A 144,179-nucleotide genomic window follows, 5' to 3' on the forward strand; every position below is an offset into this window, starting at 1 on the left:
GGCCAGTGTTCTGGAGGGATGTAGTAAACGCTGATGCCTGAGCCCTGTCCATAGACACTGACTTCACTGGCCCAGGGTGATTTGACCATTAGAAATGCTTAGTCTCCCAACAAATTATCTTCCGATGTCAGTAAAAGAACTTAGCAATCAATTAAAATGACTTTTATCTAGAGAAAAACCTAGCCTCCCTGGAGGCACAGGGCTTCCAGAGTGTAAATCAAAGTGCAGCTAGTAAGAAAGGAAAATACAGGGAAGGCCACAGTGACTGCGTTGTAATTAAGAGAACATTTACATCACACAGGGCTAGAGAGATGGTTCAGTAGGTAAATGTTCTTACTGCATAAGTATGGAACTAAAGTTTGAATCTTCAGGACCCAAATTAAATATGAGACACACTACTCTGTGTGTCCTAATTCCAGGGCTTCTACATAGAAATGGGAGGGAGAGGTCACAGGAGAAGAACAGTGGCAAAACAACAAAAAGATTCTGTCTCCTCTTTGACCCCCATACATGAACTGTGGGGTGTGTGTGACTGTACACACACACACACACACACACACACACACACACACACACACACACACAAATTACATTATCTCTACTCCACAGTTTGAGAGTAAACTCTTTTTCTCATTGGTTTTATTGTTCGTCAAAAGTTTTTCCTCTTTGGTATGATGCTAATTAAAAATTGAATTGATCAAAATAAATAAAGCTAAAATATAATTTCATAGTCATATTAGCCACACTCCAGGAGCTCAGAAGCCATCCAGGACTAGTATGTCAGCCAGAAAAGAGAATTCCTGTTTCACAGAAAGGTCTGCTTCATGGCCATTAAGGAAATAAGAAACGTGGTGAATTGCAGTTGCTAATGCCAGAGACCAAAGACCTGAAGATCATTACTGCACCATCCTGTCCTCCCCTAGATTCCTACATAGTTGAAGGACACAGGATGGATAGTTATAATAGAGAGCAGCACTGACAATCATAGCATAGCATATACACTGCACAAATATTTAAAAGGAAACATACATTTTGTTTTGTGTTGGTGTTAGCGATGACATCCAGGGCATTCAGAACAAGCAGACTGCCACTGAGCTAACTCCCATGTCTGCCACTTTTTATTTTCCTTCCCTACTACTTCTTAAAGCATTTGAGGCCCATTTACTCCTGAGATGTTCAGACGATACTCCATATTCTTTCAAAGACACAATGTTTATAAGCATAAAAATGACAGGACCCTGAGATAAATGAAGCACCCTTTGAAGTCAGACATTAGCCCATGGTTACGGCCTGTTAACTGTGAACCCCTCCTGCAGCCTGTAAGTTCAGAAAGGTCTCAAATTAATATTCAAGCATTGTAAGCACAATTGAGAAGTATGAATGCTGATTACAGCTTCCCTCCTGACTGGGTCTGATTTGGAAGACCTAGCAGGCTTGGCCCTTGCTTGCAAAGTTCACAAAACACAGATACTTGCAACCAAAGTTCCAATTCCTAGACGTCCAAGGAGACTAGAACACTACATCAACCTCGGTGGTATTGTCTAGTTACTTGTGCAGTCAGTGAACCTCCTGGAGGCCTCATTGTGATAGGACAGATTGGTATATGTGGCATCAGTCACACTCTTGGAGCAGGACAGCCTAGGAAGGCCTGGGGAGCTGATGGGCACAGACGTTCCTTGCCTGTCTTGTTTCAGACAAGTCATGAAACACAGCCTCAACAGGCAGATCACACTGACTTCAGGAGTGTGTATGGGGGATCAAGTAAGGAAATGCTGTTCTTCACTCTTGCTATGGCTATGGACCCAGCCCTCTCACTTAGAACCCAAAGAAGTCTTTTAGAAGTTGCATAGTGCAAGTGCAAGTGGTAGCTTTACAGGGCTTCTAAGCAACATCTCTCTGGTTGCCCTGACTGGAACTGGAAAGGGGTTGGATGTGTCCAGACCCTCTGATCTCTAAAGTCAGAAAATGACTCCAGTTGTTAAAGTGTTTGTCCCTTAACTTTGCAAGGTGTTGTGCCACTTAGATGAACCGGGAAGCTCGCCTTCTCTCAAAAACAAAAATGGTGGAAAGAAGAAATAGGAATAAAGTATGAGAAGTCATTCCCTCTTCCCATAGAGTCTTAGTTGTGTTACAGTGTGAATTCTTGGAAGTATGTCTTTAATAATAAGCGATGCTAAGACAGATTCAATGGTGGTCCAAAAAAAAATATGTCTATATCCTCATCTCTACAACCTCAGAAATTGACCCCATTTGGAAAAAAGAATCTCTACAGATGTAAGGACTTTAGGACAAAACCATCCTCATCAGGTAAGCACATGAGAAGTGTCTTGGAAGCTCATGGAGAAAAGACACGGGTACAGAGGAGGAGTATGTAAAGATGAAGGCCAAGTGTGCAGATGCCTGATGCAATCTTAGGGACACCTGGGGCCACCAAGTCCTACAAAGTAAGCAAGTATGTTCTCTTAGAGTCTCGAGTATGACAGTCTTACAAAAAATAAATATGCTTTGAGTTCGTCTTCTTTAAAACATGAAAAAAAAAATAGACTTCCAGTTGTTAAGTCAGTCCACCAAATCTGAAGTAATTTGCTGTAACAGCTGCAGCAAAACAACACAAATGTTATGTTAAACATTGTTACTTCCTGTGAATTCAAAACTTTGGCCATAGGAGGTAGGTACCCAGGACCAGTTTCTTACATATATTAATTTTTTTTTTTTTTTTGTCTAACACTAAATCAACAAAATGCCTAGTCGTCATCCCTGTAGACTCAATTTTCTTAACCAAAATATTTTATTAACAACTTATTGACCGAGCCTACATCAATTATAACCTGATTAACCAAAACAGTAGGAAATGAAGATTAATTGACACAACAACAAAACCTTAAGGATATCAGTCCTAAGGATTTCTTCCACTGGAACCGGGGGGGGGGGGGGGGGGGGTGTAACAGGACCTCAGAGCCTCAGCAGGAGCCAGAGCTCTGAAGCCTTCTCTCAAGCGGTTTTCTCTAGGAGCGTCTTGAAGGGCAGCGATGAACAGCCAAATCTATCCCAAGTCTCCAAACCCGCCCTGCCACCGGTTCTGGGCTCATTTATATATCTCCTCCCAGAGTCTGTTCGCGGGATCTTTCCAGAAGGCAGCAATTAAGCTCCTGCATGAGGTAGTTGCTCTTCTAGAGAATTAACATCACCTGTTTTCTCAAGAGAGCGTTCCGATCCCACACTTGGGATCCTAAAGAACAGGTTTCTCTCCTTCACATCCCAAACCCATTTTTTTTTTCCAAGCTAATGCAGATTTTGGAGGAGTCCTGGCCTGGTTTCACAAACTTTGAATTCTAATTTGTATGTTGAAAGCAAGGCCATTTTTGGCTGCCACTAGAGGTGACAGAGGGAGAATAAAGGGGAGTCTTTCTCTTCAAATGAGTTGTAGACTTTTATGTAGGCTGGATGGTTCTAACCCTGAGCATATTTTGAGATTTAGCATCTTGGGGCATTTAAAAGGACTTTCATTGTCTACTTCTATATTCTCACGTCTTAAGCTAAGACAAAACATACATGAAGTCTGAAATTGCTATTGTCCTTCAGGAACTGGGAGGCACAGTCTTCCCCCTGCATTTAAATTGTCTTCTGCATATTTTTTACACATTTCTTAAGGCCTGCAGTAAGGAATAAAAACGAAACCCCCCTGCTTTAATCATCATGAAGGTCCAAGCAAGAAAAGTGTCCTTTGTGGCTACAGGTAAAATTAAACAATTCTACTTTCAATTTATTCACACAATGCTCTACGATAGCAGTTCAACATTATTTCTGAGCTTATGATAGCTGGAGATCTGGTGTCAAATGGTTTCCCTCCAAACCACCCAAAGCCTCTGGGAGGAATTCTCTGACTCGTGGCCATGTGCACTGGGAGTCCAGGTCCTCAGCGTTAATTCACACATGCTGCTTTCATGCTAATAAAATATTTAAATTCTGCTCCTCCTGAACTGAACACAGAAGTGAACCGGTACCAGAATAGCTGTAGGTAAAATGTTTGCCGGAGTAGAGGAAGCCTGAGGTGACGTCACCTTCCCAGCCCATAATAGCCAGTCTTTCTTAAGTGTTTGGCTTGTTGTATTATCATTTTCCTCTTAGAATTCAGGTCAGCCTAAGGTGAGAACAGCACTTGCTAGCATCCCAGCACACATTTTACAATGACATTTTAAAACGATGGGACATGAGGTTTCTGGAGAGCACTAAGTGGTGTTCTTAATGACAATGAAACAGTCTAGGAAGTTTGGTGGGGATGCAAAAGCAAGACAGAAGGGAGAGAAGCATTCCTCTGAACGTGTGTTCTTGCAAAACTTAGAGAAACCAGAGTCATAAGGGGGCCACGAGGGAGGGGGAGCAACTAAAGTAGGCGCATTTTCATCCAACTATTTTCTATTGAGTACCAAAATGTGATCATGAAGCATTTTAGGTGCTTTCCAGCTAGGAACTTGGCTAGTGACACTACTGCTGCTTTTGCTATTATTTGCAACTACCTCGGGCTGGCCATTGGCACACATCTGGCTAAATCGCAGATGGCATCTTTTCATCTCTTTGCCTGAGGACATTTTCTGGTGACTGCCGTTTTCTCAGCACTGGCAGCCCTTGAACAGAAGCACATAGGAGCTAATGCATTAATAGCTCGTATCGTTCAAATCCCTAGCCTGCAGAGGATAGCCACGGCTTCACACTGCTCTCCTTCAGAGACAGCTCACAGCCTTTCTATTACACTAATCTTCTTTGTGATTGTGTTATCGGCTCTAACAAAAGCACATACTTGTTTCAAAGTCGGCTTCTGGGGCAATCAAACCAAAACATTTGGCACAGTTCCTTGTAACCAGAGACTTTGTGCTTAAAAGACTACTTTGTATATCCAAAGGCTTGTTCTGTCAGACCACTAGATTGTCCTCTCCAAAAAAGAAAATGATCAGATATGACAAACATATGGTTTAGATACAGATTTTTATGTCCTGGCTCATTATGTAGTTGTTAACCTAAAATTATTTCTAGGTAGAGCATTTTTTAAAATGTATACATTTATTTACTTTACGTCCTGATTGCAGCCCCCTTCTCTCCCTCCAGTCCCTTCCTCACACACCCCTCCCCCCCCCCCCCGATTCTTCCCTCTCCTCCTCAGAGAAATGGGAGATACTGTCTATAACCATAAGGTCCACCCTGGCACATTAAGTCGCTGCAGGACTAGGGACATCCTCTCTCACTGAGGCCAGACAAGGCAGGCCAGCTAGGGAAATGAGATCCAAAAGGAGGCATCAGAGTCAGAGAAGGACCCCATTCCAGCTGTTGGGTGATCCATATGAAGACCAAGCTGCACATCTGCTACACATGTTGAGGAGCCCTAGGACGAGTCCGTGCATGCTCGTTGGTTGGTGGTTCCGTCTCTGTGAGCCTCCATGGGCCCAGGTTACTTGACTCTGTAGGTCTTCTTGTGGAGTCCTTGACCCCTCTGGCTCTCTCAATCATCCCACCAACTCTTACATAGGACTTCCTGAGCTCTGGCTAAGGTTTGGCTGTGGTTTGGCTCTGCATCTGTTTCTATCAGCTTCTGGGTGAAGACTCCCAGAGAAGTTATGCTAGGCTCCTGTCTACAAGCGTAGTAGAGAAACATTAATAGTGTCAGGGATTGCTTGTCTCCCATGGTATGGGTCTCAAGTAGGGCCAGTCTTCGGTTGGCCATTGCCTCAATTTTTGCTCCATCCAAAATTTTTGGTCGAAGGTTCTTTGGGTGAACTGGTAACCTCATCCCTCCACTGGAAGTCCTGCCTAGCAACAGATGAGGAACACTTCAGGCTCTCTGTGTTCTGTTGATAGGAGTCTCAGATAAGGTAACCTCCATAAACTTCCTAGGACCTTCCCTGGGAAGTCCCAGAGATGCCCCTCCCCCCACTGCCACATCTGATTTCCATTGTCTCACCCAGTTCTCTCTCTCTTTTGCTCTCTCTGCTCCTAATGGCTTCCCTGTTCACTCTCTTACCCAGTCCCTCCTTCCATCTACCTCCAATGCCTATTTTATTTACTCTCCTGAGTGAGAATTAAGCATCCTCCCTTGAGCCCTCCTTGTAACTTACCTTCTTTGGGTCTGTGGATTGTAGCATGGTAATCCTATACATTATGGCTACTATCCAATTATAAAAGAATTCGTACCATGCATGTCTTTTGGGGTTGGGTTACCTCACTCAGGATGATCATTTCTAGTTCCATCCATTTGCCAGCAAACTGGATGATGTCTTTGTTCTTAATAGCTGAGTCCTAGCCCATTGTTAAAAGGTATCACATTCTCTTTATCCATTCTTCAGTTGAGGTACACATGGCTTGTTTTCAGTTTCTGGCTATTACAAATAAAGCTGCTATGAACATAGTTGAGCAAATGTCCTTGTTGTATGGCAAAGCATCTTTAAGGTATATGCCCAGGAGTGGTATAGATGGTTCTTGAGGTAGAACTAATTTCAATTTTCTGAGAAACCATCAGATTTATTTCCATAGTGGTTGTAAAAGTTTGCACTCCCATCAGCAATGGAGGAGTGTTCTCCTTTCTCTACATTGTCATCAGCATGTGCTGTCACTTGAGTTAGCCGTCCTGATGGCTGTACAATGGGATCATCTTGGAGTCATTTTGATTTCGCACTTCCCTGATGACTAAGGACTTTGAACACTTCTTTCCATGCTTCTGGGCCATTTAAGACTCTACTGTTGAAAATTCTCTGCTTAGCTTTGTACCTCATTTCTAATTGGATTATTTAGTTTTTGGTGTTTAGTTTCTGGATTTATTTCCCCAATCTGTAGGCTGCTGTTTTGTTCTTTTGACACTGTCCTTTGCCTTACAGAAGCCTTTCCATTTCATGAGGTTCCAGTTATTAATTGTTGATATCAGTGCCTGAGCTGCTGGTGTTCTGTTCAGGAAGATGTATTCTGTGCCAATGAATTCAAGGCTACTCCCCATTTTTGTTTCTATTAGATTTAGTATATCTGTTTTATGTGAAGATCATTGATTCACCTGGACTTAAGTTTTGTGCAGGTTGATTAATACTGATCTATTTGCATTCTTCTAAATTTTACCTCCAGTGAAAACATTGCCATTTGTTGAAGATTCTCTTTTTTTCCTCTTGCATGATTTTGGCTTCTTTGTCAAAAATCAAGTAACCATAGGTGTGTGGGTTTATTTCTGGGTCTTTAATTCTATCACATTGATCAACCAGTCTGTTTCCATGCCAAACCACAGAGTTTTTTTTTATTACTACTGCTTTGTAGTACAGATTGAAATCAGGGATGCTGATACCTCCAGATGTTTTTATTATTATTAAAGATTGTTTTACCTATTCTGGGGTTTTGTTGTTGTTGTTTTCTGTATGAAGTTGAGAATTGTTTTGTTCAATATCTCTAAAGAATTGTGTCAGTATTTTGATGGGAATTGCATTGAATCTGTAGATTGCTTTTTGGTAAGAGGGCCATTTTTACTATTTTAATAATTTTATTGATCCATGAGCATTGGAGATCTTTCCATCTTCTTATATCTTCTTCAATTTCTTTCTTCAGAAACTTAAAGTTCTTGTCATACAAGTCTCTGACTTGCTTGGTTATAGTTACCCCAAGATATTTTATATTACTTGTGGGTACTGTGAAGAGTGTTGCTTCCCTACTTTCTTTCTCGGCACATTTATCCTTTGTATAAAGAAGGGATACTGATTTTGGGGGGGTTAATTTTGTATCCAGCACCATTGATGAATGCATTAACAGCTGTAAGAATTCTCTGGTAGAAATTTGGGGGTCACTTATGTATACTATCATATCATCTTCAAATAACAATACTTTGAATTTTTCCTTTCCCATTTGTATTCCTTTGATCTCCTTTACTTGTCTTATTGTTCTAGCTAGTACTTCAAGTACTATATTGAAGAGATGTGGTGAGCGTGGACAGCCTTGTTTGGTCTCTGATTTTAGTGGTATTGCCATTGAATTTTATGTCAGCTATAGGCTTGTTGTATATTGCTTTTATTGTGCTTAGGTATGTGCCTTGTATCCTTGATCTCTCGAGGACTTTTAACATAAAGGGGTGTTGAATATTGTCAAAGACTTTTCCAGAATCTAATGAGATTATAATGTGTTTTTTCTTTCTTTCAGTTTGTTTATATGATGGATTAAATTAATGGAGTTTTATGTATTGAGTCATGCCTCCATCCCTGGGATTAAGCCTGCTTGGTCATGGTGGAGGATGGTTTTTATTTATTTATTTAGTCATTCACTGTACATTCCAGTCATAATCCCTCGCTCTTCCCTTCCTAGTCCCATCTTCCCACCCTCTTCCCCATATCCCTCTCCTCTACTCCTCAGAAAAAAGGAACCCTCCATATGAACCCACCAAAGCACATCAAGTTGCATCAGGACAGAGCTCATCCTCTGTGGCCCCTCCTTGGGGAAGTGATAGAAAGGCATGTAATGGAGTTCATGGCAGAGAAACCCACATAAAGACAAAACTGCCCATTGGGTACATATGTGTAGGGGCCTATGTCAAGGTCATGCATGGTCCTTGATTTGTGCTTCAGTATCAACAAGTTGACCTGGGCCCAGGTTAGTTGGCTCTGTTGACCTTCTTGTAGAGCTCTTGTCTTCCCTGGATCCTTCTATCCTTCCCCTCACTCTTCCACAATATTCTCTACACTCCACCCAATATTTGGCTGTGAGTCCCAGCATCTGTTTCTATCCATTGTTGAGTGGATGATCTAGGCTCCATTCTGCAAGCCCACTAGAGTGTCATTAATAGTTACAGGGATTGACTCTCAACCATGGGGGATGGGTCTCAGGTTAGGCCAGTCATTGCCCATTGCCTCAATCTCTGTTTTATCTTTATTCATGCGAGTCTTGTAAGCAGGTGTGTGGGTAGGTTGTTATTCTCCTCCCTCCACTAGGAGTCCTGTCTAGCTACAGGATGGCCTCTTCAGTCTCCGTGACCCCTAATATTAGGGGTCTCAGCTAGAGTCACCCCACATCCTCCCAGGAGACCTCCCTATCATAGTTCTCTAGTTTGTCTCAAACATGCCCCATCCCATGGTTTCCTGTCTATCTGCAAGCCCTTTATCTTCCTGCCACAACTTTCTTCATATCTCATCCTCACGCTTATTTCTCTTGGCGGTCCCTCTCCTAGCCTGTTCCATCTTTTCAATCACTTCCACTGTCTCTTCCATTTCCCCTTCTGAGATTCTGATACCCAAGTATCTTACTTTGGGCCCTTCTTGTTACTTATCTTCTTTGAGTCTGTGAATTGCAGTATTGCTATCCTGTATTATATGGCTAATGTCCACTTATAAGTGAGTACATACCATGTGTGTCTTTTTTGGGTCTGGGTTACCTCATTAGGATGATATTTTCTGGTTACATCCATTTGCCTGCAAGTTTCATGATTTCCTCATTTTTAATAGCTGCGTGGTAGTCCATTGTGACTTATTTATTTATTTATTTATTTATTTATTTACTCTTCTTCTTCTTCTTCTTCTTCTTCTTCCTCTCTCTCTCTCTCTCTCTCTCTCTCTCTCTCTCTCTCTCTCCCTCTCTCTCTGAGACAGTATTTCTCTTTCTCTGTGTAATCTTGGCTTTCCTGGACTCATTTTGTAGACCAGGCTAGCCTCAAACTCATAGACCTCCACTAGACTCTGCCTCCCTGAATGCTGGGATTACAGGTATGTACCACCACACCCGATGTTTTGTTTTGTTTTGTGTTGTTTTGTTTTCCGTTCAGTTTGTCCATATGTTTACTACATTGATGGATTTTTGCGCATTGAACCACTCCTGCATTCCTGGGATGAATCCTACTTGATCATGGTGCATCATGATTTTGATGTGTTCATAGATTCAGATATTTTATTGAGTATTTTTGCATCAATGTTCATAGAAGAAATTGGTCTAAAATTCTCTTTCTTTGTTGAGCCTTTGTGTGGCTTAGCTATGACTATGCCCTCATATAATGAGTTTGGTATTGTTCCTTCTGTTTCAAGTTTGTGGAATAGTTTGAGGAATATTGGTGTTAGCTCTTCTTTGAAACTCTGGTAGAATTCTGTACTGAAACCATCTATAACTGGAAGTTTTTGGTTTGTAGACTTTTAATAACAGCTTCTATTTCCTTAGTAGTTATAAGACTATTTAGATTGTTTACCTAATCTTGATTTGACTTCAGTAAGTGAAATCTATCTAAAAATCATCCATTTCATTTAGATTTTCCAGTTTTGTGGTTACAAATTTGTAAATTGTAAATTGTAAATTTGTATACTATCTCTCTGCCTTTTAGTTAGTTTGACTAAGTGTTTGTCTATCTTGTTGATTTTCTCAAAGGACCAGCCCTTGGCTTTGCTGATTCTTTGTGCACTTCTCTTCGGTTTCTGATTTCTTGCTTTCAGCCTAAGTTTGATTATTTCCTGCCATCTACTCCCATAGGTGTGTTTTCTTTGTTTGTTTGTTTGTTTGTGGTTGTTTTTGTTGTTCTAGAGTTCTCAGGTGTGCTATTAAGTTGCTAGTATATGACCTTTCCAATGTCCTTTATGAAGACACTTAATGCTATGAACTTTCCTCTTAGCACTGCTTTCATTGTGTCCCATAAGCTTAAGTATATTGGATCTTCATTTTCACTGAATTTTAGGATGTGTTTAATTTCTATATTTCTTCCCTGACCCAGTGGTCAATTAGTAGATAGTTGTTCAGCTTCCATGGGTATGTAGGGTTTCTGTTGTTTCTGTTGTTGAAGTCCAGCTTTAATCCTTGGTTATCTGATAAATACAAGAAGTTATTCCAATTTTCTTATATTGGTTGAGGCTTGCTTTGTGACTGAGTATATGATCAATTTTGGATAAGGTTCCATAAGGGGCTAAGACGAAGGTATATTCTTTTGTGCTTGAGTGAAAAGTTCTGTAGATATTTCTTAGATCCATTTGATTCATAACATCAGTAGGTTTCATTGTTTCTCTGTTTAGTTTCTTGTAGATTACCCACCCATTTGTGAGAGTGGGGTGTTGAACTCTCCCACTACTCATGTGTGGGATCTATGTGTGATTTAAGCTTTAGTAATATTTCTTTTACAAGTATGGTTGCTCTGGTATTTGCAGCATAGGTGTTCCAAATTAAGATGTCATCTTGGTGGACTTTTCTAGTGATGAGTATGAAATGCCTTTCCCCGTCCCTTTTGATTAACTTTGGTTGAATGTCTATTTTATTATATATTATAATAGAGCTACTCCAGGTTGCTTTTTGGATTAGTTTGCTTGGGAAACCCTTTTCCAGCCATCACTCTGAGGTAATATCTATCTTTGTTGCTGTGGTGTGTTTCTTGTATACAGCAGAAGTTGCTGTTTTTGCATCCATTCTGTTAGCCTGAGTCTTTTTATTGTGGAGTTGAGTCCATTGATGTTGAGAGAAATTAATGACCAATAATTGTTAATTACTGTACTTTGATGTTTGTGTGGTTGTTGCTGTTGTGTATGTGTGTGCTTCTCTTCATTTGGTTTTGCTGGAGTGGATTTATTTATTTTCTGGGGTATAATTAACCCCCTTGGGTTGAGACTTTCACTCTTGTATCTTCTATAGTGCTGAATTTGTGCATAGATATTGTTTAAAAGCAATTTACCAAAGAGAAACCAACAATATAAAGTGATGATACCATTGATAAGTTTGGATCTAAATGAACATAAAAAGCCACTCAAAACAAAAGGTTCATTGACACAATCAACAGCTGAATGTAGAGAAATGAGGAAATAATTATTTGTATATATGAAGGCTACTGATCTTTGTGTGTTAATTTTTCATACTACTCACTTATTGAAGTGTTGATTAGTTGTAGAAGTTTCCTGGTAGAGTTTAGGGGACTTTTATTCATAAAATCAGATCATTTCAAAATAAAAATACTTTGACTTTCCCCTTCCTATTTGTTTTTTGTTTGTTTGTTTGTTTGTTTTGTTTTGTTTTTCTTTTGTTTTTCTTTTTTTTTTTTTATTAATTTATTCTTGTTACATCTCAATGTTTATCCCATCCCTTGTATCCTCCCAATCCCCCTCCCATTTTCCCATTATTTCCCTCCCCTATGACTGTTCCTGAGGGGGATTACATCCCCCTATATATTCTCATAGGGTATCAAATCTCTTCTTGGCTACTTGCTGTCCTTCCTCTGAGTGCCACCAGGTCTCCCCCTCCAGGGGACATGGTCAAATGTGAGGCACCAGAGTACGTGAGAAAGTCATATCACACTCTCCACTCAACTGTGGAGAATATTCTGACCATTGGCTAGATCTGGGAAGGGGTTTAAAGTTTACCTCCTGTATTGTCCTTGGCTGGTGCCTTAGTTTGAGCGGGACCCCTGGGCCCAAATCTGCCTATCATATTGTTCTACTTGTAGATTTCTAGGACCCTCTGTATCCTTTTATTTTGCTGTTCTCCCATGCGTCTCTCATTTAAAGTCCCAATAGGATGCCTTCCCCTCCCACAAAAGCCTTCACTTCCCCTTCCTATTTGTATCCCTTTGATCTTCTTCAGTTGTCTTATTGTTCTAGTAAACACTTCAAGTACTTTACTAAATTAGATACGAAGAGAGTAGATATACTTGTCTTGTTTCTGATTTTAGTGGAATTTCTTTGAGTTTCTTCCCATTTAAGTGAACACAGGCTTCTACTCCTAACAAAGAAATTATCTGTAATTTACACACATTTTCAAAGGAAAAATTAGCCTTTCTCCACTGGAGCCTCACTAGGCATATTGGTCATGCTTCAGAATATGCCCCATGCCCAACAGTAGATGATAAAAACAAAATGAATCCAATGGCATATTTTGTAGACTTTTTGTCTTGTATTGCTTTGTTTGAGCTTTTTTTTTTTTTTTTTTTTTTTGCCTTATTGGTCATTCAGTTGTATAATATGACTTTCAGTTTAGTGATTTTATGGTGTGTGTGTGTGTGTAGGTTGAAAGGATCTGGGAGGAACTGGGAGAAGTAAAAAGTATCAGAATATATTGTATGAAAAAACTTTTTCAATAAAAAATAAAAAATGTACTTGAAACAAAGAGCCATTCAACATTTTTATTAAATATCAAAATGTGTTCAAGTTTTAACATTGAGATTATAATTAGTAAGTATATATTTTATATCTTTTATAATACCTTATTATATGTCATATAATTTACGTTTATAATTATAATCATAAATTGTAATTTTCTTTTTAAATCAGCTTTTTATAATGCAATATATTTTCAAAAAAAAATAATGAATTTGAAGATCAAACAATATAAATTGCCAATGGAAATATCAAAAGCCAAAAATGAATTGCAAATTCAGAGAACCTTAGGGACATGTGGGATTCCAGAAAAATCTCTCATATTCATAGCATCAGAATCAGAAAGTCTAAAATGAATACAGAGGAGGAATCATTTTTAAAATGGATGAAAATTTCTTCATTTGGCACCAAATCACAAACTTAAAGATGGAAGCAATGGCCTTAAATCACAAAACATTTATACTAGGACACCTTACAGTCAAACTTCCGAACAATAATAAGAAGTGATTTCTCAGAGGCAATCAAGAATTGATGACACACAACAAACGGAAGAAAAACAGTTCAACTGGCAGAAGCATTGCATATGGCTGCTGTGTTGCATGTGTGCCAGTAGGTGGCAAAGAGGAGAGAGGCAATTTTTTTTTTAAGTGTTCTTATTAAGTCTTTGAGAATTTCATACAATGTTTTAATCCTATCCATTCCCCTTCCCCAACTCCTCCCACCCCCCATCATTACCCACTCACTCGACTTCATGGTCACCCCCCCACCCTCCTACTGAGCATGGATTCTGGCCTGGAGTGTGGTAGATAACACCAGGTTTTACATTATTGAAGAAGGCCAACTCTCTCAGCACCAAAAGAATATCTGTAGCTCCTCAGCTAGGGGTGGGATGTTAACAGCGCAGACACTTTTACCTTGGTTCATAATTTGTGATACAGATATCTGAAGGTTTCTCTTTGTGCTGTGCTTATTTTGAAACTGTATTTTCTTCCTCCCACTCAACATTTGACACCGATACAGAGATGAAGTCTAGATTGTGTTAAGTGAGGTGCGATGGCCCACTCTAAGGGTGAACATCACCATTCCATAGCAGTCTTGGGCTGGATAAAAAAGGAGCAAGTGAGCAGAACACTAGCATTGTGCCCTCTCTGCTTCTTGAATGTGAAGTCAATGTGACCAGTCGTTTCACACTTCTTCCACAATGGCTTCCCCCACCTTGATGAGCTATACCCTCAAACTGTGAGGCAAAACAAGCACGTCCTGAAAGAATATACATTCTACTCAACAGGCCATGGAAGTTTCTCAAAAATAGACTACATCCTGGGACACAAAACCAATCTAAACGAATACGGAAAATTTAAAATAACTCCATGTATCCTATCTGCCCACAATGAAATCAAGCTTGAAATCAACCGCAAAAGAATCTCTAAAAAAATCACATAAGCTCATTCTGCTGGATAATTTTATGTCAGCCTGACACAAACTGAAGTCATCTGAGCGGATGGAATCTCAGTCATGAAGATGTCTCTGTAAGATTAGTTTTAGGAAAGCCTATGGAACATTTTCTTAATTACTGGTTGATGGGGGAATCCTAGTGCATGGCGAGAGATCTCATCCCTGGGCTGGTAGCCAGGAGGCTGGGCAAGCCGGAGGGAGCAAGCCAACAGGCAGCACTCCTCAGTGGCCTCTGCCCCAGCTCCTGCCTCCAGGTCTCAGCCTAGCTTGAGCTCCTGTCCTGACTTCCTTTGATGATGAACTATGATGCAGAAGTATAAACTGAATAAACCGTTTCTTCCCCAACTTGCTTTCTGGTCATGCTGCTTCATCGCAGCAATCAAAACCCTAAGACAATCAAGATCAAATAACACATTACTGAATGATGAACAGGCCAAAGGAAAAGTCAAGAGGGAAAATTTTTAAACCCCAAATAGAAATGAAAATGAAAGCACAACGCACCAACACCTCTGAGACACATTGAAAGCAGTCCGAAGAGGGAAATTCATAGCTCTACGCTTCTATGTTAAAGTTCAGAAAGAGCACAAAATCTGTAGGTATCTGTTTGGTCCATTTGATGTATGATGCCATTTAATTCTGATGTCTCTGTTTAGTTTGTGTGTAGAGGGTCTGCCTATTGGAGAAAGTGAGGTATTGGAAACCCCTACTGATACCGAGTCAGGGTTAATCCCTGTCTTGAAGTCCAGTCGTTGGCTTCTTATGAAATTGGATGCACCAGAAGTGGTGCATATACATTTAGGATTGTAATGTCTTCTTGGTTGGTTGTTTTCTTGGTCAGAATGAAGCATCTTCATTTATCTCTTCTGATTAATTTAGCTTTTAAGTCTATTTTGTCAGATATTGAGGTAGCAACAGCTGCTGTTTCCCAGGCTCACTTGCTTGAAATACTTTTTTGTTTTTTGTTTGTTTGTTTGTTTGTTTGTTTGTTTGTTTTAGTTTTTTATCAATTTATTCAGATTACATCTCAATTGTTATCCCCTTGCTTGTCTCCTCCCGTTCCTCCCTCCCTCCCTCTTACACCCTATACCCCTCCCCTAGGTCTGTGACAGAAGGGGACCTCCTCCTCTACCATATGGTCACAGCCTATCAAATCTCATCTTGGTAGCCTTCCTATTCTTTCTCTGAGAGGCTATTTCTAAGTACAGTGTTCTGATCTATGAACATAACAGCCTAACATTTCCTGAAAATAAAAATTTAAAAAGCAAGCCTGAGATGACCACCTGTCTGGTGCTGCACAGGCCCTGATGGCTCCAAGCACCAGGAGCAAGCCTGAGACTAGACATCCACCTGGGACCTAGGGCCTCAATGGGAGTGAGCCCAGGACAGAGGACTACCACATGGGGCCACTCAGGTGGGCCAGGCAAGGAGTGAGCCTGAGATAATCACTAGATTAGTGCCATGGGCCTGGATAGGGAGCTAGCCTGGGATAACCACCAGTCAAGCACCTTGCAGGCTGGGGAGCGGGGGCAGGGCACAGGGGTGGGTGGTGCAGACCACGCCCAAGATGACCCTGCTCCATAATTCACAATCAGGGCACAGAACTCTTGAGACCACTTCTGAGATGACCCTTGACACTCAGAGACCCTGGGCACAACTAAGAGGACCAAGTGACAGAATGAGAGAAATCCTGATTTGTTTGATGCTCACATACTAAGCCTGAATCAGTATCTCAGAATTGTAGTATGAAAAGCTCAAATGTATTTGAGGATGCATTTTAGTAGAAAATATGTTAATGTAATTAGCCAAGTAAGTTAAACTTGATCTTGAAATACAAACAAAAACAAAAACAAAAAGAGGACCAAGTAAGTGATGAAGAACTGGAAGAGAAAGAGAAACAAGGTTGTGGGCACAAGGAAGAGAATCAGAACTGGAGACTTCAGGGGGTGAGGAACAGCCTGATGTGAGTAGCCTATGATGCCACACGGGGCCATGGTGGAGTCCCGGCACGTGTTACCACTTGTGTTCATGTCTGGGGCCTTGCCCTGCAGCAGCAGGAGTCTGTTACCATGAAAGACCAGGGGATATCCCTGGTCCAGGAGGCCAACCAGGGACGTGTGGATGTCAGAGGGCTGTGCAGAACTGGCTCTACTACTCGTCTCCTCACTCCAACACCTACCGATGAACTGCTGGCGTGCAGAAAGAGGCCGGTCCTACAGATCCAAAGCTACAGGGTCTCCATCGCACAGGGCAACAACATGACATCTGGAAGGCGTCCCAGTGATACTCCAGGACTGACAGAGCAGCAGAAGCCAAAGCCCTCGTACCAACATGCCATTACAGTGAACGTCTGCAAGCAACGAAGCGTTGACAAAAGGGTGTGCTGCAGGGAGCACTATGACAACCACACTGGAGCTTCCACAACATGAGCACTTAGTCACCTGTCACAGCATTCTGACCATGTACGCATTTCCACACTCTGCTGTCAACTGCAGAAAGAAGCTGCTGTGGCCAGGAGTAGTAACATAAATACTTATGAGGCACTTTGACAGCATGGCTGTTTGGTAACATAACTATTAGCAGTTCTACCCTAGGACCTCTGGCCTTCGTAGCCATGAACTTCCACCAGGATTACAGTACCGGGCATAGAATTCCCAGAGGCATCAACCGTAGTGAATAAATATCATTTTAAAGACACACTGTTGATATTACACTTAATTGTGTAAAACCTGAATGCTTTGTCTTAACCTTAGAAGCAAAGCATCTTGGTCTGTTGTGGCCACAGCAATTATACTTTGTACTGAAAGCTGTAGCTGCAGCAAAGAGATAAACAGGTTATGAGGAAATGGAAAATACTGCCTACATTTACCACTGTCACGATGATCAACATAAAAAATCCCAAAAGTATCCATCAACATTCCTAAAATATGTAAGTTCAGTAAGGCTGTAAGATGCAAAATTAGCATGCAGAAATTCGTTCTGTTTCTATATGATTGCAAGGAATACGCTAAAGCCCATATTTAAAAAAGGAAAGTCCTAGGAATAAACCTAGCATCGTCCATACAGAGTCACATGTTGAAAATCACAAAATGCCAAGGAAAACAGCCTGAGAAACTGTAAATATCTAGTGAAGTCATGCACTTTCGCAGATTGAAATAATGTAGTAAAAAATGTTAACTCCTTTTAGGGTGATATGAATTTAAAAGGCCTATCCATTCCCAGGAATAATCTTTGCAGATTTATACAAGATTCCGAAATGTTATGTGAAAAGACAAAGAAACTTCATGAAATAACTGAATTTTTTTTATGAAATTGAAGAACAAAGTAGGAGTTATCACTTCTATTTTTTAATTAATTATCTATTTATTCACTTTACATCCCAATCCTAGCCCCTTCTCTCTCCACCCACTCACACCCTCCCTCCTTCTTCCCCCTATACCCCTCCCTTACCCCTCAGAAAAGGGGAGCCCGCCCCACCTACCACATCATGTTGCATCAGGACTGAGCATATCTGCTTCCAGGATGGCCTGGCAAGGCAGCCTTGCCTGGGGGAAGTGACTGAAAAGCATGCAACAGAGTTATCACTTCTTAACTGAGTGAGAAGGACCAACTCATCATAAGACATAGATAGCAGCAGTAGTCAATACTATATAATGCTAGGGTTGGAAAAGAAATACAAAACGCCGATGTTTCTTCCAGAGACCTGGGATTGATTCCCAGCACCCACATGCTGCTTCACAACTTGTTGCATCTCCAATTCAGGCGATTGTGGTGCACAGATGTGTGTGTATAGGCAAAATTCATACAAATATCATGATTTTTTAAAATGATTTTTTAAAATTCCCTCTGCTTTAACCTCATGCCTCACCCAAAATAAATGTAAATGCAAGCTATAAATTGATAAAAACATGGTGCTGGAGAAATGACCCAACCATTATGATCATTTGCTGCTCTTGCAGAGGACCCAGATTTAGTCCCCACAACTCCATCAGGCACCTCACCTCTTTCTGCAACTTCAGCCTCGGGGATCTGACACCTCTTCTGGCTTCTGCAGGCACCTTCACTCACATGTGAATTCCTACATATAGACACATGCATACACATGCAGTTAAAATAAACTAAATAAAAATTAGTGAGTGTATTACTAGTTTGCTATTTATGCTTTATGTTTGAAGTTCTGCACAATGCATTTAATTTAGGATAATAACAATGATACTGTTAAATTTTTCATTTTTTTTAAAGATTTATTTATTGATTCATTCATTCATTTATTATGTATACATTGCTCTGCCTGCTTGTACCCCTGCAGGCCAGAAGAGGCCATCAGATCACATTATAGATGGTAGTGAACCACCATGTGTTTGCTGGGAATTGAACTCAGGACCTTTGGAAGAGGAGTCAATGCTCCTAACCACTGAGCCACTTCGCCAGCCTTCATTTTTAATTATTGGTGTTATCAGTCCTTAAAAATTTTTAGTTACTCCATCCTACAGACTAATTATAGATTTCATTTGTATTTTTCTAATTATAAAGTTAGTTAAACACTCATGTTATGTGATCTTTTCATTTTCAATTGAAAAACAAAAAAAAATTGGTTTCACTGTAGCATCGCATATATATGTATATATATATATATATATATATTAATGTACTTTCCTCACATTCATATTCTCCCACTCTGCCCCCACACATATTGGCAGGCTCTTATTCTTACAAATAGTCACCACCTTTGATTTAATATCACATATATTCCATTATCCTCTCCCCTCTTTAGGCTTTTTTGTTGTACTCACAGTGCCTTTTACATATCGTGTGTGTGTGTGTGTGTGTGTGTGTGTGTGTGAGAGAGAGAGAGAGAGAGAGAGAGAGAGAGAGAGAGAGAGAGAGAGAGAGAGATCTTAAATCTAAATGTTGCCTAAAAAGTGACATTTGTCTGCTGAGTCTGACTTATTTCATTTAACATAATGACTTCCAATTCTACAAAAAATATCCTGCAAACTTCATGACTTCATTATTTTTTTACACATGAATAAAACTCCATTATGACTATGCACTACCACCTCTCATTCTTCCTGTTGGCTGACATCTATACTGCTTCCATAAATTGGCCAATATGAAGTAACACAACAGTGACATAAATGTGCAACTGTGGTGTGCTAACGTAGAGTCCTTGGGACTAGGGCACAGCTAGATTGTACTGAAGTTCCACTTTTAAATTTCAGGAACCTACACACTAATATCCACAGGGGTTTCATCTCTTCAGACTCCTGCTAGCAGTTCCGGGATTCAGCTTTTCCCACATCCCAGCCAGCATTTGTTTCTTGCTGTCTTCAAGATGTGCATTCAAAAAAAAAAAAAAGATGTGCATTCCAACTCAGGTGAAGAGGAATCTCCAGCAAAATTTAATTTGCAAATCTCTAATGGCTGAAGATTAACCAATACCTTTACCTTTCAGATATGTGTTGCTTATTCATTTAGATCCTCTGAACTTCACTGGGCCCTGTTGTAAAAGTTACTGTTTTTATCTCTAATAGTTTTGAATTCTATACTCTCTTATTTTTGTTAAATTGGGCAGAGTTTTTCAGCCCCCACGCCCCAAAAAATCTTTGATTCTATATATTGCTTTTTCGGTTCCTATTTCATCAATTTCTATATCAATCTTTATTATTCTTGACATCTATTGCTTTGAAGGGTTTTTTTTTTTTTTCTGTTATGTTTCTAAGACCCTGAAGTGCACCATTAGACTATTTACTTGAGATATTGGATTTGTTGCTGTCCTTGTTTGAGACAGAATCTCATGTATCCCAGGCTAACTTAGTCAACTAGTACACATTTTTGTTGATGAGTTAAAGTCATTTATATTTAAGTTTATTGTTGGGAGAGACTTAATAATTCTTACAAATTTATTGCTTTTGCCTTGTGTTATTTGACACTATTCTTGGGGAGATGTAATCAAATGACTACTCATTGCATAGAGGGAATTGACAAAAACCAAAGTACAAATATCACCATGGTCCAACTTGGCGAACCAATGGTTTACGAGACCATGAGTGAGTGGTTATTTGCAGGAATCGAAATGCCTCAAGGACAGATGGATCACTGAAGGCCACCTCAACCCAGATGACAGTTCATAAGTGTGAGAAACCCAGAGCACACTGCTTAACAGGTTGGACAGTGTCCTGTCCAGGTGTTTCAGTTCATCTTCTGAGCATCTTCCGGGCGCTGTGGCTGGTCTCCACTTGCTCTAGGCAGAGTTCCTGATATCCAGCTTTCCCATGTGTCTCAACCAGGCTACAACTTTCTCAAGGTAGATCAGCTTGTCTCCGACTGTCTCTCAGTAGTCTGATCGTCTCCTTGTTCTTAAAAATTATAGGCACTCTTAGTGTTTTTTTTATTGATGTTTGAGTTGAGCTTTCCCCAATCTCATCCTTAGTCTTTGGCAGACTTCAGTCTGGCGGTGTAGATGTGTCTATTTGCGTCTATTATTTGATTAACTGAACACTCATTTTTAACACTTGTAAATTTTTTTATCCCAAATTCCTTGCTGAATTATCTTTCCATGTCACTGGCTTTTTTGTGAACATTATTGATTTCCTCATTCATTTGGGCAACTCTCATCCCCGTGTCTGTAATTTTCATCTCCAGCCCCTGTGTTGATTACCTTGGTTCATTCATGTTCTTGTTTGTGGGGGTCACTTATAACTTCTGCATGTAAATGTGAATTCTTCCTCAGACATTTAGCCATGCAGATTCAAAATGTATGGCTAAGGATCTTTTAGATGTATTGTGCTGTCTGGTTTAATAGTTTTGTTTGTTTGTTTGTTTGTTTCTGATTTACAATTCATATGTCAGTTGATTTAGAGATCTCTTCCTGATTTACTTGGTGATAATCTCAGTGAGTCTCCTACGCCTGAGAGCTCAAGCCCCACGACCCTCCAAAGGAGGAAACACAAACTGTTCTGACTGTACAAAAAAAAACATGCAAGATATGTAAATACTCTTAAAACTGATTAAAACCAGCTAATGTAGCAGCAGTGATCACAAAACAGAAAATATTCCAGGAATTGTTCATTTCGTGTCCTTTTTCATGAGGCCTTCATTCAGCCTTCTTGTTTTCCATAGGGCTGATATGTGTTATTTGTTGATCTGTAAATAGCGCCAGTCTCTTTTCTCATTCTGTGAACTATTTTTACTCTTAACAATGACCATGAACTTTAGTACATACATTAAAAATTTTCCTATTCCAGGTGTATTACTTTTCTCATTGCTATGACCAAATACCTAACAGAATGCTACTCTAGGGAGAATTTATTTGGAATTTTGGTTTAAAGGGGATACAGTCTACATTGGAGGAGAAGACATGGTAGTGGAAGTGGCTGGGAGCAGCGATAACTAGAGCTTGAGGGGTGACCATGGTCTATTACATGCCAGTGTGTCAAGAAGCTCAGAGAGACTGTGGTGGAAATCGGAGCTGAGTGAAAAACCTCTGAAACATCTCCTCAAAAACTCTGCTTCCTGCAGATAAGACCCAGCTCCTAAAGGTTCCACAGCCTTCCCCCAAATATCACAATTTAATACTTAAGTGTTCATGCCAGGCATGGTGGCGCATGCCTTTAATCCCAGCACTCGGGAGGTAGAGGCAGATGGATTGCTGAGTTCGAGGCCAGACTGGTCTACAAAGTGAGTCCAGGACAGCCAAGGCTACACAGAGAGAGACCCTATCTCAAAAAAATGAAAAAACAAAAAAACAAAAACAAAAAAAGTGTTCACATCTATGAGCTTGTGGGAGACATCACACATGCCAAATGCAACTAAAAGGAATAGACAGACCAATAGATATTTTGTTTCCATAACAACAACGTAGTTTAAGAAGAAAGAAGTCAATAATGAAAGTTATGGATTGGCTATATATCAGCTTTGCAGCACTCAGGCAATAACAAGAGGGATCCTGAAACTGCAGTGAGTACCTGCAGGCTCTTCACTGATGTAGAAGCAGATGGTGCTTAGAGGGGCTACAGCACAGAAGAATGGGTTTTTAAAGGAGATGCTCTGATATCCTACTGAAGCTCTCAAACTGTGAACAAACGTCCTGAGTACTTTCCATAGTGTCAGACTTCTCTCACTGCTGCTTATGCTTGAGGTTGCCACATTTAAAAAAAAAAAAATGATATGTAAGTACATTGTATAGGTTTTTCTGAAGCAGGGACATGTTGGCAGTCAATAGCCAAGGACTCCCACAAAGTCACACCACAGAGCAAAGCTCACACAAGAGATTTACCTGAGAGAAGCACAGAATGGTGTGTGCTTCAAAATGGGAAGAGAGATAGCAGAGAGCTGGGTGGAGGGGAAGGCTTTTGTAGGCTCTCTGGAGCATGTGCAGTGGAGCGTGGACCGTGCTAGCGGAAAAGAACAGGGCTGATGGAAATGCTGTGTGGCTTTTGTCTCGGAAACACTGTGTGGCTTTTGTCTCCGAAACACTGTGTGGCCTTTAAACTGAGTCACAGGGTTGGGCCTTTAATCCCAGTCTAGGAGCTCAGAGGCAGACCAGGGGTGAGGTGATTTTCCACTGGTCTGTTACATTACACACACTGCACTGCTAAGCACAGAGAGGCTGCAGTGTGCTTTTTGTGTTAAAGCCTCTGTGTTAAATAGGCTTTATCTAAGCATAAGCTACAGCGCTGTTGGCTGAGACCTTCTCAACTTAAATGAACCTACCCTGTGCTAAATAACATAGCTATCTCTAAAACTCAGGTCAAGCAAGGATATTTCATGGGAAACATACTTGGACAGCTCAGTATTCGGGAACTCAAAATTCCCAGGGACTTTCTAGAATACAACCACCTGAAATAGTGGGAACCCACTATAGCCATTTCAAAGGCAGTGGAAGTACATTCAAAGGAGCCATATTTTTTTTATTTCATCTTTAGGTAACCAGTCACTTAGTAACATCTATGTATTAAAAAAAAACAAACATGTATTTAACTTTTCAGATCTCATTCTTGTTGACCATCAGCAGATTGATTTCTAGTTTACTTAGATTTTTCACATCATGTTTCACTGTGATAAATCCTGAAAACACAATCTCCAGACATGTCATTACCAATAAAAATACTGTACTGTGTAATGTTGAGGCTGTCAAGCTACAAAAGCCCAGGGACAGGCCAGGTAGTTTTTGTTTCCCTCAGGACTGTGAAGTGCCTGGCAACAGCTCACTGAGCTAGCCCTGACAGGTGTGGCCCCTCTGCAATCTACGGGGCTGAAAAGAACAAAGTGTGGCTGGATCACTAATCTGACCATTTTTTCGCAGTACAGAAAAAAAACATGTATTTTTGAGAAATGGCAAAAATATGATTGAAAAGAACTTTTGAAGTAGCAGGGGAAACTTTTGGGACCACTTTGTGGTAGCTCATTTTGGGTTTTAAATTTTGATTTTTGTTTGTTTGTGGCTTTAACAAATACCTAAGACAAATCAACCCATAATCAGAAAGGGTCATGCTGGCTATTAGTTAAGTGGCTTCAGTCAACTGTTTGCCTTTTTTTATTAATTTATTCATATTACATCTCAACTGTTATCCCATCCCTTGTTTCCTCCCATTCCTCCCTCCCTCCCATTTCCCCTTACTCCCCTCCCCTATGACTGTGACTGAGGGGGGCTTCCTCCCCCTGTATTTGCTCATAGGGTATCAAGTCTCTTCTTGGTGGCCCCATGACTTTTGAGACAGTAGCAAGTAAGCACTTCGTGACAAAAGAGCATATAGCACAGGAAACATTCTTATTTGGTGGCCGACTTGAAGCAGAAAAAGAAAGGACTGTGGGGTCACAGAACCTTCTTCAAGAGCAAGCTACCCACCACTTCCCACGAGGGTCCACCTCCTAAACACTTCGTCTTAGCCTGTGGGTCAAGACCCCCACAGGGATCACATGGAAACCTCCTGCATACCAGATATTTACGTTACAATTCATAACAGTAGGAAAATTACAGCTATGAAGCAGCAACAAAATGATCTTTTTGGTTGGGGATCGCCACACGAGACACGGCATTAGAAAGGTGGAGAACTGCTGCTGTAGGCGATTTTGGCCAATCATGACTGGTCTACCTTGGCTTTTGGTGAACCCTTCCAAGCAATGGCACTCTTCTAAATGCCTTCCTAGTGCTATGATAAAAAATTCTATGACCAAAATCAACTTGAGGAGGAAAGGACATATTTGGCTTACAGGCTGCAGTCCATCATGGAGACGGGGAAGTCATGAAGCAACCTGCAGGCAGTGGCTGACACAGACCGTGGAGGAACGCTGCTTCGTAGCTCTAGTCCTCCAGCTCGCTCAGAGACAATTCTTATACAACCGAGTATCAGCTGCCTCGGAGTGGCACCACCCAGTGAGCTAAGGCCTTCTGCAACATTGAGAAATTAGGAAAATGTCCCCACAGGTTTGTCCATGGGCCACTCTGGAGACAGTTCCTAAACAAAGATTCTCTCTTCCCAGATACTTCAGTTTGTGCCAAGTTGCCAAAAACTGGCCAATACTGGCACTCTTTTGAAGTACTTAAGTTTTATTTTAAAGGTAAAAGAGAGGGTTTTTTCTTCAAAATAATATTTTTTGATCCTTTGAAAATTTCACCTCGTAAACCCTGATCACAGTCACTTCACAGTCTTTGCACGCCTGCCCCTCCCCCCTCCCTCACCCCTCCCCTGCCCCTCCCCCACCCCACCCCCACCCTTGAGACCTTCCCCAACCCCCAATAAAATTAAAAACTAAAAAGTTCAGTTTGTGTTGTCTATATACGTACTGGAGCATGGTGACACTCTGTGTCCTCTCCCCTAAAGAAAACTGAGCCCTTCTCCACCTTCACCCCTGCCAGAAGCCATCTATTGTGGAGTGCTATGAGTCAGCATCTTTATCACAATTTTTTTTAATTTTTTTATTATTAATTTATTCTTGTTACATCTCAATGGTTATCCCATCCCTTGTGTCCTCCCATTCTTCCCTCCCTCCCATTTTCCCCTTATTCCCCTCCCCTATGACTGTTCCTGAGGGGGATTACCTCCCCCTGTATATGCTCATAGGGTATCAAGTCTCTTCTTGGTAACCTGCTGTCCTTCCTCTGAGTGCCACCAGGTCTCCCCCTCCAGGGGACATGGTCAAATGTGAGGCACCAGAGTACGTGAGAAAGTCATATCCCACTCTCCACTCAACTGTGGAGAATGTTCTGACCATTGGCTAGATCTGGGTAGGGGTTTAAAGTTTACCGCCTGTATTGTCCTTGGCTGGTGCCTTAGTTTGAGCGGGACCCCTGGGCCTAAATCTGCCTATCATAATGTTCTACTTGTAGGTTTCTAGGACCCTCTGGATCCTTCTACTTTGCCATTCTTCCATGCTTCTCTCATCTAGAGTCCCAATAGGATGTCCTCCCCTCTGTCCCAGTTTCCTGGTAAGTGAAGGCTTTGGTGGGACATGCCCCTTGGGCTAGTATGCAGATATAAGTGAGTATATACCATTTGATTCTTTCTGCTTCTGGGTTAACTCACTCATTATGATCATTTCTAGCTCAATCCATTTGTCCACAAATTTAAGGAATTCCTTGTTTTTAATAGCTGAGTAGTATTACATAGTGTGTATGTACCACAGTTTCTTTATCCATTCTTCTACTGAGGGACACTTAGGCTGTTTCCATGATCTGGCTATTATGAATAAGGCTGCTATGAACATGGTTGAGCAAATTTTCACAATTTTTAAGAGTTCACTTTGATAGCTTCCTTTTAACCTGCTATCACAAAAGCCTTCTGTGCCCCTCTTCTTCAATTCTTCAACTTCTCTCATGGATATCACTGCCAAAGTACCTTCCTTCCTCTTTAGTCAGCTGGAGCTCATATCATGGGCTTCCTCAGGGTGTTTGGTCACAGCACAAACCAGGAAGATAGCCCCTTGTAGTGGACGTAAACATGTTTTTTGTTTTGGTCCCAAGTGTACGATGGGGAACAGACTTGTACGAGAACAGATGATGCTTATTCACTTGGAGGTCAAACCACCTCATGTGAGGGCTTGGTTTTTGCCAGCTGAAACACATCCTAGTAGACTCTAAGAGGAGATATGGATATGAGCCCAAAACAGGAGGCTGGGGCTTTGGGGGGCAGGGGTTCTTGGTATTGTTTGGCTGTTCATCACTCCATTTCAAAATGTTCCTAGAGAGAACTGCTCCAGAGAATGCTGCAGGGCTCCAGGTTCTGGCTGCTGTTCCAGGTTCCAGCAGCACTTCAGTTAAACTGCTGGTCTGCTGAAATCCTGCTGACTTTGCCAGGGGAATCACTCCCAGGAACTAAATTCAAAAAGGTCTACTTCTCATGTTCCCATAAACCCCCTTTCTCTCCTATCTAGGATAGGTGAGTTGGAAGGGAGGTATAAGCATTAAAGAACCCCAAATAAAGTAGGTTTTAAAAAGGTTAAAGCCTACAGGTGGCACCCAACATGCTTTGGGTATAATGGGTAACTTCACTTCTAATGTTGAGAGGAGAGCCCCAGCTGCAGTAGAACCATAGATCCACAAAAGGGTCTTGGGGGCATCCCAGAGCATAGACATCAACATGGCCTCAGGTGGTAGTGCAGGCCACTCACCTCAAAACGGCCCCCTGTGGCAGCATGGCCCGAGGACAATAGCAGGTCTTCAGGCTGCCTCACAGACTATGGACATCTTAACATGGGCCACAGCTACATCAGGACCACTGAACTACACACAGCTTTTGGCAGTATCACAGGCCACAGTGGTCCTTCAAGGAGGTCCAGTCCTGAAAGTGAACAGTTCCTCATCTAGGCCTCCATCACTGTCCCAGAGCCAAGGCAATCCTATGGATGGGTGGCGTGTTCATGAGCAGAGTCTACTGCACTCCACCTTGCTAACCACCCTGGGTAGGACCAGTTCCAACTGTCAACTTCTGCCCTCTCTCACACCTGTCACTGCCACCGTGTCTCCAGTCCCAGAGCTCTCCACAGAGATGGAGATATAGCTATGCATAGAAACACATAACTAGATCATGTTTGTACAGTATTGTTTTTAGGTGACCAATCTGATCATCACAAAATGTAGAAGGAGGAAACATTTGATTTTAATTGTGTAAATCTAAGACATGAAGGATATGATGGGTGTTTTAGAGAAAAGATTGTGCTTTTTCTTCAGATCTTGGTTTCCCAGTTCATATACCTTAGTGAAAGCAATGAAGTCAGCCAAGCTTCCATGATTCAACTATAGTGCCTTTTTATGCCGGTTAGCTAAAAAGGAGACAGCTACTCCTTAGCCATGCCTCTGTTAAACACCACTGGTGTCCATGCCTGATTTTCTGTTCTGTTCAATGCTAAGCCATGGGTAGCCCTAATGGCCTCTTGGCCTGTTCCTCTTGGAGTGCTCGGGGCCCAAATTTGCCACTTCTATGCTTTTTGTCAGGTCTTCTTTTCCATTCAAGCCTCTTAAAATCAAGCACATTGTCTCATGCTAAGCATGCCTGGCAGTATTTCTAAGATGAGTAGACAGCGTAAGAGTTATAGTTCACCCTCCCTCAGGACTACAACACTGCCCATTCAGAACACATAGGACTTCTTATGGGAGCAGCGACTTGGGCAAAGATTTTGATCCCAGTTAAATCTCAAGGAGTTTTAAGGTTCCAAGTAGGCACATGTGTTCAGGTGTGTGGCTTGGGGAGAGGTCACTGTGTGATCCAGACAAGTAGACCTGGGTAGACCTTAATGGCTGCTTTTGCAACCACTGTGCTAGAATATCATGTTTCAGAAAGCATCCTGAAACTTCTATGGCGCACTCATGAAAGGAAAGAAAGAAAACACTAAATACCATGCAGTTTTATCATTGCACCCTTTACCTACATTGACTTTGCTCCAAGGTACTAAATAGATCTCTACAACCACACATAGTACCAAACCCTATATATTCAGTTTATTCCCAGCCATGAATGCCCATGGTAAGCTTAAATTATAAACTAGTCACAGTAAAAGACTAACGATAACTAAAAAAATAAAATAGGACAATTACAGTAATATCCTGCAACTAAGTTAAAAATTACTGATTTCTGCAACTATTCAATTAGTGTTTTCTGACTTAAGAATGACTACAGTAACTGGAACTTCAGAATGTCAAGCCACAAATAGAGAGTCCGCTGTGCTATGAGAATAACACTAGTGCCTTCTGGGACCCTTCCTGAGAGGAAGCTGAGGACCTGTGGGTGTTGAGCCACAGTTTGGGGTAGGGGTTCTTAACCTATGGGTCATGACTCCTTTCCCAGGCATTACCTAAGATCATAAGAAAACACAGGCATTTACATTATGATTCATAAAAATAGCAAAATTACAGTTGGCAAGTAGCAACAAACATAATTTTATGGTTGGGGGAGTCACTTCAACATGAGGCACTTTGTTAAAGTGTCACAGCATTAGGGAAGTTGAGAAACACTGCTTTAGGATCTTATGCTGCTCATTTGATGCCCAGGGAAACCAACCTATCTGTAGCAGTGGCCAAGGACCACACTGCCACACTGTACCTTCATGTAAATTTGGTCCCACAGGGGAATTTTTAAAAGGCAAATCATGGATGTATCATCATTTTACTGCTTCTCAGTGATGTAATAGGTAGCAACATCTTTTTAAAAATCCATGTAAACTATAAAGTGAAATAGAAACTCAAAGTGCTAAACTTTCCAGAACAAATTATCCCATGTGTCTTAACGTCACCACCACAAGCTATAGTTGAACCAACAGAGCAAAAGAGATTGACTCTGTCCCTGTGACTCTGATCTTCTGACCCGTCACGTAATAGTCAGTTCCCTTTATGCAAGTAACTCAAAAATGTAAGCATTATATGCCATGTCGCATATAAATACTGTTCACATTGGTGACTTTCGTTGGTTGGTTTTTGTTGTTCCTTTTTGAGACAGGCTGTCACTCTATAGCCCCAGCTATTCTTATATTCATAAAAATTGATATGCCTTAGCTGTTCAAATAGTGGGATTAGAGGGGTAAGCCTCGCTGGTGATTCTTTATAAAGTTTGTAATGTTTGGATGAAGAAAGGCCTAGTTATCTGAGCTACGCTGTCCTATATGTAATTTACCATCCTGTCTCAATCATGGAGGATTATTCCTGAAAAGCTGCATTGATTTATATGTAATTAGCCGAGGCCTGGGACTCGGCAGAGGAGAACAACTTGAGCTAAAAAGACACGTGTCAGGCAACTTGGTGCTTCTCTTTTAAGAGTATGGAGTTTTTAAAAGAATTGGTCCAAAGTTTCCACTTTGTGTTTATGCCTCTGAAGTCTTAAATTAGTGTCATTATTATCCATTAGCTTCTGTAATGAAAGCTATTTTGTATCATTTCTATCAGTGACTGAACAAAATTTAAATTGCTGTAGGATTTAGACTTCTGAAATGGCATGGTGTTTTCAGCGCCACAGTAATCAGGTGTGTCAGAACAGGCCACTTCAACTCAGAATGATTAGTGTTTTGTGAGAGATGGATGAGAAAATGCTGGGCTAATCAAGGGAAAATTAACCAGCAGTCAAGGTGGGTTTTAATTAATTACAACGCTTGCTCACTAAAGAGAGGCCTTTGAGAAAGTAATCAAAGGAGCAGCACATATAGGCTGTTTATTCTCTTAAGATAATTTTTCAAATGGGAATGTCTCCACTGGTCTTCAGATATCAAGACAGACTTGAGTTAAGTTTCTCTTCTTTTTCTAATTGGTATCACTTCTGTGTGTGGAAATCCCCCCAAAAACCATCGAACAAAGAACAATTCAAGTCTAGGTCCACCCTTGGTGTCTTGCAGAGGCTTAAAACTGAAAAATAGGTGGGGGAGCCTCAGAGTGGAGGAAGGGGAAACTTCAGGTGGGAGCTGGAGACAGCCTGGTGGCCAGAAAGCTGCAGGGTGATGGCTAGAAATGAGCATCCTGTGTAACTGCCAATGGGTCTGCCCCTTACCTGAACCAAATGAATAGAAGTGAGAGGAAGTGCCAAACCGGCCTTCCCTTCTGCTTTTCCAGATGTTACCTCTGAAACAGTTACAGTACTGACATCTGACAAGCAGTTGCTGGACTGGGATAGGAACAAAACCTTCCTTGCTCTAAAGCAAGTCCCAGAGTGTGGGCAGCCGTGCCAAATTCTGCCGTGTCAGAAATCCCATGCTTAGGCTGCATGCTGTGACCTTCGAGTTCCTGACCTTTGCCGGAGGAGGTCTTGTGTTCTAGGCTATCCTTGGACTATTTACCTTTGAAAGAAGTAGGGAAGTCCCAACTGAGAACCACCCAGAGGACCAAGGAAGTTCTTACAGGGAGCTACTCTGAGAAATAGGAAGTTCTTAGAGGGAGTTACTCAGAGAAATAGGAAGTTCTTACAGGGAGCGATTCAGGCTATTGGATTCTTTCCTGAGGGCTAGGGTGAGTGGGATTAGAACAGATCCTGTTGACCTTGCTATATAAAGTCTTATAGAAATTTTCAGACTTGACTCATTATTTCTCGCATCTCTGTACCCTACTTTCAATCCCCACTCCCTCTTTCAGGTAGACTCTGGTTCGATTTGGCCCACAGGCTGGGACACATCACCAGCATGCATCCCTCTCGCTGTACTTGTGTGTTTGCATGCTGGGCTTACTCCCACTCTTCTACTATGAGCTCAGTTTATTGGAGGTTACAATACACTGACTGGAGTAGGGACTTTACATCATTTTATTAAATCTGCTGAACAGCCCTAAGGTACGGCCTAATTACTCTCACTTTACAAATGGGAAAATTGATTCAGAGTTAGCCGTCTTGTCCGAGTGTCTTGTATTAAGAGGATATGTGAACTGGGAAAACTTACTTTTTGTGCTGAGGCCTTTCACTGAAGACAAAAACACTTCTGCCCTAGACATGTTATGAACAAAGCAGAAGAAACCCTTTTATTTGTCCTAGGGAAAAAGCCAGTTACAACATGTGGATGAAGAAATAATGTAACAAGGACCCATAAGCAGGTAGATTTGAAAAGTAACCAAAGTTTGAGAGTGAGCTTAAGGAGAAGCAACCTCAAAGTCAACCCACATGAAGTACCACTTAACTAGGAAGGAGTGAACAGCACTCCATTGTGGTAAGAGCAGATATTCACCAAGTAAGGAAGTTAATATTATCCAGTATTTGGGGAAATAAGTACACAGCCTTTCAAGATTTGCTGAGAGGAAATGTTTCTCTGGAGTGTTTCTGGCCCAAAAGTAAAAGAAAACAAGGGCATTATATACATCTGAGTATAAACTGTGGGGAAACAGGCTTCAAACTGGGAGTCACGTAGAAAAATGATTTGAATGTCTTAAATATTCAGAAGCGAAAGTCCTACATGAGAGAGAATAAAGACACAGGGAAATCTAGATATGAGAACATCCCCTTTGATGAACGTTTGAGGAATGGAATGTCTGAACATCATTCATTAGGTATTGGATTATTACAGTGAGATTCATAGATATTGGCAATTATGTATCTCCTTTCATTTATTCTACTCTTAAATACTAAATAAAGTCTTTTGAGCAAAGGAACATGATACATACAACTTACTTCCAACAGTTCAAGGATCAAGGAAAACTCTAAATACAGGTGGTCCAAACATTAAGACACTACATCAATGAAGGTATCAATATTTCAGGAAATCTGGAATTTTCTATTACTATAATTTTATGTAGGTAAAAAAAATAACTCATTAGAAGACTCTAGGAGTATTTTACAAGGCTTGCATTTTTAGCGTGTAGCTACCATTTTTGTTACCATGCAATTGATAAGTGACAGGCCATCTCTATTTGGCCCTGCAGCCTATCCTGGTACCCAATCCTTCACAACTTCTCTCCATTTTTCAGACTTTTAGAAATTCAGTGAGACAACTGATGGGAAGGTTTACATAAAGTATGCGATGGCGAGACTTTGGGAGTGCTGGTACCCAAGCTCAGCTTCTCCTGCAAAATGATTAGAAACCCTCATCCAAACCACTAAGTGGGTTGTTGAAGCTCAGAGAGTCCTGAGGGTCAAGGTCAGAGGCAAGTCACATCTTCCCGTTTTCAGCACCATCTGCTATCCTTGGAGCTGCAGAAGAGTCTGGTCTCTTCTCTTCTGGTGTGTTTCTTCCTGCCTGTCTGCTGATGCCCCTTGCTGAGGGTAAGTTGTGACTGCACAATTCTGTGTGGGGGCTACCTTCTTCAACGCAAGAGCTGACCGGATGCTGCCAAGCTTAAAGGCCACCAATTGCATCTCTGTGCATCTCTCCCACAACTGATGTTGCAGATGGCATCTGTCTTATGTCTGATGCACAAAAAAAAAAAAAAAAAAAAAATCTTTTTCTTCCTCCATGAGATATAGAAGGGAAGGTGGGAAAGGGGCCTCAGGTGGCCTAGGACCTGGTTCCTACACACACATAAAAACAGTCTCTAAGTACACATCTTCATAATGGGACCCTCTATTTGTTTACTAATATTTCTAAGGGTTGTAAATTTTATGTTATTTGTGAAATTAAACTATGATTACATCATTTCCCCCTTTCCTTTCTTCTCTTCAAACCTTTCCATGTACCCACTCTTTTTCTCTCACTCAGATTCATAGTCTCTAGCTCTTTGTTTTATATATATAAATCTCACACTCAAATATGCATACATGTGTATTTGCATGCATAATAACAAATATATATATATATTCCTAAATATATAATTGCAACCTACTCATTTCATATAATGTTACTTGTATATATACAATTTCAGGACTATTGTTATTGGATAATCAATTCTGGGTTCTTCCTTGGGAAAGAATGTTTCTCTTGCTCTCAGAGTTTCTTAGTTGCCTGTCAGTCCTTGTCTAAAATTGAGGCTCCAAAAGATTTTGTTGTTTTGTTCAAGCCTTGTATATGTAGCCATTTTAGTGAGACCTCACGGGGGTAGCTTCTCTGATATTTCTGGGAGAGGTTATTTCACAGCAAACTTTTTGTGCCTCCAGCTCCCACAGCCTTGCTGCCCGCCTTTTCTACAATGATTCCCGAGTCTCGAGTGTAGGAGTTGTGTGTGGTACATAGCTGGGGCTGTGTACCATATGGTCTTTTGTTATCTACATTTTGGTAGGTTGTAGTTTTTTGCAATGGTCTTGTCCTTTGGTGAGGGGTTTAGAACTATACTTATCTGTTGGTATATGGATAAATATTTAGAATGCAGCTAGGGATTGTGCTGGTTTGGTAAAGTAGTAGCTGTAGATTTACCTCTAAGATTCATAATTTCAATTGCCCCTGGTAGTTGGCTATGTTTCCAGCACTAGGGTATGATTTCACTCTAGGTGGTTTTACCTCTTTTTTTCTTTATTTATTTCTTTTTATTCCTCTTTCTTTCTCTCTCTTTTTCTTTCTTCCTTTCCTTCTGGTGGCTCACACACTGAGGAAAGAATTTTATCAAAGTGCTCAAAAATGAAAAGACCTCCCATGTTCATGGCTTCGTAGAATTAACATTGTGAAAATGGCTACCTTACCAAAATCAATCGAATGATTCAATGTAGTTCCCATCAAAATCCCAATGCAATTCTTCACAGAAATTGAAGATATCATCTTAAAATTCAAATGAAATACAAAAGACCAGAAGTAGGGAAACAATCCCAAACAATAAAAAGCTGCTGGCAGTATCATCATCTCAGATTCCAAGTTATACTATAGAGCTACAGAAAAACAAACAACAGCATTGTAGTGGCAAAAAAAAAAAAAAAAAAATCTGACACACTGATCAATGAATAGAATTAAGGACCCGCATCTAAGCCTAAACTCACACAGCCACCTGGTTTTTAACAAAGAGTCTTAAAATTCCCATTGTAGAGAAAGCAGCATCCCCAAGTGGTACTCGTCAAACAAGATGCTACATGAAGAAGAATGAAACATGATCCTTATCTTTTATCCTCACAAATTTCAACACCACAGGGATCAAGGACCTCAGTATCAGACCAGATACCCTGAGTCTGATAGAAGAGAAAATAGGAAAGAAAACTGCTTGAACTAGTCAGCTCAAAAAAGAACTTTGGGAACAGAACTCGATAGTGCAGTCATTAATATAAACAACTGAAAAATGGGACCAAATGAAACCAGAATGTGTCCTGTCAGCAAAAGATACCATCTCTCCAGAGAGACAGCACCCTAAAGAGTGGAAAAAGGTGGCTCCCAACTGTACTATTTACAAACACTATCTAGACCAATCAAAGAACTAAAAGACTAAACACCAAGAAACAAACAACCCAATTTAAAAAATGGTGCATGAAACTGAGAGCTTTCAATAGATGAAAAAGACAAATGGCTGAGAAATAGTTCTTTAATTACTCAACATTATTATCTATCAGAGAACTGCAAATTTAAATTGCTTTTAGATTTCATCTTATTTATCCAGAATGGCTAAGATAAAAAAAAACAAAAAATAAAAAACAAAAAACTGATAACAGATGCTGGTGTGAATATGGAAAAAATAAAAGGAAGCGTTTGATCAGTACTGGTGGGAGTACAACCTGGTACAAGCACTAAAGAAATAAGTGTGGCGCTTCATCAAGAAACTACTAATAGATCTGCCACATGATCTTGTTACACCCCTCTTGGGCATATTCAAGAGACTTGTAGATCACTGCTCTATTCCTAACAGCCAGAAAGTATAAACAGCCTAGAGATGGATAATTAAAATGTGGTATGCTTATATAATAGAATATTATTCAGCTGTTAAGAAAAATGAGGTTATGAGTTCACAGGCAAATGGATGGAGCTCACAAATCATCCTGGGTAAGGTAGCACAGACCCGGAACACAAACGTGTATACGTTTCTCATTTGTGGATGTTCGCTTTAAATCGGTAGATGTGTGTGCTTCATTTGGGTTATCTACAGGAGTCAGAATATTAGTAAAGGGTCCTGAGATTTGGGAGACAGTACTCAACAACGGAAAGAAGAAGAAGAAGAAGAAAAACATATCAATATAAAAGAGGGAAATCAGCATAGAGGAACAGGAGGGGTTAAATGGGGTGGGGGTGGGCGGGTGGTACAGAGGAGGGAACGTGGGAAGGATAATTAACACTACTGACATCATTAAAAAAAAATGAATAAACACTACTGCAAACTCGTCCTGTGATTTAAACATACATACATCCAAAAGGAGTTTAAATGGAGTGATCCTCTATGGGCAGCAGCGCCCCTACAAGACACCACCACCAAGTAAGTAAAAAGTCCAGCGCCAGGACCGGGCCTCCTCTTGAGGAGTTCTTGACCAGTGAGGTAGAACAGAACCTTAATATTTGTTGTTATTTCTCCGCTTCTCTTGGCTCCACTCCAGAAGTTAATGTTAAGATGCTATTGGTGAAGGAACCACACACATACTTAAGATGTATCATACCAATCTAGCTGGTACTGAACTGTACTTCAAGAGCCCAACAGCAGCATGGGCTAAGTCGTGGGTTATGACAAGGATGATGGAGGAAGCCCCTGAGTTTAACAGGGAGTAGAAATGCAAGTTACTATGAGCATATACAGTAAAATGGATTTTAAAATGCTTCCTGGCTTTTTAAAAAAATTTTATTTGAAACTGAAAGGAATATTAGAGCCAGCAGTAGACCAATGTGGGGAGGGAAATTGGTCTATTCATGTTCGAGGTTCCTCTGAGCAGATCAACTAAAGCATAGGAAAATAGTTCACTTGCGATTTCACTGTGACAGAACCCAGCATGATAGACAGCCGTCTGCATACAAACTGCCTTTATCATTTACTGGGGAAGCAACAGACTGCCAGGTAGGCCCCCTTCATTTTCTACATGGACCATAAATAATAAACTAAGCCCACTTAAATGTCAATAACAGTAACTTGCATATTTGTCTTAAACTGGGTAAATTTTCTACAGGCACCAAGTTCTTGGAACACTTAATGTTTTTGTTCTTGTTGGTTGTTGTTGTTGTTGTTGTTTTAAAGATAGTCATAGGGCTTTGGCAGCATTTTTGTAAAAACAGCAAGATGGGGGTAATATATATTCCCAGTCTATAAGAAATGTTATATAACAGCATGGTGGCACATGCCTTTGATCCCAGCACTCGGGAGGCAGAGGCAGGTGGATCGCTATGAGTTCAAGACCAGCCTTGTCTACAGAAGGAATCCAGGACAGCCAAGGCTACCCAGAGAAACCCTGTCTCAAAAAACCAAAAAAGAAAAAAGAAAAGAAAGAAATGTTATAAATTGATTATTTTAAAATTTTGTAGTGAAATGGTTTAACAATGCCACTATTGTTTTTATTGCTTGAATGGATTTGTTGTTAAGTTTAAGGACTAGAGAAGACACTTTTAGCACATTACACAGCCTACCTCAATGGTATTTACACCTTTTCCCATTACACAGAAGACAAAGTCTAGATGCACAGTTTACATCACCCCATTGCCCTGTAGTGTCTACTGTGGTGACTGGTGGGGAGGAGCAGAGCATGGAATTAGCCGTACTATATGTATTTCATATATATAAGATGCAGTTATTAATGAGTGACACATCATTCCTTCAGGCAGTTCTTAGAAATTCCAAGTGTCAGAAACATATACTAGAACTGGGGCAACCTGAGAAAAGCATCTTCCAGCTACAGTCGATCACACACAGTGCATTTTTATCTGTGGGTTTTAGTTTAATTCCTGTGGTTGCTCAATGTCTGTGAACTTCTGGGTTCAGTTCTATCGTGGTGCCTAATCTCTCATACATAATAGGCACTCCATGAATTCTTAATAGGACGACTTGTTAAAAGGTCTAAAACAAAACAAAACAACAACACCTCGACAGGATACACTTTAAAACAGTATGTTCAGTGAAGAATTTGTCCCCGAAATACTCATCCCTGCAAGGACCCCCAGGGCCAGGTAGGAGGGGATTGGTGTGAGTGACTGTAGTCCCACAGAACAGTACACCTGGTACAGTCAGCAACTCAGTCTTGCTTGCCCTTCTTTAACACCGCAAGGGAACTAGTAGGGAACACCCATATCCAAGTGTTTGCCGGCAACCCGGACAGCTGTGGCAGCCCTTAGAAAAAAGGGCCGCAGTGACAAAAGGGCATTCCACACAGACACACCAGATCTGCGCTTCCCACAGCACCCCTCTTGGTCACTTCTATATTCCGCAGACAACCCCGGGAATCTCAGAGGCGAGAAGCTGGCCACCTTTTCCAGGGTTGGTCCGATCCGTGGAGGTGGGCAAGTGGGGAGCTCCTAAGGAGGCCAGTTCCCAAATCCATCCCTGCACAGTCAGGTGTCTCTCGGCTGCCAGAATGAGGATGCAGGCGGCATGAGCCGGCTGGACCCTGAACAAAGGGAACCAGTGCCCCAGAGGATGCTGTGCCCCTCACGCCCCACCCAGCCGGGCTAGGATGTTGTCTGGCTTGCAGGTAGCCTGGCTTTCGTTCGGCAGAGGGCTGTATGGTCCAGGCCAGCGCACAAAGCTTCACTTCCTCTGGGCCAGCCCCCCACCCACCCACCCCCAGACCGCCCTGACTACTACTGCGGCCTGTGGCATTCCTGAGGCCACCACTAGGACCCTCACGCCCCCGGGTGCCAGGTACTGGGGAGCAGAGGCCAAACGGGAGCCGCTCAGCTGGTGGAGGCGGCGGCTGGGATTAGCACGCCTTTTTAGGCAGCCGCGCCGCCCCACGTAGCGGAGTCTGCAATCGCTGTGCGAGAAGCAGGCTCTGCGTAGCCAGAGCGTCCCCGCCTGCGCTGGCCGGGGGACAAGCTTCGGGCCGGAGCGCGCGCTGGAGGCTGAGCAACTTCCAGGCGCCTAGCTGCTAGGTGAGCTCGGGCAGAAGACCAGAACCTGGAGGGGCGGGGGTGTGCGGGGCTCCGGGGCGGGGCAGCCTCGGTTCTCCAGCCCACAGGGCCACCGCAGCAGTGCCACAGGCGCGCGGACTGGAACAATGAGGCGCGCGGCGCGGGGCTGAGCGCAGCCACTCACTGGCTGGAAGCCCGAGCTGCAGCCGGCGGCGACGTGTAGCGCGTTGCCGGGGAGGGGACCACGCCAGCGCGGGGTCGCATGAGCCCTTACCCGGGCCGAGCTTCCCAGGGCATCCGTGTGAGAGTGGGAGCGCGTGGTGCGCGGGCCCGCCCGCTCCGCCCGCCCTCCCGCCGCGTGGCTGCCGGGGAATAAAATGTGACACGGACGAATCCTACTTCGGCGCCGAGCACAGGCGAGAGGACAAGGTGAGTGATTAGCGCACGGGTCTGCGGGTGGGGTGGGGTGGGGTGGGGGTTCTGCGACCCGTTATGTCCTGCCGGAATCACCTTGGCGGGTGCACTGAGCTACACAGAGTTGGAGGAGCTCAGCTACCGGGAACCAGCGCTGTGTGAGGGAGAAGCAGGACACTCCAAAGACGGTGAGCCGAAGGAGGTCTTGCACTTGGGTCACAGGTGGACACAGTTAACTCTGAGGACCAGAAACTGTGCGTTGTTTTGATTGGATTTGATTTGGTTGTGAAAGGAAGTGGAGATTTTTATCAAATTCCCAGACCCATCTTAATGCAAATTAGCACTCTTAGAGCTTAGAGAGCATCCTACTGACTTTTTTCTTCCCTGTGTGGCTCTAATGTTTAGGTGCAGAGGGATCTTCGGAAGCCTCCTTAAATCTGTTAATTCTTAGGCACTTGGCTGGCGAAAACTCCGCATTTGGGTTGTTTAATACTCCCCCCAACCCTCCGTGTAGAGTGATTATGTGGTGAATTCCTTTTAATACGGAATGTGACATCCATCTCCTTTGGACTTGACGGTACTGGTGCTGTGGGGCCAGTGAAGTTAAACTCATGGTTCGACGCAAATTAGGTTTTCCAAAGAGAGCTGAATAGTGCCTTGGGGAAAGCTATGCTTTCCAGGAATTTTAAATGAGACTTTTGTGATTGCCTCCCAGCTTCTCCTTCTGTGTTTCTTGGGGCATAACTTGCAAAGCACTGTGGGGTGTGAAATTATGTGCATCTGGGTTTTGGTAAACTTTGGAGGTACATTTGGAGGTCCTTCTGAAATTTTGACGAGAAATAGGTCATATTTGATGGAGATCATTGTCTCTTGGACTACTGAGCAGTCTGGTATGTAGGAGCATACAGTGGTCCTCCTGTGGGCTGCCTTTCTGGGTCAGGGGGCTCTTCGGCTGACTTAAACACTATGCTTTCTGAACATTAAAACAAAACAACCCAAAAACGAGCAAAAAAGAAAAAGAAAAAAACCAGAATCCTAACAAGAATTACCTTTTCAATCTTTGTTTTTCGTGAGTGTTGGATGGCAGATTTGGGGTAACACTTCTTTTTGAAGGAAAAGCAATGTGTGGCTCTTTAGCCAGTTTCTCCGTCACTATTTTTTGGGAATTGACAACCGATTTTTCCCCCCATTTTGTTCTAATGTGTGGGAATAAGTGTCAGCAGTGGTGTTTGAGTATTGTAACTGAAGTGAACAAAACAATACTAGATTTTTGGGTTCTGAGTTTTACTAATAAGTCAGGAGGCTGCTGGGACATGCAGAGAGAGGTTCTCTATCTGCCTCTCGCCCGGGACTGAGAGAAACTAGAGCATGGTGCATCCGTTTTTTGTTTGGTGAAGATGACGCTGCCTGAGTTTTGAGCTGAATCCTTTGAGAGATTTTTGACCCTCTCCTTTTACGGCTCCGATCTCCCACAGTTAAGGGTGCTGGTGGTGTGCACAATTTAAAAAGCAAAGGTAAGGATGGCAACACACATCTGGAAGAGTCAGGCTGAGCTTTGTTGATATCTGAAAAACGTGTGAGTGAGGTATTCTTAGAAAGGAACAGTCATCTGCACCTACTTCTGACCATGAAGACTAGGAGGGAACACATTCGTGTTTCTGAGTGCATCCAAGCTAGCCATCAGGGCTGATCAGGTAGAGTTGAGGTTGCCAAGAAATTGGGTACGTATGTATGTCTTCGCCTCTATGCCGTTTTGTTTCTCTCTTCTTCGTCTTCTGAGCCGGTTCCCTTGCTGAGCAGATCTCTTGCTTATATTCTAACTGGACTCGTCCTCTAGTATGGGATGTACCTAGCCGTTTTTTTGATAAGTGCTGGCACACTTGTTCCTGGTGTGAAGCAGCCCCTGCTTACATAAATAAACCTCAGAAAAACTTGGGAACATGTATCCCCTGGGAAATTAACTAATCCAAAGCTCTGCTGCCTCATTTCTGGTACTCTGAGTAAAAATTATCATGCATGGTAGTAGGAAGTCTTCCCTTACCCATAGATTCCTCTCCGAGTATACCGTATTATATATACTATTCCTAATCAAGTGTGCTTTTCCTCCTTTGGAATATTCTGGAGTACGACCTTAAATTTTTATTGCTTAAATTAGTGTTTAATTCAACTTCCTTAAGTGTCTAAGCAAAACAAGAGTTCCTTTGTGGTCACTGCCTGTTACGTTCTAATCTTTAAGCCTGAATGCCAGAAACTCATTATTCGCCAAAGATGAGAAGTATATATAATTATAGGAGAAACAATTTCATGGAATCAGACACTAATTTTGGAACCAGGCAAGAACAGGTGGATGGATATTAACACAGACATTTTCAATGTTTTTAGCACTGACTGTTGATGAGGGTGCCAAGGGCTAAATAGGCTATGGATAATGACCAGCTACTATTAGCAGATAAATATTCAGTTTAATAAAGCTTCTCTCTCTCTTTCTCTCTCTCTCTCTCTCTCTCTCTCTCTCTCTCTCTCTCTCTCTCTCTCTCTCTCTCTCTCTCTCACTCTCAAAGCCCACCACTGTACCATTTTGGAAAGATTTGTTTGTAAAGGTTAGCACACATTCAACTCAAAGATTGCATCATTTGGGAGAGATGGGGTTAATAGGTCTCTTATCAAATCTGAAGTTTATTATGATCTGAAATTTCCAGAAGCCCTTTGGGTGACTAGGGAACAGTGGTGGTATAGGAAATGTCCCTGGAACTTGTACAGTCTGCATGTGGAATGTATTAAAATGGGGACTAGGCCACCTTTAGGCTTTACAGGACCCAGTGATCTCATCCAGCACTACCATCCATCCCAAGCTGGCCACTTGGTAAAAGCTGGGTCTCAGCAATGTCAGCCACCATAGGACACCGCTCCCCAGAACCTAATGCCTCCTGATATGGAGAGGAAGAGTGGCTTTGTGAGAGGAAATGACCCCTGGAGGTTTGCTCCCACTCGCAAGCATGCTGCCTCTACACAATTTTTGTAAGCCTGTTCTGCCTCCTGCTGTCTGTCCCCTGTGTTCCTCTTGAGGAAAGAATTCCAAGTGCCAGACACAGTTTGTCCCTGCAGACATGGGAGAGTGTGAAGACTGAGTTTACACATTTGCAATGGGCTTTCTTGAAGAACAAAGTGATCAAGCAGATCAAATCTACTCCCTATTGACCTCTGGTGCTGGACTCTTAAGCTCGGTGATTTAATGTTCTGGTGTACTTAAAGTTGATTTTCTTGGCTGCCCCTGGAGAAGGTAGCAATCCAAGGAATAATAATAGCAACTGATTTGCAGGCATTGTGTGCCACACCCTGCCATTTGCTTTGCATAGATTGAGTACACTTTAGCCACCGATGGGGGGAAGAGGGGTCAGTGGGGGAGTATTCTTGCTGTATTTTAACATTGAGAAGACTGAACCTCAGAAAAGTGAAATGTGTTGACAGAGCTGGGGAATTTGCCCAAAGCCTATACTGCTGGGCTGAGCTCTACTCTAAGAAGAACACAAAAGACCATGTCATCCTTCTGTCTGACCAGAGATGGCTAAGACGGTGGATTATCATCTTCTGCGTCCTGCTAGAACTGCTGGGTGGGGCGGGTGCACAGGGTGAAGGAGAAGGCAGGGGCCTCAGAGACCCTGCAAGCACAAGGAAAGTTTTGAGATAGAACTTATTTTGTTCGTTTGAGACAGGGTTGCTCTGTGTAGCCTTGGCTGTTCCGGATTTGCTTGCCTCTGCCTCCCCGAGAGCTGGGATGACAGGTGTGAGCCACAGCACCGGGCTGAGCTAAACGTATTAAGTGGGTTATGGCATCTTGAGAGTCCAGACAAGCAATATTAGAGTGAAACTTTGCCTGACAGGAAAGGAGACCATATTGAGTGAAATTTTTAGGCAAAGATTGTGTTGAGACTGGAGAAAATTATGCATCTCCTATGAGTTCTCAGGTAGAGGAGAGAGGGTATTCACAAGTATATTGGCTAAAGCACCAGAGGGTTCGCTGCAGCAGAGGCTGCAGCCGTGATTATTAGGCTCCGTTTTCATAACTTCATATGTCACACATTCAGCTCTGTTCACTGCTGCTTCTAGTTTGGGCCTGAGAGAAAAATGCTTTATTAAATTTCAAACCATTGGTTTTGCCTGTTTGAATTATACAGATTTTTTAAGTAGAGAGTCTTGTTGTGGTTTCTGATGACTTGACTTCAAATTAAGCTCTGGTAAGGTAAACCTCTTATGTAATCCAAGTACTTTATTATTCAGATATCAGTCTGAAAAACAGCTTTCTTTCTTTTTTTTTTTTTTTTTTTTTTTTTTTTTTTTTTTTTGGTTTTTCGAGACAGAGTTTCTCTGTGTAGCCTTGGCCATCCTGGACTCACTTTGTAGACCAGGCTGGCCTCGAACTCACAGCGATCCGCCTGCCTCTGCCTCCGGAGTGCTGGGATTAAAGGCATGCGCCACCACACCCGACTGAGAAAAAACAGCTTTCTTGAATTCATGGTGTTAATGATTTTTATGAATTGTAGCGCATGACTGTGGGTGAAAACTTAGTTAACATGGAATTTGTTCAGGTTGGTTCGCTCAAGTGTAAGAGGAGCCTATAGGATATGATTAAATGCACGAATTCATTATTGCTATTGAGGAGGGCGCTAACTGTGCAAACTGTTTTAAATTTTCAAAAAGAAACTCATCTTAGTAGCATCTCCATGTGGTGCTGTACGTGGTGGTAAATACTTGAAATCCGAAGCAACCTGGGCTAAATAACAAAGTCACTACTAGAATTTGCCCTTCTTACTAAGAGAACATTCCTTTTCTTACATAAATTAACCCTGACAGGGTGAAGTGCTCTAAATTGCCTGGGACGTCTAGGAAGATACCCAAACGTGTAGGAACCTTTAGTTTCTTATGAACAGGACATATGTGGAGATGTATGTGTTAATTTGTGTGTATGTGTATTTGTGGGATGGGTCTTGTGGGTAATTTTCATAGCAGGCAGCGTCTTCACAGGGCCTTTGGTGTTTTGCAAAGTGCTTTTGACTGAGAAGACTAACTCTGGAAAGGCCCTGGGCAGGGCATTTACTACACCGACCTCAGACTGAGGGCTGGACCACTGTTCTGTGTATGCCGTTTTTCTAAGAGATAGGCTGGGCCAGTTATTTCAGATCAACATGAACTTGGTCAAATATTGTAGATGACTCAGCCTCTCTCCCAGAGAACAAAATGTTGTTTGAAGTTGTCCTGAGTAACAATGTCTTCTACCTGGCTGGACATAGGAGCAGATTAAAGGTTTTAAACAGTAAGCCTAAGACTTTTGTTTTTTTAAATACTACACTTCCTAATTCTCAAATGGAATTTTTTGAAGACACCAATTTATCAGTAAATGACAAATGGGCAAGCATGAAATATATTTTTCTGCTCTGTCTATCTGCAATATGTATGTTGTTATGTGTGGGTATATAATTTCCATTTTTCAAAGGAAAGCCCCTAACTTGTCTCATAGTATAATTCAGAGTTATTCTGCTTTGCATGTAGAAAATTAGGAGGGAGGAGACTTGAACTCATTAACTAATTTGCCCAGTTTAATATGGTTGGCCCTCTGCGTCTGTGGATCCTACACGAACAGTTTGACCAACAACAGTCTATTTGGAAATAATTTCGCAAAACTGTGTCTATACTAAACACATACTGACTTTTTCATGGCATCATTCATAAACCACTGAGCGTAACACGTGGATAATCTAGAGAAGACTGAAGTAAGTGCGAGGGTGTGTGTAGTGACTGTACTGTCATTTGATATGATGCACTTGAGTAACCAGATGGTCTTAGAGCAGTGGTTCTCGGCCTTCCTGATCCTGTGACACTTTTACACAGCTCCTCATGTTGTGGTGGTACCCAATCATAAAATTGTTTTCTTTGCTACTTCATAACTGTAAGTTTGCTACTGTTATGAATCATAATGTAAACATCTGCGCTTTCTAGAGTCTTAGGCAAGCTCTGTGCAATGGTCATTTGACCCCAAATGGGTCATGACCCACAGGATGAGAACCACTGCCTCAGCCCATAGTTCATACGTCACAATAGCAGTTTGGATACCGTTCAAAAATATATTTGAGTAATCATTTGAGATGAGGGAGTTTCAAAAACTGATTTAATCCTGTAGGAAACCGGTATCTGTGTTTGTCCTCGACATAATGTGAGAGCTTCCAGAAGATAAACACAGCGTTCTCATATGTATGCCCTCATCCTACGCTTTGCATCACAGACTTGAAATGTATCACACTCTACTGTACTCAGACCCTAGCAATACATCACCTGGTAGAGGAGAAGTTGTAGCACACATTACATAGTATCCCTCTTATGGAACAGTTAAAAGAGCCCTGTGTTGTTTCTAGATGGCGTGCTTAAAACAGTTACCTTGCAGAACTGGCTGAGCTTAATCAGGTGTGTGGAGGGCCTATAGTATTGGCAGGATCAACTTACTTTACCCATAATTCTCCCTGTATGGATTTAGTCATCTGGACGGAATCTACTTGGTAGTTAGCAGGACACATGTTGAATATGACAGGTGAGTGTATGATATTGAAACTTACAAAGTTATCCTGGGAGTCACCTTCTGAGTGGCTTACACGGTATTCTTGGAATTAGCTTGTGGTGCTTAAGAAGCCACTCCTAGATGCTGGCTCTGCCATGCTACGAGAAGGTGCCAGGTTTCTGTTTCATCGAGACAGCAGAGCAGGATCTTTTTCAAAAGTCATTGGTAGGATTCTTCCTTGCCAAGCCAGATAGTATACCTATACCAATTAATCTGCCCTTTAGGATCCATATTTCCTGTGAACCCAGATTGTCTTCCCTCCCAAATACTACTTCAAGTTATGTATAGGATGAGAGGCGGGTATGCATCCACACTTAAGAAAACTCATACACGGGGCTGGGGAGATGGCTCAGAGGTTAAGAGCACTGGCTGCTCTTCCAAAGGTCCTGAGTTCAATCCCCAGGAACGACATGGTGTCTCACAACAATCTATGATGAGATCTGGTGCCCTCTTATGATGTGCAGGTGCACATGCAGGCAGAGCACTGTATACATAATAGATAAATAAATAAATCTTTTTTTTTTTTAAAGAAAATTCATACACATTTTGAGTTGTTTTCTTTAATATTTTTTAGTATTGCAAGTACACAAGGATTGGTAATTGCAATAAAGTATCTAAACACAAGTCTTGCTGTAGGATCTGTGACCTTGCTAGGTATGCAGTGCTTATATCCTTCCGATAACAGCATAATATTTGCAAAAATCTGCATACATTATACAAGTATCCTTTAAATCATCTCTAGGTGACAGGTGCCTAATAAAGATAGTTATAATGGATATTTTAGAAAATAAGGACAAGAAAAAAAACCTGTGTTCAATATATATGCAACTTTTGCTCGGGGAAGGGAAGGGATACTTTTTTATTCATTGCTGGCTGCATCTGTATATCTAGAACCCATGGCTATAGCAGGCCTGTTAAACTGTCTGGTCTGTGTCAGAGCTCTAGAGTGCTGCTACATGGAAAACTATTAAATATTTTGCCACTGTTACCTGTGCTGGACTTTAGTGACCGTTTATACACCACTTAGTGACTGTTCATGAATGGGATATGTTTTTAGAAAACATAGAGAAATAGATTTCACCATCCACAAACTCCTTGTTTCCTTCCTACTTACATCAGGCTTAATCAAAATGGTCAACAATTTAATGCAAAGTTAAATAGGAACAAAAATATTGCTTATGCATTAAAAAGTTGAACATTTCTGTAGTTTTTCATGTGGACTCTTTTCAGTGAGTGATAACGACTTTAGAATTGTTGTTTCTATCACGAGGGCCTAGTTTTGTCATTGGGTACACACCATAGGGTTTTTCGTTTTGTTGAACATTTCTGTAGTTTTTCATGTGGACTCTTTTCAGTGAGTGATAACGACTTTGGAATTGTTGTTTCTATCACGAGGGCCTAGTTTTGTCGTTGCGTACACACCATAGGGTTTTTCTTTCTGTTGGCTGCAGCCATGGCTCAGAAATAAGTTTTAAAGAGTCCTAAAAGCTTTGTCATAGTTTGAGCAGGACCCCTGCGCCCAGATCCGCCCATCATGATGTTCTTCTTGTAGGTTTCTTGGACCCTCTGGATCCTTCTATTTCCCCATTCTCCCATGCTTCTCTCACCTAAAGTCCCAATAGCACCAGCCAAGGACAATACGTGCAGTAAACTTCAAACCCCTACCCAGATCTAGCCAATGGACAGGACATTCTCCACAGTTGAGTGGAGAGTGGGGTCTGACTTTCACACGAACTCTGGTGCCTCACATTTGACCACGTCCCCTGAATGGGGAGACCTGGTGGCACTCAGAGGAAGGACAGCAGGTTACCGAGAAGAGACTTGATACCCTATGAGCATATACAGGGGGAGGAGGTGCCCCTCAGGAACAGTCATAAGGGAGGGGAATAATGGGAAAATGGGAGGGAGGGAGGAATGGGAGGATACAAGGGATGGGATAACAATTGAGATGTAATATGAATAAATTAATAAAATATATTTTTAAAAAGTTTCATCATGAAGACAAAGTACAGAACAAAAACAACTAGTGAAATTTCTATTTCTGACTGAATTTATCACATATGAATTGTAAACCTGGCATAATTTAATACTGGCAAATGGATATTGATGCACAGATAGGTTTTTTTTGTTTTTTGTTTTTTTGGTTTTTCGAAACAGGGTTTCTCTATGTAACCTTGGCTGTCCTGGACTCACTTTGTAGACCAGGCTGGCCTTGAACTCACAGCGATCCGCCTGCCTCTGCCTCCCGAGTGCTGGCATTAAAGATGCACAGATAGTTATGGGAGGGATTTTTGCACAACTTCATTAGAGCTTCTTAGATGCGGTAGAGAAAATAGCGTGGTATGAGGGAGTCAAGTCAGACTGACTCTTTGGCACTTTTATCTTTTCAGAGAGGTTTTGTCATGCAGTGTGGAAATAAATGGAGATGCTAGCAACTTACTCCAGACTCTTCCATGACATTAGCTTCCTAGCTTGTACTAGAGTGTGAGGAGCAACTTTAGAGACCTATCTTCTTTACTGAAACTGAACGTTTAAAGGCAGTTTTTTTTTTCTCCTCAAAGGTGGAAAGATGTCTTAAGATTTAGTAAAGATGGAAAAAACAAGAGAAGCCACGTGAAGCTGGAGAGATGCCTCAGTGGTAAAGAGCGCTTGCAAGTGACTTGAGTTTGGTTACCAGTAGTCACATTGCAAGGCTCCCAAACACCTTAACCCCAGCCCCAAGACGGTCCCATGTAACACTCTTCTGGCCTCGTTAGGCACTTGCGCGCGCGCGCGCGCACACACACACACACACACACACACACACACACACACACACATGCACACAGAGAAAACTAGAAGATCATGGAATACCCAAAAAGCAAATGTAATTTAGCTGATCAGGATACTGGCAGGTTGCTTAATAAAGGTTAGCTGTAGTCAGATTATGCTGTATGAATTCTGGATTCCCCTAAAGCTTACATGCCTTGTCTTACATCCAAAGGCAGCTGCAGATGATCTGTGTAGAGCTGCACCTGTGACAGAAAAGCCTACATGCAGGGAGGTTCTATGGCTGCCTCCCGAGATGAAGCTGTGTCTGCTACCTGCTCCCAGCAAAGCTAGCGTCTCCACAGCCTGCCCTGGGGCAAGAGCTATTTAAGGGTTTGGAAATATGTTATTGTGTCCCCTGGGATTGTCAAGCCCCTTTCCTCTTCTAGGCAGTGACATTTATGGTTTTTGGAGGGTGACTATTTCTTGGGCCTCGGTTTCAAGGTTTTTATATCCTTTAAGGAAAATATCAAGTAGAAATGGCCCCCTGTTTACAGAGGCTAATCTATGTTGCCTCTCTCTAGTCTTTTTTTTTCTTTTATTTTTTATATATTTTATTAATTTATTCATATTACATCTCAATTGTTATCCCATCCCTTATATCCTCCCATTCCTCCCTCCCTCCCATTTTCCCCTTACTCCCCTCCCTTATGACTGTGACTGAGGGGGACCTCCTCCCCCTGTATATGCTCATAGGGTATCAAGTCTCTTCTTGGTGACCTGCTATCCTTCCTCTGAGTGCCACCAGGCCTCCCCATCCAGGGGACGTGGTCAAATATGGGGCACCAGAGTTCATGTGAAAGTCAGACCCCACTCTCCACTTAATTGTGGAGAATGTCCTGTCCATTGGCTTTTATTTTATTTTAAAGATTTATTTATTTACTTATTATGCAATATTCAGCCTGCATGTGAGCCAGCAGTCCAGAAGAGGGCACCAATCTCATTGTAGCTGTTTACGAGCCACTATGTGGTTGCTGGGAATTGAACTCAGGACCTTTGGAAGAAGAGCCAGTGCTCTTACCCTCTAAGCCATCTCTCCGACCTTGTCTTCAGCCTTTTAAGAATGTTTGTCCATCTGTTTTTATTTCTTCATGTTAATGGGGCACAGTGGGGAATGCTGATACATGTACATTTAAACATTTGGCTCCTTTGTTTTATATTCTTTTCCCTTTCCTTTTATATCTATCTATTTTCTGTTTTGGCCATCTCCTTACTATTCGACTTTGCTGTCTTCCTTAGATGTCCCAGCCATTCACCACAGCATGCAGGGCCAGGCCTCTGATCTAGAGCGTCCGTGAGATTGTGCTTTACAATTGGGCCAGGTCTCGGACTCCTCTCTTCTGCTCTTCTTCTAGCTCATTCTGCTCCCAGGCTATTTTTTCTCCTTTTAAATAGGTTGTCTCATACACACACACACACACACACACACACACACACACACACACACACAGAGGTGGGGGGTGGGGGAGACAGACAGGAACAGGCAAGGGGAGTTAGTTAACAGCCTTTCTGCTTTCTTTTTTTCTTTTTTTCTTTTCTTTCTTTCTTTTTTTTTTTTTTTTTTTTTTTTTTTTTTTTTAGGTTTTTCGAGACAGGGTTTCTCTGTGTGGCCTTGGCTGCCATGGAGTTGCTTTGTAGGCGAGGCTGGCCTCGAACTCACAGAGATCCGCCTGCCTCTGCCTCCTGAGTGCGGGGATTAAAGGCGTGTGCCACCACGCCCAGCCTCCTTTCTGCTTTCTGTGGATGCATTTACCACTGTCTTCTTACCAAGGCCTTTTCTTCCCTCTCCCCCTTTCTTGTCAATAAGTAAGAATCTGTGCTCAAGCTCCATAACTCATGGTGTGCATGATGCTCGATTGGTGGGTGCGTCCTGAATTTTATTGAAATTTTTAAAATCCTAGAATACTGAAATAAGGACTGTCCACTCCTTAAATGTGGGGGGAGTGGGCAAGAGATACCCTTTACTTCAAGTCAAATCCCCTTGGAGATATCTCCCCTCTTAGAACAGAGTAAAAATAATGGGCCCAAGGCCAGGTGGATCTTTTGAATATATGTTATCTTGTGCTTGAGGGCTTCTATTAATAATTTAAAGAAACACATTTATTAGCTGTATTGTGAAATCAGCATTAAACCACTTAACCTTAAAATTCGGTGACAATTGTGTGAAACCCAAAGAAAAACCCGAAATGCGCACTTATTTCTATAGTCATTACAAATAAGGTTGAATGATTTTCTTTCTTTAGCAGCCCATTCAGAACGGAAGGGCGTGAGAAACTGGTAAATACTTAGAACATAAATTGGGCAGGCTCTGTCTGTAAAGGATTTATAAAGGCACGTCGCCGAGGATTCATAAGTTCTCTATTAAATCCTAACAATTAGGACTGTACCAGCACCTGACAAAGATAATAAGGCAGCATTAGCGCAAATGAGCTCAGCAGTGTTTTGATATTAGACTGCATATTTAATTCTGCCTGCCCAAGTACCATCCACGCATTGCTGTTGGAATATGGGAAAAATTACTTTCAAGTCCCTGAAGAATTTTATATATGCAGGGCTTTGACCCTTCAGGTTCAGTCTAAGCTCGTCAGGTCAGGAATCTTTTTTTTTTTTTTTTTTTTAATTCACATTACATCCCGATTGTTATTCCCTCACTCTTATCTTCCCGTTCCCCCCCTCCCTCCCTCTTCTGCCCTGTTTTCCTCCCCTCCACCTCTGACAGAAGGGGACCTCCTCCCCCATCATATGACCACAGCCTATCAGGTCCTATCTGCATAGCCTGCTTCCCCTTCCTCTGTGTGCCCACCAGGCCTCCCCACCAAGGGGAAGTGATCAGATGTGGGGGGCACCAGAGTTGATGTCAGAGGCAGTTCCTGTACTCCTCACAACTGTGGAGAATGAGGTGTCCATTGGCTAGATCTGAACAGGGGGTCTAGTTTTAATTCATGCATTGTCCATGGTTGGTGCAACAATTTGTGCAGGGCCCCCTGGGTCCACATCCGCCCACCTTGATGGTCTTCTTGTGGGGCTCCCGAACCCTCTGTGTCCTTCCATTCCTCCCCCCCCCCCCCCGCACACACACCGCATTCTTTCACACCACGCTCAGTGTTCCACCCAGAGTCCAGCAGCAAGTCCCAGGATCTGTCCTGCTCCCCCACCATCTGACCGCAGCCTGTCAGGTTTCATCAGTTTAGGATATCCTGCTTCCCCTTCCTCTGCATGCCCGCAAGGCCAAGGAGCAGTGATCAAATCACAGGCACCAGTGTTAGTGTCAGAGGCAATCCCCACTCCCCCTCCCCCACATGGAGAATTAGATATCCGAAGGCTACATCTGAACAATGGGTCTAGGTTCTCTGCTTGCAATGTCCTTGGTTGGTGCGTCAGATTGAGCAGATCCCCCTGGGTCCAGATGCCCTAGGCTTGATGGTCTCCTTATGGAAGGCCTGACCCTTCCGATTCCTTCCATCCTCCAACTCTTCCATGCAACTCTCAGTGCTTTGCTCAGAGTCCAGCAGAGAGTCCCAATATCTGTCCTGATCCCCTACTGGGAGGAGTCTCTCAGAGCATATCCATGTTGGGCCAATATCCACTATAAGTGAGTATATACCACGCATGTCACTCAGGATGGTCTTTTCTAGTTCCATCCATTTGCCTGCAAATTTCAAGATGTCCTTGTTTTTCATAGCTGAGTAGTATTCCATTGTGTAAATGTACCAGAGTTTCTTTATCCGTTCTTTGGTTGAGAGCGCCAGATACGTTGGTAAGGGACTGAGTCAGGGGGTCAGTGTGTACTAACAGGGGTCACTGTACAGCAGCGCTGTGCATCTTCAGGCATCCTCGTGGACTCCTGCATCTCTGAGTCTCAAACACTCTGGATCCCTCTTCCCAGGATCTGTATAGTTTTATTTTGGCTTGTCCAATTGTGTTGTCTCCCAAAAGGTCAAGTTGAAACTGGGAGCGTGCCTGAGACATGTGACTAAATTCAAAGGCCTGTGTTAGCCGCTCGCAGTGTTACCAGTGCTGGGAGTTAGAGACACTGAATGGCTGTGAGTGGAAAATGATGCATTTACTAAATTGTACAGATGGAAGCTGAGACAAGTCAAAGTGCATGGAGCATTTGTGTACTGTTTCACTGTCCACTGATGATGGGCTAGATGCTAGGAGTGCCGAGGAGGAGAACTGAGGTGGACTCATCATGCTGGGGACATCACTCTGCTGGCATTGATAATCATGCTAAGTGGGTGTTAATGGCTTTTGTAGGCTAGCTATTAACCGTTATCCTGCAGGCTGTCACAGGCTGCCAGTGTTGCTGTCTGATGGCCCTGCCAACACCTGAGCTGTGCCCTGTCTTCACAAGACAGAACTCAACTGGACCTGAATTTACTCACCAAGAAAATGATGCTTTTAAGTTAAGGGAAACAATTCTATTATGAGGATCCTGGGCGGGTCCCAGAGCATCTCTGTGTTGCTGTTATTCACAGTAATGTGTGAAATGTGAAACTCTGGAAAAGTTACTTCATGTTTTGTAATAATCTTAGATCACTGCACACCCCAAGCCCTTTTCATTTTCCTTCTGAGTCATGCTATGCCAGCTTAATAGAGCTTGCGTCGCCAGCTGGTTTCTGTGTACTTTTAATTATGCTGTTGTCCTTAACAAGGATTTGATAACAGGATGTGGTTAAAGTCTTATACTTTTGTTCTGCAATACTGGTGCCAGCCAAGAAAGCCTCATCCTGCACTAAAGCCGGCTCGTGAAGCCCAGAACACTATCGGGAAGCCGTGCGCAAAGACACTTAACAGTGCCTTCAAAATGATGCCAGACATGGGGGAGAGAGGATGGCTGGCCTTGACATCTATACTGACAGGTTGGTGGGTGTTGACCCATTTTTTTTGCCAGGTTTTCTTTTTGTATTTGTTTTGTTTTGTTGTTTTTTTGTTTTTCAACTGCATTACAGTCCTCGGGCAGTGAAAATGAACATAATGTGGGGCTTCCTAGAAAACTGGCAAAGTGAGTTGATTAACGAGAAGCCCTGCCATTGTTTATGCTCATAATCATCTGTAGTAATTGGAAATTACAGCATTTTGGGCTCCGTTGGTAAATTTACTATTAACCATTAGTTCCACAATTTCACACACCACAATAATGGCCTTTATTTGGGGAAATTAAAACCTTTTCTTTGGAAGCTTAGGGTGATGTGTAACGTGACGTTAGTCTTTGATGACTCGTGTGTGTGTGTGTGTGTGTGTGTGTATGTGTGTCTGTGTGTGTGTGTGTGTGTGTGTGTGTCTGTGTCTGTGTCCTCAATCCTGGGCAAAGTGCAAGGATTCCCAGGTGACAGCTGTGTAGACCTGGCCTGGAACCTCTTGCCACTGTTCTGGAGAGGGGTTCCCAAAAGCCACGGCAGTTCGTTCTGTCCTTCAGTCACACCAGGTAGAGTGGAAAGGTGCTTCCACTGAGGCCGGCCTTCTTACATTCTTCATAAATAAAAGCTTGCCTGCCCCAGCTCTGAGGTTAGGAACTTCCAGGCCAGGGTGGTCTAGTCCATCGTACTTTGGGCCTGGAAGAGACCTTTACCTGAGCAGGTGTGATGGAGCGCGTCAGAAGCCTTCTAGCTGCTGACTGAGTTTAAACTTTAGCTGGGTCTCTGCTGGGTCAAGCAAAGAGCTTAGCTATTTGAGGAGTTACTGAGAGAGGTCTAAAAGCAAGTGAGAGCTCTCTTTTCCCCCCAGGCTCTTTGATGTTCTGGAAAGGCTTACCTGGTAGCTTTGAAGAGCCTAGATAGTGGGAGGGGGTAGGCACTTTTAAAACCATCACTGGGAATTCCAGGGGCTCTTCAGCGCCTTCCTGCCCTTCTAGCTTTGCTCCCGGCTCTTGGATGTTACCACCTCCAAATTCCCGGCAACATGCCTCCTTTTAAAGCCTGTCAATCCTGGGAGTTTGTCTATCTAGCGCTCTTATTAGTAGCTATCCAGGGCCTCTCAGGGATATAAAGGGTGTGCTGATTGGCATTTTTTTTCCAACAAGATACAAGCTGGGATGATCTGAGTAGTGGAAACCTCAATTGAGGATGGGCTTTCATCACATTTGTTCTGTAGGCAGGTCTGTGGGGACTTTTCTTGATTAATGATTGGTACGGGAAAGCCTGGCCCATTAAGAGCTGTACTAAGCCCTGGGCAGGAGATCCTGGGCTGTGTAAGAAAAGCAAACTGAACAATCCAGGAGAAGCCAGCCAGTAGCAACATCCCTCCCTGGCCTCTACTTCAGCTCGGAAACTTGCCTCTAGGTTTCTGCTTTGAGTTCCTGTCTGACTTCCCTCCATGGCAAGTCTATAAAATGTAAGCTGAAATCAGGCCTTTCCTCCCAATCTGCTTTTAGCTGTGGTGTTTTGAAACTTAACCAAAACAACTTGGATAAAAGAAAATATGCCCTAGTTAGCAGTGGGCTCCTTAAAAATACACTCTTTTATGTGTGTTAGTGTTTTTGCCACATCTATGCCTGGTGCCTCTGAAGGTCAGTAGAAAGCATCAGATCTTCTGCAACTAGGGTTACAGATAGTTTGGAGCTGCCATGTGGATGCTGGTAGCCACACCTAGGTCCTGTGCCGAAGCAGACAGTGCTCTCACCTGTTGAAGCATCTCTCTCTAGCCCTTATAGTCTTTAAACTTAAGAATAAGCAAGTAGAAAGTACGGAAGAAAGAAATTCATTCCAATGAGTAACGTACTTAACAAGTAGCTTTCCTTTGCTTTGCTTCTTTGAATTGTCCACTTATTCATACTCCCCAGGCATAAGTAATGTAGTTGGGAGCAAGAAAGCACATCTGAAGGTTGGTAATCCCCATCCCAAGAGCAGAGATAAGGTGGCTGTTCAGTCAACTCTCTGTGGGTGCGTGGATGGTGTCTTCTTATATTGGGTGTCCCCAAGAGGTCTGCAGTCACTCTTCTCCCTCACTTGGAATTTCTTGCTGGTCTCTCATCTTTCTCCAGTCCACCACAGAAGTACTTCCACGATGACAGCAATTCCCAGGAGGCTCAGCCAACGTGGTTACTGTTGCTTCGGGACCTGCGCATAGTTACTTAGTTTATGACATATGAACAGTTTATTTTCAGTGTAGCTGAGGCCAGAATGAGACTTCATTATAAACCAGTGTCGCTGAGTTCTCCCATCTGTGAAGGTGCTTTGCAACTGCGGACGGCAGCCATGGAGGAGAAGTGAGCTCCACTTCGGCAGGTTCAGGCTCAAATCCCAGGGCACTGAGGAGATCTGTGAATCATCCTCCGCCTCCATTTTGTTTTTTTTTGTTGCTCCTCTTTCTTCCCCTCTTCTCCTCTTCTTCCTCTTTTTTTTTTTTTTTTTTTTTTTTCCTTTCAAGTAAATGAAAACAAAACAAAAAATAAAGTGCATTCTAAGCTTCAGGTTCTATCTCTGTCACATAAGACTCTTTTATGACAAACAGTATTTTGAGGGGCTAGCAGAATACCTTCCCAGAATGACACAAGCTCAGCATCCTGGCTCCCATTTGGAGCCTAGCAAAATAGTCAAAGGAAGATGGAGTTGAGTGCTCTCCAGCCCATATTGTTTCAACAGCCTCTGTTAAGCCACATGGCATTTTGCTTCCACATTAACTCTTTGGATAATGCCTTGTGCTGTGAAGGTACTGGCCGTTGATATAACTTAAAAGCCAGGCGGTGCTTTTGAGCGAGGAAGAGAAGCAAAGCTTTGTGGTAGAAATCCTCAGTTTCGCTTTCTCCTGGAACTCCAATGCATAGTTTTAACAATCCTTTACCTCCAGTGCACATCTGGTCCTCACTGCAAACAGCCCTTTGAAACTCAACGCCTCTTAGCAGCCAAGGGCACATTCCTGGCCCCTCTTTCCTGTTTGTACAATGCTCTAAAAGATCAGGCCTGCAAGGAAGTACAGTCTCTGTTCAGAGAGGCCATTGAGGTCACTGAGTCAGGGAGAGACTTCGAGGTTATATGAAACGTGTCATCTTTTTATTTTCGTTAAGGTATCAGAGGTGACTTCACCATACTCCTTCCTGAAGTTGTGGGTTGGGCTCGTGGCGCCGTGCTTGGCAGTTAGGTGTGTCTGGCATGCGGTAAGTGGAAGACAAAAGCTCAGCTGAAAGATACACAGAAAATCAGAGCAGGTGAAAGAATGAGCTGCCGGTCTTCAGGTGTTGAGATGAATCCCAAGCTTGGAACAGTGGTGGAAGACTTGGACGCTGAGGGACCTGTTGTGGGAAGCTGGATTCTGCCTTGTACCAGTGCAGAGTGACTCTATAGAGTCAGTCCACTTGGAACTCCATGCTGCCCTTTACAAGGACTGTCTGTGGAATGCTGGTCAAAATTTAAATGATTTTTTTTTTTTAAGCAGGAAATAAATTCCCTGAAAGGAAGGTAGGACACTCTGTTTATGCTGGGCTTTTTTAGTGCAAGCAGTTGACTGAGAAAAAGAAATGAGAAAGGAAAGGAGGGGTCCCAGGTTGTTTGGATTTCCTAAAGTGCGGATGTTTCCTTTCACTTTGGAAGCAGCACATGGTTCTGGTAGGTAGTATGGGGCTCTTTGGTAGTTGGATTCCTGCTTGCCACAAGGCAGCCTGATTACCTTGTGTACTTGTTCAGCTTTGCTGAGCTTCATACACTATGGCTGGCCCAATCCTGTGCTCCAGGGAGATCAAGGATGCTGATAAATGAACGGGGGACAATGCCAGGTGGTGGCACAATTCACACATTGCTAGTGTCCGCTCTGCTTATGTGCTTTGCACCTTTCTCTCCCAGTTCACTGTATCCACTGAACAAAAAATTCAGACAGAAGCAGGAAGGCTAGTGTGAGCCTTCCAAGCCTATGGCCCTAGGTGACCGCACAGATGACAAGCCCAGCGTACCAGCCCTGATTGCGTCTCATGTATTCCTAGACAATGTTGTTTCTTGTGTGCCTGAAATGTGCTGTCTACAGCAATGAATTTGTATAGATCTTTTCTCTCTTCTGCTCAGTGACATCACACTGCTAGTTTGAAGTTATCTGAGGAGGAATAAACAGAGATGGACAAATGCTAGCCATCAAGGTGTCTTCCCCCACTCTGTCTCACTGAAAGTCTGCTCTAAAACATCAGCAAGCCTGCAGAGTTGGAATAATAAATTCCTTTGGAAAATTCATTACAAGTTGTGGCTACTGTGGCCATTACAGAAGCCATTAGAGAGTGTGAAAAAGGAAAAAGAGGATGGAATGGTCATTCCTTGAGCCTTGGTCTTTGTGAAACTTCAATTGTCTTTTGTCTGATTAAAATCCTCTTCCAATAGCTGGGTGTGGTGACACACGCCTTTAATCCTAGCACTCAGGAGGCAGAGGCAGGTGGATCCATGTGAGTTCAAGGCCAGCCTGGTCTACAAAGCGATTCCAGAACTGCCAAGACTACACAAAGAAACCCTGTCTTGAAAAACCAAAAATAAATAAATAAATTCCTCTTCCAGATGAGCAAAACTGTCTGAGACTACACTACTCCCTGTTGGAGAAGCTCTTCTGTAGTCTAGTAATCTTCCCACATTGATAAACTTAATAAATGAAAATGACAAAACAAATACAAGTATTCTTGACTCAAATGTTCATTATCTTTGTTTTAGTCAATGGGAGTATGAATGTATTTAGCATTGTCATTGTGTGATACAGGAGATGGGACCCATGGCCACACATGTGCTGGGCAAGTGCTTTATCACTAATCTAGTCTCACCACTTGTGAGGTGTTGTGAGCACAGGAGGGAATCTAGGAAGGCCAGGAAAGGTCTTAGGAAAACAGAGCATGCACAAGCCTGTAAGTATGTGCCTGTCATTCTGTGTGGTCCCCGGGATTGAAGGGAGAAGCTGGTTTGGTACAGGCGCTGGGAGTTCACAATTGTGGTCAGTCCAGCATCTGCTGCATAGTTTGTTAATTTCAGTCAGTATGTTGAACTTTGTCTGTGTGGGACTCTTCCCACCGTGCCAAACCACTGAAGCACACCAGGAATGCAGCATTCTCTGTGTTTCTTTCAGGCATGTGCTCCAGTGTGAACACTGCTTGTTTGTTTGTTTGTTTGTTTGTTTGTTTGTTTGTTTCAAGACAGGGTTTCTCTGTACAGCCTTGTCTGTCCTGGACTTTCTTTGTAGACCAGGCTGGCCTTGAACTCACAGTGATCCTCCTGCCTCTGCCTCCCCAGTGCTGGGATTAAGGGCGTGTGCCACCACACCCGGTTTAGTGTAAAGATTTTCTAAGGTAGCTCCTGAGCCATTTTCCCAGTCTCCTGTGAGGCTTGGATAGAACCTAGGACGGTGCCTTTTAAACACACCTGTGTAGAGAGTCACAGCCACAGCAGGCACCACACATTGGGAAATTCTGTTTTACAGCTTCCCTGAAATCCACATGAGAAGATAGGACACGCCCTCACTGGTAACGATCTTCCCAACTCCTCTTCCCTTTACACCCAGTCTGTATGGATCACCACAGTTGCTATAAAAAGTTGCAAGCAGGTAATTATTTTTCTTAGTTATAACTGAAAAAAAACTTTTTTTTTTTGCCCCTGCCCAAGGATGACATGCAAACTTATGCTGTCCTTCATATATTTTATATTTTCTTTTGTTATCTTTTTTAAAATAAATGGATGGATGGATACAAGAAAAGTTAGCCACTAGGGTAAATGTTAATAACTGATCTGTCACTTAAGCCTTCTGGGAGGGAGAAGGTCAGTTCTCTAATAGAGTGACACCGGGTGTCTAGGACAGGCCTTATGGAGAACTTATCTTCTGTGGCACAGGTTAGTTAAGTAGCAGCAGGTCTCCCCATTAGCCAACGCCAGACACTGGCTTCCGAGTCTTTTACAAGTGTGCCTTTTCTTGGGTGCACACAGCCTCATAGTGGCTACTGCCAAGATGCTGTGAGGATATCATCATCACATGGTGATCTGCTTCAGGATCAGCCTCAGAAACAGGGTGCTTTCAACTGTGGGGAGGGCTCCCTTCCCTGTGCTTGCCAAATAACTGGGAGTTCTTTAGGAATAATTGCTCGCTGCTCACAATGAGCAGTCTCTATTTTTATTTTTTTAATTTTTTTTAGATCCCTCAGTTTCAATTCACAGCAGCCGATCATAAGCTGCAGTCGCCTACTTCGAAATTTTTTCCACTCGCAAGAAACTACATTGTACGAGAGTAAGCTTTCTAGTTAGAGCTCCTAGGGATAGCCATAGCCATTTTAGTTTGTGTAAGTACACACTAAGGTTTTTGCACAATCCTGAACGTAACTGGTACATTCCTCACAGCGCATCTTTATCATTAAGTGATATGTGACTGCTGTGGAACAGCATCCATGGTCCCATCCAGTCCATATCATTGGATCATGGCCTCATTTATGTAGATTAGAGCTCTAGAACCTTTAAGTAATTCTCTTTTTCTCATCGCTCAGTGCCAAAATAAAACTGAGAATAAATAAGACAATGAATAGGAACCAAGATAGCTGCGCTTTCATTTTGTCTGCGTCCAGAGAGCTGGGTGAACTATGTAATTTGCTCCATGTCTCTATGCCTTTTAGAAGACAAAGGTGTTAGAGTTTTGTAAGGTCCGCTCCAAAGATTGTAACTCCACCGATAGTATTTGCATGTAAGGCACAGACTCATGGCTCTGCCCTTGAATTCATTTATTTGGGACCTGGGACAATAGGGATGCATTTTGCCTGTCAAATTCTTCGGATTTAAATAGCTGAGCAATGTGGTTAGCCCAACACTTGGTCACATTTCTTGTTTGCATAGCTTTCTGTGTCTAGGGATGCTTGCTCCGCATACTGACTCCAGGTCTGTGCCTGGGTTAGAAAGCAGCCTCCATGCCCCTCCTCCTGCTCCCCTGTGACTCTATTTAGATCGATACTTCATCTTCCTGAAGAACTAGGACTAAAACTGCCATCCTAACAAGAGCAGCAATCAAGCTAGAAAGCACATAATGTGGTGTCCACCTACAATGGCCATACATGACTTGAAGATTGTGGTGTCAACCTACAGTAGCCATACGTGACTTGAAGATTGCATTCTGAAAAAGCCAGAACATTTGGTGGGTATACTATTCCTTTGGAAGAAAAGTGAAAACCTTACATTGTTCAGAAATGAATTGTACAAACAGATCTTTTTTATCCAAATCATCTGTCATTTTAAGTAAAGTTTGGTGGATGAAGTCACTCTTCCTTTCATAGACATCATAAACATTTTCCTTTTTCAGAAAGCAATCCAGGGAGTGTCTATTTTTAGTGGAGTTAAAGCTGTGTTAAGTTAGTATAAAATAGCTGCTGCAACATTTTTAGAGGAAAGAGAAAAAGCTTTTATTTAAATATTTCTAATGGCAGAAGTAAAATGAGCAAATTTTATTGAATGAGAGGCAACACATAAATATCGGGCCAGCTTTATGGGTGCATGGCAGTGGATTTAGCATTATATTTAAACTGTATGTCACATATGGAATGATATCTAGTAATATTATATCTGAATATAAGTGGATTGCAAGGGTATTTATTTGTTGAGTAAATAAATAATTTTTGCTGCAAAAATGTAGCATATTCAACATAGATATTAGATTCAGATACATTAATTGTGTGTCATTTATATATTAACTAGAGCATGGCATAATAAACATCAGCCGTTTCACTTATTTATGGCATGCTTTCAAGTGACTCAAATGTTATGAAGACAATGTTGCTGGTTATCTTCATTAATCCTATGACCATGGAAGATAAGTCTATTCAATGTCATCCGTTTAATTCCTACCATGTTACATGGTATCTGGACATTTAGCAAATGCCCAAGGTATATGTATGGTATGTACAAGTTTGCCTGAAGTGATTGGTACCAAACATGTTTCAGATTTCAGATGGTTTTGAACTTGAATTATTTAAAATGCACATAGTGAGGTGTCTTGGAGAAGGGACCCATGTTTAAACATGGAATTCTTCTATGTCTTGTGTGGCCCTTATAAACAGAACAAAGGCAATTTCAGCTAGAGTTTCAGTGTGCTTTTACCTATACCACAGCCACTCAGAGAAGTCAAGGAGAGAAATTTTTACCTGTGGTGTGGGGTTGCCCCTCAAAGTTTCAACTGCTGGGACATTATGAATTGTAGTAGGTACGTCACCAAATTCTCTCTGTGTGTAAATTAACATTTCTACATATTTGTGAATGAGCTTTCTCCTCACAGGACAGGTGGCCAGTGTCCGTGCACAGGCCAGAGAGCTTTACCACAAAGGGAAAGGGTGGGCTGCAGGGAAAGCAGATGCCTGTTGACACGACTGTTGGATGGATTATGTGGTTTTCAGAAGCCATGCTGTCTTTCTTCTCTTTTATTGTGTTGTATTTGTGTCATCCTGGGGGGTTCTAAGTGCAGACTTTGGTTACTCAGCCATGACTACGACCTCTCCTTTTTGCTTTTCTTTCATGTCTGTCTATAATGTCTCAAGAGCAGAACAGAGCTCTCCCAGCCTATTGTATGTGGCTGGTCAAAGCTGTGGCTACCTTGTCATTTCCCCCTTTTCTCTCTGGTTCTGTATGTCACAAGTTAGACTTCTGAAAGTCCTAGTTGCATTGTTGCAAATGAGTTCTAGCAAAATCATTGGTGGAGAATGGTCTTTACTGAGATCCAGAAAGGGCACTGCAGCCTGCTTGCTGTGGTCAGGCTCGAGTGTCATGACAGCCTTGACATTACCAAACACTGATAGTATGCTTTCAGATGCCAGCAAGTCCAATTCACTGTGTGTTTGCGGGTTTGGTAACAGGTGGCTGGATCCTTCTAAAGAAGATTCTAAATAACCTGGGACTTTTCCCACATCATAATGCATGCTGGCCAGGGTCTTAGCTGCCTTAGCTTTTCACTATTGAGGTTCCCCCACTTGAAATGCACTCAGGAATCTAACTTCTCACTCTCCGTTCCTTCCCAGGTTAAATATTTCGGTCTCCCTAAGACCTTCCCTGGATGTTCGCTTAGAATTAGGTCCCCGAGTCTTACCCACTTCTTTCCTTTCCAACTTCCTTCTTGAGCAAACTGCCACAGGCACTGAGGCTGAGTGGTTCACAGGAGAGTCTGCCACCCATTAACAAAGGAAAGGTAGGCAGCACGGTCAATGTAAAAATCGAAACAAAGCCACCTAACCTGGGCAGGCAGGACACAGAAGGATTGGGAAAGCAAAGTCAACTTCAGTAAAACCAAGAGGCAGCCAGGCTGGTCCAGAGAAGGAAGGACTCGGGCAAAGGGAAGGTCTTGTGCAGACACCATGTGGCAGCGTGAGTAGAGCATGTTCACGAAGGGGGATGGGCAGGAGGTGTTGAGGAAGGGGCTAAAACAGCACCCGTAGTGCTGTTGTGTGAGAGTTCTTCAAGCAAGGGACTCTTTAGAGACCTTTGTCTGCATCTGACGCTTCTGTTCTAGGCCCCGCTCTCCCTTCACAGAAGCAGGGAACCAGTCTGACCCCCTTGTGGAGTATGAAGAAACTGGCTCGGCCATTTTTGTTCCTGCCTCATCTCTGGAAAGGTGTCTTTTAGACTTGACCATGAATTAGCAGGAATATACTCAGGTCCCCTTGTGATGTTATCTATTGTGGATGGGAAGCCTGCCCTGTGAATGGAGGAAGGCCACAGAATAAAAGGAAATGTGGTAGAAAAAAAAAATCAGGGAAGACTACATGGTACCACACTCATGTAATTAAGATCTGCTTTTCCCACACCACTGTCTGTTCCATTCAGAAAAGTTACACAGTCCTTCCTTGGTCACTGCAGAGGAGGTTAAAGGTTAATTGTAAAGTATCTTTAAAGGCCCATTTCACATACTAAATACTCAACTTGATTTTTTTTTCATTTCAAAATAATTGCATACATGTGGTTTAATATAAGTTTCATGCTTCCTTCTCATGTTCTCCACCCAGGAAGACATGGTTGCCTTATCCCGTGTCTTTTATGGGATGAGCCCTATCATTAGAAACAAGGTGTTAACACCTTCACAAGATGGTAGTTCTTTTAATAGGTTTTAAAGTCTCATCCTCAAAACCAAATTTTTAAGAATGCTAATCCCACCATAGCGCATCCTCTGAATAGCAAGCAGCACAGTGCAAACCACTGGCATCTCTACTTGCCTGACATTTCACCTGGCTGGGGTTTGCACTGGGACTTTCTTAAATGCATACACGAGTCATCTTTTCATTTGAAACAAGAACTTGACTAAGATCCCTGTGATATAATTGACAGTAGATCATGTAATGAAAACTGAATTAACTGGTGGGATATTCTAACTAAAGTGTTTCCCCCAATATGACTTCTTCCTCTTCACTGTTCAACAGCACTCTGAAGCAGACGTCACCCATTCTCTGACAAGCCATATCATGCAGCTTTTTTTCCCCCTGTATGCTTGGACCAACCTATATTAACAGCAACGTGTCCTGCACAGCCTGTGATAAGGATATCACATCCGGGTCATGAGTTCTCAATGAGCGGGTGACTATTTTTGTTTAGGAAGAACTGACAGGTGGATGGAAAACGGAGCACCAGGAAAAGCCCCATCGTCCCCAGTGGTTGTGAGTCAGGATACTCACGTTATAAGTGCACAGTACACCTGCTGCCACACAGCACGCCTAGCTGTCGGTTTTAGATTTTTGTTATTTATGTAAGAACCACAAATACTTCTCTTTGTGTGGACAATAACATGGTGAGGGTGGAGGGACGTCCACTGAATTTCTACACTGTTTCTGGTATGACTGTCCTTTCCACAGTATTGGTTCTTCCGACGCACAAGCATAGGAGGCCCTTCTGTCTTCTAGTGTCTTCCGAGGCCCTTCTGTCTTCTAGTGTCTTCCAAGGCCCTTCTGTCTTCTAGTATCTTCCGAGGCCCTTCTGTCTTCTAGTGTCTTCCAAGGCCCTTCTGTCTTCTAGTGTCTTCCGAGGCCCTTCTGTCTTCTAGTGTCTTCCAAGGCCCTTCTGTCTTCTAGTATCTTCCGAGGCCCTTCTGTCTTCTAGTGTCTTCCGAGGCCCTTCTGTCTTCTAGTGTCTTCCGAGGCCCTTCTGTCTTCTAGTGTCTTCCGAGGCCCTTCTGTCTTCTAGTGTCTTCCGAGGCCCTTCTGTCTTCTAGTGTCTTCCGAGGCCCTTCTGTCTTCTAGTGTCTTCCGAGGCCCTTCTGTCTTCTAGTGTCTTCCGAGGCCCTTCTGTCTTCTAGTGTCTTCCGAGGCCCTTCTGTCTTCTAGTGTCTTCCGAGGCCCTTCTGTCTTCTAGTGTCTTCCGAGGCCCTTCTGTCTTCTAGTGTCTTCCGAGGCCCTTCTGTCTTCTAGTGTCTTCCGAGGCCCTTCTGTCTTCTAGTGTCTTCCGAGGCCCTTCTGTCTTCTAGTGTCTTCCGAGGCCCTTCTGTCTTCTAGTGTCTTCCGAGGCCCTTCTGTCTTCTAGTGTCTTCCGAGGCCCTTCTGTCTTCTAGTGTCTTCCGAGGCCCTTCTGTCTTCTAGTGTCTTCCTTGATTTCTTTCTTTTTGGGTTTTCATAGTAGAATAATAGAGGTCATAACATTTTTCTTTTCTTTTTTCTTTCTTTTTTTTTTTTTTTTTTTTTTTGTTTGTTTGTTTGTTTGTTTCTTTTTTTGAGTCTGTTGTAAATGGAATTGTTCCCCTAATTTCATTCTCAGTATGTTCATCTTTGGCATGCAGGAAGGCTGCGGGTTTTGCGTCATCATTTTGTAGTCTGTTACTTTGCTCAAAGTTTTTATCAGTTGTAAGAGTCTGGTTGAGGCCTCATGGTTTCTTGTGCATGGTCCTGTATCACCCACAATTAAGGGCACTTTGACTTCTTTCTGCCTTGTATCCCTTTCATACACCTCTGCTCTGTGGCTTAAGCTAAGACTTCAAATACTGTATTGTCCTGATTGTAATGGAACGGCTTTGAGTTTTTCTTCACTTAGCACAATGTTGGCGATAGATTTGTCACATAAAATCTTTATTTTGATGAGATATATTTCTTTTCTCCTAGTCTCTTCGGGCTTTTGTCATGAAGAGATGCTGGATTTTGTCAAAGGATTAGTCAGCACCTATTGAGAAGACATGTAGTTTCCTGCAATTTCTGCCTTTGAGCCCATTTGTATGAGGTATTACATTTATCGATTTGCATGTGGCTTAGTTTCCATCCTTGGTGGAGTGATAAAATAACTTAATAAAAGCAACTTAAGAGAGAAAGGGTTCCTTTTAGCTCCCAGTTTGAACTGTAGTCCATCCTGTCATAGAATTGAAGGCAGTAGGAACTCGAAGTACCTGAGCACGCTGTGTCTACAAGATGCACACCAAAAATCATGAATGCCAGTGATTGACTCACTCTTGCCATTTTAACCCTCTCATTATGCCACTCTAAGGGGGCCCTCCTGCCCATGGTTAATATGGGTCTTCCCACATCAATTCACATAGTCAAAGTAATCGTCTACAACCACGACCAGAAACTAAATTATCCCTCACAGATGTCTGTGCAAGCCTGTCTCCCAGGTGATTCCAGATCCTGTCAACTTGAAAATTACTACCTATGGTCACAGAGTGTATTGAGCCATCCTTGTCTTTCTGAAAAGAGGCTAGCTTGACCATGGTGAATGAGCTTTCTCATGTGTTCAGGAATTGTTTGAAGTATTTTATTAAGCATTTGTACATCCATGTTTATGAGGGAGATTTGTCGTGTGTGTGTGTGTGAGTGTGTGTGTATGTGTGTATGCATGTATGTGTGTGTAGAAAGAGAGACACAGACAGACAGACAGACAGGCAGGCAGGCAGGCAGGCAGGCAAGAGGACAACCTTGGACATCATTTCTCAGGATCCATCTGCCTTACTTTTTGAAATAGGACTTCTCACTGCCCTGGGCTTTGCTGTCTTCCTCCACCTCCCCAGTGATGGGATTACAAATGCACACTAATATGCTTGGTTTTGTTAATTAATTAATTTATCTATCCACTTTACATCTGGATCATAGCTCCCTTCCTCTTCTCTTCCAGGTCCCACCCTCCCTCACTCCTCCCCCATCCACCTCTCCTATTCCTTAAAAAAGGAGAGCTCCCACCCCAGCTCATCAAGGCACATCAGGACTGAGCACATCTTCCTCCCCTGTGGCCTGCCAAGGCAAGGGGGAAGTGATCCATGTCAGATACCGCCCCGCTCCTTTTACTGTCGGACTCATATGAACCCTGAGCTACCCATCTGTTGTATCTGTGTAGGGGGCCTAGGCCCTATCGCTACATGGTCCTTGGCTGGTGCTTCAGTCTCCATAAGCCCCTCTGGGCCCTGGTTAGTTGTCTCTGTTGGTCTTCTTGTGGAGCTCCTGTCCCCTCCATCTGTCCATCCTCCCCGCCCTTCCTTTTCCACAAGACTCCCTATGCTTTGCCTCGTGTTTGACTGTGAGTCTCGGCATCTGTTTGGATCCATTACTGGGCGGAGCCTCTTAGAAGACAGCTATGCTAGGTTCCTGTCTGTGAGCATAGCAGAGTATAGTCAATAGTGTCAAGGGTTGGCTCTCTCCCATGATGTGGGTCAAAGGTTAGGCCAATGTCTGGCTTATTACCTTCAGGTTCCAGGGGCTGAATTCATGTTCTCATGACCACGGGCACTTAATTTATTGACCTATTTCTCTGAGCTCCTGAATTTTTAATGGAATGTATTATAAATGTGTTGTATATTTTATCTTTATTTAGTTTGGGTATCATGGTAATACTGGCTTCTTAGAAAGAGTTTGGTAACATGCCTTCTTTTTATATTTCATAGACTAGTTTAAAATGGACCGGTGTTACTTTCCTCCATGATTCTGTTAGAATTCAAGAGCGAATTCATGTGGGCTTATATTTCTTTTAGTTGGGAGATGTTTTATCCTTTTTTCATCCTATTGCTTATTGTAAATTTGTTTAAATTGTTTATCTCATCTTGATTTAATTATAGTAGATCTTTTGAGTCTAGAACTATACCCATTTTTTTCAGATTTTCCAATATAACAGTTTTGCAGTAAGGTTTATTTATTTGTGTTTTTTAATCTTTATGTTTGTGTGTGTGGGTTCTTTACCTGCATCTATGGCTGTACCACATCTGTTGCTGATGTTCACGAAGACCAGAAGAAGACAGCAGATAGCTTGGAACTGGGGTTCAGATGCCTATGACCCATAATGGGTGATGGGAATTGAACCTGGACCTTATAATGAGCAGCCAGTGCTCTTAACTGCTGAGCCATCTCTCCAGCCCCCCTCATAAGTATTTTTGAAGTACTTTGTGTTGATTCCCTTTGAAACTCTAATTACTTTCAGTTTTCTGTTTCTTTTCTTTCTTTCTTTCTTTTTTCGTTTGGCCTTATAAGGGTTTAGAATCTTGTTTATCTTTTTTAAAATGCCATGTTTATGCTTTGTGTTTTCTTACTGCTACTATAGTTATTGTTGTTTCATTACATTAATTTCTACACTAAACTGCTTTGAGATCTGACTTAATTTTCTGAGAGCCTAATGTGCATGATGAATTTATTTATTTGAGACCTCTCTGGATCTTAATGTAGGCATTTGAGCAGTGAACTCTCTTTTTGGGACGTCTTTTGTTAGAGTACATAGGTTCTTCTATGCTGTGTTCATCTTTATATCATTCTTGGGGTTATTTATCTCTTAATGTATCCAATGATCTGGTTCTTATTCTGGTGTTGGTGTTGACTGTTAGCATTTCATTGTGGTCAGATAAAATACATTTTTTATTTGTTAAGGCTTGGTTTGTGTCATATTTTTTGAACAATTTCAGAGAAAGTCCAAAGACTTCTGGGAAGAAAGTGTGTTCTGCACTGTTGGTATGTAATGTCCTGTGGATTTCTATTAGATCCACTTGGTCTCTGTTGTCATTTAACTCAGATATATCTTTGTTGACTTTTTGTCAGGAAGACTTTTATCACTTGCTCAGACTAGGGTATGGAAGTCACTTTTTATCTGTAATGTTTGGTGCCTTATTATTCCTCATTTGCTTGCTTATTGCTCTGTCATTGCTTCATTCTTCCTGTAGGTTCATAGGTGTGTTCATCTTTCTCTTCAGTCTGAAGGAATCTTCACAGCATCTTCTGTAAAGATGGTTTGATGGTCATTAATTCTTTTAGCCTGTTCTTTCATTATTATGAGTCCTCCTGGGTTTTAAAGTTCCTTTAGAGAAATCAGCCTTTATTCTGATGTGCTTGCCTTTTTTTCCACTTGTTTCTCTCTTGTAGATTTAAATATATTTCATTATACTGCATATGTAATTTTTTTAATTATAATGTGCTCTTTTATGGTCTTGTCTGCTTATCATTCTAAATGCTTCTTGTCCTTGGGTGGTTATCTTCCCTATATTTTGGGACACTTTCTGCTAAGATTTGTTTTTGAAGTTGTTTATCTGCCTTTGTCCTGAAGTACCTCTTCCTGGTCTCTGCCCATGATGGATAGATAAGGTCTTTCCATCATATTCCATAGATCTTCAGTGCTTTGTTAATATGTTTTATTAATTTATGTTTATCATTGACTAATTGTTTTAATTCCTTTTCTGTGTTTAAGGCTTGATATTTAACCTCCTCCGAACTATCCTATTCAGACATTTTGAGGACATTTTTACTTGAGATCATTGAAATTTTCATTTCCAGTACTTCAAGTTGACTTTTCCTTCATTATTTCAATCTCTTTCTTGAATTCTTTATTTAAGTCATATGCTTGTTTGTGTTGGCATACATTCTAGAGTTTATTTTGTACTGCTTGATTTCTTTGAAAAGATTTATAATCATTCTTTTGTATTCTTTGTCTGGGGTTTCATTCATTCACTCAGATTAAGTTGTTAATTTTGGGAGAAGTTGTGTTGCCTTAGTTTATGATGTCTCTTGTGATCTTTGCATTGGGGCTTATGTGTTTGGGGTTAGGTAATTTTTATCTATCTATCTATCTTATTTTAAGACACCCTTGTTCTTTTGATGTATATATTCACAATGTTCAAGGTGGATCAGATTATAGGATTGAGTTGTCGTTTTCTTATTCTAAAGAGATTCTCAGGGTACCAGTGCCAACACTCCTGTGAGAGTAGAATAATGTCTAAAAAAATTTCAAGCGTAGGGCCACTTTGAAAAATGTAGTAATAGTCAAGTAAGTAACAACCCCCCCCCCTCTTAAACATAACCACTTTAGGAAATTCAGCAGCAACAGTACTGTGTACACTGGTGTGTTAGAATATTAGCGTGACTATGAAGAGATAACAGTTGTAATTACCATTATCTGTTAGATGCACAGTGTGTTGAAGTATCTTGCTATGCCTCATAAATATAAATAATTATTACAGGAAAATACAAAAAGATAATGTGAATGTAAACAACTGTAACTTTATGGGGCTTGGACTCTCTTCATTGTCTATATGAAAATGAAGCTAAAGGCAGAGAAACTCAGCCAAGTTCATGTGGATTTGAGAGCTGAGGACCTATTGCTTGTTCCAGTGAAATCCCCTGTGTTCTTCATTTACCTAAAAAAAAAAAAAAACTGCATATTTTTATTTGAAGACTCGTGTGTGTGTGTGTGTGTGTGTGTGTGTGTGTGTGTGTGTGTGTGTGTGTAAGGACAGTTTGGTGGGTTCAGTTATCTCTTTCTGCCTTGTTGGCCCAAAGGTTCAAATTCAGGTCAGCAGCTTCAGTGGCTGGCACCTTTAGCCACTGAGTCATCTAGCTGTCCTTTCTTTACTTTCATAAACTAGTATAGTTACACAGTTTCTCTCTTCTTGACTGATACCACTGTCTCATTAAAGTTTTGACTAAATCTGGAACCTAGTGTAAAATACACATTTTATGTTTTTTGTGTTACTCTTTTACCAGGAATTGTTACATAAAGTGCTTTGTAAACAGATACATGAATGTAATTGCAACTAGTGACACCGATGTCTTATTTTTACAGCTTTTACGACTGTTATTATTTAAAATTATTAACTACTTTATATGTGAGGAAACAGATGTTGGTAAAGGAGTGTATGTGCCCAGATTTAATGACAAGGATGCACATGCTACCTTCCCCTCTTGCCCATTTAGGTTTCTTTGTTCCCCTCAGCGGCATTTAGTCTGTAGAGTTGTGTGATGTGCTTTACATTGTCACATAAGGGGCCATTCTGACCTCTGACACCCTCGCTGGTCATATTGGGTACTTGCTCACGGAGACAGCACCAAGACATTTAGCCTTTCTGCTATTTTTTAACCTTTCATCTAGATCTTTACACACAAACCCTCTTTCAAAGAGAGAGAGAAGCAAATGTCACATGGCGCCTCTGAACTCTTCTGTAAGTTCCCCCAAGCCCCCCCCCCATTTCTTTTGCTCCTGTAAGTAACCTCATCTTCTGGCCTAAAGAGATTTGGGACTTTGACAGCGTAGAGTCCTTCCTGTTCCTGCTTTTGCTACAAAGTCAGTTCTTTAAGGGCAAAGCGCCATGTGGCGTGCATGCACCCTTCCCTTCAGCTTAATATCTGTGTGTTGACTTAGAGCAGAGTGAACTGTAATAAGCTGATTTGCACACCGACTCTGTTAGGAGATGCTTATCAGCCCGTCTAGGACAGGTTCACACTCATGACTGAAGCAGCCGGGACAGGCTTTTATTTAGGGAGCGCTTAGTCGGGGCTTAGAAGCTGCAGTCAAGTGTTAGCGTTTGTCTAACCAGGGATGCCCCGACTTAGGGGATGCATACTAGCAAATGCTCAGTGAACACATGGGACCCAAACTCAAAAGCAGCAGAACCCAAACTTTTAATGCCACTCGTTCCATTTGTACAAATATGAAACCTGTGCTGGACATGTCACATCATCCATCCACTTCATAAGGCAAGGCTGGTGAGGTATAGTCATGGATTCAGGTTTGGCATAGAAACTAAGAGTGGAGCATTCTGTTATAAAGCAACAGTCTTCTGACCACAGAGAGATTTCTAGTCAACCCCAGGTTATCTTTGCTCTTGCTGATTTTTTGTTTGTTTGCTTGTTTTTGGTTTGGAGATAGGGTATAATATAGTCCAGGATGGCTTTGAACTCACTAAGTAGACAAGGAAAGATGATCTTGGACTTAGGATTCTCATGGCAACTCCTCCCAAGCAGTGGAATGACAGGTGTGAGCCACCACATGTGATTGCGTGTGGTGCTAACTAAATCCAAGCCTTTGCACACACTGAGAAAACACTCTACCAGTTGGGCCACACCGCCAGCTGCAGTCATTTGTATTGCTCTGTCCACCCGATGCCAAGGTCGGGGATGTTGGTGCTGGCTTCCCAGCCTTACCATCTCGTGCATATGCACTGCCAGCCTGTGGTGATAATCTAGATACCTCTTGGGCTAAGATTAGGAGCAACCTATGTTGCCTTTTTCAAGAAATGGTAGCCTATGCTTGTATAGAACTCTCCTTTAAGAGCCTCCTTTGTGTTTGACCTCCAAGCCTGTTTCCATTTTAAGAGGCCGCTTAAAGCTTTCAAGTCTTAAAGGCTAGCCTGCAATTTCATATCTTCTGGCCTGTTAAATATCCATGCTGAATTGAATTGACAGCTCCAGTTACAAGCCTTGGCACATTAGTCATAAAAACTGTAAATATTTTAATGCTTAATGATTGTAAAACAAAGAGCCACTGTGGCCAAAGGCTAAATGCTATTTTAAGAAGCCAGCAGACCCTCACACTAGGCAGCTTGTATTGTCTTCATACAACTAGTGGAATCAATCATTTGCCTTCTGGAATCATTTTTCCCTTCCCCTGCCTCTGCCCCACCAAAAGCTGGGAGACTCACATATGTAAATCTGCCTTTGGGACCACTTCCCATCTTCCCGCACTTTTCAGTACAAACACTGTACTGTAGAAATTAACTGACCTAAAATTATCTGCCACCATCTCATAAGAGTTCCCACCCTCTCCCTCCCCACCTCCCCCCCACCCCCTGCCCCCCCACCCCACCCTGCCAATCCAAAGCTCTTACTACCCTTTCGCTGTCTGTCCTCTGTACACATCCTCGTGCAGAAACAAGCCGAGGTGTTTGAAGGCTTGGAACAATCACCCCTCTTCCACACTGATCACCAGTGTCCAACTCTAGGCCTTCTCTCCCCTGAACAACTCCAGGTTTGTCTTAGTGCAGAGAGAAGCGAGGCTGTAGTAAAGAGAGGGAAGGGGAGAAGGAAGGGGGGCGGGGAGAGACAGACAGACAGACAGAGACAGAGACAGAGAGAGTGTCGTGGAACTGTGTGGTAAAGCAGTGAGCTGTGTTGTCTTGCTTCAGGCACTGCTTAGGGTCACCAGGCTCAGTGTGTGGAACTCTCTGGAAATGCTATCCAGCAGCACACTATGCCATGGTGAAGTCCCTGTAGGGGTGGGATCCCAACACTGAACCATCTCTGCTGAAGACGACTCATGCAGAGGCATAGTTTCTGGGAACAAGTTAACTGCAGCAAATGAAACTGTACTTTTGAGATGGGGGGATGTTTAGAGATCACATAGGGCTGGTAAATTTAAGGAGATGGTCAGAAGACAGGAACAGTAGTTTATAACAGGGACAAAAAGAAAACAAAAAAAAAAATAAAATAAAATAACAACTCAGCACTAAGGGAGGCAAAGGCAGGCAGATCGCTGTGAATTCAAGTCCAAGATAGCCAAGCCTTCTCAGAGAAAGTCTGTCTGTAAAAATCAAACCAAGCAAAACAAAAAACAAAACCAAAAAAAGATAAAGTTGGTGCCTGCATAGCACACAGGAATTTTTTTTTTTTTTCAGAGCTTCCAGGTAAATTGGAGAAGAGTTTTGTGGTAACATATTAACAGAGAGCTCCTTGGAGATTCAGGTTCATACAGGATGAGAGGTTGTTTACTGAATATTTTGTTGTGTATCATATTAACATGAGGAATTTAAATGCGCTCACGGTGCCATGCAGTAGCCTACACATGCCAAAATCTAGGCATCCAACATCTTAACTGCATAGCAGCTTCCACATACCACAGCCCAACCATTCAACACACAACCTACTGTATACCATGACGTAGCCACTCAATAACTGCACAGTGTGGCCTTATAGGCCCAGCTCCGCCTATATGACATAACCACGTAGCAGCCTAGACATGCAAACGGCCTAATCATCGAACAGCCTAACCTTGTATATTCCTGGAGCTGCCCAGACTTTCATCATGGGCTGAGACGCACAGCTACGAGCCTGTGTAAGCAATTCCAAAGCACAGGATTTCCTCCAGTTGGTGTATTTTGCTAGTTCCAATGCATTTGGGAGATACAGATTAAGAATGCCCCTTAGGCCATCCCACTCTCCTTGAGTTTTCCAGATTGAGTGAGATGTTGCTGCCACCTACAGGAGGCTCGCTGTCATCTCCACTGTAGCTTGTCCCAGGAGTTGACCACCAATGATTGCCCTGGCATCCACTGCGAAAGCTCACACCTTTCCAAATGAAGTCCTTGGAGACTGTCATTTCTTCCTGACATAGGAAGCCTGTATTTCCACATGCATCTGGACTCACCCTTACCCCCACCTTGTCACAGAGAAGAGGTCTATCTACCACAAGGGGACTTCCCTTCCAAAGAAAAAGATTTGATGTGCTCCTTAGAAAGGGGCCACTGGCCTATCACCAAAATACTCTCGTGACCTGGCTGACTTTTACTTTCTGTTATTCTGAATGTGGCTTAAAAAAATAGGCTGGGACTCTTGGGCTTCTGTACTTGGCAGTCTAGAGACTTTCTTACGCTTATAGAAGTGAAGAAATTCTTCCGTTTACAAAAGTGAAGAAAGGAAAAGTGTCATTTGTAAAGGGCCCTGTGAGGTTGTGGGGGCCACAGAAGGATTCTAGCTGGAGCACTGTATCTCTCTGCTGTGTGCAGGGTGCCTTCTCAGCTATAACAAGAGATCATTTTAAGGAAAAGGATCCTGAAGACCATTAAGATACGGGTATCTCTCCACAGCTCACATGTTAAACCTTTGTTATTTCATCTAGCAACATGTGATGAATTGCGACTTTGAGAAACTGTGGTTTCTCTCAGAGCACTTTGAAGGATAATGTAAGCACTCCTCCGAATAACTAACCATCCTGAGACAACTGGACTCTTTTGGGCGGGGGGGGGGGGGGGGCGTCCATATCTTTGCTAAGGAAACCCAACGAGCTTTCTAGATGGACAAAGCAATCAGAATAATTTCTAGGGGTTACGGAGAGGTTCTCCATGCAAAAATAGAATTTCCCTGGAGGTTTGCTTAGACAAGAAACAGAAGCGGAGGAAAGGGTGGGAAGAGGACAGAGATAGTGGCAATCACAGAGGAAGCCTGCTGGGAATCAAGCCTTCCTGCTGTTAGGTACTAACTGAGAGTGGCTGTCAAAGGGGGAGAAAGCCACACTGGTCCACTATGCTGCTGATCTTGCCACAGCCGTTCCCAGGAGGAACGTGGCAGGGACCTGACAGTCCCGCCATCGGACCCTCATTGACAGTATACATGTGAAGGTCTGACTAGGGAGCGGTTTCTTTCCATTGGCACCTGGGGACAGATGATTTGCCTGACGGGCCTCTCATCCACTTGTGACGCCATTTATGTTACACCAGCTAACGATGACATACAACAGTGAGTGTAACAGATGACTCTGCTTAAGTGATGTCATTACAATATGTCAGATGTACTAGTAGAGGGGAACTGTTGCATAACAAAAGCTTCCCTTCCACACAGAAGAGGGATGCATGCGTGAACTCACCTTCATGACCTAGATCTGTTATAAAGTGTGTCTGACGAAAACCAGGACGAAACCGAAGGAATTCTGGGTGTTTTGCTAGTGGAGGATCTGCCACTGCTTTCAGATGAATCGTTTCGGAGAATGGCCTCTTAATTAGTAACAGAAGGTTTGCAGCCACCACAGTTGCAGCAGAGACTGCTTGACTTATTAACATTTGAAGCCTCGTCAGGAGTGGAGGCAGAAAACCTCCTTGTCATAATTGCTGTGTGTCAGGAGGTTTGTGCATCTTACCTCATGGGGAACTGCTGGTCTTTGCCTTAGGATTCTTAATCCTCTTGTGGAGCTCTGAAGTCGGTGGGAATTCTTCAGTGTTCTACTGCTTAGCACATGAGGCAGGAAAGAACAAACGGCCACGAGGCCCTGGGTACCTGGCAGGGTCTTCTCTTCCAAGTGTCCCCAGTCATCTTCTCATTATTTTACCTCCCTACTATGCCAACTGTTATTTCCTTTGACAGAAAAAATCTTTCTTTTCCTTTTCAAGGAAAGAGGGGATTTTTTTTTTTTAATGTAATGAAGCCAGGTTCTGATCTTGGGAATCATTCTGTGTAGCTCAGCAGGTTCACCTTCAGACTTGGCTTGCTTCAGCTTCCTGCAGCCACTAAAGTAAAAGGCAATGTGAGTTCGCGCATCATGGGAAGCATGAACCTTGGGGACAGATGTGTCTGGTTTCTTCCCAGCAGCTCAAACCTGGCTTGGGTTATTTTTTGCTTTAATTTTATTCCCTTAGCTCTTTATACACTTCACCTTTATCTTTAGGTTATAAAAAGTGTTCTCACAGGCTAATGGTAAAAGGATCTTATTATCTTCCTTTTTGTTACCCACCCAAACTGCTGCTCAGAGCAGTGAAACCATTCCTAGTCAGAGGCAGGCAGGCAGGCAGGCAGGCAGGAAGGCAGGCTTTCAAATTCGCCCCTTCAGCAGTGGGGTGAGGTGAACAGTGAAGGAGCCTTTTTAAATACTCACATTCCCTGTGATAGCACTCTGCTCGTTATCACAGGCCCCGGCACAGCTTTAGGTTGGGGGCTTCAGGAAGGCTGACAATGTGAAATTTCCCACTTGGACCTTGGGGATAGGCTCTAAGAAGGAAAGGAGAGCTGTGGATCGACTCGGGCATTACCCACATAACACGTCAATCAAACGCTGGTGCAGAGGCTCAGTCAGACTCTCTGACTTGTGAAGCTTTCATTCACCAGAGGCAATATCCTTCCATTTATCACCTTGTGGGTAATGTGTACATAAAATTAAAATAATTAACTGTACCACTGTGCTTGGTTTTGTTAGTCATTCTAGCAAATTATCAAGCCTAAGGGGTGTTGTGGGAACTCTCTGCTTGATAGCTGAACCATTAGAAAAGCATGGCCTAGTGACCCCACCTGAAGCAGGCATCCAAAGTGAGGAAATGCTTATGGATAGGGACCCCAACTGTACAGTCAGCACCAACTCTAGGTAGTAAGTGATGGAATGATATCGCAATACCCACGGTTTTACTGGAAATAGGATAATTGTTACTAAGGGTAATGTTCTGATTTCCACTGGATGCTTAAAATACTAGAAAGGGCTCCTAGACCTTTTTGTTGGACATTATAACGTGAAGCAGTGATGGACTGTGTCCTTAGTGGACAGGTTAGTCAAGTAACATAGAACATGACACTCAACTCGTGGCCCCAGACTGCACTGTAGGAAACTGTCCGTTATCACTTGCCACTGAGTAGGATATGTGGACACAGAAAGAGTAATAAGCACTTAGAGGTTTGACAGTAATTGGCTTGGTCGTAACATTTTGGTACAGAGGGAAACAGAGAAGTATCGTTCTGAGTGGCAGTCTGGGTGAAAGTGATCCTTTGCCATGGACAGACAATAAGCTAAATCTAGAAAATACAACTTTTCTTGGTATGAGCAGATGGTTTCAAAACTCAGTGAGCCCCAGAATCAGGATAGGTTTGTACCTAACACTGCTTGCTCTGCCTGGTTTTGAGCAGGTTGATTTGCCTCTCTGGCCTGCTTCTCCGTTTGGAAATGGATATAATAGTGCTTTCTGTCTTCTTACTCAGAGCTCAAAATACCAAAGGGGATAACTCAGGACGAGTGCACAGGGCCTGGAACACAGCCAGCTAACTGCTGCTATTCCCTCCAGGTTTACCGTGGCTCCAGGTTTATGGTGGTTCAGTCTTGGCTGCAGAAGGGCAAGGCAGTCTTGAGGACGTTGAAGTCAGCCTGAGCTCTGCAGTGATTACCTGCAGCCACAGTCACCGAGCATTGCTTGACTTTATACTAAAGGTGGGAGGCCTCTGGTTGGCCCAGGTAGTTCATGAAGAATTTAGAAAGGCCTACCACTGATGCCTATAAAATATTTGAGACGAGACTTAGATGGACTGTCAGCAAATAGGAGCAAGCAAACTATGCTTCATTCCACAACTTTGCCTCACCCAACTATAATTCTGTTAGATTCCGAAGGAAAGTACAGTGAGAGACCGTGTGAGAGTGCTCTGGCTAGGGCAGCAAACGTGTCCAGAATCCCTTGGGAAAGATTTTTCTCTCTCTCAAGATTCTACAGAGATAGCATGACCCTTTTTCTTTCAGATGTCAAGAGTGAAAGGTAGAGGAGAGGATCCAGCGGTGCTGTCTATTCTGTTTTTCTGATGCCCCTTTCAACCCTTAACTTTTTATTAAATGCTGACCCAACAGTGCCTGAGCAGATTTTCCCATGCTAACTGGGCCTCCCGTCTTTTTCAGGTTCTGCGCACCTTCCCAAGCGCTTTCGAACCCCAAGGTGAAGTGCTGGCCGGCCCCAGAGGGCTGCAATGAAACCACACTTGAAGCAATGGCGACAACGAATGCTCTTTGGAATCTTTGTTTGGGGGCTCCTCTTTTTGGCGATTTTTATCTACTTCACCAACAGCAATCCTGCCGCACCTGTGCCCAGCTCCTTTTCGTTCCTGGAGAGCCGTGGGCTCCTGCCTGTGCAAGGCAAGCAGCGGGCCATCATGGGCGCTTTGCAGGAGCCCTCCTTGCCCAGAAGTTTGGAGGCAAGCAACGTGCTGCTGGGCGGTCACCGTGCCAGCTCCTTCCACAGCGGACCTGGGGATCCACAGAAATGGGACCAGACCCAAGATGGCTTTGACAATGGGGAAGAGTTTTTTTCCTCCCAGGTCCGGAGGAAATCGCAAAGTGCTTTCTACCCGGAGGACGACGGCTACTTTTTTGTTGCGGGTCAACCAGGGTGGCACCACCACCCACAGGGCACACTGGGGCTTTCCTCTGCTGGGGAGACATCGCGGCGGGCAGGACCCGCCCAGCACAAACGGGAGAAGCTACGCCAAGCAAGGCTAAGCAACATGCCAGAGGAGGCCTATGACAGCGACATGCTGTCAGCCTCCATGTCCAGAGCCTTCCTATACCGGCTATGGAAGGGGGCCGTGTCCTCGAAGATGCTGAATCCGCGCCTGCAGAAGGCCATGCGCTACTACATGTCCTTCAACAAACACGGCGTGCGCTTTCGTGGACGGCGGGAGGCGCGGCGTTCTGGACCTGAGCTGTTGTGCGAGCTGCGTAGGCGGGTGCGCGTACGCACGCTGGACGGCAAAGAAGCGCCCTTCTCGGCGCTGGGCTGGCGGCCTCTAGTACCTGGGGTGCCTCTGAGCCAGCTGCACCCACGTGGCCTGCGCAGCTGTGCAGTAGTCATGTCCGCCGGTGCCATCCTGAACTCCTCCTTGGGGGAGGAAATCGGTGGGTCCAGTGGGGCTGGCTGGGTGTCTGCCCTGGACGCTGGGCAAGCTTCTTCCGTCATAGGAACCATGGTCTGTGCGAGTAAGCAGACAGGAACAGATAGCAGGGGCATCTGGTAGTAATGTGGGGGAGGAAGAGAAGGTCAGGGATGCTGGAGGTTGATTTCAGGAGTGCCACTCATACAGAGAACGATAGTGGTGTATTGAAAGTCTCACAAACTAAACCCACATCTAGGGGCTCTGAGGCCAGCTAGGCTGCTGCTGAAAACAGGTTCCAGTCAAAGGTTAGCTCTAGTCCTGGACTGTTCTCTCAACCCAACTTTCGTTTGGGTCATAGCCAGTGTGCACTGTGGGGATCTTCTCCAAGATAGTGAGCAACATGAGATTGCTGTCTACCCTGACGTGCTGTCCTTAAACCCTCATGTATTTGGAGAGCGTTGGCATCGTACTGTCTCTGTGGGTCAATAGCATACGGAGAAGGAGGGAGAAATTTTTAAAGGACTTGGCTGAGCTTGCAAATCTCAAATCTGTAGGACACACTAACAGGTTGCGAACGTAGACAGTTTTTTAAAAAATTTTTTTATTAATTTATTCTTGTTACATCTCAGTGTTTATCCCATCCTTGTATCCTCCCATTCTTCCCTCCCCCCTCCCCATTTTCCCATTATTCCCCTCCCCTATGACTGTTCCTGAGGGGGATTACCTCCCCCTGTATATGCTCATAGGGTATTAAGTCTCTTCTTGGCAACCTGCTGTCCTTCCTCTGAGTGCCACCAGGTCTCCCCAGTTTTAATGATGCGTTCTTTAAAAAAAAATTGTTTTCTCTAAAGGTTTATTATTGTATTATGTATATGAACATCTCGCCTGTGTATGTGTGAGTGGTGGTGTGTATGCCTGGAGTCAGTGGGGGCCAGAAGGGGAGACCAGCTCTCCTTGACCTGGGATTAGTTGAGGTTGTGAGCGCCCTTGTGGGTTCTGAGAACTAAGCTTTGGTCCTCTGTTCTTCTCCTCTGCCCATCTATGCTGCATTGACGCAGAGCTCCTTGGTATACCTCTCTGTATATTCTTAGGGCCTTCAGCTGATTGGACGAGGCCCAGAATAACATGGAGAGTCATCTGCTTTGAAGAAAAAAAAAGTCCTTCCCAGTGACACCCAGGCCTCATAGCAGAGCCGAGTAGACACACAGTGTAAACGGCCACAGCTTTCTGCTATCTTTAAGTAGGTTATCAGGTCCAGAGTCTCTTGGTTAAAGGGTATAGAATAAAGTATATTTGCCAGCCCGGAGTCTATATCGTGCTACAGAGGGGCTGACATGGCTCACCAAGGGAAGTCTCAGTGTTTGGTGGACAGCGTTCATCTCCTCACCCTTCCTTGTCAGAGAAGGTATCTACTCTTCTGCCCTGCCCCTTCCCTATCTCTTCTCTGGCTGCAAATTTTAGACCCCTTGCTCTAGCAGCCCTCTGTCCATAAGCGAGCAGTTTGGCCCTCATGATTACTCGTTCATTTCACAAGCATGTATTTCTCTCCCAACTGGCTTTTCTTTTTTTCTTTTTTTCTTTTTTTTAAACTGAGCATAGACTGCAAATGTGGCTAAAGCATAGCCTCAGCTTCAAGTCTGAATGCAAAACAGATGGTTGTAGGTCCTAAGTCACTAGTCTGGAAGTGACATTCGGGCGCGGGGGGGGGGGGGAATTACTTCTTCATAACAGAGAAGCAATGTATGCTTTTGTGTTCTTCTAAGCGGATCCTTTAGTTTTTTGTCTTTGAAGAGTGATGGTGTCCTGCAGACAACTTGGAAAGTCACACTCAGAAGCCCAAACCTCAGTTCTGTTTCTAGGCAATGAGGCTGAATGGGTTGTTGGTTTTTTTTTGTTGTTGTTGTTGTTGTTTTGTTTTTTTTAAGTTAAGAATCCAAGGCAACAAATCTGTGCTTCTAGTGTGAGGTCCCTGTGTCTCCATGCTAACATTATATCAGGCTCATAGTAACGCTGTCCATGTGTCACATAAGCTTGTAGCAAAACCCAGAGCAGAGCGGCTTGCAATTTATTAAGAAAGAGCAGTGGTTTAGAGGGCCCCAGGGTGAAAGAACACCACAGCTCTTTCCCATTTCTGAGGACCAATATTAAAATGCAGAAGAGGGATTTAAGTATTAGGCTTTGAAGCAGGCAGTAACTTCTGGTTTTGTTTAGGTTTTAACACCTCTGCGTCGTAAATATATAATGTTTGAGTGGCTCTGGCATACCAAACGGGATTCTCTTGTCCTTTATTCATTCATAAATGATCATGACTAAAGCCTTTTAACCTCAATTCAAAGTTGTGGCTACGGTTTGCCTCTCTCCTTCCTGCTTACCTGAAGTTGCCATCGCAAACCCGCGTGGTTGTTAATGGCTCTCAGAGGGGGAAAAAGTCTCATGCAGTAGATTTCTTCATGCCCCTTGGAGTCTTGGAGTGTTGGGGCATACTTCAGCGAACCTCAGATTGCTCCCTCCGGATTGGCCAAGTAAAGATCAAAGGAGTTGCCAAAAGTTGCCATGGCAAAAACTTTAAAGTATTCCCAAGGCAGTCCTATGGCATAGCCCACCTTTAGCTCTGACAGAAAGAGCCCCCCCGCCCAGGTAGGGAAGGTTACCTGCTTCATTTTTCCAGAGGGAGGCCCAGCTAAGTGTTTTCTGGCTACCTTTTTGGCTCCCCAAGGTTTTTGTTTTATGGGCACTAAGTCCTTTTTGTTGCGGCTCCATTCCATTAGACTAAGTCCTATGGAACAATTGCTTAAGGTTAGAAAAGTATAGTGATCATAAACACCATTACTTTGAGTGTGTAACCTGAGCCGTTTTGGAAACATGGAACATTCTTTCCTGGAGTTATGAGACAGTCTCTTGTCACCCATACAACAAATGGCAACAACATGCTGGTCATTCCTGGCCGGGCTGTAAAAGTGGAAGCACACCACAAAAATGAAGACCTGCTATGAGAAGACATCACAGTCCTGACGGGGAAGACCAGGGTTGGTGTTATCAGACAATTGAATATTGTCACGTAGGTGGGGAATGGAGGTAGGAGGCAGGGTGGATAAGTGGGCAGAATGCAAAGAAATTTCTGGGTCAGGCAAGTTCAGTATCGTTACATTTAAAAAGCCAAGAAGGCAGTTCACATAGCCACTCAACCACGATTAGATACTTGCTCATCATAACTTCTTTATTGTATCCCGTGCTAAGCACAAAGAAGAATAAGTGACAGACACAAAGTTCACATTCTACGCCATCCTGGGGGAGAGTCCAGACCATGAATAGATAGCTCGGTTATATTGTGAATAGGAGAAATGCAGAAAGATGTGTAGACACACAGGATAGAAGCGACGGCAGAGCCCTAACCTATGCACTTCTTATGGGTGGGCAGAGAGGGGGGGGGGGGGTCGGCATAGATTGCTTTGCAGAAGCTGGTCCAAGCCAAAGGTCCAGCACAGGGCATGAGATTAGCAATGCTTTCTTGAGCTCAGGGGCAGGAAAGGAGCGGGCTAGGAAGAGGGAAGAGCAGTGCGTGGACAGTCTGTCGCTTACAAAATCAGACTTCCTTTACCAATTGCAGTAGTATTGCCAGCCGAGATTGTTTACTGTAGATAAAGTCTTATTTTAATGTGTTTTAACTGTTATAAAACCAGAATCACAAAGTGGTACATATATTTCCATATATTTTTTTAGATAGGATACAGGCATCTCGAGTCCCATGGGCAGAGCGTGGATTCTGTAGTCTGGTTCTCTAAGAACTGACAGCAGTGATGTCTGAGGCACGAAAACATAACAGTGGATGTTTTATTTTGGAGAAATGACATGGGAGCCTGGGTTTGTGGGCAAGAGAAAAGTCAGTAGCCATGGACAAGCCAGCGAGGAGAGGGAGATACGATGGGAATTGACAGAGATAACTCATGGCTTTTTCCTGTGTTTGCAGTCCTTTGGCTGATGTCTGAAGACTGCATGCTGTGACTGTTTACTGTTTATTTTCTTTTTTTTTAATTTTTTATTCATTTATTCTTGTTACATCTCAATGGTTATCCCATCCCTTGTATCCTCCCATTCTTCCCTCCCTCCCATTTTCCCCTTATTCCCCTCCCCTATGACTGTTCCTGGGGGGATTTCCTCCCCCTGTATATGCTCAAGTCTCTTCTTGGTAACCTGCTATCCTTTCTCTGAGTGCCACCAGGTCTCCCCCTCCAGGGGACATGGTCAAATATAAGGCACCAGAGTTTGTGTGAAAGTCATACCCCACTCTCCACTCAACTGTGGAGAATGTTCTGTCCATTGGCTAGATCTGGTTTCTCTTCAGATCGTATAAATCTTTCGCCTTTTACTGTTTATTTTCTGATCAGCACGAGTCAGGAGGTCAAGTAGGGGATGCAAGGCCTGAGTCAAGGCTAGCTGGAGACTTAGTGCCAGGACTCCTGGCATGCCCAGCTGCTCTTTGATGTGCTTTTGTGTAAAGTTAGCACAGTTGTACTCTGACCCAGAAATGCCTTCTCTGGGAGGGATGCTTGGCTTCATTCACCTTGTGTTTACTCCCCATGTGAATGAACGGCTTAGCTCCTGAAGACGCGTTACCACGCAGTCAGGTGTGTGTTTACCGAGTGTGTATGGCTAGGACAGACGGTTTTAGCTCGTTGTCCTCTGGTTGTGTTCCTTGACTGCTTCCACTCTTCAGCAGACTCTAGCGCACTGCCTCATCTGCACAAGTGACCTCATGACTCTTGAGACCAACCCCCTCTCCAAGAAATTCATTGTCTTCTGCCCCTGTGACATCGTAAGGAGCTGAGTGCCGGCCCATCTAACTCAGCAGTTATCAACCTGTCACGGGGTCACTTAAGACCATCAGAAATACAGATATTTACATTACAACATAACTGTAGCAAAATTATAGATACGAAGAGTCAATGAAAATTGTTTTATGGTTAGGGGGGAGGGTCACCACAACAAGAGGAACTGTATTAAAGGCCCACAGCACTGGAGAGTTTGAGAACTGCAGAGCTAGAGCAATAGGCATTTAAATGCCTGGAGGATTACGAGGGTGATTTGATTAATTTGGAGTTACAAACCCGTTTACTTGAAATATATCCATTGCTTAATACACTGGCTGTGTTCATCAGACCGTGACACAGTGGCTTTGGGCAGCATGGCTTCCCAGGAGAACTGTGGTTAGGAAGTTGGCATCACACTTATTCCCAAATCCTTCTGAGCCACTAGTAGGCCGTCGACTGCTTGGCGTCTCCTCTTCCCTCTTGATGTCTTGAGGGTGTATTGGCCTGTATCACCACTTCAAGTCTGTGATTCATTTAGTTTCTACGACTCTTTACAGGTTCTAGAAGGAAAAAAAAAAAAAATCAGCTCTTCTTTATATCCCAGAATCTTTTCCTTTTCAATTTTGACACTTGTATTGGTAAAAACAAAAAAAAACAAAAACAAAACAGAAGCAGTGCAGGATAAAACTGCTGGCTTCTCATCACTTACGTGCAGAGGGGTGTGCCCATAACACTAGTCACCACTGTCTCCTTACCACTAAGTGTGACGAAAACGGAAGAGTGCCATGTTTGTTGGGAGGGCCTGTGATGCTGTGGTCAAAACGAGTTGTTTCAGGAAGTCTCGGCCTTTTGAGCGCGGGAAGAAGCAGAAGACACTGCGCTTACTGCTGAACAATGGGAAAACCCTGTGGGATGGAGTTGGGAGGATGAACTAACCACTCAGGCCATAAAATATAGTTTTTATTTGAAAAATAAAGTGACTGACGGACCAACTTTAATTATTCAGACCTGGACGCTTGGCAGATTGCTCCTGAGAGAAGAATTAAATGAGACTGTCACTCTTAGAAAGACAACTGACAGTACTTGTTGTGGTGATTTAAAAAAAAAAAAAAATGAAGCTTCCAACCATGAAGGTGTAAGCTTCCCACATTTAAAAGCTGATGAGATCCATGGTATATTAACCAGTGTGGTTTGTGGATAATTTATAGTGAAATATTTAGAATCATTGCCCACAGTATTTAAATCATTGCCCAGCCTGTGTCCTGAGAGTTTTCAAATCAACATGGAAAAATATTGCAAAATGTTGCATGGGAAAAGACCCATTTTAAGAGCAAGACAGAATACATTTTTAAAGTGGCAAGCTACAGGGGCTGGAGGGATGGCTCAGCAGTTACCAGTCCTGGCGTCTCTTCCAGAGGCCCTGAGTTGAATTCCTAGCAACCACATGGTGGCTCACAGCCATCTATAATGAGACTTGATGCAGGCATACGTGCAGACAGAGCATTCATAAACATAAATAAAGTGGCAAGCTAGTTGAATTTTGGGATTTATGCCCATTCATTTTAACTTTTTTTAAAAATTATTTTGGGTCCAGATCTGACGGCTTTGATGGTCTCCTTGTAGGGCACCTGAGCCCTCTGGGTCCTTCCATGCCCCCTATTCTTCCATACTTCTCTCACCTGGAAGCCAGCAGGAAGTCCCAGCATCTGTCCCGATCCCCTGCTGGGCGGAGTTCCTCAAAGGACATTTATGTTGGGCTAATATCCACTTATAAGACAGTATATACCATGCATGTCTTTCTGGGCCTCGGGGGCCTGCACAGACTGTTATAACAACCACGGACAATGCATGCAGTAAACCTAGACCCCTGTTCAGATGTAGCCAATGGACAGCTCATTCTCTGCGGTTGTTGGGGGAGCAGAGACTGCCTCTAACATGAACTCTGGTGTCCCCAATTTGATCACTTCCCCTTGGTGGGGAGGCCCAGTGGCACACAGAGGAAGGAGAAGCAGGCTGCTCAGATGAGACCTGATAGACCTGGTAGGCAGTGGTCATATGGTGGGGGAGGAGGTCCGCTTCAGTCAGAGGTCTCATGGAGGGGAAGAGGGAGAGAGGGTCGGAACAGGAAGGCACAAGTCAGGGGATAACAATCGGGATGTAATATGAAAAAAATTATAATAAAAATGATTTTGGGAGGCTTAAAATTTCAGCCACAAATGTTACTTTCTATCAGGAAGATAGCCTGAATGATTGGCGCAGACACCAGACTGCCAAAAGAACTCTGCTTTTCTCTTTATACTAAAGATGGGTTGTCAGCAGTTTATTTGAACCAAGAATATTGTAAAACAAAACAAACAAAAAAGCCTCACTGATATGCTTTTCAGATGCCACAGTGCAACCAGCTCTTAACAAACTAGAACTTACCAAATATGGGTAAACTATCAAATAATATTCACAGTTTTCTGGAAGATTTTATAAAGTCCTCTTTTAAAAAAATCTCTCTCTCTCTCTCTCTCTCTCTCTCTCTCTCTCTCTCTCTCTCTCTCTCTCTCTCTCTCTCACTCTCCTCTCCTCTCTCTCTCTCTCTCTCTCTCTCTCTCTCTCTCTCTCTCTCTCTTTCTGTGTGTGTGTGTGTGTGCATGCGCATGCGTGCGTGTGTATCTGCGTGTGTGTGGTTTAACAAGCTCTGGTAACAAGACATAAATTTTATATAAAATATAAAATTACTGCTCTGTATATTTTTTTGTAGATCAAAATTTTAGACATACACTAAAATATAAACAAAGATGTTCACTGCAAAAAAAATACAAAGCAATGCTTCACCCATGTGGTAAAGTTGCCTGAAAGTTCCCAAGGGTTTTGCATTATTTCCACAAAGCTTAGGTTCCTTGAAGTCTAGGAATTTTCCAACATTTTTGCTTAAGAGCCATGTAGGAAATATGTTAGGCAATGTAGGGTCACCTATGATAAATGGATTTTGTGTATGTGTGTGGATAGGTCTACACACATACCTAGTTCTTCATCAAGGAAAAAGAGGACCCATCTCAAGAAATGTATCATTAGATGACATTGCTAGTGGTAAGCATCATAGAATGTACATAGAAAAAGAAAATTATAGCTAAGCTTTATAACTTGGGGCTACCTGGATCTGTGAGCTGGTATAGACTGGTGTGCCCTAGTGCTATGGGACTCTCAAGTTTCCATGTTAGTCTCCCTAGCCAAGCTGTCATCCTAAATCAACATCAAATTGCGTGGAAATCTAAGAGTGTGTATATTAACTTTACTAGTGGTTTCTAAGTTTCAGATATTGCAAGATTTGTTTTAATGCTTTTTTTCCTAGATTATGTGATTTCACAGAGAAAAAAAAAATGTCACTTATGTGCCCTTAGATTCTCATGATGCAGTTTTGAGATTTAACTCTGCTCCTACACGTGGCTATGAGAAAGATGTCGGAAATAAAACCACAGTACGCATCATTAACTCTCAGGTAAGATGGATGGAGTGTTTTCACTGGCACATTTTGTAGGCAAATCATTGAACGGAATGAGTGAACAGAAGCATGGCTACCATAACCACGATACCCTTATTATTTCTACGGAGTTTGTAATTATGAAGAATTAATGAACAATGCAAAGAGAGTGAACTTAGATGTAATTTGAATCGGAAGAGATGAATGAGATCAAATGGGAACTTAGACTTAGCATAAAGAAATAAGAATTTGTCTGTATATCTTTTCGTTATCATAAAGTAGTGATTCTCAACCTTGCTAATGCAGCAATCTGTTAATACAGTTCCTCATGTAGGGGTGACCCCCCACACACACAACCATAAAGTCATTTTCACTGCTGCCTCATAACTGCAATTTTGCTATTGTCAGGAATCATAATGTAAACATCTTTTTAGAAGCAGAGGTTGAGAGCTGCTGTCATAGATTATCATGGTTCGGGTTATGCATTGCAGAAGTGCTATTTGTTACGGGAGAAATCACAGTGATAAGGAACGCGGTGCTGAGGAGGAGCAGCGCAGGAAGCACGCAAGCTTGTAGGGATAGCTTTAAAACGTCAGCTCGTGGACTGAACACTTGGAGAATGAAAACAAGTTGCTTTACTGGGAAACGAAAATACCTCCTGTTTCCCTGTTCTTAATAAGAACGACTTTCAAATTTATGAAAAAAAATTTGTTCTCAGAAGAAGCCACAATTTCTAATTTCCAAAAATATGTAGAAAAGTGAGATAAGTGATTTCTGGTGAACGGCTTGCAGACCAAGCTATTAACACTGCACTGTTCACTGCACCAGGCAACCTGCAGTAAAGTAAAACAACGACCATATTTTCTTAATTCATAGATGTCACTGGCGCTAAGACCTATATTTCATTTAGTAATTTCTCAGAAAGTAACAAACCCCACCAAATTTAAAATACATGTGTCCTGTAAGATTCATCCTTATTTCAGAAACAGGATGGGAAAAAAATGCATCCTCATAATGCTGAAATTTTTTTAATTGATTGGGAATTTTATACGTGCATGAAACGTGTTTAGATCATATCCACTCTCTAATTCCTTCCCCTCCAATTCTTTCTTTGTGGTGAAGTGCATTAAAGATCTGTATTAGAGGATCACCGCAGTAGGAAGGCTGAGATCCACTGACCTATGATAATGAAAAGATATACACATAAATAAAAATCATTGTTTGTGATTAATCTGAGTTCCCATTTGATCTTCACTTTGATCACCTGCACCACTATTTCTTCTCAATTTTACGCATTGTCTTTTTTTTTTTTTTTTTTTTTTTCTGTTTGCTTGTTTTATAAACCTCAACGTCCACTTAGTGCGACCTCTATGCACAAGGACATGGTAGACTCTGGGAAGCTACATCCTTGGGAAAAAAAGAAAAAAAAAAAACTGGCTCTCTCTCCAGAAACCGTCAATTTGTAATAGCTCGTTAGCTACGGGTAGGACCTCCTGTTTACCACCCTTCCCTAAGCCGGAATGTTGCCTGGCTTCATCTTGTGCAGGTCTTGTGCTGTTATATCCGGAAAACACTGCTTGGATGCAGCCATCTGCTGCGTCTGGCTCTTACACTCTTTTCCACCCCTTCTTCCATAGTGGTCCCTGAACACAGGGGAGATGAGGTGGGATGTGATATATATCCCACTTAGTGATGGGCGTTCTGAGGTCTTGTAGTCTATGCCTGTTGGCCAGTTGTAGTTCACTGTGCTGATCACCACCTATTGCAGAAAGCAGCTCCTCTGATCAAGATTAGGAGATCTACGAATCTGTGGGCGTAACAGCAAATCATTAGAAGTCAGACTGATGCCATTTAGCTGAAGAGCGGCAGGCTCTCCCCTAAAGCCTACCTTTCGTAAGGCCATAACCCTGTTAATTGTCCCAGGCATGAATTCCATTTGATGGAGAAGCCTAAAATCCAGGGAGAAAGTGGTTTGTTATTCCCATAACTTCCATGCCAGTATTGCACTAGTAGGCACATCCTGCTAGATCAGCCATTACTATAGCTTTCAGGGTTAACATCTAGATGGTAGATTTTTACCTTCAGTAGCATTCATAGCACCATAGAACACTATGAAGGCTACTCAATATGGATGAAACCTCCAATCACGTCTGGGTTGGGTACTCCATGACTTAGGACTGAGGTATGCAGTGTCTTCAGCAGTAGAGTCTTACCGTCAGGTTCTAGAGAGTAACCAAGTGCAGTGGCTATTATTTATAATGTTTTAGGGTCTGCAGAGATAAACTGAATAATAAACCACTGTATGTGTGTAATTTATTTTCATTATTCACTTATCATTTGATGGGCATCTAGGTTGTTTCCTTTCCCTGGCTTCTGTGAATATAGCAGCAATGAGCATGGCTAATCTTGTAGACCTGCATTTCTATCTAGCCTGTTGTGGAACCTCCACACTGATAGTCATAGTGGCTGTGCCTTTTTGCAATCTCTTCAACACCTGGTAAGAATTTCCATCTGCCCACACCCATACCCACATTTGATGTCTTTGAAAAAGTCCATTTTAGCAATCTTGACCAGGATAAGATGAAATCTCAAGATAATTTTAACTTGCATTTTCTCTTATAGCTAAGGGTGTTGAACATTTTTAAAAATGTTCTCAGCCGTTTGTGTTTCTTCTTTTGGGGAACTCTGTTTAGGTCTGTGCCCTGAGTTTTGATTGGATGGTTCGTTTTCATAGTGTTTAGTTTGTTGAGTTCTTTGTATGGTCTAGACACCGACCCTCTGTCCGATGTATAACTGGTAAAGATTTTTCCATTCTTTGGGGCTGCCTCTTCACTCAAGTGATGGTGTCATTTGCTGTACAGAGCTTTACAGTTTCATGAGATCCCGTTTGTCAATATTTGGTCTTAATGTCTATGCTTGATAGTTTTTTTTTAAAGATGGATGGATGGCAGGTGAAATTCATGGTTCCATCTGGAATCAGATAGGACTTGGGCAGAAGGACTCCTAATTCAATTCTAGCTGTTCCTCACCCATAGCCATCTCACGTCACCAAGATAACGAGAAGGTCAGGAATCTGAATTAGCTGGGGGAGATTCATCTTTCAAGGGAGGGTGTCCGGAAGTCTAGATTTGATTCATGGGTGACTTTTTGAGTTTCCTTTTGTTTTGTTTTGTTTTTTCAATTTCTTTAGACGTACTTTAAGTGCTTCGTCATGTGATACCAGCCTTTCTCCCTCTCACAAAGGAAAATATAAAACCCAAGCCTTGCTCTCATTTCTGTTTTTAACTCTGACTTGCTTTAAAAACATACTTTGAAGAAGCAAACTCTAGTCATAAAGAACTTCTTTTTTTCTGGTGTGCTTACAGATTCTGGCCAACCCCAGCCATCACTTCATTGACAGTTCTTTATATAAAGATGTTATCCTGGTGGCCTGGGACCCAGCTCCTTATTCTGCTAATCTTAACCTGGTAAGTGTTTTCTGGATGCGCTCTAATTACCCACAAGACCAGGTCAGTGACAGGCACCAAATCACGTGTGTATTATGCACCTTTTTGATACAACATATAGTAGCATAGCCACCTTCTGATAAGATGCTTTTTCTCTGAGGAAAAGAGAAAGTGCTCTATATAAAGGCTCAGAACATTTTTATTACACAAAAAGTTAGAATGACCAAACTGGAAGTTGTCCCAAAGTGATAGGATGGCAATAAAGCCTCTGGAAATAAACTAGGTATAGTTGGCAACAGATATATAAACAGAAATGAAGTGTCTCTGATTTTCTTGATGATAATTCCAATCAGACATTTCTGAATGTGTTAAATTTTATGGAATAACCATCATATACAAGCAAGTTCTGTTTCTTGTTAACCTCATGGGAAATTGTTACCTTCTTAAGCAAGAAACTAGCCATGCTGGATACAACTTCCTATGAAAAGCTCCTCTTTAACAGGGCTTGGGAAAGTGGATTATGATCACCCTACTTTCAGATGCTGTTGTCTGACCGAGAGTGTCCCTGATTTTGTTTACCAAAACCAGGGAGCATACAGACTTCTTAAGATAATATGAATGACAGATCTTTGTTCCTCCAGGGGTCAACCATTTTTACAGTTCCTCAAGATAGACCTGGCTCTCAAGAGGAGCACACATGTCACTGTCAGTCTTGAACTTCAGGCTGGACATTTGCTTGACATTAATATTAGTGTTTTCTTTTGGTTGGTTGGTTTGGTGTGTGTGTGTGTGTGTGTGTGTGTGTGTGTGTGTGTGTGTGTGTGTGTGTGTGTCTTGTTGTTGTTTATCAGTGGTGTGAGTTAGAATCACTTGCCCATTATTTTTTTTTTTTAATCTGCCTATCAAACCTCCATTTACAGAATGAGAGAACACAGCCTCACCAAGTTTATATGCCAAACACAACTCTCTTACAACCCCTGGACTAAGCATCAAGCATCAATGAAGGCTGGATATTTCTAGCTTTCTTCTCAACTTGAAGTATCCAGATTTCAGTTCTGCCATCTTCCTCTCATGGTTTTAACTGACTGAGCATTGAGGCTGTTGATCTTGTTTCTTCATCTGTTGGAAGCATCCAAGCCGAGGTCAGAGTTGTCCCACCTTGTGGCCTTTATGGTGGCCTTTATAATGATAGGCAAGAGGCTAGAAGATACTTGAATGTTTTTTTCTTGGATTTCATTTTTCTTGCTTCTTTGCCATATATCTCTAAGACTTAGCTTATTAAGAAGGAAGAATCTAGACATTCTCTGCCTTTTTAAAGCAACAGACCACTTTCATCAGCCAATGTTGCTTGGTGTCTTAATACATACCTGTTGTATTCCTGTGCTGTCTATTTGACGACACAGAGCCTAGTGAGCCAAGGCTCTTCCTATATCCTGTACAAATCTCACATCATCATGGCCGTTGCTACATTTTTGAGGACTCTTGTTTCAAACCAGTGTTATGGGCTTTTTATACAAGACACATATATTTTATACAATACATATGTACTGTGTTCAATAAATGCATCTCCACATTCTGGTACTTATTAATACATTTATATCTACCATTCTATGAAGAAGGAGAAGTTTTCACCACCTCATGTCAATCCACCCTGTAAGTTGTGCATCCCTCCCTCCTCTTAGACTACGTGATGACGGTGTACTTTCCGCCACTGTTGTGTAAACCTCGGGAAAATCTGCTTCCAAAACACTGCTTGAGTACTAGGAGAGCAGCTTACTGCAGTATGAACCAAATCTGGCCACAGTTCTCTTCATAAGCTGTAGTAGAACAGTGAGCCCCCTGGCGTTCACTGCCGCCACTCTCTCCATGCTGCCATGCTGTGTTCATGGCAGGCCCCTTTCCAGACCTCTCAGGTGCTTACTTTCTGACCTTTTGCAGAAAATGCCTGCCACCTCTTATCTAGCCCCAGGGCTCACTTTACCATAAATAAAGCATCAATGGGAGGGCATGTGAAATTACATAATTATACTATCAGAATTAAGCTAAATAGTCAAAGGATAAAGCATCGTTCCTCTGAGGACCGGAACTGTGATCTCTCTTTGTACTTCCCCAGGTGAGTGGATCCGCTCCCTCCAGCTCCATGCTGGCCCCATTCCTCTAAGTTCCGCCGCCCCCCCCCCCCCGCCCCGAACATGTGCAGCACTGTCTCCTTCTGTACTCAATCTGAGTTGTTTTTGTTTTGTTCTAGTGGTATAAGAAGCCAGATTACAACCTCTTCACTCCATATATCCAGCATCGCCGGAGATACCCAACTCAGCCATTTTATATTCTTCACCCCAAATTCATATGGCAGCTTTGGGATATTATCCAGGAAAACACAAAGGAGAAGATTCAGCCCAACCCACCATCTTCTGGTTTCATTGGTAGGTGTATCTAACAGTTGGAACGGTAGGGTGGGCAAGCAGGATGGGGACTCATTTCATGCGGAAAGAACCATTAGCAGGTAGTTTTGAGATATTAAAAAAAATAAAAGGGACACTGTTCAGTTATAGGACAAAGCATTCCAAAAATTTCCAACTCTTATACAGAATCCTCTTCTTTTCATTTATGACTGGTGGGGTCAGAACTGGCCCAACTGGGCAGTTATTGTGTCCCACGAGGCACTGGTGGCATAACTGCACTTTCATATCTAGTCCTTTGGAAAGATGGCTAAGGGCAGATTCTGCTGGGATTACAAACCATGCAGCTACCTGGACTCTCCCTTTCACGGGTGGCACCAAGATAGAGTCCTCAAGCAGCAGCCCAAGCAGGCTGGTGAAAGTCTCTCAAAAGACAAGAGCCTTTAGGCCTAGACATGAGGACCTGCACATGTGCTGCTTAGTCGTTGATGGGAGGCACATGGAAGTGTTTGTGGATTTGACTCACTGCCAGCTCCACTGCTAGTGATCTGGGCAGCAAACTGAAGGGGTACATGACGTTACATGGTTGCACAATGGTGAGGCTAGCTGTAGCATTTCACTGCACTGCCTCTGTGACAGAGTGCGCTAGCTCCAGGCCAGCAGTGGCTTGTTATAGTTGATAATCGATCCTATGTGGCTTGCATTGTGATTTTTCAGCCAGAGTTTGAACTCAAAGTTTGTGATTTCCCCCCCCCCCCATTTCTTAATATATGTTGAGGCTTTTCATTCCCCATCTTTGATATTACCCATATACAGCACAGGAAGGCATATCTTCAGTCCCCTGGGGGAATATGAGAGGCTGTAACTGACCAAAGGTATTGAATTTTTTGCCATTCTATGTTCAGTAAGTTTCCAGTATTCCTTGGGCTGCACAGAGGGTCTCCACCAATAGAAGGGAGATTTGTAGAGACAACACTGGCTTCATTTGAATTAAGGACACAGTAGCCTCAAGTGAAGCCTGCAGCTTTTAAAAGGCTTACATCATAATGGTATGAACTATTTTACATAATCTCCCAAGACAATCTTAGTGTGGCTACTTTTAAAGCAATGCCTTTGAAAGTTTCATTTGAGGGACTGCAGAGTTGGCTCAGCGGTTTAGAGCACTGGCTGCTCTTCCAGAGGTCATGAGTTCAATTCCCAGCAACCACATGGTGGCTCACAACCATCTATAATGTGATCTGATGCCCTCTTCTGGCCTGCACGTGTACATGCAGGCAGAGCACTGTATACATAATAAATAAATCTTAAAAAAAAAAGAAAGAAAGTTTCATTTGAAATACCCAATTCTCTTTTTTCTTTTTTTCATTTTTTATTTATTCTCTTTTATTCACATTACATCCCAATTGTTATCCCCTTGCTCAAATCTTCTGGATCCCATACCCCCTCCTTCTTCTTCCCTATTCCCTCCCCTAGACCTCCGACAAGGGGGACCCTCTTCCCCCGCTGTCTGACCACAGGTCTCATCAAGATAGCCTGAATCCATTTCCTCTGTATGCCTGCAGGGCCTCCCCACCAAGGGGAAGTGATCAAATCTTGGGCACCAGAGTTCACATCAGAGGCAGTCCCTGCTCCCCAACATTGCCCCCCCCCAAAAAAACATGGAGAATACGCTGTCCACCAGCTATGTCAGAACAGGGATCCAGGTTCTCTGCATGTATTGTCCTTGATGGGTATATCAGTTTATGCAGGCCCCCTTGGGTCCACATCTGCCAGCCTTGATTGTCTCCCTGTGGGACTCTTGACCCCTCAGGGTCCTTCCATGCCCACACTCTTCCATGCAACTCTCTACGCGCTCTACCAAGAGTCTAGTCGCAAGTCCTAGCATCTGTCTGAATCCTCCACTGGGTGGAGTCTGACATAGGACACCTATGTTGAGATAATATCTACTTATAAGTGAGTATGTACCATGCATGTTTTCTGAGTTACCTCACTCAGGATGATCATTTCTAGTTCCATCCTTTTGCCTACAAATTTCGAGATTTCCTTGTGTTCCAGACTGTGGGCTTTTCTGCGGATTAGCCAGGTGGCCTGAGGTCGGACCCACTTGTGTTCCACACTGTGTGCTCCCTCTTACCTGGGAAACACAAGCACTTGTGTTTTGGAGCTGTCAGTCTGTTCCTTCAGTCACTGAGCAGTCACTACTGTCCTGCTGATGAGTCACAGTGTGTGATCAGTGCCACCATCTTGGATCCTCCTTAAAATACCCAATTCTTTATCTTTTGCAGTTTCGTAAAGTCCTGTTGATTTAGAAAAGAAAATGTAGTTCAGTTTTCAGCAAAAAGTAAATGTTTAGAATAGTAATTAGACAATATGGGGGGACATGGCCCAAGTTTAATAAAGTCTGTTTTTACATCATCACCATATTTTATCAAGGCAAGAATTTTTAAAGCAAAAAGAGAAGGGTTCCCACTTTTGGAGCTTCAGACACATGGTTATAGCCAGTGAAGGTAATTCCCAGAGCGTTGAGGAGGCACTCAGGCGTATGGGCCAGCTCTCCAGGGCTTTTCACTGTGGATGTGGAGTTCTCAAAGGCTCAGTGCTGTCTTTTGCATCTCCTTGTGCAGGAAGTGAACTACAGTTCATTGCTATTGCAACAAAGTAGCCTGGCAGTGCCTAGGTTTGTGTTCTTCTCTGCAACTTGTAGGCATTTGACAAAAAGTTGCTTAATTCCTTGGTCCTTAGTATCCCCAAATGAGACAGTAATAAAGCCTTTTTAAAGGTAAAGTAGGTGAAGCAGCTGGGCAGCCTGCAACTATTTTTTTTTTTTTTTTTTTTTTTTTTTTTTTAGCACTTTCTTGTCCGGTGTAGCACCTGTCACCCAGATGACTAAATTTCAATTAATTATAATTATATAGCAAATAACATGTTCCCGAGGCTTACTATTTCTCATGCTCAGTTGTGGCATCCTCCTGGTGGCTGCCATATCAGTTATCACTCATAGGGGGTGTATTTATTGTCACAGAGCACTGCGAAGTTCCGCCAGTGAAAAGAAGGTGAAATGCAGCAAGTTGGTAAGAAAACACTAGGTTCCCTGAGGTGCTCTGTGCTGTGTGGGTGGAGTCAAGCTGCAATAGAAGACATCTGCTTCATTGGACCCACTTTCTGCCTCTGAGCCCCACCGTATTGAAGGCTGGGAGACCCTCACCACTATGAGCAGTGGCAGCACCTGGTAACCTTTAGTAGTGCCCTCTGGGCACCTCCATACTGCTGTAGTCTTCGTACTTCCTCTTTGACCCGGAGAGATGGGAGTTGATCTGTTCAGTTCTTCAGCGTTCTCAACTAGCTGTAGGATGACGTCACCCACATCTCAGTCTCCCATGAGGACTCTCTGTGAAATCAGCGAGGTGGTGTTTTCTGTTGTTGTTGTTGTTGTCATCGTTGTTGTTGTCGTCGTCATTGTCGTTGTTTTGTTGCTGTGATCAAAAGTATGCTCCAAGTCAGGGTGTGGTGACAGACACCTTTAATCCCAGCACTTGGGAGGCAGAGGCAGGCAGGTCACTGTGAGTTCGAGACCAGCCTGGTCTACAAAGCAAGTTCAGGACAGCATCTTTTAGCTTTAAATGCTCTCTACTCTCTAACATTAGCTCCTGCAGAAACCCATTTCAGAAGGGGAAAGTGGGTTAGAATGTTTCAGGATGCACTCATCACTGCACCTGGGAGCTGGTCAGCAAGGAGGTCCTCATCCAGAGGGAGCCCAAAGTAGGGCCTTCGTCACCTTGCACTACACTCTTGTCCGTTACTCTGCTGGGTGAAGCAGTGGGAATCCCTACCTTCCATATGTGCAGAGTAGTTTCACGAGTAATTGCTCATTAAACAAACAGCATGCATTTTCTTATACATGCTCAGGAGTTTGCACACACACGAAGTAGGGGGGCATCAAAAGCTCTTTGTACAGAAATGAATACAGTGAGGGTTAGCTTCTCAAGGAGGTTCCTCTGAACCCCAAAATAAAGTGCTGCTGGTCCCATTGAGAGGCTTGTTCTGGGATTTGAATCCACCACATGGGAGGAAGCCATATTAATCAGTGATGGCGTCTGATGCTGAGCGCTTCCTGTGCTCTGAGCACAAGTCCGAGATCTATGGTGGTGAGAAAACCAAGGACACCATCTTCCTGGCACGTGCAATACAGTGAGGTAGGGAACACTCTTGCTTGGGTCAGTGTGCAGACAAGACCATAACTGCAACCTGAGGAGGAAGTGAAGGGAAAGAGCAGGTTGCTTCCAGAACTATGGAGCGCCTCTTGTTCATGATCATGTTCTTATCCTTGGGCTGGTACTCATGATACACAACGGGGACGGCCTCCGTGCATCTGGGTTCCACATCCGTGATTCATATAGCCACTAACAGAAAATATTTTTTAATTAAACTTTTTTCTGAATAATGTACAGTCCTTTTCCCTTGCCATTATTCCCCCAAACAACTACTTATAAAACATATATATCATTTTAGGTGTTAAAAGCCATCTAGAGATACGTAAAGAGCACTGGAAGTCTTGCGAAGGAATATGGGATATTATAGCATCTTACAAGTGGCTTAAACACCTTCGAATTTGGATATCTGCACTGGACCCTGGGTCCAGTTCCCCCCCCAGATACTGAGAAATTAGAGTATGTGGGGAACGAACAAATTTTTGCTCACAGGCTCTCAAAGCTTAGTGCGTGTCACGTCACTTCCCTGTATCAGTAATACATTTTTGCAAAGCAAAGCTCAGCAACTGAAAAGAACGATCAGACCTTGTGGAAGTCGGTAATATGGAGACATTGGTAGGATGATTCCCCGGATCTTGGAATCACCATCTCTACCAGGCTGTCAGACTGGCTGCATTCTTTCTGCTACAGAAGTCCAGCATCCTTGCTGTGAGGGGGAGGCAAAGGCATGACTGGGAGGCAAGAGCCAGTGAGAGCCAGTTTGGAGGCTAGCTGTGCAGCCTTTCAAACCAAGGATACTGAGTAAGTGCAGGAGGTTGGAATCTCTATTTCTTATAGTCTCAAAGGGTGCTGATGCTGGTTCTACGGTATTCAGATCCCAATTCTCAGCCTCATAGAGGGAATCAAAGTTACAGGGAACCGTAAAAACCTAGTCGGAGGCTGAAGATGATGCTCCAACTTGAGTTTTGGGTGACTGTACAGGCAGAAAACTCTCTGTCGTTTCCTCATTTTGAAAGCTGCTAACCTGCACTTCCTGTCTACTCAGGTAATTAATTTATTCCGTCTCTGATGGGGCTGAAGACCAGATAGTTTAGTTTTACAATTAAGCTTAGTTGTTTAGGAGTTAAGATGTTTTTAGGTCTAGATAGATGTTTTAAGTTGCTAAAGATGAGATATGATAGATATTGTTTTACATTCAGAATTTTAGAAGCACCAAGATAGGAAAGACGTTTTCTTCAAGGCTGCCAAATGCAAATGGCCAAAGCACTATGAATGTAACATTTATATAATTCCTGATTATGTCATAGTTCTTCTTGCTGTAGGTAGTTTATTGTATATATGTGTAATAATATAAATGTATATGTAAAAAAAGAAAAAAAACCATTTGATAGGTTCTGTATTGATAGGTGTATCAACAAAATGATGCTTGCCTGCCTTGAGAGAAAGCAGGATTGACACTTGCCCTCCCAATTATCACTTAATTATGGCTATGTTTAGACACAGGTGGATTAATTGCTTTATCTACATTTACTTTATTTTTTATTTTATTTTATTGCATTAATTTATTCAGATTACAACTCAATTGTTATCCCATCACTTGTATCCGTCCATTCCTTCCTCCCTCCCACTTTCACCCTATTCCCCTCCCCTAGGTCTATGACCGAGGGGGACCTCCTCCCCCACTATATGGTCATAGGCTATCAAGTCTCATCTTGGTAGCCTGCTTATTCTTCCTTTGAATGCCAGCAGACCTCCCCTCCCAGAGGAGGTGGTCAAATATGGGGCACCAGAGTTCATGTCAGAGTCAGTCCTCACTCTCCACATAACTGTGGAGATTGTCCTGACCAGATCAGAGTAGGGGTTCGATGTTCTTGGTTAGTGTAATAATTTGAGCAGACCCCCCAGGGGCCCCAATCCGCCCACGTTTACTTTAAATAATACAAGATTTTACAAAATATAACGTGTACTTTAGCTTTTGAAGTGGTGTAGCATTAAATCTTACACTCTGGCCATACGAGATGTTGACTGCACTTGTGGCTGGGTGTTCTCTTTCTTTAACTCATAAATGAAAAAAGAACGTTGAAACGTGAACAGCCGCATATTTGACTAAGTTTGCTTGCTTTGGTACACGTTTCTTATACAGGGGGTGTCCTTGAAGTCTGTTGTGTTTTGATCACACTCCTACCTCTTGCTCCACCCCCACCCCCCACCAATTCGCCCCCCATTCTTGTCTATGTCTTGTCTCCTTCTTTACCCTAATCTCTCTTTTGCTTCCAAACATGTTGTTTTATGTGTCTCTAAAATATATAGGATCCACAAGTGATAGAAAATGTTTATAATCAGGATCCACAAGAAGAACAGAGATGCAGCATAATGTATGTACATTACAAACGGGAGTCTATCAGGCTGGTTTACACAGCAGGGGCCAGGTAATTCAACAGCAGCAAAATGTTGGAGGGAAGGGATGTCTGGAAGATTTGCTCAGGTGTAGGCTGCCTAGTGGGCCCAGAGCTGTGACAACACTGGGACTAGATCTCAGCAAGGGATTAAGCATTTTCCTCCGTACTTTAGAATCTACACCTCTAGTAGAATCACGTTGGAGCACATAGAGTATTGTTGGAAAGAAACGGGGCTTCTTTAATTACTTAAGGAAGCAGTCGACAGCCTCTCCTCTACACCTCAGTGTTGGGAAATTGTCTCTCTTAGACGTTTACAGTTAATGTATATAGAATGTATTAAAACTGATGACTTATTATTCTTTTAAAATAATAATTAGGGAACTGGAGAGATAGCTCAACAGCTGGGAATGCCTGTTACTCAGAGGAACTGGGCTCCATTCTTACAACCCTCATGACAGCACACAACCAGCTGTAATCCACTTCCAGGCTATCTAATGCTCTTTTCTGGCCTCCATAGGCTCCTGCATGCATACAGTGCAAATAAAGTCACACAGGCAAACAAATCTACATATAAATAAAAATAATAAATATTTAAATAATAATAAATGAGCTAGAGGACATGTGTAAAGAATTATGATTAGTGTAAATACATATTCATATTAAATGTGTTAAATTATACTTTTATAACACTCCCTAATATTAGTAACATACTTATTAAACTTTTTATATCTGTTAGTTCTCTAAAATTCTGCATGCATACTTTAAGATCGTGTTTTCTGCATTTTAAACATAAGATCCATGTTACAAATTAGCAAGCCTGCACGTCAAAATATTTTAAAGAGTCATTTAAAATATGAATATTTATTGCATTTAAACATTAAAATTAACTTGAATTACATATTAATGGCTGAAAATTACATTTCAAAACATTTATAAATAATTCTGGATCTACTTTGAGTTGATGACATACATGATCATTGCTTAAAAACAAGCAAAAAAACTTAACTTTTTAAAAAGTGTGTGTGTGTGTGTGTGTGTGTGTGTGTACATGCATATCCCACACCACACATGAGCAGGTCGAAGGACAGTTTGCTGCGTTGGTTCTGTCCCTCCAGCATGCCTGTCCTAGAAATCAATCTAATTGACCTTCATGCCAGGTGCTATATCCACTAAATCATCTCACTGATCCCAAAACACTTTCTTTCAAAAATCCATTTTATGAGTATGTAAATCGAAAGAAGCCTCGAGATATTATTTGTTCTCGAATAGATATAATCCCAACACTTTCACCACACTTTTAATAAAATAGTGCTTACTAGCTTCCTTAGCTTTGCTTTGCAACAGTTTGGTGTCAAGGACTTGATATTTGGTCCAGGATGACCTAAACATGGAGATTCTCCTGATTCAGAATCCTGGGTGCTGAAGTTACAGGTGGAAGCAGCTCTTTTCTTATCTTAAAGGCTCTCCTATAACCTTTTAGAGTCTATAAAACAGTGTAAATAACAGTATTAGCTAAGTGTTTAAACATTTAAAGAGTACCAAATGATTCTCTTCACCACAGGCAGTGGAACAGGCATTCGAGGCATGGTCCCGCAAGAGACACTTCAGATTCAAAGAAGAGAACCCTTTACTGGTGATTTTACCCAAGGAGAACACAGGTTCCCAGAACCATGACTGCCACAAAAAGGGAGAGACTAGTGTGATGTTTGTTGTGTGCTCTGGTGGATAGGTGCCCAAAGGTCATGTAGCAAGTGCCAACTCCTCATTCTCCATTGGCCTTACATTGGCACACCAGTTACTTGAGGATGGCCTAGGGCAGGGATGACATCTGGCTAGTGTGTGTGCTGTGGTGGTTGCAGAGTTTTGGCATCACTCTAGAGAGCAACTTCTTCTCTTCATGGATTCTCTGGATTAGGTACCACAGTACCCTGCCATGGCATAGCATTCTCAGCACAGAGTGTCATGGGAGTCTCTGGAGCAGCACCCTTTTCCTTCCCCCTCTACATCTTGCCTACCAGGAAACTAGTTCTGCTTCATCTTCTAGATCCCTTTTGGGAAAAGGAGATTCCTTCACTCCTCTCCTCAGCAGCAGACATAACAGAATTTGGGATTAGGTTTGTTTTCCGGTGCTGGTGTCAAATTCAGGCTTTCCATATGCTAAGTGAACATTCCATGCTTCTAGCCTTGGTTTTCTATTTCTGTGATTGAAGTTTGATTTTTTTTTTTTTGGGGGGGGGGGGAAATATGATAGGCCTCTGAAGAACAAGTTAGATGTGAGAGAAACAACATGACTTTATATTTTGTTCATAGTAAGTGAGGGTATCACTTTCAGATAATGGATTAAGCATACTCTTTTTTTTTTTTTTTTTTTTTAAGTTTCAAGTTAACCAGACTTAGATCCACATACTTTTTTTTCTTTTTTCTTTTTATTAATTTATTCTTGTTATATCTCAATGGTTATCCCATCCCTTGTATCTTCCCATTCTTCCCTCCCTCCCATTTTCCCCTTATTCCCCTCCACTATGACTGTTCCTGAGGGGGATTACCTCCCCCTGTATATGCTCATAGGGTATCAAGTCTCTTCTTGGTAACCTGCTGTCCTTCCTCTGAGTGCCACCAGGTCTCCCCCTCCAGGGGACATGGTCAAATGTGAGGCACCAGAGTACGTGAGAAAGTCATATCCCACTCTCCACTCAACTGTGGAGAATGTTCTGACTGTTGGCTAGATCTGGGTAGGGGTTTAAAGTTTACCGCCTGTATTGTCCTTGGCTGGTGCCTTAGTTTGAGCGGGACCCCTGGGCCCAAATCTGCCTATCATAATGTTCTACTTGTAGGTTTCTAGGACCTTCTGGATCCTTCTACTTTGCTATTCTCCCATGCTTCTCTCATTTAGAGTCCCAATAGGATGTCCTCCCCTCTGTCCCAGTTTCCTGGTAAGTGAAGGCTTTGGTGGGACATGCCCCTTGGGCTAGTATGCAGATATAAGTGAGTATATACCATTTGAGTCTTTCTGCTTCTGGGTTAACTCACTCATTATGATCATTTCTAGCTCAATCCATTTATCCACAAATTTCGGGAATTCCTTGTAATCCCAGTATTTCATCAGCTGAGGCAGGAGGATCTCAAGTTCAATGTCAACTTGGGCTACATATTGAGGCCCTGCCTCAAAAAACTTCATGATAATGGTACAGAAATTTAAATATATATATATACTTAAGGAAAGAAAAGAAAAACTAGCCTGAATGAAGAGAATGATCACTTAATGATTTTTGTAGCTGCCCACTGGTAACACTTAAAATTGAAAAGAATTTCAATACTGATACCTTTCGTGAGATTTATAACTTATTCATCATTGTTGTAACCCAGCCTTGTCGCGACCCTTCCGACCAGCGGAAAATAAGGACGCGACCCGAACGTTCTTCTCCAGGCAGTTTATTCAGGAACTTTTCAGCAAGCTTCTTCTTCTCCCGCTCACTCGCTTCTCCTCCCCCAACACCTCCGCGCCCCTTTATATCCTCTGCCTCAACCAATCAGCAGCCCTTACGTCGATAGCTCCAATTGGTTCCCGACAAGGCGGGATGCATACGTCAGAGCAAAGCACGGCCCACAACCCAAATAAGAACTTGTTTACCAGGAGCAGAATTGCAAGTCATCCTGTCTGGCAGGTTGCCAGGCGCCATCTTAGCGAGGGTGATAGCTTCAGCTTCCCACACAGCCTGGGTTCTCCTTCACTGTACTCCTGTATTGTATGAGTTTGTCTTGAAATCCAGGGCTCAAGCAATACCCCTGCTCCCAAGTAGCCCTGGCTCTAAGTGTATCCCATCACGTATGACTACAAAACATAATTTGTATTATAATCTTTAAATATGCATCTCTTTCCTATAGATTCCATTTTAGAACCGTCTGAAGGATGATTTGTATTCAACTTACAATAAGCTTTCATCTTTATATTTTTATAACATTTGTTCCTTCAGGACATAACAGTCCCTAGGGGATACATTTGTTAACTGTAGCACAAGAGAGTACACTGGCCATTATAAGTCAAACACTGGAGCAAGATTCCCTTTACACTCACTTTTCTCTTTTCTATGGCAGTTTGAAGTCTACAGTAATAACTGAGCGAGTGAGTGGATTTGTGCAGTATTATATATTTATATATTCATTCCCCCATTAGCCACTCTGGATCATGGAAGTTGAAACACTATAAATGTAAAGTACGTCCACCTCACCACAGTCATCTCGCCACAATTCTAGGACCAAAAACAAAAAAAGAAAAGGAAAGAAAGCTTCCTCCCTTTCCCTCCTTGGAGTTGCTCACTGTATTTTCATTTCCTTCCTTGTCAGGAATCCTCATCATGATGTCCATGTGCAGGGAAGTGCACGTGTATGAATACATCCCATCTGTCCGGCAGACAGAGCTCTGCCACTACCACGAGCTGTACTACGATGCAGCCTGCACCCTGGGGGCCTACCACCCACTGCTCTATGAAAAGCTCCTGGTGCAACGCCTCAACACAGGCACCCAGGCAGATTTGCATCATAAGGGCAAAGTGGTCCTGCCAGGCTTCCGGGCCCTGCGGTGCCCAGTGATCAGCCCCAACAACACGCACGCATAAAACGGAACTCTCGGGAACGGATGTGCAATAAGATACTACTGTCGTCCTCAAAGTCACAAAAGAATACTTGAATATAGATTTAGACAGTGTGTTGTCTTCAACTGCAACTTAGTGGCCATGAGAATTCTTTCTAGTCTAAGCCATTGGGTAACTATTACTGCTATGAATATGGAAATGGAACTTTAAAACCACCCGAGAAAGAAGCAAAAACAGGATACATAGAAAGAAAACAGATGTGTACTCGTGGGCACGATACCTCTAAACATGTTAACCTCTACAACAGGGACACTGTTTTACCACAGTTGGTTCCGACCACAAGTTTGGAAGATACTACTGATGATACGGTTTCTATCTAGAAATAGCCAAGTTGAAATCCTGTAGCTAGCAAGTTATTGGTACATGCATTCCTCAGTAAGAAGCCTGGATTCTAGGATGAACGTCTGACTTCTCACTCAGATGCATTTAAAATGTCTCCACATATGGCACGTGATTTTCAACCACCGCTTTGCAGCTTTGCTTCCCGGTGCTTTCTGTGTATCACAACGGAGAACCAGGCCACACTTAGCAAACTACAACTCATCAATACCGAGCAATCCAAGAAGCCAAACCAAACATCTGCTGGCAGCCAAGAACACCTCCTTTGTCTTCCTGCAGCACCCTGTACCCGGCCAGAAGCAGTTGGCATACACAGGTGGCAGTACAGGTGGCGCCCACAGGGTTGTTATTGTCAGGTGTCACTGCCCTGGCTCTTCCATCTGTAGCTCTCACATAGCTCTCACATGCAGAGTAGTGACTGTATTCTTGCAGGTCGACACCCTTGTTCCTTCTAAAGTACGAAGAGTGGCTTTGAAGCCCCCACTGTGAGCTGCATGGGATGTACCCCTCCCTGTCAGTTCTATATGAAATTCCTGTGGGCTTTCCTCAACTCTTAGAAGCTTGACCCTCTTGTCCTCCGAGTGTTCCCCAGATCTGTTCACAAACATGTAGGAATCCACCCTTGTTTTTGCTGATATATTTTATGTCAAGAATGTGACACAGCCACAGAATAGTGGTTTTGTTTTGTTTTGTTTTTTTAAACAAAGAATATATGTGTGACAGGTGCACAGGCAGGAAAAAGTGTTCTTCCCAGTGTATGGCTGTATTCACTAATACATCTATGTGTATGTGTGTGTGTGCGTGTGTGCGTGCGTGCATGTGTGTGTGTGTGTTGTTTGGTTGTTTTTCTGTGAACACAGTGAAAAAAAATCCTTTTAGAATTCTGTAATTAAACAGGCTAGGCTGTTATTTCAATATCAAATCAAAGCAGCTCAGTGGTATAGTTAAGGCTGTTTGAAATTGACAATAGCAGTTTATTTAATTGCACACACAGACACACACACTGCAAAATGTGTGACTATCAAAGTTTTGTGGGGAAAGACATGTTTCATGATGAGTTTGTTCCAGAATGCTCCTGAGAAAGCATGGATCTCTGAGCTCACCAGCGTCTGTTTGGCTGTTCCCCCTGGCAGGGCTGAAGTGGGACTGCAGATGCTCCCAGTGGGAGAGACGGCCGTGAAGGGAGAAGAGTCGGCCTTTAAACAGATGTAAAAGGTTAAAGTTTAAATAGATGACAGCATCTGCTGAGAGCCCATTCTGGGCCTCCACAACTGAGTATGGTCCTTCTGCTCAGCCTGATCCAACCATGTCATCTCATGAAGGCTAGGCCTTGTCACCACATTGACATGTCTAATCACCTCTGTTCCTCTGGAGGACACAGCCCTGATGTGGGAATATTGTCTCTAGGAGTCCTTGGAGCGTTCTAGATTTCCTAGGCTTTGCCGTTGTAAGTGCTCACAGCCATCTAGTTTCCTTTTATAGTCTTGAAGGGGACTCACTTACAGGAGTATTTACAGGCACACTTACAGGCATACTTACTATCCTAGACAATCCTCTTCGGTGGCATGAGAATTTGGTGTGTAGAATAACTTATTGAGATCGGTGTAAATATTCAAGTTCAGAAGGCCACAAAACACTTCAAAGGTTCTGTTGTCCCACATGTCTTTTTAAAAGGCTGCTCTCAGTTTTACAGGGGTTAAAAGGAGACTGCAGAGCAGAAAGGAAACTCAATTAATTCTTTGTATGCATTATGGCCCTAAAGATTCTTAGGAATCAGAATCTGTTAAACATTCAGAAAATGTGGTGAACATATTAATACTAGGCACTCGTGTATTTAAAAAGTTTAAATAGCTCAGCCTCTTGCAAATGTCACACGGTGATGGCTAAAATGATGGCCGCTTCTTGTGTTTGTTAAATGAGTCCCAAATGGCAGGATTTTGCCAGACATTGATTACATGCTTCCACACCGTATTTGCTAACACTAATGAACCTGTGGAATAGCAACGTTAGCCATCCGCCTCCCCACACCTCCTTTCTCTCTGTCTAGAACTCTTCTAGAACTCTCTGACTTCTTCTGTGAAGGGACTCTGGTTAGAACCTCATAGTGCACCAGAAGCCACCAAGTGCTGCTTGCTCCACCCGTAGGACTGAGAGATGTCAAATTCCTTTGTGTTGCAAGAAAAAATCACTGTTTCTTGTTGTTGTTGTTGTTGTTGTTGTTGGTGGTGGTGGTGGTGGTGGTGGTGGTGGTGGTGGTTTTCCCATTACAAAGACAGTAGTGTAGGCCACGAATGAAAATTCAGCCACTTCCAGATTCTCTCTGTGTCTCTAATTGCTCATAAGAGGCAAGAGATGTTCAATCCATTTATCCACAAATTTCGGGAATTCCTTGTTTTTAATAGCTGAGTAGTATTCCATAGTGTATATGTACCACAGTTTCTTTATCCACTCTTCTACTGAGGGACACTTAGGCTGTTTCCATGTTCTGGCTATTATGAATAAGGCTGCTATGAACATGGTTGAGCAAATTTTCTTGTTGTGTGCTGGAGCATCTTCTGGGTATATTCCAAGGAGTGGAATAGCTGGGTCTTGAGGAAGCCCTATTCCCATTTTTCTGAGATAGCACCAGATAGATTTCCAAAGTGGCTGTACTAGTTTGCATTGAGTGGAGAGTGTGATACGACTTTCTCACGTACTCTGGTGCCTCACATTTGACCATGTCCCCTGGAGGGGGAGACCTGGTGGCACTCAGAGGAAGGACAGCAAGTAGCCAAGAAGAGACTTGATACCCTATGAGAATATATAGGGGGACGTAATCCCCCTCAGGAACAGTCATAGGGGAGGGGAATAATGGGAAAATGGGGGGGGGGAGGAATGGGAAGATACAAGGGATGGGATAAACATTGAGATGTAACAAGAATAAATTAATAAAAAAAAAATTTTAAAAAAAAAAAGAGGCAAGAGATGGTGCATAATGAAAATGCTCAGCCACAGATACCTCTATGGAATAACAGGGCTGGGCCCATGTGGCTGACCACGCCTACATCCCCCCGGAGCTGTTTCTATGTCAGACTCTGAAAGGACAAGTGGCGATCAAATAAAAGTCGCGTGCAAGCGTATAAGATTTGCCTTAATGGGCAAGTTAAATGGCTAGAGTACATCTGATTTGCTGTGTCTCTGTTTGTCTACCTGGTCTCTGAGTTTGTGGTGCTTTGGTTTAGGAACGGCTCTTTGCTTGTATCTTAACCTCTTGGTCCCTCAGCCAGTCATCCTGGACTTTCTGAATAAAAGCAGTGCTATGGTGCTCATTCGTGTTTTCAGAAGTGGACGTCAAAGGGCCTGGTTTACTCTGCCATGTTTATGAGCTAGTATATCTGCTGGAATAGAGTTCAGCCTATGTTGCCAGCTGACCATACTCATATCTTTTGGCTTAATAGGGGACTGTTAGGGTGCATCAAGTGAAATCAGCCTCCCATGAGTTACAATATGATTAAAAAAAAAAAAAAAGACTTTGGTGTGCATCAGTGACATGATTACGTTTTACAAGCTGTTACCTGTTACATCACACTGTTCATTTCGGTTTGACTTTCTGGTAGTCGAATGCTACCCCGTGGCTACATGACTGACCAAGGCAGCTCCGTTTAAACATGAGTAAGTTAGGTAAAGTATGCCTGCATTTCAGCACGCTTTTTATATCTGGATGTTTCCATTGTGAGATTTTTGATCCACACTTCGGTCACTTGGGCTCTGTTTAGATCCTTGGTGAAGTGAACAACATTTCTCTAGCGGCTCAAGAAAATAAAATGCAATTTCTAGTTCTTGTTTGTTAAATGAAGGAAGCCTTCCATAAGCAAAGAAACTCATCATGTTCTCTACAGGATTAGGGTAGTGACTTTAACGAATTAAGGCTGCTGATAGAGTTCTTATTCTTAGCATAAAAGTATGACTGTAGATAGTTATATAATTGTGTGTATATATATATACTTATCTACGTACATGGTTGATTTTGTATTATCTTTTTCATTCATCTTTATGATGAAAGCTTTCCAGTAAATTTTATTTTGGTTATTAAAACACTAATAATGATGTTTTAAGAGAAGGAAGCAAATATTTTATATCCTTCTGCTAATAATCAACCAGTGTTCTTCTCCCAGCACCCACACTCATACCCTACATGTCTTGGCCACATGAACAAACGACTTATACGTTGAAAGCCACCATTCTCAGAACCATTACCCTGGTGCCATAGTCAGTCAAAAGCCCGACAGAGCTCTCAGTTCTGAAGAGTTTGTTGATCGCCCATGGTCTTTACAAGATGAAGAGAAGGGACATTTGTCGATTCCCTGGAAAACAGACTTCAATAAAACAAGTGCAACGGTAGCATTAAAACCTAAGTTTACAACACACACCCTGTTTTGCTCTAGACAAATACTTGTGGAATCTCTGCGCTGGAAACCAGTGAACTTTTTTAAAGGCTTTGGGGATTTTTTGGTATGATAATTTTTAAAGCAAAACGTGTTCTCTTTAAACTAATTAATGGCTTGAGGTTTTCCAAGAAGCACATTTTAAAAGTATTTGTACACATTTTAACACTTGGATATTTTGTATTTTGGTTTTGTATATTTTTATGTGTACACAGTGTATAGAATTGTAAATAAACATGTTTTCATTTATCTAGAAGTGTCTCTGCTTTAATCTGAAACATTGCACGTGCACATGACTGAGCAGCCATGCTGTCCTTCTGGAGACAGTGAAGACACTGAGGCACAGAGCCTGCAGCAGGAGGAGAAACATCAGTGACCACAGGCCTGCAGAGAGTGCCCAAGAATGCAGCTTGGCCAGAAATCAGAGGCAGCTCACATTTAGATCACAGTTTCTTCCTGGTTAATTGTCACAGGCAGGGGTAAAAAAAAAAAAAATCATATTGTCTTTTGATTAATTTTATTCTTCTTACCTACGGGGCTTTAAGTAACACCTACCATAATGTCAAAGTAGCCTTGGTCTTTACACCTACCATAGAAAGGGGAGGAAATCCACTGATTACATCCTGAAAGGTCATTCTGGGTCATTTGTAGCTTTTTGACTAGAATGTGAGGGAATCCTCCAATCAGAGCAGGTATCGGGGTTTGTAAAGGCACATGTGGAGATCTGAGGAGCTGAGGAAGCCTAGGTCACTTGGGGCAATTGTGATGACTCAGTGAAGACCCTTCTCTTTGCACCACTGGTCGTGGTGCAAAATGATAAAAAGATGGTTTTCTTCCAGATACTTAAAACTGGCCTTCTGTGCTGGAAAGAGTAGGGCTGGACCAGAAAGCTGCTGCTACATGCCTAAAGGGCATGCTGAGAACTGTGGTACCAATCTTTTAAAGCCCCTCCCTGAGCTGCTGTCCTAATCCTTGATTGGCCCGCTGCCCAGCAAACCAAAGATATAATACATTTTAAAGGGACTCTACTAATTCTACACAATGACCTTTCAACCAATGGAAAGACCAGGTGTTCAAATCTATATGACATATAGACACTGGGTAGTGGGCTGTACTTCCCGGGTTTGTTTAAGTAAATACTGGTGTTCCGACAATGAGGAAACTGCCCAATGATGTGTTTCTGAGAACATATCCCTAGCATTCTGCAAATATACTTTGTATATCGGGAGAAGCTGTGCTGTGAAATGTATGGGTAATCAGACTTTTCCAGTCTACTGAATCCTCAGAGCTCTGTCGTGGAACTCAAGTACATGTACCAGGAAAGTGCACATTTTACTCTGATTGTAAGCAGCTGGCCTCTTGCTGCCATAGCCCAGTGAAAATATAACTCCATATGCAGCTGACAGGAGGCCACCACTGGATGACACACCAAGGCTCTTTCCCTCTGTTCTAACTGAACATCCTCTAATGTAGTCAGGAAACAAAGTCAGGCTAACTTGAAGGTTGAGGTTCCAGCTTAGAAACTTTCCCAGACCAGAAAAGACAAAGCATGGCAGAAATCAGTGACAATGGAAAATGCAGTACCTCTGTCCTCACAGAACTTATTATTACTCCAAAGGGAGAGGAAAACACAGTAACCAAGGCATTAAACTAACCCACTTTCCAGTCACATGTTTAAAAGATGCCTGTGAAGAGAGTAAAGCCTGGAAGGGAGAGCCATGGGGCTCTGGAGGAACCTGAAGATTCCGGGCTGGTGGAGTCCACAGCACACTTGAGCTCAGTACAGGGAGAGCCAGTGGTAGGTGATGAAGTAGTCGATAACCACCACGAAGCAGAACTGCCACTGATAAAGGTCCTGGCCGTATCATACCTGCTTCACTTTCCAGAACAAACCCATATATAGACCCAGAAGGTTCATTATCCCTATTCACCTAGAGAGGGGTGAAGCCAGCCTCCTAGATACAGGCTTTACCTGATAGCCAAATCTGACCTACAGCTGCTTACACTTGAGCACACACATTTGCCAATAAGGATTGGAAGCCTCTAAATGGGAACTGTCAGCAGGGCTTTCCATGTTGTATAGGGCATCCCCTTTTTTGATTTGGTGATCCACTTCTTTGTCTCATTCTTGGTCTGAGCTTTGAGTCCATGTGTGGAGAGGACCTAGAGCCCCTGCTCAGATGTAGGCGAGCAATAGGCAGCTCAGTCTCCGTGTGCGTGCCCTAATATAGGGAGCAGAGGCTGTCTCTGACATGCACTCTGTGGCCCACGCATTGATTACTTCCCCCTGCTGCGGCAGCCTTGCCAGGCTACTGAGGATGCAGGCAGTCCTAATGGGACTTGACAGTCTGGGGCCAGATGATTAGGGGAGGAAGATCCCCCTTTCTGAGGACTAGGGGAGGATGTAGTGTGGAAAAGGGAGGGAAGGTGGGACCAGGAGGAGATGAGCAAGGGGGCTACAATCGGCATGTAAAGTGAATAAATAAAAAAAAAAAACACAAATTTTTTTTAAAAAAGAATAGTTAGATTTTTTTAAATTGGACATAGACATAATAGGCATATTCTGGAAGGGAAGGAAAGATATTCCAGTGGCCAAATAGGCATGTGAAACTCAGCCCAGCTCTGTAAGAATGAGACCATGCACATATAAAGTACAGGGAGATGAAGCCTCATCAATGTGGAAAGGCTATTAGGAAAAGGAAATCACTTCTGGCAAGGGTGAGGCAAAAAAAAAAAAAAAAAAAAAAAAAAAAATAGCCCTGTACACTGTTGCCAGAAAGGCAAGTTAATGCAGCCATTGTGGAAAACAATATGTGAGCTCCTAAAATAGTTAAACGCAGAATGCCATATGGTCAGATTTATAGACAAGGGGCATAAAACCAGTATGTCTCCTATAGCACTATTCACAATAGCCAGGAAATAATCTAAATGTTCAACAAATATATGGACGAAGAAATTATGGCATCTATATGTGTACACACACACACACACACACACACACACACACACACACACACACAGTGTAATTACCATTCAGCCATTAAAAGCCCAACCATGTGGAACAACATAGCTAAAATCATAAGACATCCCACTTATATTTGTAGTACTGTTTTCTCCCAGATGAAAACCTTCCGCCTTGGAAGGAAGCTTGTTAAGATACTGGATGGATGTTAACAAGGAGGTGAAACAACTTGATACACTAGACCAATACACCCCTAAGCTATATAGGCTCCATCTCTAATGTACTGTAGGTTTAGTCTCGTTCTCCAAATGATTTTATTTGAACTCCAGGCTGCAGAAGTACTTCTGGCATAGAAGCATGAGATCTTATAAAACTCCATCCCCTGCAGGAAGGGAAACAGGTAGCTCTTTCCCAAAACAAAAATTGTGTATCTTTGAAAACTAACTAAGGGCTTTCAATTTAAGAAAAACTGCCCCCTCTCAGTAAGAACTGGATACTTGGTGGCATTTTGTCTTGCCCTGTCCCTTTCCTTACTCTCCAATGCCATGAGTGTCTTTGGCATGACATTTAATTATTTTAGGAACTCATTCAGACAGCCTCACAATGCAGAGACTGAGAAACAAAAAGGCCAGAAGCCACCAGAAGGTCCAAACAGCTACAAAGCCACTGGAAAGGTCCAGAAAACAATGTCTGTGCTTCTTGCAGCTCACCGAAAAGCCCCATTTTCTGCAGTTTCTACACCTGACTCAGCTCTTGGGAAGCAGCTCCATCCAGTGGGCATTTGATGAAACCAAGTAGCAGCAATTGCACAACTCTAAAGCTACTGATAATAACACCCTTTGGTTCAACAAGATACAAATTTATAAGGGCCTACAGGGAAATGAGATGCCCATAGTCATTATGAAATTGATCACATGCATTACTATGAACCTCACAGCCACATGTGTTCCTATATGAATGTCTCATATGGAGCTGAATGCAATCGACACACTCCAACACACACAGACAGCCTCCTGCACAAACATAGTGTTTTTGTATTTTTGAACTTTTTTTTTTAAGTTTTATTCTTTTTAGGGTTCCTTAGCCCAAACATTTTTAATAATTTTGAGATTATAATATAATTACATCATTTAACATATTCCCTTTCCTCCCTCCAGTCCCTGCCATGCACTGTTTCCACTTTCTCTCTCAAATTCATAGGCTCTTCTTTTAATTATATGTGTGTGTGTATATTTATACATATATGTGTATGTTTATGTGTGTTTTCTTTGTTTACAACCTGCTTAATTTGTATACACACATACTGTTTTTATTACCATTGATGAAAAGAAATGAATCAAGAGAAAGCCAAAATTTGTCTATTTCCTCACACTATACACAAAATTTATTAAAACAGATTATAGACCAGTAATGAAACACTTTGTTTTTTAAAATACAGGATGAAATCTTCATTATTTGCAATAATATATATACACACACATATATGTATATATATGCATATATATCACATAAGCAAAACAGCAAGAGAATAGACTGATCATTATCAAAATTAAAAAGATGCTTTTAAGGATATCGTCAAAGTGAAATAACAGGCACCAAGTGGAAATTATTCACAGATCACACAGTTGGTAGAAGTAAAGAACTCTTACACCTCAATGATAAACAGTTAAGAAGCCTAATTTAAATGGGAAAAGGTTTCAGATAGGTATTCTACCTGTAAGATGTAAAAACCGGGCATTGGCCTGATAGGCTGTTATCTTATAGTGGGGGACAAGGTCCCCTTCTGTCACAGACCTAGGGGAGGGGAATAGGATGGAGAAGGGAGAGAGGGGAAACGGGAGGATACAAGTGAGAGGATAACAATTGAGATGTAATCTGAATAAACTTCTTTAATAAATTTTTTAAAGGGCATTACTATTAGATTTCTTACATAAATATTAGTCAGCTACTGTGGAGCTTCCTCAAAAAATTAAAAGTTCCATGTGATCCAGCCTTTCCAGCTCTCAGAAAACACCCTCGAAATCAAAGTCTTCTTATGATAGAGGTACATGCGTTTTCAAGTTTTATTACTATGCTTTGCATGATAGAAAGTTTATGGAATTGGCAAAGGTACACATCAGAGATGACTGGATAAAGACAAGGAAAGAGGGAAAAGATAAGATGGAGGGGAGAGGAAGAAGGAGAAAGGAAGAGAGAGAGGAGAGAGAGGGGGAGATTTATGTAGCCATAAAAATATTAAACTTCAACCTGAGATCATTATATTAAGTAAAATAAATCAACCCCACAAAGGGAAGAATCACAACTTTCCTGAATACTGGAACCTAGGTGGGCAGAGGACTTCATAGTAAACTAGGTGACTAGAGATATGGAGGAGAAAAGAAAGCATGAAAGAGAGAGGAGATGGATATGACCACACCACACTTTATGCATGTAAAGATGTCATGATGAGCATCCTTTATAAAAATAACATGCACTAACATGAATGGGGGAAATCTCAGCATTATTTAATCATCATGGGACTAGACATCAAAACCACAGTGTGATACCTACCACCTTACACCACTTAGTGTAGGACACCAAAACCACAGTGTGGTGCCTACCGCCTTACACCACTTAGTGTAGAGCATCAAAACCACAGTGTGATGCCTACCACCTTACACCACTTAGTGTAGGACACCAAAACCACAGTGTGATGCCTACCGCCTTACACCCACTATCTTAGTGTGGGTTTCATTCTCTAGAGTGAAACACCATGGACAAAAAACAAGTTGGGGAAGAAAGGATTTATTTGGATTGCTTCCACATCTCTGTTCATCATCCAAGGAAATTAGGAGAGGAATTCAAACAGGGAAGAAAGCTACAGGCAGGAGCCAATGCAGAAGCCATGCAGGGTGTGGCCTACTGGGTTGCTTATCATGGCTTACTCACCCTGCTTTTCCAGAACCCAGGACCACCATCCCAGGGATGCCACCACCCACAATGGTTTGAACCCTTCTACACTAGTAACTAATTAAGGAAAGACCCTACACTGGTATCAAATGGAGGTATTTTCTTAGTTGAAGTTCCCTGCTTTCAGCTAAATCTAGCTTGTGTCGAGTTGACATAAAGCCAGCCAGCACACCCATTCAGATACTAGGGGGAAAAAAATACCAGGTATTGATAAGGTTGGGGGAAAACTGGAATTCTCATATATTACTGTTAAGGTGTGAAATGGGGTGGAAAAACCTTAAATGTCTTTTACCCAATGAGTGGGTAATGAAACTATGGTACATATTCACCTGTAAAGAAGAATGAAATCACAAAATTTGCAGGTAAATACATGGAACTGGAAAATATTATACTGAGTGAAGTAACCCAAACCCAGAAGGTCAAAGACTACATGTTGTCTCTTATTTGTGGGTTCTTGCTTGAAATCTTTAGAAGTGAGTATACAACCTGGAGTAAGCACAGAAACCAGAAAAGGGTGGACAAGTTGGGAGCTCTAAAGGGGCAATATAGTCAGACACAAGTTCAATGAAAGGGAAAATGGAAAGTGTGTGTGTGCGCGCGCACATTTACTCCACCATGTTTATGGGTTCACTATGCATGAGACAATCACAGATCAAAAGTATCTTTTAAAACTGGGGTCCATATTGAAAAACTTGCCAACTTTTTTCTTACTATTTCCTAAATACTATCCTACGGGAAATTATTATTTGGCATCTTGTAAGCAGTTGAGACACAACTTAAAGCACACAGGAGGATTGTGCCAGGTTACATGCGAATACTACGTCCTCTTATAGAAGACCTGAACATCACATAATTCTGACCTCAAGGGTCCTGAACCCCATCTTTTGTCAACTTCAAAGATGACTAAATGAATGTACGTATTGAATCACTCATGACTGTGGGACTTAAAGTCTTTTTTTTTAATAAAATAATAGTTATCAAAATGGTCCTTCTTTATACCACACATCTCTAAAAGATGAATAAATAAATATGACCACAGAAAGCAAAAAATTTAAAGGTATCCGGAAAGCTCCGTGTTCTCATGATGGAGCACGATGGTGAAAATCCACAGCGCGCTTTTGCTGTTTGTGAGATTAGGCTGCTTTTGTCAAGAGGCCAAAATAGTCCCAGCAACCCATTCTGTGGCCAGTAGCATCACTACGTCAGTGGCCAAACAATCATTGTGAACCCTTGGAACCACACTGTTGAGTAGAAAGCCAAAGTCCAGTTCCTACCTCCCAAACTACTACATGAGCTTTGAGCATGATCAGATCTGAGGTTTATTTTCCTTGTGGGTGACAGAGGCATAATAACAGTTCCCACCAAGTGTGTTATTACTATTATGAATTTACACAGTGCTGATGAATTATTTAACATTGGGTGACACCTGGTGAATATGAATTATCAGTCTTGTCACTATTTTGTTTTGATCTCTTCAGTCTAATATATCTAATTAATTAATAGAAAAGGATTCTACCAAATGCTAGGTGGTCATATCTTCAGGAACATTCATCTCATTAATGCTTAAAAGCAGCTGAAGTTGTCTGGTGATGGTCTGTTTCCTAGGCTCCCTAACAAAGCCGAGGAATCTTCTTTCATAAAATGAAAAACAAAAACATCACAGGTCAGTATATTCCCAACACCACTTCTTCTTTTCTTCTGCCTTACATTTTTAACACCTACTTCCAAAAAATCTGTGACTAACTGCCTCCAATGAAGGAGCTAAGAATATTTCAGTGCCGGGCATGGTGGCGCACGCCTTTAATCCCAGCACTCAGGAGGCAGAAGCAGTGGAATCATTGTGAGTTCGAGGCCAGCCTGGTCTATAAAGCAAGTCCAGGACAGCCAAGACTATACAGAGAGACCCTGTCTCGAAAAACCGAAAAAGAAACACTTAAAAAAAAAAAATATTTCAGTGATCCTTGTCAAAATGTGTACAAACACCCCAAGGAAAATACAGCCCAAAACAAGTGGTGTGAGCAGTGTGTTGCCATTTGCTTTTCACTCTCTTTACACTTCCCAACTCTATTGGCTGTTTATTGTTTCAAAGCAAACTGTCATGGGTGAAAACAGGAGTGATGCACTTTTTCTCACATTGTTGCTGCTTGTTTAGGAAATCTACATGCTTGTTTCTCTTGGGTATCCTAACAATTGAACAGTTGACTTGTGGTTCTCACTTATTCTGCTACAAGCCTGTATCCATACATAAACCACTGTATTTTTGTCTTAACAGGAAACCACTATTACTTTTTGCTTAATGGTTCTATGACACAATGTCATGAATAGTGTGTGTGTGTGTGTGTGTGTGTGTGTGTGTGTGTTGACTATAGCACATCCTCTGTCTATAAGGAATCTGTGGCACAAAGGGAGGAGAGGTCAAGTAATTTAACATTATTGAAGTGCAATTCAAGAAATGGCATTTGATACAGTGACAAGCATACGATATTCGTTGGTAGCATTCCATAACAGAACAGAAGAAGGCACAGAACTTTAATTCCTGATTTGGGAGAATAGAAACATCTAGAGATGGGACGACTACTGTCTGGCCTTGAGGAACATGAAGGGTACACCCTGTAGGAAGAAGCAAATGAAGAACTTTCTGGAAGAGGAACAAGATTTGGGTTAAAGGAACAAGGACAGAAAACCAAAACTCATATACGTATGAGCTCGTATCTTTCTATAGTTGGGGAGGCTGAAAAGTCTAAGCTCAACATCCTAGCATTTAACAAGACCTCCCAGTGGCATCATAGCATGGAAAAATGCAATATATTATGAGTGGACACAACCTAGAGGAGCCGAGAGAACTCACTTCTATATTGCAGATAACTCCCATGAAAATGGTACCTATCTTGTCAGGAGAGTGGAGTGTGTATTATGTAATCATCTCTGACAGACCCCACATGGGCTAAATCACTGCCTGAGTTTTGGAAAGGAAGTCCAAACGCTGCCATAGAAAAAGCACAGAGAAGTCTCCAAGCAGCTTGCTGTCACAGGCACCTCCTGCTCAGTTCTTTGTGCCATAGAGGCGAAACCTTGCATCTTATTTTCCCAACATCCTCACCCAAACAACAGGGCTTTCTGAAAGTGTGGGTGAAGTTATGATCAGATGTGTGATTCTAAACAGCTTCCTAGCAAGCCCTACAATGTCTACACGTTCCACTTCCCCAGCAGAAAGAGTCGATGGAAGTTACCGACAGTTGTTTGAACCCACTTGCTGTGGAAGGCCACGTGCGGAGGAGGCTCCAGTGGAAGGAAGGGTCTGGAGTTTAGTGCCTGTTCCTCTCTGCTGGGAAATGTAGTGGAGAAGGAGCATTCAGCTCTCCCCTTCCTGAGCTGTAGGGAAGATGAGGCTGCTGGAGCTGCCTTGAAAATATGCTTTATTTCCCACAGTAAAAGAGGGAAGACTTATGAGAACTAACCCAACATGGTATTTGGGAAGTGACTGAACTTATAACACAGGTGGACATCACAGTCTTGCCAAGTCTCTTTGATACCATGAGCAGGAGGGTTAAAAAGTGGATAGCCACTGCACTGAGAGTAAGATTGTTAGGAAGGACTTCGGTTGCTGAGTAAGCTGAGTTGCATACCCTGGCAATGCTCTCTTGTTCTAAGTAGCTTCCTCTGGCTGAGCAGATGAGTATACTCTTCCTTCAAAACCAGAGGATAGCCACATCTACGCAGGTGCCTTGCAGGAATGTTCTGCATTAGAGAGGCCCAGCAACTCTCCATGCTTCCTACATCTATGTTTAGAGTTCTGTGACAGCTATGGGTTTACTGTGGACCCCAATATCTAAGCATGAAATCTAATTTCTAAAAACCTCTATGAAATATAATAAAAACAAAATTTAGCCAATATGCATTGAGGGTAAGAACATACCTGGAAACAGACTCTGGAGGCAACACATTTGACCATTCTATTGTAACCTGTGTCCCTTGCTACATGTCAGGCTGCCAGACTGTATGAGTCCTTAGCAAAGGTTCTATAGCCAATCCATCCCACTGGGAAAGATGCTGATTATCTTCTTCACAAGAGCTCTATCTTTCATCATATCCCATGTGGTCTGTATTATTTCCTGAGTGGTGATTACATGCAGGTTTTGGAATAAACACATCCTCATTTTCTGGCAGAAACAAACAGAACCTTGCTGGATTCTATGGACTTTTGTAGTTTCTATGTGATCACGAATGTGCATTAAGAAATCACATATTCTATGAGAATATACAGGGGGATGTAATCCCCCTCAGGAACAGTCATAGGGGAGGGAAATAATGGGAAAATGGGGGGGGGGAGGAATGGGAGGATACAAGGGATGGGATAAACATTGAGATGTAACAAGAATAAATTAATAAAAAAAAAAGGAAAAAAGAAAAAACTCTACAACCCAAGAGATGAGTAGCTTCTGGGGTAGAAGTAAGGAAGGGCATCCCAGGATGGTTCACTATGGCTGCAAGAACAGAAGCTAGTAGCACACAAATGGTTCTTGGAATCAGGCCTCAAATAGACCTTTCTGAAGATGTGGAGTGAGAGAGCATTGGTTTCTTGGGACTCTTATAATGCCTGGTAGATAGGGTATTTCAAAATGGCCGCATTGCATACTTGGACCAGGTGACTCCTCTGCTAAAAGATCACCACTTAGATTGTGAGTAAATACATAATGAAAGGTTTGGTAGCCATACCCTAGAAAGGCATTTCTGGCTGCTAATCAAGGAGTCCACCACAGTGCAGAGAGATGCTCTCCACGTCCTTCATCACAGCCTATTGGACCCTGGGTTCATATGGGGAAGGCAGAAGATGATGTGCTTTTACTGAACTGTTACTTTGAATATAGCTTTGCAGCACTGCCTGGGGCGCAGCAGCCCCTCTCTTTGGAAGTAATTTCCAGTATCCCAATGAATGCCTAATACCACAAAAAGTTTCTAGCCCTCTATGTACTATTCCTTTCTATACATACACAAACAAAACCCATTATTGTTCCCTTGTCCATCTCCAATAATCACTACACATGCCCCATGACTTTAGCTCTTGTTCGCAGCAGTGAGAATACCATGAATTGCTTTTTCTTCACAGTTTTAAAGACAGAAAATTCGATCTTATGGTAGATCTCAGAAACCCCAGGATTTTACTTTTTAATTTTCTGTAGTTTGTTCACTTGTAAGGAACATATAATTTCTTCATAAAACTGACTTGCCAATGGCTACCTGAGCACAAATGCTGTGGCACCATACCATACAGTCAATCTTATAACAAACATAGGTACCAGTGGACTAAACATTAGGCTACACAGTGTGAGTACACTGAATAAAATGGAGTGCCCATGCAAGCGTTTGTCATTGCACTACTAAGAATGGTATCCTAAATAATTTGTGAATTATTTATTTCTTGAAACTTCCATCTAATAGTTTCGAGTCATGGTTGACCACAAGCCACTGAAACTGCAAATAAGACAGATAAGCCATCATGGTTCTATTCTGGAAAGTAGGAAATGGCCAGCAGGTAAATCTATAGAATATTTTTTTGACTTATGATTGATGTTGGGGGACTTAGGCCAGTGTGGGTGCCACTCTCAGGTAGAAGGTTCCTGATGTTGTAAGAAAACACACTAAGTAACCTATGATGAGCAAACCAGGAAGCAGCATTCCTTCATGACCTCTCCATCAGGTCTTGCCTTGAGTTCCTGGCCTGTCTTCCCTCCATGGTGAACTGTGACATGGAAATGTAAACCAAATAAACCCCTGGCATCCTAAGTTACTTTGTGTTTTGGCACGGCAATAGAAAGCCACATAGAACAGTGAGTGATTTATTAACTCAACTATGATTACAGTAAATAAGATACAGGGTCCTATTTTGTTTGTTTTCCTCGTGCCCTAAACAACTAATCAGCATTAAGTTTGTGAAAAGGCCATCGATTTTAGCAATACTTGCGATCCTTCCCTCTAGCACCTCCCCCCCCCCCACTGTCAACCCCCGTGTCCCACCACCTCCATCCTTGTTTCGCAGACACATCATTCAGGTTATTGTCTCTGAATTTAGGCAAAGCTGTTCAATTCTAAGTCTTTTTAAGCTTTCGGTGGTAATGTGAGAGTAATGAGAAAATACCACACAAGGCTTCCTGAGAAATGAGTAAGAATGCCTATACTGCTTATCACACACACACACATATTTTTAAAAGGCATCTCCTTAGTTTGATTCAGTAGCTGATATGTAAGAGTTCATTTGACAGAAGATAGACTAACATTAAAAAAGATACACTACTCAGATTGATAATTCTATGTTCACAGGAGAAGTAATATCCCGCTTTGACAAAAAAGTTCTGGGGAAATTACTAAATGGAGATCTGGTTTGAGCTTTTAGGACTATCTAGTTTAAAGAGACTGGGAAGGACCTGTAATTATGGCAAGTCTGTCTGGGTGTGATTGATCTGTGAAACTCCGTCCCACTGAGCCTCTCTGTCTGTCAGAACTGGGTTGTTTTCCTCATACAGCCACAGGCCAGGTTATCCCACTTCCACAAGAGAAAATTCATGTCCTGCCTTTAGCTAGAAAAAGAGAAAGTGGAGACAGACCCTTGCATGTGATGACTTAGGTGGTCAGTAAATGCTCACATTAGTATTGTTAGTGTTTTCTGAAAGAGGCTTCCATTCGTTTAAAAACACCTAGGTTGAGTGGAGAGTGGGGTATGACTTTCACACGAAATCTGGTACCTCATATTTGACCATGTCCCCTGGAGGGGGAGACCTGGTGGCACTCAGAGGAAGGACAGCAGGTTACCAAGAAGAGACTTGATACCCTATGAGCATATACAGGGGGAGGAAATCCCCCTCAGGAACAGTCATAGGGGAGGGGAGTAAGGGGAAAGTGGGAGGGAGGGAGGAATGAGAGGATACAAGGGATGGGATAACCATTGAGATGTAACAAGAATAAATTAATAAAAAATTTAAAAAAAAACACCTAGGAGTGATAATGCTGATAGTATAAATACTTCCAAAAGAAAAAAAAAGGGGGGGGGTCAATATTTGAGTTGTTAAAAGGCTTCTTGCAGGATATTTGATCTCAATATGATCCATGAGATTGTGATCTGTAAAAATCTGTCATTGATCCCATTGGGATCCCTGAGATTGAACTGTAAATCCCTGTTTCTTGTGGTTGAGCTCTAACACACCTCTAATCCAAGTATTTTCTGTTTATTGTAAACAGGTGGTTAAGGTGTAGTTCTGCCAGCCTCACACACACCTTTTAAATCAAGAGCTATCAAGTTACCAAGAAGAGACTTGATATTCTAAGAGCATATATAGGGGGAGGAGGTCTCCCTCAGTCACAGACATAGGGGAGGGGAGAAGGAGAGAAATGGGAGGGAGGGAAGAATGGGAGGAAACAGGGGAAGGGCTAACAATCGAGATGTAATATGAATAAATTAATAAAATTATAAAAAAATCAAGAGCTATCTATACACAGGATTTAATAAAGTTAACCCTAGTTCAAGAGGCTAAGCAACAAACCACCCCAAAGGGAGTAAAGAATAGGAGGGACTTTGAGTTGAGGTGTATTTAAGATAGGGTGTGGAAGTAAAAGGGGTTTTGATCCTTTATCTCTTAGGGTCTTGGGATTTTTTTTTAGCTTGTGCTCTTTAGCACTTGAGTTCCTCAGATCCCTGGCCTTTGGTTTTGGGGGCTTTGAGCTAGCAAGGCTTTGTCCTTGAGGTTTTTGGTCTTTTCCCCCTGGGCTGTCAGCTGAGCTAGTGAGCCCTTTGGGTCTTTTTGTTGTGGTTAAATTACCAACAAGGCCTAATAATGTTTATCATTAGGCCTATAATTATTATTACATCAGTATTTTCTAACCCATTAGCAATCAATCAAGACACTGACACCTGTTATATTTTAAAATAGCCTTAGTTAACCTGGGGCAGGGCGGACTTTTTTTTATCTTATTAATTTATTCAGATTACAACTCAATTGTTATCCCATCACTTGTACCCTCCTGTTCCTCCCTCCCACCCACTTTCACCCTATTCCCCTCCCCTCAGTCTATGACTGATATTAATCCTCTAAACTACTTCTCACAGTGGGGCAGGTATGAGATCCCTGCCCCAATTGCATGCCATCTGCTTCTAATAATTTCTATCAAGCTACCTCCCATCCATAATCCCATATACTTGCTAATATTCTTCATCTGGGCCAAATCTGCATCCACACAGGCCATGTGCTTCTTTTCTACCTAACCCAAGATGGTGCAGCCTTCTTCTCTCCTCTCCTGGGTTCTCTCTTCTTCCCAAGATTCTCTCTGACTCCCCACGCCCTGGGAACCTTAGCCACACCCATCTCACTTGCCCTGCCCAGGTGTAACGGCCTTTTATTAATAAGCATCAAAATACATCAGACCAGACAGTCAGCTGGGTGCTTTCTCTGCCTCTCTGAGCTAGCAGGTTTTCCACCACAACATCTGGCTTCTATGGTCTTTATCAGCAAAGCAGAACGACCTGGAATTTTCAATTAAAACAACAGAGGCTGCAATAGGTGAGTTTGGGGCTGGAAAACAAAAGTATGTGATTATACCTATAGTTCTCAAGCACCTGTGTTGGGACGCTGTACGAGACCAGGCCATGCAGCACACAGTAATGAAAATGCTTGGAAGCTCCACATGCAGCAGAGAGCATGACACAAGCTAGCTGCTCAGTGAGGGCCTAAGGAAAGCAAGATTTAGAAATAATTAATTTTCCAAAGGAGGAATAAGTTTGGAGAAAGCTGGGTGAACCTGGAAATAAGAAGCCAGTGATTGGGAGTGAAGCTGTCCGGACTAATATTCTTGGCTGGATGTCTGAGTGAAGCCAAAGCAAGTTCCACATGGTAGTGAGAGGATATTCACAGGTATGACCTAAGATGGGCCAAGTGAGTCTTCACATACGCTGAGCATCATATCATACACAGCTTCTGAGTCTCTGAAACTAGAAATAGGAGATCTAAATAAGAAACACCTGGGAGCAGTGATCCGGTTGGAAATTTCACTGACCTGATCCAACACAGAGGAGACTTTGACAGTCCACACACAGGGCATACACACACACACACGGTAGATTTTGGCTAGTACTCACCAGCATTGTGTACTGTGAGCTTCCAGACACTCGGCCCTTCTCACAGTGTTGACAGGTACGGAACTCTTGAGAGAACTACTAATTTGTCATTTCTAGACCACATGAATTGAGCCTCTAGTGACAGAATCCCAAAATCTGTATTGCTTGTGCCCCTTAACACTCCCATTTTAAGAGACTTGTCTGACCGGTTGTATGCTTAGTAAATATGAATTTTCTTTCTATGTACTTTAAATCATATTTTAAAAGAGCTTTGTCCCAGGAAAATTAACACTCAGCCCCTACAAAGAGATCTATTAAATGCCTGTTGTGGTTTCAATGTTTTGTCACTCTCTCAATTTATAAATTGAAATTTCAGTTCTTCCAATGGCTGTATTAGAAGGGAGGGCCTTTGGAGTGGGTGGGTGGGTGGAACTGACCCAAGAAAGACAAGATACAAAAGAGAAACAGGAAAGATAACTCGTGGCTTCCATCATGTGAAGACACAATATTAAGGTTCTACCTGTGAATAAGGAAGCAGGCCTGCACCAGTGAATTTGCTTTTGCCACTGGGGCAGAATGCCTGAGGCACAACTTAAAAGGACTAAGGGTTGTGTTGAGTCTGTAGTTTCAGAGGTCTCAGTTCCTGGTGAGTGAGGCCTACTGCTTTTAGGCCTATGTTGAAGCATCATGGTTACGGGATTACATGGCAATGAAGCCTTCTCACGCCCTGCAATTTGAGAAGGGCACGATGGAAGTGTATAAGGAAGTAAGGATACAGCCAGTAGATAGCAGCACATGCCATTTCTACTTGAACTTTCCTAGAGAGGACAAAGAAAACCATGATGACAACTGGACACGTTGCAAACAGTTCCATGACAACAAATAAAACAAAGCCAGGAGAGTTTCAAGAGCCCGCTGCCGGCGGGTTCCATTTCAGCCACAGCTCTAGGCCTCCTTATTTTTAGCATGCTTTTAACCCTGTAGCTGTGTATTTAGGCTTTGGTCCAAGAGACACCAATAGCAACCTCCATTTTTAATCTAGGCAATTAGCTCCATTCCCTAGATCTGTCTAGAAGGCTGTGGGACTCCCAGCTCTACCTCTCCAACCCTCCATGTTTTTGCAGCTAGCCCTTGTGGACAGGGGAAGCCTGGAGTCATTCAGACCATATGTCTTTCCTCCTCTTGCCAAACTATGATAAAATAGAATTTCTAAGGTTGTGGATACATGAAATTAGTTGGGTGTATTTGTAGAGAGAAAACATTATTCTTTCTAAATTAATACAGGAAAATATTACAGCAGTAGTTTTCTTTAATCAGATGGATCCCCAATGATTGACACAACGAGATTATGCTTTGTTATTAAGATGTAGGCGCTAGCCAGGCACCTGTAATTCCAGCACTCAGGGAGGCAAGGCAGGTGGATCTCTGTGAGTTCGAGGCCAGCCTGGCCTCACTATGACTTGCTAACTGATCGCTACGAAGACAAGTTTTGTATTGAAATGAGGACTTAGTGCCTATATGTATATTTATAATAAATTTTGTAATAAAAATAATAAGAAAAAATTACTAAAAATCATTGGGATCTTGCTTGCAGTTATGAAATGTATACCAACTAAGAGCATTGGACCATCTATCTTTTTTTTTTTCTCTTATAAAGGATCCTCACTGTGTTCTTTCAGTTGATTTTAACTGTTATTTTCATATTTTTATTTTTAGTTTGTCTAGAATTTACTCTATATATTCTTAAGAAACCTGAGTTGACATTCAAATACTGCACTGCTGCTTCGCATGCTGGTTGACTTACAGTGACCCCCTCACTGACACGGCACACACTTTGTTTTGTGCTGCACAGAGACTCCCAATTCCTCCCCATGGAAACGCACACTTGACTAGCAGCCTAGCCACATTCAAGGCATCTTAGAGCTTGATGTAAAGAGAAAATAAAGTCTGCTTTGGTGATTAGCTAAATGAAGAGACAAGACATTTTAGCAAAGCCATTCACATTTTCACAATCGTGAAGGTAATTGGAACGCTGTTGACTTTTCTCCCAAAAGACCTGTGCAAGTAGCAAATCAGTAGATTGGCTCGGCCTGTCAGAATTCCTCAGCAGAAAAGATTAATCTAGGGGCAGGGGGGTGGGGGGAAGTCACTACACTGCTACCCTTGCCCTGAGCACTCCTGAGGCAAAAGTTGACATACTTACCCCTTCCCCATAGCTACCCAACCCCAATCCTTATTGTAAGAGGAAGACTGGAGAGTCGGGCTCCTTTTCATACCAGAAGAAAACCAGAGTTGTATCAGAACGAATGGACATAAAGATCATGAAGCACTGACTGTACCTGCCACACCCACCTACAGCAAGTTTGGATCCCTGAGCCATCCCTAAACTATCCTAGCAAACCTTACGGACCTACACCACGCTCTCATTTGTTACGAGCCCATCACTCTTCGTTCTCTTGAGTTCAACGGGCTCTGTGCACACTTCGGGCCACTGGCACAAAGTAGACAATCTCAAAGCTAGTTAGCTGTGTCCCACCCAGATACAACCTTCTCCACATCTGCCCACCTCTGTCATGAGTCCAGTCATAACTTACACCTTTACTATCCCTTTTAATGATCTTTTAAGTTAACATTCCCTTTCCATTTACTCTGAGTCTACTTAACAAGTACAGATGTTGGACATTTACTTAACAATTCTACTTAAGCGTTCTAAATAGTGGCGTTGCAAGTACAGCTGTGAATTAAACAATGGTATAACAATGGTATAACATCCAGCATCTAGTTTCATAGCTTTAAGTTCTGGCAAAATCTATTATTATTATTGTTGTTGTTGTTATTGTTATTGCTATATAATTATTGGTATTAACTTTATTTTGAATCCAAATCATGAGTAGAGGTTTTTCAAATTTTTATTTACTTAAGATATAGTTCCATTCTTTCCTTCCTTTTTTCCCTCTAAACCCCCCAATACCTCTCCTTTCTGTCTAAATAGATTCCAGAGTTCTGATGGAGCTGCAAGGTGAGTTTTTATTGTTGCTTTTACCTTATACTGAAGAAAGGATTGTCTTAAGGAGTTTGAGTGCTATTGAGAATTAGAAGTTAAATTGTAAATATGTAAATCTGATTTCTCCATTTATAGTTTATAGAAATAAAGCATAGCCACTTTATATAAACATACAAAGGAAAAATAAATCATTTGCCAACAGCCCAGGAGCCAATTTGCAAGATTTAAAAATAGTATGTGTTCAAGTAAAGCATCAAAGCTTAATAAACATTTAATTCTTGTTGTGAAACAAGGTCATTTTGCCCAGTGGCTGGTTTGCCACATTTGAAGCCATCTCCATGAGGGGGTTCTATGATGCTCATCATCCTCTTTGAGGTAGGCTGGGTGTTTCCAGGAGTTAACCTGTCTCATTGTCAGTGAATCTTTAAAATAATAAAAACATTTTTAAATGCCATGTTCTGCATGTCTCTGAGGTGAACTGTTGGAGGATGTGCTGATGTGTTTTGATGCTAATTACTGCTTGCTGCCTCTGTTTACCCACCTTTTGACCAATAAAAGGCCAACACACCTGTGCAGAGCAGAGGAGATAGGTGTGGCTAAGGTTCCCGGGTTTAGACAGAGAGAATCCTGGGAAGGAGAAGGAGGGAGACCCGAAGAGGGGAAGAGAGGAAGGCCGCCATGGGTTAGGTGGAAGAAAAGCGCGTGGCCAGCATGATGGAAGATCTGGCCCAGATTAAGAACATTAGCAAGTATTTGGAATTATGGATAGGAGGTAGCTTGATAGGCATTAATAGAAGCAGACAGCATGGGATTGGGACAGGTATGGGATACCACTACGGAAGTAGTTTACAGGATTGTTATCTGCCCTGCCCCAGGTTAACTAAGGCTATTTTAAAATATAACAAGTGTCTGTGTCTTGATTGATTCCCAGCCTGGCATACTGATAATACTGATAATAAACAATTGTTAGGCCATACTGATAATTCAAAAGCAACAGTGAACCCAATGAAAGCAGTGCTAAGAGTAAAGTTAATAGCACTTAGTGCCTTTATAAGGGACCTGGAGAGATCCCATCCTCGCACCACTTTCTTAATGATTTTCATATATGAACTAGTTTCTCAAGAACACACATTTTTGGTGGTTTGAATGTGTGGCGTAAAAGCATGTGCTAGACACAAAATTTCCGATGCAATAATATGGGCAATGGCCAGGCCATGTAGGCAGAGGGAAGAGATTAATGCCACCACGGATGGGGAGGTGGGCATTCATTTATGGGAGGAGAGTCTGACCCCAACTTCTCTCACTTTGCCCTTCTACTTTCCGCCATAAATAGTGCAGCAGCATGTGCTTTGCAACATGATAGCCCCTGTCTCTAAAGGACCCTGAGAGTACTGTGCCTGACTCTTAGGGATGTCGATTATAGCAAGGAGGCAAACAAATACAGGCCGACCAATATACTTGTGTTTGGAAAACAAAGTGTGAACCCTTATTACACCTGAGCAGGTTTTACATAGGAAGGGACACACCAGCCGCATGTGCCGCCACTTTTGCGGTAGTAATTTGGGAAAACATAACCACTCACCCTTCTTATGGTTGTACTCCAAAAATCAAAAGCTCCCCATCCTTTTCCCAAATTAGTATACAGGTTAGTGAATGCAGATAATCATGTGACCTAAGCGAAGACAGCTGGGCACCATGTGCCACAAGTGGGCCCTTGAAGACAACTGGTCTGCACTGGATCTCTGCTGAAACTTCAACACAGTCCCCTCAGAACCAAGGTTCATTTTTTGTTTGTTTGTTTGGTTGGTTGGTTGTCTAGTTGGTTTTTCAAGACAGGGTTTCTCTGTGTTGCCTTGGCTGTCCTGGACTCACTTAGTAGACCAGGCTGGCCTTGAACTCACAGCGATCCGCCTGCCTCTGCCTCCCGAGTGCTGGGATTAAAGACGTGCACCACCACGCCCGGCTCAGAATCAAGGTTTGTAAAGGAAGACTTTTCAGGTACTTTTTTGGTTTTTAATGTGCTTCTCTTGGCTGTGAATGAGGAAATTTTCTGGGGTTGTCTGGAGGCAAGATAATGGCTCATGGAATATTAGAATTTTACAAGTGGTACATGAGCCAAGGAAAATGGTCTAAAATGTTTGTTTTAGAGTCCAAAGTGAAAATGCAGATTCTATTGTGATTTTGTTGCGTACTCTCTTTGTTATGATTTCAGCTTATTGGATGATATATCTCATTCAATCTTTCTTATTAAATGACCTACTTCCTGAGATGTGTGCTCTGATAAGATGAAAATAGAAGACACTAGCGTTTTGTGTTAAGCTGTAGTCTGTGTCTTCTGGTGAAATTTTTATAAGTTGCAGGTTAATGACCCGAAAGAAAAGAAAACCTCAAGCAATTAATAATTGTGCTAGACTTCTTTGTTTCTCATATTTGTGTATGTATGTATGTGTGTACCAAGGACAACATGGGAGTGAGTTCTTCTTGGGAGGCAGAAGTAAGTAGATCTCTGTGAGTTCGAGGCCAGCCTGGTCTACAGAGGGAGTCCAGGACAGCCAAGGCTACCAGAGAAACCCTGTCTTGGAAAAAAAAAAAAAAGAATTCCTGGAATTAAACTAAGGTTATCAAATTTGCCTGAAATTCTTGATCCATTGCTGACAAATGCTTCAATAGGCTTTCTGAGTGTCTTAGGATTTTTCTTGCTGCAAAAAACACCATGACCTAAAACCAAGTTGAGGAGAAAGGATTTGTTTGGCTTACACTTACACACTACTGTTCAGCATTGAAGGAAGTCAGGACAGGAAGCCAAACAGAGCAGGAACCTGGAAGCAGGAACTAATGGTGCTGCTCACTGGCCTGTTGCTCAAGGTTTGCTCAGCCTGCTTTCTTATAGAACTAAGGATCGGAACCACCGACACTGGGCTAGGCCCTCCCCAACAATCACTAATTAAGAATATGCCCTACAACCTGATTTTTTTTTTTCAAGATAAGATTTCTCTGTATAGCCTTGGCTGTCCTGGATACAGCCTGATCTTATGGAGACATTTTCTCAGTTGAGGTACATTCCTTTCAGATTCTAATTTGTGTGTCAAATTGACATAAAACTAGCGAGCACACTGGGAGGACTTTTTCCCCTCAATGTGTCCTCATAATTTCCCCTGCATACTCTAATCTCATCTTCACGCACAGACAGTACCAAAAGAGCATGCAGAAACAGGATTGCATTACACATCTAACCAGCTAATGTATGCCTTTTTCAAGGTCAAAATGATACTAAAATATATTTTCTGAAAACATCCAACTGTTGTTTATGAGACTGGAGTTGAGTAATAAAACATTTTAAAAATAGAATAAGTGTTGTCAAAATTGTGGGGGTTTTTTATTCCCAAAAGAGAATATATATTCTTTCAAATTTGCTAAGGACCTAATCATTCCAAAATGATTAGACATAATTTTTTTATTTTAAAATTCATAGTGTTATTCTAAAATTTTCCCATTATTTGTTTCTTTTGCCTTTTTTCCTTCTTCTTTTTTTTTTTTTTCATTTTTATTTGTTGTTGTTAACTACATGTTTTTCTGAACTGGATTTCCATTTGACTTATACTAAATATATTGTAGAAACAGATCTTATCTTCCTATCAATTTAAATTATTTTCTTTCTCTTTACTCAGGTCAATTCCTTGATAATCACTGTATTTCAAAAACATATATGAAAATATCAAGAAAGTTCACTTAATTTTTTTCTCAGCCTTGTCCTCTTTTTTTTTTTTTTTTTTTTTTTTTTAATATTCTTACTATGACTTGTTTCCTTTGAATCTTGGTCTATAAATGGTCTATTCTACAATCGTGTAGTCACAGTTACTTTGTTTTAAGCCTGTATTATGGTCACCCTAAGTGTCCTGAGAGATTTGGTCAAGGACTTCCCAGGAACCCAAAGTCAGCAGAAGCTTGTCACTGGCAACGGCATAGAATTCACGTACAATCAGCTGCATCTCCCACATACTTGAAATCATCTCTAGATGACTTACAGCACCCTACGCAATATAAATGGGATGAAAATTGCTATAGTGTTTTATTTAAAGAACAGAGACAAGAAAAAGATCTGCAATTTTCTTTCCCTTTTTGCACATAGAATATTACCTGTCTGCATTTAGTAGAATCCTTAGGTAAGGAATATAAAAATATCGATGAAAGATTGTTTTACTCAATCCCATAATACTTTGAACATATTGGTATGACAGTGACTGCCAGTGGACTCCTTTAATATGCACAGGCTACTTGTCAAAAGAGCTCCCAAAGAGCAACCACTCTCTGGTGATTTCAGCTCCCCAGAGGAGGTGTGTTTCCTGCCACTGACCTCTGCCTAGGCTTTTTGATGGCACCTTGGCAAACCTTGGGCCTAACATTAATTACCTCGTACCACACAAATGTTGCATTAAAGAGTTTGGGTTTCCTTATTTAATATCTATGCATATGATCATTCCCACTACCAAAACTGAAAACACTTTCAAAATGGGTAAAAAGGATTTAGTGGGTTTTTTCCCTCTAAAGAAACACTGATAATAAATAACAAGAAAATACATATCCATGTATATGTCTTAGCTTCCCATGCCCTCCATAGCAGTCTTTTACATTTTTATTGGTTTATTCTTTGACAATTTCATGCATGTATACAGTGAATTTAGGGCACTTTATCACCCACCCCATTATCCATTCTAATTCTCCTCTTTAACCCAATAAACTCTTTATCTTCAAATCAAACTCATCCCTACCTTGGTGCTTTGGGGGATTTTTGTGTAGTTTTTTTGTTTTGTTTTGGTTTGGTTTGGTTTGGTTTGGTTTGTTTTGGTTTGGTTTGGTTTAGTTTAGTTTTGGGTTTTGTTTTGTTTTTTGTTTTTTTTTTTTCTTTGTTTGTTCAGTTGGTTGGTTGGTTGATTGGTTGGTTTTATTTTGACCCACTGCAATTAATTATGATTTTTTGTATGAGCACAAATTAGGAGTGATTTACCAAAACATGGGTAACTTATGAGTGGCTACACCACTAAAGAAAGAAAGCATCCCCTCCTGTAGTACTGATTAATCTTCCACACTCCCTAAGTGGGGGGTGAGGCCTTATGAGCTCCTTCCCTGTACATGATAAAATATGAAGAACAAAATCTTGTACAGATGTTTCACAGATTTTTTTACAGCTATCCACAGCTTCTGTAAGTTCAGGAGCACAATTTCTATATCATATCTAAAAGACAAATTTCATAGCGTTCCTCCCAAGTCTCAAACTCTTACACTTTTTCTGCTCTTTCTTTCAAGATGCTTCCTGAGCATTGAGGGGAGAGGGTGTTACATATACGTCCATTAGGGCAAAAGTCACCTTACATAATTTGATGAATTGTGAATCTCTGTATTAAGTGCTACCCATTGCATGAAGAAGCTTTTCTGACACAAGCAAAGAGCAGCAACTCTATACAACTATACATAAGAGTATTTAGAAGAAAGTTTGACACCATATCTATTTATCATAGCAACCATTGTAGGCTCATTCTTCCCTAAAGCCTATGACCTCTGTACCCACAGGCTCTTGAGCAGGTTTATAGTGCCAGGCATCAGTTTTCAGCCACAGAGTAGGACTCAAATCCTACTGAAAAGTAATTAGGTACCCTTATAATAGTCATGCCACTATGGCAACAGTGGACCTATCCTGCCGATTATACACACTGTATAATGAAGGACCCTTAATTACTCTTAAGAAGGACAAGGGAAAAATCAGCTTTATTTACCTCTTGTCTATGATAAAATATCTAAATTTTTAGTGCTTTTCTCTTGGTGTTCTCATTGATCTGTTTGTTTGTTTGTTTGTTTGTTTGTTTTAAGTGAATCCCCATGCCCTAATGAAGGCTTTAACTTTGTTAAATTTATTTGGGGTATTTTAAATGTTTTTACCTCTTTTTTAACCTACCTATCAACAAGAGAAGCAAACTTTGCTGAATTTAGTTTCTGGGAGCGATTTTCCTGTCGTAGTTGGCAGGATTTTAGTAGAACAGTAATTTTACCAAAGTTGTTGCTGGAATCTGGAACAGCATTGAAAGACTGGAGCCTCGAAGTCTTTGTTGGAGCAGTTCTCTCTTGAAGCATCTTGAAGTGTAGCAATGAACAGGCAAACAATACCAAGACCCAAAAAGTCCTGCCTCCTAATGGGGCTCAGAATCTGTACTAGGATGTTTTTTAGCTGGCAAAAACTAAGCAACCACACGAGGTGGTTTGACCTCCAAGTGGATAACATCACCTGTTCTCTCACAAGTCTGTTCCCCCATCCCACACTTGGAATCAAAACAAAAACATGCTTATATCCACTACACCCTACATTTATTTTTGTCTCCTTTTTGGTTATTTTGCACATAAACTATAGAGCAAAATTTGGCCTAGGTATCATATGACCATATTTCTAATGTTTGCACGAGCTCAGATGACTTTGCTGTCTGTGGAAACTAGGGCAATGGATCCCCAAAGATATTTCTAATCACAAAACCTTCAAAATATATCCCTCGACATGACAAAATGGACAGTTCTGTTCCTCTGAAGAACTCCAACTAATACACAAGAGGTGTGGGCAATTCCTACAGCTGGAGAAAGAAAAAAAAACAGGTTTTTCTCTGAGCCTTTGGCAGAAAGGCAGCTCGGCAAGAATCTAAATTTGAGTTTAGGGAGATCTATTTTGGCTTTTTACCTCCAGAACTGTAGTGGCCTTGTGTAGTTTTAAGGCACCAGAATTGTAGACATTCATTACAGCAGTCACATGCCACCAGTGAGTGTCCTTCTTCCATTCACTATCCTGTTTAATCTGATGCTGAAAATGGCTGCTATTTGTTAACATTATTTTTCCCTACTTTTTGTCCCTGTGTTTTATCGAGATCCTGTTATGTTCTGACACTTCCCCTTCTGGAGTGCCCATGCTACTGTACAAATAGCCCTCTGTGTATTTGACCACACCAATGATTGCTCGAAGAGAAGGAAAAGACATCTTGAAAGGAGCTAATTGCTACCTTTGCTCTCCATATGTGCCTTAGTTGCTTTTCTATTGCTGTAATAAAACAGCATGACCAAGTCAACTTATTTTAAAAGGCCTTTGTATGAGGTTTGTGGTTTCAGAGGGTTAAAGTCCATGACCATCATGGCAAGGAGCATGACAGCAAGGAGGCAGCTGCAGTGCTGGAGGAACAGCTGAGATATAACCATAAGGCAGACAGAGAGAGCTGGGTGGAAATGGTGTGAGTTGGGTGGGAATGGTGTGAGCTGGGTGGGAATGGTGTGAGCTGGGTGGGAATGGTGTGAGCTGGGGTGGGAATGGTGTGAGCTGGGTGGAAATGGTGTGAGCTGGGTGGGAATGGTATGAGCTGGGTAGGAATGGTGTGAGCTGGGTGGGAATGGTGTGGGATTTTTGACACCACCTGCCCCCAGTGACAGACTCTCCAACAAGGCCACACTTCCTAATCTTCCCCAAATAGTTCTACCAACCGGAGACCAAGTATTCAAACATACAAGTCCATGAGGGCCCTTCTCACTCAAAATACCATATGTCTCTCCTTTCAAAATTGTTCTGTCTTCTTGAATTTAATCTGCGTTTTTGTTTTCATTTGACAAGAGGGTAATAGAGCCCTTACCTGTGTCCTACTTTTCTTGTTCATGTTTCTGAGTTTACTTACATGACATAGAAATCATACAGCTCTGAATTTCTTCATACAAGGTGGCAGCTCCATCCTTAAAGATCATACTCTACTGAATTCTCAAAAAACCCATTTCCAAATACCACCATTAAGGTTTTAAAAATTAGGGGATCATACCAAGTAATCTATAGCATGCGTAATAAATCCTTTTCCAGGTACCCTCAGCAGTCAACATTACAGAATGTTGCAAAAAACAAGATACAAGGCAGGTGCCCATTTAATGTGTTAGACTGAATCTTGGCATCACAGAAAGCAAAAACTGGGTGTGATCATTTATATATACACAGAAACAATTGTTTATTGTCCAAGTTAGTAGAATATATTTTAAGGACAGTTTATATTCACAGGAAAATTGGGTTGAAATTTCTACACTCTCCCTGCATAACTTCTCACGTTATCAATATGCCCCAGCAATGCAGCAACTGGGATATAATAAATGAATCTATATTAATAACTCATTATATATTAAAGTCTAATGTTTGTATTAATGTTCACTTTCTGTGTTGAGCATTCCCTGGGTTTTGACAAAAGAAGTTTCCAGCAGTTGGGCCTCATAGGAAAAAAACTACATACACACATACACACACACACACACACACACACACACACACACACACACATATATATATGATTGTAAGTCCTATGTTATATGTTATAATGGATATATCTTCATATACTTATTTGCTGTCTGTGTATCTACTTTGGTAAAGTATTTTTACAGGGCTCTGGAAGAGGTTGCTTACTTCCATGTTGTGACTTCTCTCCTCATTCCTTTGAGACATGTTTATTTTTAACAGTACTGTAAAACAAAATAGTAATAAATTAAAATAAATGGTCCTATTATCTTGGCACCAATATGTGATGCAGTTAAGTCTCCGTGAGTTGGTACTGATGCCTTCTGATCTCCACAGGTTCTCTTTAACCATGTTCTGTGTTCATTTACATTGACCCTCTACCCTTGAGCAATAGGAAATTCATGAAAGCAGAGCTTCCATAGTATCTGAGAAGGTCAGCTGACAGAACATCGGGATGCCAGATGTGGCACTGGGGACCAGATTTCTTCAAACTATTGAACTTCTTTAAAAAAAAAAGAACAGGCAAGTTTCTTTTGTTCCCTTTTATGAGGAGGTTGCAATGCAAAATACAGTCACCAAAAAGCAATGCCTAAATGAAATCATCTAACACTGGGAAGTAAGTGCTTTGAGTAAAAAAACAAAAAACCAACAACAACAATAACAAAAAACATTTATGATCTAGTTCAGAATTTCTGGAAAATAGCAAAGCACAAGAAAAGTTCCTATTTATAATTTTAAGTACTACTTTAAAAATTCTGGCAAGGGTTCATTTCTTTGGGCTTGAAGTCTTACCTAAAATATCCCATGGCGTGGTGGAGCACGCCTTTAATCCCAGCACTTGGGAGGCAGAGGCAAGTGGATCGCTGTAGGTTCGAGGCCACCCTGGTCTACAAAGTGAGTCCAGGACAGCCAAGGCTACACAGAGAAACCTTGTCTCGAAAAACCAAAAAAAAAAAAAAAAAAAAAAAAAAAAAAAAAAAAAAAAATCCCATGGCTGTGGTGGTACCAAAATCTGATAAGGAAATAATGTATATGATTTCCTGGGGAAGTGTTGAGAATCACCATCACAGATCTCCACCTTAGGTTCTTCCTTCACCCTCAGAGAGAACCTGGGATACTTTTCTTAGCTTTAATAAGGTAAAGACACAGTGCCTTGGCATTGCTGCACGCTCACTTCACACAGTAGGCATCAGCTAGTACCAAAAATAATTTCTGTGACAATGCTTTCCAACTGAACAGTCAGCAAAGACTGTTCCAATATTTTTAGTCTTCTTTCGGGTTTCTATAATTTTTGTAATTTCTGAATGTTCTTTGCTTAACTGCACTGGTGTTGAATCATCTCTCTGGAAAAACAGAGAAACAACGTGGCCCTGAAATTCCCTTTGCTGTTCCCAGGACCCTTTGCCAACTCAAGACAACGATAGAAGTGGTAGAGCCCAGAATGCTGAGATAGGGCCTAGTGACCCTCTTTGTCAGATTCACTGGGAACAGGGCCAGGTTGTGTGACCTAGACAAGTCCTTTCCCTCTGCACGTGCTCAGTCAGCTGTTCTGGGAACATCTGAGGTCACTGTTATGTGCGATATCTTCCAAAAACCCTCACTAGATGGTAATCTGAGCAGCAAAGTTGCGTGGTAAGAAGCAGTTTTGCTCCTGCAGCCTCAGCGGGATAATGGAGATGAAACCTGCTGACCCGTTGCCTTGCAGCACTCCTTCTCTTCATGGTTGTCGAAACGCTGCTGCTGCTGACGGTCCCTCTGATGACTCTTCTTATAGTCTTCCTGAAGCAACGTGCATTAACATAACAGCCTTCAGTACCTGGACTAATTCGTGTATTGTCACAAAAACCAACTATGATGCCTATGAACTTGTCCCAGTCAGCCATAACATGTGCAGAGGACCTAGCTCAGACCCATACAGGTCTGTGAGCCCCTAGGAGCCCTGCTTAGTTGACTCTGTGGGCCACATTCTCATGGTGTCCTCGACCCTTCTGGCTCCTACAGTCTTATCCCTCCCTCTTCTGTGGAGTTGCCTTGGCTCTGCCAAGTGATTGGCTGTGGGTCTCTACATCTGCTCTCGTAAGTTGCTGGATGACACCTCTCTGATTGACAATTGGCCTGGGTACCAATCTACAACTATAGCAGAATATCATAAGGAATCATTTCACTGGCTCCATACCTGACATTGACTGGGTGGCCAGGAACCAGAGGCTAGACAGCTTAGAGACCCAGGATAGAACCAAACACAACTTGAGAAATATGAAGTCCTTATATATTTTTACTAGGAACCAACCAGAATGGATTAGGACCCATCTTCAAGAATATATATAATATATTCTTGATCACTTTAAAAAGTTCTTCTTTGGGACTGAAAAGATGGTTCTGTGACTAGGAGTACTGTCAAGATGAGTTTTTTCAATCTGACACAAACCTAAGACATATCCAGGAAGAGGGAATCTGAATTGAGGAATTCCTCCATCATATTGACCCATGTGCATGTCTGTAGGGCAGTTTGTTGATTAATGATTGCTTGGGATACCCAACTCAGTGTAGGTGGTACCAACTCTGGAGAGGTAATCCTGGGTTGTGTAGGAAAGTAAACTGAGTAAACCCTGAGGAAGAAAGCACTCATAAGCATTCAGTCACGGTCTCTGCTTAGGTTTCTACCTCAGAATCCCTGCCGTGAGCTCTTGACTACATGTGGAATAAAGTGCACAAGATTCCTTTTTAACGTTTGAAACTATGAACATTTCCATCAACAAAATACACAGAAGCACTCTCGTTGGCTCACATCAGCCTCTGGCTGTTTGTAGTCACAAGCAGAGACTCTGGAATAGCCATAAGTGTAATGTACCTTTCAGATTTTTTAAAAATTATTCAACCCTAAGGGTAAACCAAGGCGGGTCACACCAGTGGTGAATAGCAGCTGATGGCTGGTTTTCTCTCTAATCCTAATCCTTCCGGCTGGTGGCCTTGCTATTTACACTTTAACTCTTAAAGTTCCATCTCGCTGAGAGCCTTTGTTATTTAATGACAGGAGGTCCTAATCAGCTAAACCCTGCGGTGAGCAATGAGGGGTTGTAAAAGGGAAAACCTCAGCTCCTTTTAACTTGATGGCTGAGCAGTGAGCAGCTGGAAGCTAGAGACCTAATTAAGAAGGCCAATAAAACACTCAGGACTGCTTGTCGCCTACTAAACTTACTAAACTTAGAAGCCACAACAGACAAAGCAAGCAGATTTTTACGAACCTCACATTCACATGCTCACAAAACAAGGGAGCTCCCAAAGATATCATGCATCCACATATATAAGCATACAGAAACAAATATATACATATTCCTACATATATATATATATACATACATGTAGACAATATATACAGACAATTAAGACATGTAACTAGAAAGACAGACACATTTTTGGATGAGGCAGATGGCTCCAACAAATGTTTAGTTCTGTCTTGGGTTCTTACGCTAATACAAACGCAAGTGGATGGCAGGCCTCAGCCATACTGGTCACAAACCCTTGCAGTGGGGTGAGTGTGCACTGGGCTACCCACTCCCTCATGCTGTGCTGGTCTGGTCACAGGGCATGCACCACTCCTCTCCACCAAGCTATCCCTGCCATTCCCCTGCTGCAGCTGTCCCTGCGGTGACGATTTTAAGTACCATCTCAGGATATACAACTGATTTGGGTGGGCGCTGTTGCATGGTGAATCTGGGAGGAGGTTGCTTGCACTATATAGCTTGTACACATAGCTATCAGAGGTGTCACTTTCAAAACCTCCCTCCACTGGCTGCCCAAAACATGTGGCTAATCTGATTGCCATGTCGGTTTTGGGACCGGAGGACGAGCTATTCCCTTGTCGCCATCTTGGCTGAGGGTGATTATATGAGTAGCCGCCATCTTTGGGGGGGAGGGAATCATGGCTAAAGGGACGGAGCTATTGCCTTGTTGGCATCTTGGCTAAGAGCAATCATGTGACTAACTGCCGTCTTTGTTTTGGGGAAATTGTGGCTACATGCACCACCTTTACTAAAGGCTGCTAGCTCTGTTCAAATCCTTGCTAAACCCTAAATACAACTTCTTCTATCTTTTAAGCTTCTGCTAGTGCAATTAATTACAGGATTAAGCTTTACCTAATTTCTAATTTTATGTTTTCAAGGTTATGTTTTTATTCTGATTCAATTTTTTTTTTATTTCTAACTTATGTCTTTACTAATTCTTAGATAAGTAAATAAATAAATGCTGTTCCTCCTGTCACAAGGGCTCCTGAATTCAACTACAGACTTCCTGGCTCATGGGTATGATACAACCTTAAATTATTCCACAATGTTCTACTATATTTCCATCATGAGAAACAGATATATTAATTCTAGAGACATTCATTTGTTTACAATGTTAGAACTTGATTGTTATGCTCTACCTTCCTTCTCAAAAGCCTAAAAATCACTGCCTTAAAATATGCTTAGCCTTGTTTACTAAATATGATGTGATTAATCTATAATAAGGCTTTTGACTTATAAGCTAAGAGCATTTTATAAACTAAAACATGCAAAAACTATTCTGTTCTCCTTTTATGGACTGTGTTTATAAGTTTTAAGACTCCAACTTAGCAGGGATGGAAACCTAAAGTTGTTAATGATTTAAAAAACTATAAACTTTTTTAACTTAAACATCCTATACATAATCTTCTAAATTAAAGTTTGTCTAAGTATTCTCAAGATAGACTGTGGTCTCACTGACATCTTACTAAAGGGCTGAGGATGGTCCCTAAACACCCATATAGGAGCTGGTAAAAATTAGTTTTAAAAATCTTTAAAGCCAGAGGCTCAGCTAAGGAAGAAAACTCTGCTCCAGGCTTTATCTGCTGCCCTGAGACAAGGGCCCAGCCTGAGTCAGCTCTGCAAGGGACCTGTTTCAGATGCAGCCAGAGGGGCATACTGGTTCCACAGCTACCTAAAAGCTATGCTGTGTTAGCAGATTGGCCTCTAGAAGTCAAAATGCTCCCATGTAGGGTTTGCCTCTGTGCCCAGCCACTGGAGGGTCAACTGGCCCAAGTGCTATAGTTACTTCCAGCCTTCAAAATCCTTGACCTGGTGGAGTACAGTTGGCTCCTACATTCAGCCAAATCCACAGTAACATTGCAGGTCAATGTTTAACCTTATAATGGGGTTACACAGTCACATTGCCAACTTCTGTCATGGGAGGCTTCAGATACCATCTCAGTCCTCTTCATATGCAGGAAACCAGACTTTAAGCCTCACTCCTAGAGCCACTGTCAGGTCTAGATACACTCTACCTTGTTACAGACTTAAAGGACAGATCTCAGATACATCCCTTTACCATTTTTTTTCAGCTAAAGGACAGTGACTGCTCACAGCAATTTCACCTATGTCTTAAAGCTTCCAAGAAGATGTTTCTGAATGCTGGAGGGAGTAGGAAGGTGTTTTAAGGTTGATACGTGCAAGTTATGAATGTTAGAAGCTCTAAGAAGATGCCTTAAGGTAGTAAATGCAAGTTATGAAGGGCAAAATGTCTAAGAGGATGTTTTGTTTCTTCCTGATGCTGCACTATAGGCACATTAACTGTCTAGAGCTTTGACACTAATCAGTGGAGCTCTGGTTTATTAATCTAATGATGGCAGGACATTCCACTATATGATCATCAATCATATTTCCAAGCTCAAGGTTTTAAATGTCCTTTGGTTTGTCTTTTAAATGTAGACTTAAGATGTTCCCCATTGTACCTGAGTTATACACACCGAGTCTTCTGAGTGGAGGGAAGTAGCCCCTCCTTCATGATGTGCACTGATGCTGAAAATCAAGACCAAGTGAGCCTTTGCCCTTCTGCTCTCGAGGAGGTTTCTGTCCTCCTCACATGTCAAAAGACCCATAAGGATTCTACCTTTCCTGAGCTTACCTCAAAGAATATTCATGCTTTTAACCCAAAGTATTTTTTTCCGAAGCCTCTACTATGCTATATATCTACTGCTTTTTCCCCTACAATGTATATTTCACTGCAGATAACAACAATGATGCTAACAGGTCTAAAATTCATATCCTTTTGCAAACTTAAAGGGTAATTTCCTGTAAGCTACAGGAAATCTACCTCGCGGGTCAAATGGACCCAGATAAGTATTGCCACCAACAGTCTAAGTTCCCACCTACCGCCTATTTCAGAGGATGCGATTCTTCTCCTTTTCTCTGGTTCTGGGACTCCCCTCTCTAACTTCTTGATTGCCATCTTTCTTCACCCAACACTGGCTCAATTAATGAATTCCCATGCAGCGTAAATGCTTCCCTTTGAGAGACTGTCTACATCTCTCTGGTTCCCTGGGAGTAGAGGCACCCAACCCTGGTCTGCATGACTGCAGTTGGTCTTTCTCGCTGACCTGAAACTAGGACATTTCCCATTGGGGGAAACTGTACAACACAGATTTCCTTCCATCGCACCACCACACCATCACACCACCACACCATCACACCATCACACCATCACACCATCACACCATCACACCACCACACCACCACACCACCACACATCAGCAACCACCACCCACAAGCACCACCACCACCACCACCACACAGCACAGACCACACAGACACCACCACACCAGACCCACCACACCAGCACACACCACACCAGCACACCAGCACCACCACCACCACCAGCACACCAACCACACCAGCACACCAGCACCACCACCACCAGCACACCACCACACACACACCAGCACACCAGCACACCACCACACCAGCACACCAGCACACCAGCACACCAGCACACCAGCACACCAGCACACCAGCACACCAGCACACCAGCACACCAGCACACCAGCACACCAGCACACCAGCACACCAGCACACCAGCACACCAGCACACCAGCACACCAGCACACCAGCACACCAGCACACCAGCACACCAGCACACCAGCACACCAGCACACCAGCACACCAGCACACCAGCACACCAGCACACCAGCACACCAGCACACCACACCAGCACACCATCACACCACCACACCATCACACCATCACACCACCACACCATCACACCATCACACCATCACACCACCACACCACCACACCATCACACCATCACACCACCACACCATCACACCATCACACCACCACACTATCACACCATCACACCACCACACCCCACACCAGCACACCAGCACACCAGCACACCAGCACACCAGCACCACCACACCAGCACACCAGCACCACACACACCACACCACCACACCAGCACACCAACACCACCACACCACCACACCAGCACCCCACACACCCACACATCCACCACACATAGCACACCACCACACCACCACACCACCACACCATCACACCATCACACCACCACACCATCACACCACCACACCACCACACCACCACACCATCACACCACCACACCATCACACCATCACACCATCACACCACCACACCATCACACCACCACACCATCACACACACCACCACACCATCACACCATCACACCACCACACCATCACACCATCACACCATCACACCATCACACCATCACACCACCACACCACCACACCATCACACCACCACACCATCACACCATCACACCACCACACCATCACACCATCACACCACCACACCACCACACCATCACACCATCACACCATCACACCATCACACCATCACACCACCACACCATCACACCATCACACCATCACACCACCACACCACCACACCATCACACCAACACCACCACACCACCACACCATCACACCACCACACTATCACACCATCACACCACCACACCATCACACCACCACACCATCACACCACCACACCATCACACCACCATACATCACACCACCACACCATCACACCATCACACCACCACACCATCACACCATCACACCATCACACCATCACACCATCCTAGTGCACTAGGTGTCTGTGTCTCCAGGCTCAGCTCGATCCTGTTCAGGCTGTGCTCTCTTGGTCACTGACCAGCACTGATGAGTCCCTGAGAAAGTCTGTACATTTTTTAATTAAGCCTTGCACTGGGGCATACCCCAGCAGGCCACTGACTTCACTTCCCCATGGAAATAGTCCATTCTCCATCTATCCAGGCTCCTCTAGGATGCCTTCAGGAGAAATTCAAATCCCTATGCCTACACGAAAGGCTGCTAAGCTTGCACACTCCTGCAACCAAACTTGCACAGAACCAAAGATCCAAAATGAAATCTTTTAATTAGTGCCAACAATTGGGTAGATGGAAGGAGACTCCCGATGTGTAAGCCACTTTGTCTTTTTTTTTTTCTCTCTACAAACTGTTTCAAATATACCCCTAAGTGGAAGCTCGTTACATTCCAGCTTCTCTCTTCTTCACTCCAAAACTTTCGTCTCTACTTACTCTCCCAAAAGTTTCAAACGTACCAAAAAGAAAAAAATTCTCCCTAGCCTCCCAACTTTGTCTTCTGCCCACATATATGGTCCAGTGTCCTGCCAGATTTCCTGCATCCAGGGCAGTGCCAAAGCAGCTACCCATAGGCCCTCCACTTCAACCTCACAGATCATCTCAGCTGGACCTGCATTGCCCCTCCTAGCTACAGATGTTCTCAGGCCCTGAACAGCAAATATAACAGCCTGCGCTTCCAGGACTTGGCTAACATTTCAGCCTTTTGACCCCATCACCGCCCTACTGTCATCAGGAAACAGTCAAAGATTCATTTTTTTTAATCTCTTATTCATTTACAAAAGGTTGAGATGCTGCGCTTCAGACCCAGGACAAACAACTCCAGGTTCTCCCGGCACTCCTCCTATCTGTTGCAGGACATGGCTGAATACCTTGATCACTACCCCAAACTTCCCTTCCCAGGGCATATAATCTGGACAGTTCATATTCTCTCTCTCTCTCTCTCTCTCTCTCTCTCTCTCTCTCTCTCTCTCTCTCTCTCTCTCTCTCTCTCTCTCTCCCTCCCTCCCTCCCTCCCTCCCTCCTCCTCCTCCTTCTTCTCTGTCTCTCTGCCTCTGTCTCCTCCCCCCTCGCCCCGCCCCCACTTACATGGCAGCCAAAAGCTGCTTCCAATGAACCTACATGTACATACTTTAGCCTACCTCACATGAAAAGCAATCCAATGTCCTCATTTCTTAATTATAGGAAAAGAGAGGAATGTTATCA

At 42.5% G+C, this 144,179-nt stretch overlaps 1 protein-coding gene and 1 non-coding gene across 4 annotated transcripts; both read left to right on the forward strand.

Moving 5' to 3' along the window:
* The first annotated feature begins 13,622 nt into the window (after positions 1 to 13,622).
* On the forward strand, positions 13,623 to 13,757 carry LOC127196000 (small nucleolar RNA SNORA17). Its single transcript, XR_007831408.1, has one exon. It is a non-coding gene; the product is annotated as a small nucleolar RNA SNORA17 (small nucleolar RNA).
* Positions 13,758 to 38,181: 24,424 nt separating this feature from the next.
* St6gal2 (ST6 beta-galactoside alpha-2,6-sialyltransferase 2) lies at positions 38,182 to 104,300 on the forward strand. Of its 3 annotated transcripts, none has more exons than XM_051153063.1 (6): positions 38,182 to 38,315; positions 77,595 to 78,587; positions 86,763 to 86,860; positions 90,208 to 90,309; positions 92,537 to 92,711; positions 103,639 to 104,300. In XM_051153063.1, exons 2-6 carry the CDS (start codon positions 77,663 to 77,665, stop codon positions 103,908 to 103,910), a joined length of 1,572 nt encoding a protein of 523 aa, XP_051009020.1. In that variant the 5' UTR covers positions 38,182 to 38,315; positions 77,595 to 77,662; the 3' UTR covers positions 103,911 to 104,300. The 3 variants fall into 3 exon arrangements, with proteins under 3 accessions (XP_051009020.1, XP_051009021.1, XP_051009022.1); XM_051153064.1 differs by lacking the exon at positions 38,182 to 38,315 and adding an exon at positions 38,634 to 38,723; XM_051153065.1 differs by lacking the exon at positions 38,182 to 38,315 and adding an exon at positions 65,140 to 65,231.
* The last annotated feature ends 39,879 nt before the right edge of the window (positions 104,301 to 144,179 follow it).

Source organism: Acomys russatus, chromosome 11 (genome assembly GCF_903995435.1).
Source record: "Acomys russatus chromosome 11, mAcoRus1.1, whole genome shotgun sequence".
NCBI classification, from domain to species: domain Eukaryota; kingdom Metazoa; phylum Chordata; class Mammalia; order Rodentia; family Muridae; genus Acomys; species Acomys russatus.

What these genes read in the sequence shown, in the direction of transcription:
- St6gal2 (XM_051153063.1), top strand. Translation starts at nt 77,663, where the DNA reads ATGAAACCACACTTGAAGCAATGGCGACAACGAATGCTCTTTGGAATC. An exon ending in CTCCTTGGGGGAGGAAATCG is followed by an intron (nt 78,588 to 86,762) that starts GTGGGTCCAGTG and finishes ATGTGCCCTTAG; the next exon opens with ATTCTCATGATGCAGTTTTG. An exon ending in ACCATCTTCTGGTTTCATTG is followed by an intron (nt 92,712 to 103,638) that starts GTAGGTGTATCT and finishes CTTCCTTGTCAG; the next exon opens with GAATCCTCATCATGATGTCC.